This window comes from Budorcas taxicolor, chromosome 7 (assembly GCF_023091745.1).
Source record: "Budorcas taxicolor isolate Tak-1 chromosome 7, Takin1.1, whole genome shotgun sequence".
In the NCBI taxonomy this organism is placed as follows: Eukaryota; Metazoa; Chordata; class Mammalia; order Artiodactyla; family Bovidae; genus Budorcas; species Budorcas taxicolor.
In genome coordinates, this window is record NC_068916.1 from 6,536,733 (window position 1) to 6,673,189 (window position 136,457).

A 136,457-nucleotide genomic window follows, 5' to 3' on the forward strand; every position below is an offset into this window, starting at 1 on the left:
AATAGCCTCCCCAAGATCTCAGGGGTTGTCCCCCAGAAAAAAATCCCAGCACCCACTCTGGGCAGATTAAGCCCCAGGTTCCAAATCCTGTATCCTGTGGTTGCCTTGCTCTGTGACCTTGGGCAAATGGCTTTGCCACTCTGGGCCTCAATTTCCTTTTCTACAAGGGGATGTTCTCTACTTCCCAGGGTGTTTATAAAGATTAAATAATAATTAACTCTAACAATAGCTACTGCTGTTTGAACCTGATGCCAGGGTTTGGTGAGTGGGTTGTTAAGTCCTTGGAACAAACCAGGATTGTTTCTCTACCCACTGTACAGATGAGGAAACTAAGGCCTGGAGCCCCTGAGTCACACAGCAAGTGATGGGCACTGTGGGGAATGGAGGCAGAGGAGATTTGAGGGCTGTGATGGGATTCTTACCCCATCCATTCCCCCCACCAGGGCCAGTTCCCATCCCCCCAGCAGCATGGCATCCTGTGCTGAGCCCTCTGCTGCAGACCCTGAGCCCACTGCTCCGCCGCCTGCTGGGGTCCCCCCACTTGAGGACTTCGAGGTGCTGGATGGGGTGGAAGACGCTGAGGGCGAGGAGGAGGAAGAAGAGGAGGACCTGAGTGAGCTGCCGCCACTTGAGGATGTGGGGCAGCCCCCACTGGAGGAGGCCGAGCAGCCCGGGGCCCTGGCCCGAGAGTTCCTGGCTGCCATGGAGCCCGAGCCTGAGCCCGCCCCGGCCCCCGACGAGTGGCTGGACATCCTGGGTAAGGAGCAGGGGTGGCTCGGGTTGACCCATGGCGCCCAGACAGCTCAGGTTTGGGAGTGACCTTGGCCTAGGCCTTCTCCTCTCCTGAGCCTCGTTTCCCCATCTCTGTCGTGAAGGAGATTGGAAGTAAAACGTGGTAACCACGGTGATCACTAGCCACAGGCAATTGCTTGAGACACTTCGTGTTTATGAGCCCTTTTCTTGTCTCTCTCTCTCTCTCTCTCTCTCACACACACACACACGTACACGTATGACTTGCTTTCTCAGAGCTGCTAACAGGACTCAGAGACGCTGAATCACCTGCTCAGAGCCACACAGAGCTCTCAACCCCCATTCCTTTTTTTGGCATTTGTCTGACCAGTGCCTGACCCATGCCCCCCAAAACTGTGTTCTAAGGTCAAGTAGATCTGTGGAACATCCCATTCATAGTCTTCATTAGTGTGCTCAGTGTTGAGAAAAGTCCTGGAAGAGAGAAACTAGGAGAACCCATATGTGCTGCAGCGTCCACTAAACACTCCATCACAGCAGCTCTGGAAAATAAACACAGTACTACTAGTTCTGATACCTAGAACACTCAGTAACGCTAATGTCCACACAAATGATAGCACATCACTAGTAAGTAGTACCAAATGATACAGACACTGGTAAAACCAAGTTGGTACTGATTTCACCTCCACTACAGATACAGACTTTACTATGCCTGAAAAAAAACAACAAACAGCAGGTGATGTTTACTAAGCAGTGGTTCCGTGCCAGGCCTGTGCATCCTCTGATTTTATCCTCACAGCAACCTTGTGCTGTAATTCCTACCATATCCCTGTTTGACAGTTAGGGAAACAGGCTCAGAGAGGTGAAGGGACTTGTCCAAGGTTGCACAGGCCGCTTGGCTCTGTTAAAGTTTGGGAAGTTCTCTACTGACAGGAAGGACTGCCCTGCTCCCTCTATGAGCATGAGGATGGCTCTGTTTGTTTATATTCGAGCCAACCACTCTCTGAGGCCAGAATTCAGGCTTCTAGACAAGGAAACTGAGGCCTTGAGAGAAGCTGTGATTTACCCAGAGTTTCCCCGGGCAAGAGACAGCGCTTGGTTGAGATCCTACCAACATATCCCCTGTTAGTGTCCAGAAGCCTCAAGACACAGGATCCCTCGGCATCCACTAGATAAGTGATTCTGAAACTGGATGCAGGGGCAGGTATAAGTTGGGGAGCCCTGCAGAAATTTGGAACACTCTAGAATATTCCACAATACGAGTAGATCTCCCTGCCCATCATCTTTAGACTAGGGTCTGCTCCGACTCATGGCAGTGTTTTCCAGACCTGGGGACTTACAGAATACAGGTACTTCTTGTATACTGGGTGGCTGCAGGTGACGTCAGTCTCTTGTGCCCCGTAGGTATAAGCCCTCTATCACCTCAGCAGTTGTAATGGGATGGCTGTGGGTGTCTTCATTGTGGGGCTCCTTGAGTGGGTCTTTGAGGGCCTGGGGCCTTATGCCTGGTCCTCAGGAGGTGTTAGCTGTGGCCATCTGGCCATCCCTAAAATTGTTTGGGGTATGGGGAGGAACGTAGTGGTCTCCTTGGTGGCTGGAGGGGGGAGCTAGGGGTTACTTTTGCTTTTAGGTCTTTCCGTGTGATGTGGTGCTTTAGTCAGGACACACTCCTGGCATCACAGGTACTCTACTAACCAAGCAAGCTACTCTCTGGGTGTCACCAGGAGAAGCCCCAGCCACCCCATTTCGTGGCTGGGTAAACTGAGACCCAGATGTCTCAGGGCTGAGATTGGAACCAAAGGAGAGGGGACAGGGCAGCGCTCTCGAGTCTCTTTTCTGGGCATCCCGGCTGCCTTGACTGTGATGGGCAGGAGGGCTTTTCTCAGCCCTTTGCCCTCACTGAGCCGAGATGTTTTCCTTCTTCTCCTCTTCTTTTGGCCACTTGTGGGATCTCAGTTCCCTGACGAGGGCTTGAACCTGGGTCCCAGCAATGAAAGTGCAGACTCCTAACCATTAGGCCACCAGGGAACTCCATTTTCTTTTTAAAAATTATTTTTAATTTAGCAATTAACTAGATGTATGTTTATACTGATGTTTTCCTTTTAATTAGTTTGTTTCTGGCTATGCTGGGTCTTCGCTGCTGCTCTGGCTTTACTCCGGTTTTGGCAAGTAGGGGCTACTCTGCAGTTTTAGCGCGTGGGCTTCTCATTGCTCTGGCTCCTCTTGTTGCTGAGCGCAGGCTTCAGTAGTTGCGGCTCCTGGGCTCTAGAGCACAGGCTCAATAGTTGTGGCGCACGGGCTTACTTGCTTTGTGGCATGTGGGATCTTCCCAGATCAGGGATTGAGCCCGTATTTCCTGCATTGGCAGGTGGATTCTTTACCACTGAGCCACCAGGGAAGCCTCATTTATTCATTCTTAATTTTTGGCTGTGCTCGATCTTCACTGCTGTGCACAGATTGTTCTTTGTCATGAAGTGTGAGCTGCTCTAGCTGTGGTGAGCTGGCTCAGCAGTGGCAGTCCACGGGCTTCGCTGCCCTGCAGCGTGTGGGATCTTAGCTCCCCAACCAGGGATCAAACCCTGCGTTGGAAGGTGCATTCTTAACCACTGGACCTCCAGGGATGTCCCCCCTCCTTTGATTGTCTTAAGATAACAGACCAGCCAGCATTCACTGAGCCCATCCCAGGGCCAGTATCGTCAGTCCCCAAATCAGTACTTTCATGCCCACTGTCCAGCCAGGGACACTGGGACCCAGAGGCATGGGGTCACCTGCCCAGTCAGTGGGAGAGGGGCCACTGAAAACTCAGCTTGTGCCCTGGTGCTGTGCCACCCCCAGGAGAGGCAGAGCTGCCGGTGACGGGAGAGTTTGCCCAGGGGGCAGCCACTCATCTCAGCCGCTCGGTGACAGCCTGTTTGTTCCCTCTCCTTGGCAGGGAATGGGCTGTTGAGGAAGAAGACGCTGGTTCCAGGCCCACCGGGCTCCAGCCGCCCGACCAAGGGCCAGGTGGTCACTGTGCGGCTGCAGACGTCTCTGGAGAATGGCACGCGAGTACAGGAGGAGCCGGAGCTGGTGTTCACCCTGGGCGACTGTGACGTCATCCAGGTGAGAAGAGGGGCGGGGTGGGGGTGAGCTGCGGGGGTGTGCTGGTCGTGGTGGGGTGTGCAGGCTCCGCTGTGCTACTGCTGGGCCCACTCCACCAGTTCTGCCCCCCCGCCCTCCCAGGCCCTGGATCTCAGCGTCCCGCTCATGGACGTTGGGGAGACGGCGATGGTCACTGCTGACTCCAAGTACTGCTATGGCCCCCAGGGCAGGTGAGAACCTGCTGCTTACAGGGGTCCCTGTGGGGATGCAGGAGTGGGTGGGACGGGTGGTTCCCCCATCTCACCCCATCTGCCTGCACACTCTATAGAAGAGGAGTCTGAGGCTCAGCGAGGGAAATCCTGCTCCAGGCCACGGAGCTCAAGGGGAGCAAGAGTTAACTTCCCTTGTGTTTGACTGAGGAGGGGTGACAGCCCTTTCCCGCCCGCTCCTGAGCCATTCCAGTGTGCCTGGGGGTTCAGTCACGGTGGCCGCTGGGTCTGAGTGCTATCCCCACCCCATCCCCCAGCAGGAGCCCATACATCCCCCCGCACGCGGCCCTGTGCCTGGAGGTGACTCTGAAGACTGCTGTGGATGGGCCTGACCTGGAGATGCTCACGGGGCAGGAGCGTGTGGCCCTGGCCAACCGGAAGCGGGAGTGTGGCAATGCTCACTATCAGCGGGCCGACTTCGTGCTGGCTGCCAACTCCTACGACCTCGCCATCAAGGCCATCACTTCCAGTGCCAAAGGTTGACCGCCAGGCCAAACCCCAGCACCTCCCTGCAGAGCCATCCCCACTAGTGCTAGAAACTTCAAGCCACAGAGGGCTCCAGATTCAAAATGTTCTAGAAAGTTCTAGAATCTGGGTGGATGTTCAGCTATGCCTAGCCTGTAGTTACCACTGGTGGTGGAGGTTTAGTCACTAAGTTGTCGCCAACTCTTTTGCGACCCCATAGACTGTGGCCCACCAGGCTCCTCTGTCCATGGAATTTCCTAGGCGAGAACACTGGAATGGGTTGCCATTTCCTTTTCCAGGGCATCTTCCCGAGCCAGGGATCGAACCTGTGTCTCCTGCTTGGCAGGCAGATTCTTGCCACTGAGCCAGCTGGGTGATTAAGCCTCCTTAGGTCAGGACTTGTATCCCAGGTCAGTGGAATGTTATGGAGTGCAGATAGATGTTTAAAATGTGGTTGACTGCAGACATTGTTGATCCACGTGTCCCGTGATCAGGCCCTTGTTCACTTAGGCTCCGTTTTGTAGACTCCTTGGGAGTGCCCTGAGGATGGTGCTGGTCTTGGCCTGTGTTAGGATGGGGAAGCTGAGGCCAGAGAGGCCTGAGTCCCCTCAAGGAGTAGGTGGTAGAGGTCCCACAGCACTGGGAGCTTGGAAGTCCCCTGCCTCCTGTCACTGGGACACTCAGAGACCCTCCCCCGAGTCTCCTCCACCACCAGGTGCGGAGGGTGGACCTGGTCTGGGTCTGGTCCCTCTGCAGCTGGATGGCTGGGGGGAGGGGTGGAGGCATGGTCACAGCAGCTGTGGCTGCGTGCTGTTCCCCTCAGTGGACATGACATTCGAGGAGGAGGAGCAGCTCCTGCAGCTGAAGGTGAAGTGTCTGAACAACCTGGCGGCCTCGCAGCTGAAGCTGGATCACTACCGCGCAGCGCTGCGCTCCTGCAGCCTCGTGCTGGAGCACCAGCCTGACAACATCAAGGCTCTCTTCCGCAAGGGCAAGGTGAGCTGCAGCTCGCAGGCTCCCGGTGGGCAGGCTGGCTCCCCATCCCAGGGCAGTGAGGCTGGTCTCCCACCCCAGACTTGAGAAGGGCGTGAGCATCAGCCAACCAACCTCCCTGGGGTACAGATGGGAAAACTGAGGTTCAGATAGGTGCAGGGCTGTGGCTTGGGTCACAGCAATTCCTTGACTGAGGCCATGTTTGAGCCGAGCCTTGGGTCTTAGGTTCCCTCTCTTCCCCGGCGCTGCCACCTGGCCCATCCGTAATTGTTCCTCGCATATAACCCTTTTGTGACTGCCATTTCCCTCAGTAAAAGCTGGGTTCTTCTCGTGGACTTCAAGGCTGAGAGCCATCTGGTCTTTCCCCCTGCCATCACCTTCCAGTCTGCTGTTGGTTGGTACTGGGGCTAGGTCTGCTGCTGCCCCAGTGCCTTTGCGTGGGCTGTCCACGCCCTGTTTACTCCCCGAGTCCTTCCCTCATCTCCTTCAAGCCTTTGCGGTGATGTCACCTCGTCAGGAAGGCCTCCCTACAACCCGCCTGCCCTGTCTTCCTGTTTCCTGTGTCACTGTCAGCATGGGCAGGTGTCATGCCTCTTGTCCGTTTCCCTTCCCAGAGGTGGGGATTTTGTATGTCGTATGCGTGCGTGCTAAGTCACTTCAGTCGTGTTCGACTCTTTGCGACCCTATGGACTATAGCCCACCAGGCTCCCCTGTCCTTGGGATTCTCCAGGCAAAAGAATACTGGAGTGGGTTGCCGTGCCCTCCTCCAGGGGATCTTCCTGACCTAGGAATTGAACCTGCGTCTCCTGTGGCTCCTGCATTGCAGGCGCATTCTCTACCACTGAGCCACCTGGGAAGCCCTTTGTATGTCTCATTCACTGCTACATCTCTAGCGCTGCAAATAGAGCCAGGCACACAGTAGGTGCTGAGTAAGTGCAGGTGGAGCGTGGCGGGGAGCTTGGCCTGAGTGGACCTGACCTGAGTTGCTTTTGTCCCTGTCTCTGTTCATCCTCACTCTGCTGGGAGAGGGGGTGCCTTCAGCACTTTTTAGCAGTAAACTGAGGAAACTAAGGCATAAGCAAATGCTGGGTCACTTAGTGTGTCAGAGACCTGGAGAAGGAAATGGCAACCCACTCCAGCATTCTTGCCTCGGAAATCCAGCAGACGGAGGAGCCTAGTAGGCTACAGTCCATGGGGTTGCAAAGAGTCGGACATGACTGACCGACTTCACTTTTACTGAGCAGGCCAGCCAGTGTTTTTTAAAGTACTTTCTGGGTATAGAAACGTGAGGAGAGAAAAGATGCTGACCCTGTTTTTCAGGGTTTAAAAGAATCCTCTTGGGGGAAATGAGACTGTCGGTTCTTGTAGCCTCACACCTGTTTGGGTCTGCTGGTCTAAGGTGATGGAAACGCACTCAGATTCAAGCAGAAGGAATCGATGGCTTGTGGAACTGCCGAGTTTCAGGCCTAGCTGGCTTCAGTCACGGCTGGATCCAGGTGTTCAGCAGTGTTACGGAGATACCTGTGTCTGTCTGCTGTGTTCATTTCTCAGGGACACTCCTCTCTCAAGATGCTCCCTCCTGCTCTGCCAAAAGGGCCAGCCATCCTTTCCACTAAGCAGCTGGCCTCCCAGTGCTCCCAGCATAGTTCCGGCTGGATCTCATTGGCTGGCTTGAGTCACACGCCTGGCTCTGAACCATTCAGTGTGGCCAGAGCTTTGGCAGCTTCTGGTTGGCTTCTCGAGTCGGCCAAGGTGGTGAGGGAGGAGGAGAGAGAGTGCCTGGGCCACTTGCACACGGTGAAACCAGCGTTCATGGGAAGGGGCACCGAGCCTGGCGCGCCGCGCAGGTAGTTGAGGGCTCCGGGGAGCAGTGTAGGGGTGACCGGAGCCCTGGGCCAGTTGCTGGAGATAGACTTGGAACTAGTCAGATGGCCGGGAGCCTGGCAGAGCTGGGTCTCTTGAAGGAGAACGTGGCCCAGCTTGGGTCCAAGTGATAACTCCCCACTTGCTCCTGCAGGTGCTGGCCCAGCAAGGCGAGTATAGTGAGGCCATCCCCATCTTGAGAGCAGCCCTGAAGCTGGAACCTTCCAACAAGGTGAGCAGAATGGGGGCACCCTGAGACTTGCCATGCTGACCTATCGGGAAGTTCCTCTTGTGGTCTGCCCCTTATCTTGCTTGCTGTGGCTCTCCCCTGTAGAGTTTCTATCTGGGCAGTAGCAGGGGGTGCGTGACTGAAGGGCTCCAACCTGCCTGCTGAGACCCTTTTTGACCCCTGCAGAGGCAGTCTGGGCTCTCACCCCAGCAGGGGTTCTAGAGGTCAAGGGCACTGCCAGCCTGGCCAGTGCTGGTGTTTTCAGCTTCCTTCCCAGAATATTTCTTCTGGGAAACCTTCCTCTGGCCACCCTTGCCCCACCTCATCTTCTGGCCTCCTCGGAGGACGCAGACAGCGCCCCCCACTTTGCTAATGCCCGGCGAGTAGCAGACAGCTCCCAAGGCCCAGCGGTTCCAGCCCCAGCGAGCCCCTGGGCCCCAGGGAGGCAGGCTGCTAGCAACAGTGGTTGGCTTCTGCTCTCACAGACGATCCACGCAGAGCTCTCGAAGCTGGTGAAGAAGCATGCGGCCCAGAGGAGCACGGAGACCGCCCTGTACCGGAAGATGCTGGGCAACCCCAGCCGGCTGCCTGCCAAGTGTCCTGGCAAGGGTGCCTGGGTGAGCAGGGGCGGGCAGGCACAGGGAAGCTCCCAGAGGAGGGCTGTGTGCAGGGTACACCATGCAGAGGGAGCTTCTTCATTTTGCAACATCAGTGTCTTCCTGAACTGGGTCATGCTGGATCGTGCTGGGGACATGGACACAGAGAGTCCCCAGCACTGTGTGATCAGAGCCAGAGCAGAAGATACAATCAGGAGGGCTCGGGCAGAGGAGTGCTGGCTCCCTTCAGAGGGGAAGGGGAGGTGTACCAGAGGAGGGGTCTTGGCTTGCGTTTTGATGCAGGTGTAGTTTTCCGAGAGGTAGGCAAGGCATTTTCAGGCCGTGATTTCCTGGGAGGCCCGTTGGGACCGTCGTCGTTGGCTGAGGTGCAAGCCATCTGTCTTGACCACTGTCTAGCCTTCTTCTCCCTCTCCTTTATCCACAGTCCATCCCATGGAAGTGGCTGTTTGGGGCAACTGCTGTCGCCTTGGGGGGCGTGGCTCTCTCTGTGGTCATTGCTGCCAGGAACTGACCGCCCAGGTGGCCACCATCCCCTCCACTCACCGTGGACCCCCATCCTGTGCTCCCTAACTCCCCCAGGCTCCCTGTCCACTGCCCTAACTGGCCTAGCCCCCTCCTCTGGGGCGGGGGCAGTGAGGTTTGGGGGTCACGTGGCCCCACGAGCAGGAGGGACTGAGCCCTATTGGAGGAAAGCGAGGCAGGGCCCGGACCCCACATCCAGCCTGGAGCAAGGGGGCCCTCATTGCTCCAGACCCAATTCCCACCCCACCCCCGGGGTGAGGTCCCAGCAGGGATCAGTCCCAGTGTCCTCTTCCCAACAGGCCTGGGGGCAGCCCTCCCCCTGCCCAGCCCCTTTCCAACCTCCAGCCCCTCCTGCCCTGCCTGCTGCCCTCTGTCCAGGCCCCCTCCACCCACACACAGTGAAATAAAAGCCTCCCACCCCGCTCCCTGCTCGTTCTGGAACCTTCTTTTAGCGTCACTTGGGGCTGAGCCGGAGGCCTTTTGTACCACATCCAGGGTCACAGAGGACGGTGGATGTGGCCAAGCCGGGACTAGAGGGGGCTTGTCTGCTCTCAGGCCACAGCAGACCCTCTGTGCTGAGTGGGAAACAGACCTGGCCTAGTGGGGCCTTGTGCTCAGGATGCCTGATCAGACTCGGCGGGAGTTCATTGCTAGGTGTGGTCCTTACCCCACCTCTCAATTCTGTCGCCTCATCTGCAGCGGGGGACCCTGATGGGACCTCACGGGACTGTGCTGAGCCCTCAGTGACCACAGAGGTCTGGCTGTGCAGTAAGCAGACAGACCCGTATCTGGGCAGCAGCATAGCCAGTGTAAAGGCCCTGGAGCAGGATGGAACCTGGTATGTTCAAAGGTGATAAAAAGTGGGTGCTCAGCAGAGCTGGACCCTGCAAGGCCTCTGGGGAGGGGTGGGGTTGATTCCAGGAGCTGTGTCCCATCTCCTTTTCCCAACAACCCAGGGCTATAGGAGCTTCTCCCCAAAACGCTGCCCACCGTCCCAACCAGGATAGCCAAAGCCAGTGTTTGGCACCTTTATCAACGTGAGTTCCTTCTTGCTCTTTTAGCCTGCCTCCAGGAAAGGAGATCTCTGAGGTAGACCACACAAGTGTTTGGCTCATGCCCAGCCCCTTACTAGTGCTTCCCAGGTGGCGCTAGTGGTAAAGAACCCACCTGCCAATGCAGGAGGTGTGAAAGGAGCAGTTTGATCCCTGGGTTCAGAAGATTCTCTGGAGGAGGAAATGGTAACCCACTCAAGTATTCTTGCTTAGAGAACCCCATGGACAGAGGAGCCCACTGGGCTACAGGCCATAGGATCGCAGAGTTGGACGTGACTGCAGCGACTTAGCGCACACCCCCTTACAGTCCAGGAGGAGAAGCCACTGGCCACAGCCACCCAGCAGAAAGTGGCCGTCAGGCCTTGAAACTTGATCTTTGCCCTGCTTGCTCCAGGCCCTCTCGGGGCCACTTGGATTACTCTTAGGGCACATCTGGCCGTAGCTTGGAACTGATCCTGCTCTGCACCACTCAATCCCCTTAGGTTTCTATCTTGGCCGCTGACGGGAACAGGGTTCCATGGCAGGCGCTGGGGTGGGGGCCGTGGGTTGGCCAGGCCTAGGAGGCTTGCATCTCAGGCAGGATGCCCCCTCTCTGCTCGGTCTCCGTGATTTCAGGCTGGGAAGCTGGCCTGATGGGCTGTGGGCTGGCTGGGGCGACTTTCTGGCCTGGCTGTGAGGGCCGCCACTGCTGCCGCTCCCGAGCACTGGCCGTGCGGCACTGGCGTCCATCCACTGTGGGCCCGCAGCAGCCTTGTTCTGTGCCCGTTTTGTCATATACTCTGGGGACAAGGCTTTTGTCAGGTGTGTCGTGAATATATCTCCCACTTTGTGTCTCACTTTTCATTTCCCTATCATTTATTCATTTGGCTGCACCACGTCTTAGGCGCAGCATGTAGGGGCTCTTCGCTGTGGGATGCTAACTGTTGGTTGTGGCATGTGGGATCTAGTTCCCTGACCAGGGATCGAACCTGGGTCCCCTGCACTGGGAGCATGGCAGTTTTTAACCACTGGGCCCCCAGGGAAGTTCCTCACTTTTCATTTTCTGTTCATTCAAAGAACAGACATTTAAAATTTGATGCAGTCCAATTAGTCGTTTTTTCCCCCTTCATTCCACATGCTTTTCGTCAAAACTTGCTGAGCTGTTTGTAGAGATTTTCTGGTTTTTCTTTTAAACCACTTATGGCTTTAACTTTTATATTGAGATCCAGGAGCCACTTTGAGTTAACTTTTCTAAGTGGTGTGAGGTTGGGGTTGAGGTTCAAATTTTTCCAAATAACCATCCAGTTGGGTTCCCAGTGGTGCAGTTAGTAAAGAATCTGCCTGCCAATGCAGGAGATACAAGAGATACTGGTTCGATCCTTGGGTGGGGAAAATCCCCGGAGTAGGAAATGGCAACCTATCCCAGTATTCTTGCCTGGAAAATACCAGGGCAGAGGAGCCTGGCAGCTACAGTCTATGGGGTCACAAAGAGCTGGGCACAACTGAACACACATGCATGTGTCCAGCTGTTGCAGAAACATCTGTGGGGAAGACTTTGTTTCCCCTAGTGAGTTACTATGATAGCTTTGTCAAATAGCAACTGAGGAACTTCCCTGGTGGTCCAGTGGCTAAGACCCTGCATTCCCAATGCAGGGGCCCACGTTCTATACCTGGTCAGGGAACTAGATCCCACAAGCTGCAACTGAGAGTTTGCATACCACAACTAAAGATTCTGCATGCTGCAACTAAGACTGGAGCAGCCAAGTAAGTAAATATTAGAAAAAGAAAAAGCAACTGACCACACACCTGTGAGTCTTTTCTGACTCTGCTCCATGCTGAGAGTTTCTGTGTCTGCTTGGCAGGTTTCACGTGTCCTGAAGACTAGCTTTTTAGTGATGATGGAGTCAGGCTGGTTGGGCCTCCTTCCTTTGCCCCTCTTCTTCATGGTTGCTCTGGTTGTGCCCATTCTTAGCCGAGCAGATGAAAGCTCAGAGAGGAGACAGATCCTGCCCAGGGTCTCACTACCTGGAAGTAACAGGCAGGATTTGGCCCAGGTCAGCCTGCCTCCAGAGTCCAGGCAGCTGTTTCTGCATCTTACTGCAGGTTAAGGCCAAGAGGTGAGAAAAGCCTTGAATGCCAGGGCCAGGTGGGGACTTAAGTGTATCCATCCCCTGGGTCATTCCATCCTCAGTGGTGTGAACAGGACAGCGGTAGGGAGCCAGAGGGGCAATAAGGTTACCCTAAGGACACAGGAGGCCTGTGGGGGGATGTCAGACGGGGCTTGCTCCCGATTCAGGCACAGTATGTGCAAAGGTGTGCTGGCTGGACAGCGTGTGCTGTGTTCAGAGACTGGGTGGATGGATTTTCTTTCTTATCAAAATGTATACCAGTGCCTTCTGTGTACCCTGTCTTGAGTGATGACTCAGCCTAGCCCTTGCCCTCAAGGGGTGCGACTTGCAGTGGGCCATGAATTGGAAGTGAACACGGAAGAATGAGCTTTGTGTGTGAAAGCTCACGTCTCCTGAGCACTTCAACAGGGTGACCTTTGCACGCCTCCATCTCACATCTTCCCTAAAGGACAACTTGAGTGCTGGCTGGGGTCACCCAGTGTAGCATCATCAGTGTCTTTGAATGCCCTGGCATTCAAGGCCTCCTGGTAGAACTCACCTTTACTCCTTACCACACAGATGGGGCTGGTGCCCCACCAGCCTTCAGGGGTGGATCCGCAACTCAGGCCTGACCAATCAGAGCCGTCCAGCGGCCTGGCCACAGTGATTGGCTCCTGGGCGATCATGTGACTCAGTGACCCAATCAAGGCCTTCCCTGGTACCTCCGCTGGAGCCATGAGGGCTCTTAAAACCCCATCTGTAGAGCAGTAAAGAAGAAACTGAAGGCGTGGGTTGTGCAAACCCTGCACAACAAACCCTGCACATTTAAAGGACTGGCCCTTGACTGGCACCTGAGAGGTTACTTCTAGACTCTTGGAATGTCTTGACTGATAAGAGTATCAGTTTACCTGAGGCCATGGGCCATGCCAAATAGTCCATAATAACAGCATGATTTAGGGTTGGGGGGGGGGGACTTCCCTGCAGAGAAGGCGGTGGCACCCCACTCCAGTACTCGCCTGGAAAATCCCATGGACAGGAGCCTGGTAGGCTGCGGTCCATGGGGTCGCGAAGAGTCGGACACGACTGAGCGACTTCACTTTCACTTTTCACTTTCATGCATTGGAGAAGGAAATGGCAACCCACTCCAGTGTTCTTGCCTGGAGAATCCCAGGGACGGAGGAGCCTGGTGGGCTGCCGTCTATGGGGTTGCACAGAGTCGGACACGACTGAAGCGACTTAGCAGCAGCAGCAGCAGGACTTCCCTGATGGTTCAGTGGTTAAGACATCACATTTCCAATCCGAAGGACACAGGTTCACTTCCTGGTCAGGGAACTAAGATCTCACATGCCATCTGCCCCCTTCCCTCCCACCCCCCCAAAAAAGAGAGAAAAATAGGGTAGGGGCTTTTGGTCACATGGTATCAGCTCAGTCTCTGGATGGGTGATCAGCCATATCTACATAACTGACCCCTCCGCCTCCACAAAAACCGTGGACAAGGCTTGAGTGTGCTTCCCTGGATGGCAGTATACTGTGTGTGTCGTCACGATCGTTGCTGGGAAAATTAAGCGCTGTCTGCAACCAGAAGCTTGTGCCTGGTTTCTCTTGGCTTCTGCCTTCCGCATCCTTTTCCTTTGCTGATCCTAGGCTGTATCCTTTCACTGTGATTAACGCAGCCATGACTATAAGAGCTTTTCTGAGTTCTGTGTGTCCTTCTAGTGAATTACCAAGCCTGCCCTTGGTCTTAGGGATTCTTGACAACAGGTGTCTTTGGCCTCATCCCAAGAAGAGATGTGAGTCTCCCTATTGCACAAATAAGCCCTGAGGCCCCGAAGGTGGACTTGCTGGCTCTGAGGTGGCCAGCTAAGAGAGCAGTGGAGCAGACTGCTTGCTGGCCACCCCACCATGCAGAGGGGCCAGCTCCAGAGTTCTCAGGGATCTTCATGTTCCTTCTGTTGCAAAACTGTTTGCTTCAAAATCCCCAAGGTCCATTTACTCTGACCTAGCAACTCAACTTTCAGGAAGCTGTGGGACAGATGTGCAGCAATGCGTCTCTAACGGCTGTGTGTTGTAGAAATTTTAAGGCGTTCCTGAGATTTCTTATCCTGCATCATCCCTGGATGGGGAATGCAGTGTATCTCGGTTCCATGATTGTGTTGTCACTGGGCACGGTTGACCTTAAAATATGGGGATAATCTGGGTAGGCCCGACCCTGCTGGCTATAGAAGAGGAAGTCAGAGGGATTCAACACAAGGGAGGTTTCTATTACTGAGATGGAGGGGGCCACATGGCCAGTGCCTGAGATTGCCCCCCAGTGACAGCAAGGAAGTAGGGACTTCAGTCTTAAAACCACCAAAAAATGAGTTCTACCAACAAGCTGAAGGAGCTCAGACACAGAGCCTTCTTCAGGTGAGCTTCTGGGTGAGGACATAGCCCATCCAACATCTTGACTACAGCCTCATGGGCCCCTGACCAGAAAATCAGTTAAAACATACCAGACTTAGCACTCAGAAATTATGAAATAACTGCTCCTTTTATTAAGCCACTTTGTTATGCCGTAATAAGCAGCAATAGCTAACTAATATATATGTTAGCAGTTGGCAGCTAATGAATAGTGGGGTTCATCCCAGTGTGGCTTAAAATTCCATGAACTGCAAATATAAATGTCTAAAGGAAAGGGATTATGTAGATTAAACTCTTTAAAACTATTAATAATGATCCTCATGATAATGGCATCTTCTTTGGTCTAGGCCTAGGCCCTTGGGTAAATGCTGTTATTATCCCTATCTTATGGATGAGCAAAGTGAGGAAAAGAGAGGGCAAGACACAGCCCAGGTCCCATAGGGTGAGGGTCAGGCCAGGGTCACTGTTCCCATCACAGAACTAGAACATTTTCAATGGGCTTGCTACGTGGACTGTATGTTGAGAGACCACCCCAAGGCAATCAACTGGCTTCCAGTTTTTTGGGTGACCTAGTTCTTAGAGGCTTTGGAGCACACACCAATGCCTGATGATTCCCTCCATTATTGTTTCCAGGGTCCTCTTAGAAGCCACTGGGGCATTCAGTGTAAAATGGAGAAATAATTGTTGCCAAGCAGAACAGCCCATAGTTGCAATGTTCTTAATTCTTTTTAACTTCTCTAAGCCCTCAGTTTCCCATCTGGCAAATGGGACCAAACCACAGTATCCACCCCAAAAGGCAGTTGTGAGTGTCACTGAAAACAGAGCCTGGTGCATTTTAAGCACTCTTCGTGGGGTGGTTGTTATTAATGCTGTTGTCTGTTTCTCAGCTGAAACCACTTTCAGCTCCAGGAGGGGAAGTGCTTTTTCTAATGGCACACACAAGCTGGTCAGCACTCAGAGCTGGCTCCTCCCATGTTTCACTCTGTTCAGCAGTCTGGCTGGCTGTCCCCTCTCCATCCTCTAACTCCAGACCACCTGCCTCTCAGTTGCTCTTCCTGCCTATATGTGGCCCTTCTAGGGGCAGTGCAGCCCTGGCCTGCTCCCATATTTACCTGGCCTAGCCTCCAGATTAACAGTTGGGCACAGCAGTGGGCAAACTTGTCAGCATGTCTGATCAGTGATGATGGAAAAAATTCTGGAAATGAACAATGGTGATGGTTGTACAACAATGTGAATTCCACTTAATGACACAGAATTGTATATTTTTTAATTATATATTTTAAAATTATGAACTGATCCCAGATGAAGGGTGGAGGATCCCATAACTTCGGCCCTGAACTCAGACAGGCTGGAGTTGGAATCCCTGTAGCAGTATACAGAAGAACCATACATAAAAGATCTTCACGACCCAGATAACCACAATGATGTGATCACTCACCTAGAGCCAGACATCCTGGAAGGTGAAGTCAAGTGGGCCTCAGGAAGCATGACCACAAACAAAGCTAGTGGAGGTGATGGAATTCCAGTTGAGCTATTTCAAATCCTAAAAGATGATGCTGTGAAAGTGCTGCACTCAATATGCCAGCAAATTTGGAATACTCAGCCGTGGCCAGAGGACCGGAAAAGTTTGTTTCTCATTCCAATCCCAAAGAAAGGCAATGCCAAAGAATGTTCAAACTATCACACAATTGCACTAATCTCACATGCTAGCAAAGTAATGCTCAAATTCTCCAAGCCAGGATTCAACAGTACATGACCCGAGAACTTCCAGATGTTCAAGCTGGTTTTAGAAAAGGCAGAGGAACCAGAGATCAAATTGCCAACATCTGTTGGATCATCGAAAAAGCGAGAGAGTTCCAGAAAAACATCTATTTCTGCTTTATTGACTATGCCAAAGCCTTTGACTGTGTAAATCACAATAAACTGTGGGAAATTCTTCAAGAGATGGGAATACCAGACCACCTGACCTCCCTCTTGAGACACCTGTATGCAGGTCAGGAAGCAACAGTTAGAACTGGACATGGAACAACAGACTGGTTCCAAATTGGGAAAGGAGTACATCAAGGCTGCATATTGTCACCCTGCTTATTTAACTTCTATGCAGAGTACATCATGCAAAATGCTGGGTTGGATGAAGCACAAGCTGGAATCAAGATTGCCAGGAGAAATATCAATAACCTCAGATATGCAGATGACACCACTCTTATGGCAGAAAGTGAAGAAGAACTAAAGAGCCTCTTGATGAAAGTGAAAGAGGAGAGTGAAAAAGTTGGCTTAAAACTCAACATTCGGAAAACTAAAATCATGGCATCTGGTTCCATCACTTCATGGCAAATAGATGGGGAAACAATGGAAACAGTGATAGAAGTTATTTTGGGGGGCTCCCAAATCACTGGAGACGGTACCTGCAGCCATGAAATTAAAAGATGCTTGCTCCTTAGAAGGAAATCTATGATCAATCTAGACAGCATATTAAAAAGCAGAGACACTACTTGGCCAACACAGGTCCACCTAGTCAAAGCTATGGTTTTTCCAGTAGTCATGTATGCATGTGAGTTGGACTATAAAGAAAGGTGAGCGCTGAAGAATTGATGCTTTCGAACTGTGGTGTTGGCGAAGACTCTTGAGAGTCCCTTGGACTGCAAGGAGATCCAACCAGTCCATCCTAAAAGAAATCAGTTCTGAATATTCATTGGAAGGACTGATGCTGAAGCTGAAACTCCAATACTTTGGCCACCTGATGTGAAGAACTGACCCTGATGCTGGGAAAGATTGAAGGCAGGAGGAAAAGGGGACAACAGAGGATGAGATGCTTGGATGGCATCACTGACTCAGTGGACATGAGTTTGAGTAAACTCTGGGAGTTGGTGATTGACAGGGAAGCCTGGTGTGATGCAGTCCATGGGGTCACAAAGAGTTGGACTCAATTGAGCGACTGAACTGAACTGAAAGTGTACAGTACAGTCATCTAGTACATTCACACTGCTGTGCAGCCACTCAGTTCAGTTCAGCTCAGCTGCTGCATGCACTCTGCATATAAGTTAAATAAGCAGGGTGACAATATACAGCCTTGACGTACTCCTTTCCCAATTTGGAACCAGTCTGTTGTTCCATGTCCAGGTCTAACTGTTGCTTCCTGACCTGCATACAGATTTCTCAAGAGGCAGGTCAGGTGGTCTGGTATTCCCATCTCTTTCAGAATTTTCCACAGTTTCTTGTGATCCACACAGTCAAAGGCTTTGGCATAGTCAATAAAGCAGAAATAGATGTTTTTCTGGAACTCTCTTGCTTTTTCCATGATCCAGCGGATGTTGGCAATTTGATCTCTGGTTCCTCTGCCTTTTCTAAAACAGCCTGAACATCTGGAAGTTCACGGTTCACGTATTGCTGAAGCCTGGCTTGGAGAATTTTGAGCATTACTTTACTAGGGTGTGAGATGAGTGCAATTGTGGAGTAGTTTGAGCATTCTTTGGCCTTGCCTTTCTTTGGGATTGGAATGAAAACTGACCTTTTCTAGTCCTGTGGCCACGGCTGAGTATTCCAAATTTGCTGGCATATTGAGTGCAGCACTTTCACAGCATCATCTTTCAGGACTTGAAATAGCTCAACTGGAATTCCATCACCTCCACTAGCTTGTTCATAGTGATGCTTCTTAAGGCCCACTTGACTTCACATTCCAGGATATCTGGCTCTAGGTGAGTGATCACACCATTGTGGTTATCTGGGTCATGAAGATCTTTTTTGTACAGTTCTTCTGTGTATTCTTGCCACCTCTTCTTAATATCTTCTGTTAGGTCCATACCATTTATGCCCTTCATTGAGCCCATCTTTGCATGAAATATTCCCTTGGTATCTCTAATTTTCTTGAAGAGATCTTTAGTCTTTCCCATTCTATTGTTTTCCTGTATTTCTTTGCACTGATCATTGAGGAAGGCTTTCTTATCTCTCCTTGCTATTCTTTGGAACTCTGCATTCAAATGGGTATATTTTTCCTTTTCTCTGTTGCTTTTTGCTTCTCTTCTTTTCACAGCTATTTGTAAGTCCTCCTCAGACAGCCATTTTGCTTTTTTGCATTTCTTTTTCTTCGGGATGGTTTTGATCCGTGTCTGCTGTACAATGTCATGAATCCATAGTTCATCATACACTCTGTCTACCAGATCTAGTCTCTTAAATCTATTTCTAACTTACACTCTATAATTGTAAGGGATTTGATTTAGGTCATACCTGAGTGGTCTAGTGGTTTTCCCTACTTTCTTCAATTTAAGTCTGAATTTGGTAATAAAAAAATTGTACACTTTAAATGGGTTAATTTTATGACATGTGACTTTTTTTTAATTGGGGAGCTGGATAACCGCCATCTCTCAGGGTCCTTTGGGGATGTAGGATTGTATTCTATGAAAAGTCTACTCTTACAGAAGAGCAAAGTTCACTAACCCCCACGATCCCCCAACAGCCCCGGGCCCACCTTAGGGGAAGACCCAGCAGCGCAACCCAGCGTCCAACTCGGGCTCGGTTTGCATAGACACGCCCACTCACCCAGCCAGCCTCTGCTTCCGCGCCCCCACGTGTTTTGCGCAGCCCGGTCCCGTCCACGCCCTCGCTGGGACTCTCCACAGAAGCCAAAGACGGAAGACTTGGAGAGACCTCATAAATAATACATCACGTCAGCGGCTGGCGGGGCGGGGCTTCGACGCGCTTGGCTGAGTCAGGGTTATGAATAATACACATTGAGGCGGGGCCTGAAGGAGTGCGCGTGTCGGGGCGGAGTCCGGGCACGGAAGTGGACGCCTCTGGGGCCTTGAGAGGCGGGGCCATCCATCCTTATGAATATGCAGAAGACAGGGGCGGTGACTGCGTGCCGCCTTCGGCCCGTAGCGCGGCCCGTCTCATGAATAATGCAGCACGTCGGCGGGCAATACGGCGCCAGCCGGGCCCCTAGGGGGCGTGGCCAGCCGCGTCTCATGAATAATGCAGTGCGTCAGCGGGCGGCGGGGCGGGGCGTGGCCGGCGCGCCGCTGGCCCCGGAGCCGGGAAGCGGGGGGCGGGGGAGCGATGGTCGCAAGATGGCGGCGCTGAAGGAGGATCGGAGCTACGGGCTGTCGTGCGGGCGGGTGAGCGACGGCAGCAAGGTGTCCGTGTTCCATGTGAAGCTCACCGACAGTGCCCTGAGGGCCTTCGAGAGCTACCGCGCCAGCCAGGTGAGCGGCGGACTCGGCGCGGGCGTCGGGGCGCAGGTCGGCCTCGCGCGCCCCTCTCCGCGGCGTCCTGGCTTGGGGGTGCGGGGTCCGGCGTCTGAGGTTTTGCTCGCGGGTTTCTGGGCCAGCGGGGCGCGGGGGTGGGCGCATGTCCCACTCGGAGAGCGGGGAGCCTCGGCTCGGGAGGCGACCCTGGCGGGCGGCCGAGGGCGGCCGAAGGGCCAGAACTCGCGCGCCTGGTCCGGGGGGCGTCTTTGTCGGCACCTGGAGGCGTCCGGGGCCTTTCCGGACTCACCGGGCACCTGGGCAGGAACTAGTTTCTCACCTGACCCGGGGAGGGGGTAGAGGTAGCGCTGTCCGAGCGCAGGAGGTGGGGGGTTAGGGCTTCTCTGTCTGGCTGCTTGGCAGGGAGACTGGTAGGGATGGCTGACTGCGCTCCCGGGAGCAGCTTTTCCGCCTAGGTCACTGGCGGGGTGGGTCAGTGGGTCACCGCTGTCGGGGCTCCTGTGGGGTCCTGTTCACTTTGTGTGGGGAGGTTCTGTCTGCGCTTGGGGGCCGTCTTTGACGCTTTCCGGTGAGGCTTCTGGAGTCGGGTTCACTCATTTGTTGGGAAGGGAAGTCTGGGCAGAACCTGACAGCGTTTTCCCAGCTCCCCAGGTGACCCTGAATCGCTGGACACCTTTAGGAAGAGGGAGTCTTTTCGAGGGGGGCTTGCTGGCATGGAGCCTTTCCTAGCATGGGAGCCTGGGGTGGGCATCTGGGGAGGCACTCTGGCCACCGCACCTGGCCGCTGACTCTCAGACTTCTCAGGGGCCGATTTGGGCCCTTCTGGGGAAGTTGGAGGCGTTTCAGTTCTGCCACCTGGCCCACCGGGGGAGGGGTGTTGGGGGCGGGCTTCTGTGCACGGTCTCCCTAGGCCTGACTGGGGAGCACATCTGGGCTGGTGGTCAGAAACTGCTGCTTCCCATTTCTGTTTGTGTCATGGCGCCCCCCTCCTGTGTTGGGACAGAAGTTGCAGGTGCCCAATGGTCAGGTCCTGAGGGGAAACGGTTGCGGGGGTCCTTTTCCTCCTTGCGTGGAAAGTTGGGGCTTCATAGCCAGTGGTTAGGGGGTTGGGTCTGGTGTCAGGTTCGGGGAGGCCCTGCCCTGTGTGTGTGTGCGTGTGAGTGCGTGTGCTGGGGATGGGGGGGCCTCGGGCGGGTTAGGAGAGAGACTAACTAGGAAGGAATGCGGCTTTCTTCCTGCCCTGGGCTTGTTCGGCACCATTAGCTAAGCCCGGAATTTCTTTCCCTGTTTTGTTCCCAGTGCCCACCCTTCCCGCCCTTCTTCCCACTTTGGGGGGCAGTTTCCTTCCTGTCCTCGTGTCTCGGTTTCCCCTTCATTGAAGTGGGAGTTCGTCTATTTTGGAAGAGCGAGCGCCCACCTTGTCCGAAAGAGATTCCCCCCGGTGAGGCTGGGGTGCCCCTGCAGGTGAGGAGGAGGGGGCCGGATGGCCAGGTGAAGCCTCCCTTCCTTGTAGAATCCCAGCCCAGAGTCTTTTTTCCCCCTGGGCAATTCCGACTCGTTCTGCAGGAAGGCGAGCTTTCCTCGAAACAGCTGGGGGAGAGCTCCTGCGCCGTGTAAATAAGGTGAACTTGGCACCTGGTCACGGTGGCTTGGGAGCCCCGCCTTCCCTGCCATGCTGCCTTCCCTGGCTCCAGTTGCCCCGGAAGGCCCGCCTATGCGTCCACCTCATGCTGTCACGCTGCTATTTTTAATTTAGGGTGTTGGTTACATCCCTTAAGCTGGATCTTCCTCTTGTGAGGGTGAAGGTACAACTGCAGACTCAAGTTCGTCCCACGCAGAGCCCAGCTGTGTACGTCGTGTTGATCAGCCAGAAGGGGCTCCCTCACAGAGCGTCTCCTGCAGGCCGGTCGTGTTAACCTGACTGGTTGGGCTGAGTTTTGGGGGTGACTCAAACTTCCATTTTTCTCAGAGGCGGACAGGTGATGGAAGTTTCTTGGCAATTTTGTATTTAATCCTACCAGACAGGCAGTGTCGTGGACTGAGGTAAGACCGGGGCAGCCCGGGCACTCAGTGTTCCTGGGTGGTGGGCACGGGGAAGGTGACCTGATGAACCTGTGTGCCTAGAGACGTGTATTGGCTATTAGCACAGTATGCGTTTTGATGCATTCTGATTTATGTGACTGTCACAGCTCAGCGTTTTCTCTTCTCTAGCACTGCGACTATATGGTTTGCCAGTGGCAACTTGTGGAGAGGGAGGGTTTTCACTTTTACTTTATGTTGTTTATGTTGTACTTTATATTGTCACTTTATGTTTAAGTTGCCCCTTGGACAGCACAGGTTTGAAGTGCCCACTTATACATGGGTTTTTTTTTTCACCAAATATGTACCATAGTACTAGGTTGGTTGACTCTGCAGATGTGGAACTCAGGATATGGAGGGCCGACCATAAAGTTTATTCAGGATTTTTGACTCCTAGGGGCTTGGTGCCCCTAACCCCGGTGTTGTTCAAGGGTGAGCTGTAATGGCAAAGAGGTTTTACAAATTCAGATGTGGCAGGGGACTGGCAAGGAGCTTCCTTCAAAACTTTCTCTGTGGCTCCCAGGAGCCTGTAATCCTAGCTGTTGGACTAGCCCAAGTAGGAGTCCCTGACGGCTTCCATCTCCCGAGGGGTCTGGAGCCTGAACTGCCTTTGTATAGACCCAGTGACCAGCCTGGAACGTGGTGGAAGGTAAAGGTGAAGTTACGTGTGGCTGCCACTGTCCAGACTGGGGTGTCGGGCAGTCTCGAGTGAGTCCCAAGGCACTCCCATGGATCTCCCTTTTTGCTGTGATGGGTTACTTCCGGGAGAGAAGAGAGAGAACGTGTAAACACAGCCCATCACTCCAAGACCGCATCATGGGTCTGTTCAGAGAAGTGTCCCTGATAGTGACTCCGAGGAAGTGACCTTTGCTGGGGCACCTTCCTCGATCATGTGGATGTTTCATCGTCCGATTTGATGGATCTGTTGCTGAGTGACCCTGTCCTCTCCTGGATTATAAGTTTCTTAATGAAGAGGAAGATGTTGTTTAGGGAAAACTGAGGGCTCAGGGAAGGGCCCAAGAAACCTGCGAACTGGAGCCTGTCTGGGTTTGAATCTCTGCATCTCAGGTGTACCTGCATGAGGCCTTGGTTCTGAGCCTGACCCCTCCCAGTCCGGCTCTTCCTCCTCAGAGCTCTGAGGATCCCAGCGGCTGCTCTGGATCCTTCTTCTCTTTAGGATTATGAGTGTCCTAGTACCTGAGCCCTCTTAGCTCCTAATCCCGCCTTCAGGGTTTGGGGTGTCTCAGCGCCCAGCCCTCTCCGAGCTCTGGATTCTCCTCTCGGGACTGTGAGGGTTCTAGTACCTGAGCCCTCCCAGCACCCAGTCCTTCTCTCCAGACTCCGAGGATCTCAGGCGCTGCCCTTTCTGAGCTCTGGATTCTCCTCTCAGGACTGTGAGGGTCCTAGTATCTGAGCCCTCCCAGCGCCCAATCCTCTCCAGACTCCGAGGATCTCAGGCCCTGCCCTTTCTGAGCTCTGGATTCTCCTCTCAGGACTGTGAGGGTCCTAGTATCTGAGCCCTCCCAGCGCCCAACCCTCTCCAGACTCCGAGGATCTCAGGCCCTGCCCTCTCTGAGCTCTGGCTCCTCCTCTTGGGGCTGTCAGGATTCTTTTGGCTTGTGTGCAGCCCTGATCCCTCACAGGTTCTCAGCACTTGGTGTAGGGACCCAGGGCCGGTTACCACCTGGAGGTATGAGCAGAGACTGCTGCTGCTAAGTCACTTCAGTCGTGTCTGACTCTGTGCGACCCCATAGACGGCAGCCCACCAGGCTCCCCTGTCCCTGGGATTCTCCAGGCAAGAACACTGGAGTGGGTTGCCATTTCCTTCAGTGCATGAAAGTGAAAAGTGAAAGTGAAGTCACTCAGTTGTGTCTGACTCTTAGTGACCCCATGGACTGCAGCTCACCAGGCTCCTCTGTCCAGGCAAGAGTACTGGAGTGGGTTGCCTATTGCCTTCTCCGAGCAGAGACTATGGGAGACTATCTTCCTGAATCTGATTTGAGTACAGGGACACCGCTCAGGGGCTAGATGTTTACCAGTGACCAGAATGTGTGCCCAGTCTCTCTAGCTGGCATGCTAGAGGCAGGAGACAGATAATGAACAGGGTGGCACCGAAATCGGCATGAAGAGCTTGTTAGCGGTCAGTGTCAGGAAGGAAATAGAATGGGGCGGTGTGAAAGGGCGCTGATTAAGAAAGGCATGCTTAGGGCATGCCAGAGCTGAGGTCTGCCAGGCGAGGGGTCCCCGGGGGGAAGGGGTAGGGGTTCCAGGCATGGCACATGTACAGGCCTTGAAACATGAGGGGCTGGGGCGGGTGTTTGCTGAGGGTGGGGGCTGGGGGCTAGGTAAAGGGGTGGGGGCGGCTACAGGGCTCTGTTCTGGGACAGGTATAGGAAGAGGGGCTCTGCAGCAAATACCATGAGACTGTTCCGGGCTCACACTGGGGGCTGCTCGACTGCTGCTAAGGGGCTAGCTGTGTGGGCCTCAGCTTGGACACCAGTGGGAGGAGGAGCCTTACTTTAGCCTCTGCTCCCCTCCGCCTTGGGGAGGCCCCAGGAGGTGGGTTCGTCTCCCCTTCCTGAGGGGGGGGCTACCCCACTTGGCTCTAACTGGTGGTGGCTTCTTGCCAGCCATGTCTGTCTTTCAGATGGGCTGTCTTTGGGAATAGTGACTAGCTAAATTTGCTGCTCCTCCCGGCTTTCAGCCAGGTCCCTGTAAGCCCTTTGTCCAGGCACATATCATCTTCTTGACAGTCTTGGCTGGTAGACTAGCTTCTTGTTCCCACTGTTCTTTGTGGCTCTGAAGGGCAGTGTTGCTAGCTGAGTCACTTGGATTGTCCTCACTGGCCTAGGCTGCCTCTCAAGTTCGGAGGGAATTTGAGCCCCTGGGACCTAGCTCTGAAAGGGAGTCCCACTATGGTCTCAAGTCCTTATGAAATGCCAGCATTCTAGGCTCCTGGGAGTGTTGGTGACGTGAGTGGCCATACAGGTGCTTGAAGTTGCCAGCTTTGACTGTCCCGTGTCCCCTCTCCCTTAAGAAGACCTGCAGGTGATAGCCAGTGTCTGTGGATCATGCCCACGTGCTGGCGCTGGCCTGAGCTGTACACGTGACTTCACCTTGTCTCCTGGTTGTCAGCCCCAGGTGGGGAGTGGTTCCCATTGCTCAGATGAGGACACAGGTCAAGACTCTGGGAGCCCGAGTCTCCAGAAGGAGTCTCACAGCTGAGATGGGCCAGGAGTGTCCGGCACTTGGCTGGAGGGCAGTGACGCAGTGTGTGGCCTTGATCTTTGCCCCCTCTGATGAGTGGGGAGTCCCTCCCAGAAGGCGCATGCCTCACAGGTACCGAGGGCTGTAGGGTGAGTGCTGGTCATTTCTGCAGCTAGCCTGTGAGGCTCTATGTGAGGGGCCAAGCCCCTCATCGGCCACTGTGACCCTTGACTGGGTTTCCGGCAGCCGTTCGCCATGGTGACTGTGTGTAAACAGTCGTCGGCTCTCGGAAACCCATCCTCTGTTGACTCATCGGCAAGGCCAGAGTTCATCACCCTTGAAGTAGTTTTGACATCATACCCGGATTGTGACATCTTGAAAAACAAGACTGCTTCTCCTGGTCCCAGATCAGACCCTGGCTTTGAGGGAGCTGCTTCTTTGCGGCAGCAGCCCTGCTCGATGCGCCTGGCTGTCAGTCCATCCTGCGCCTTTGGGCTCGCCTCCCCTGGGCTCCTCATTGGCAGGGCCCCGCTCCCTTGCTCTGCCTGCGTGACCCTCTTTTCGGTCTTCTTTCTTCTCGGCGGCCTGCGTGACCTGGAGTTGTCTGAGATCTCATCTTTTGCAATATGTGGCCACTCTGCAGCCACCCAGAGCCCAAAGGGATGTATTCTAGAACAGTCCCTGCAGAGACAGCCTCTGACCGGTGGTGCAGTAAGTGGCACAGACAGCCACGATGTGCAGTTCTGTCCCTTAGCTTTTTAGTGAAGAAGCTGGCGTCTGAGCAAAGCATCCAGGGGAGACCTCCTGTCCCCGTGCTAAGTGGCTGCGCTGGAGCCTGATGCTAATTATATCGTCCTAGCTGGGCCCTCCCTGGCCACACTGAGCTGTGGCTCTTGGCTGAGTCACCAGGCCAGAGGTGGGTGTCGGTGACTTGCCACAACCCCTCCAGAGGGGAGGGGGCCTCACGGGTTTGGGAAGTTTGTGGGGTCACTGAAGTGAAGTGAAAGTCGCTCAGTCGTGTCTGACTCTGTGAACTCGTGGACTATACAGTCCATGGAATTCTCCCAGCCAGAATACCGGAGTGGGTAGCCTTTCCTTCCCCAGGGGATCTTCCCAACCCAGGGATCGAACCCAGGTCTCCCACATTGCTGGTGGACTCTTTACCAGCTGAGCCGCAAGGGAAGCCCAAGAATACTGGAGTGGGTAGCCTATCCCTTCTCCAGTGGCTCTTCCCTACTCAGGAATCGAACCCACGTCTCCTGCATTACAGGCAGATTCTTTACCAACTGAGCTATCGGGGAAGCCTTTTGGGGTCACTGAGCTCCTGTTTAAAAGTGACGTGGGTCAGAATTTCTTTCTTCTTAGCATAAAGCAGTATAGTTCAGTGACGAATGCTAGTGATTCCCTGTTCCCATGGGATGTTGTTGACACCTTGGTGCCCTCCTCTTTCTTGTATCTAGGCACTGAGGCATCACAGTGGTGTTCTCATGTAGTCTTTTTTTTTTTAATTTAAAATTTTATTGTTAAGAAACATTTACTTTTAGCTGTGCTGGGTCTTTGTTGCTGGGCATGGGCTGCTCTTTAGTTGTGGCTTGCAGGCTCAGTGAAGAGGAGCTAAAGAGCCTCTTGATGAGGGTGAAAGAGGAGAATGGAAAAAACTGGCTTAAAACGGAACATGAAAAAAACTAAACTAAAAAAACCCCCAAAACTTAAGATCATGGCATCTGGTCCCATCATTTTATGGCAGCTAGAAGGGGAAAAAGTGGAAGCAGTGACAGATTTTAATTTCTTGGACTCCAGAATCACTGCTCAGTAGTTAACCACTCAACTACCAGAGAAGCCCCTTACATAATCTTAGGTCTCAATTCTTCCCCAAAACCATATGAGCTTTTTTTTCCCCTTTAAAGCACAGTGCTAAGCTTTGCTTTTTGTGGCTGCGTTTTCTCCTGCAGTGCAGACTCTGAACAGGTCTGTAGTCCTCCGGCATCGCACCGACCCTGGGGATTCCCAGGTGCCTGGAGCCTTGCCCTCTGTCCTGTGCTGAGTAGGGCTGTGCAGAGATGCAGAATTGCAGAGAGGTGCTGAGCAACTGAACTGTTGTCTAGCGAAATCGAGGCCCAGGAGGGATATGGTCTCTTTGGTGGCGTTGGACTGTCAGCTCGGTCAGGCATGGGGCAGGGGAGACTGGGGGTAGAAACGTGGGCGCCTGAGCCGGGGTCCACTGGGCTCAGGTGGGGGCACACGTGGAAGTACTGGGGCTGCCACCTGCGCCTGGCTGGGGAAGGCGCACGTATCTCACCTTTGCTGAGTCTGGCCACAGAGCAGAAATGCCTTTGCACGCCCGGCTCATTGTCACGCTCGAGCTAGGTTTGTGAGAGTCAGGTTATGCAGGGCTTCAGGAGACGCTGGTGGTCGCCTCTGGAGTGACTCTTGGCAGGGGAGGAAAGGCGGCTGTGGCCCATCTGAGGGCCACTGCGGGTCTGCGGAGGGTGAACGACGAGGGGGCGAGGTGGAGGACGTGTGTGTGGCTCTGGCGACGGCTGCTGCAGGGCCTGTGTCTTTCTGGGCTGCTGCCTTTGTCTCAGGGTGTGGATGTCATGAGCTTCTTGCCAGAGTCCTAACGAGTGCAGTTTAGAGGTGGTTTTGAATGGATGTGGCAGCCGTGGAAGCCAGCAGCCTTTCTTTTTCTGGTTCTTGGATTGTGTTTGTGGCTCGGGGGCAGCTGGATGGCAGGTTTCCTCGATTGTGCTGGCCTTGACCAGCTCCTGGAGAGTGGATGTTCTGGATGCTGGGAGAGCCAAGGCTGGGCCCTGGACCTGAGACAGCATTTGGGGGTCAGTGTTACCCCTTGTCAGCTTCCTGGGCAGACAAGCAAGTGGGCTATGCTGTCCACGCACAGAGAACATTGGGTCAGGGGCCCAAGGCCTGCTTATCACTTCCCACGGTTCCTAGGCACACTCCTAAACAGGCGGTCCTGGGGTAGTTCAGCCTGCCTTGGCCTGCTCTGCTTTCGAGAGATCAATAAGCTGCTGGTGACCGAGGGCTGAGGTTAATGCTCAGTGTCGCTGGTCCATCATCAGTGTCCTCCTGGTAGGCCTTCAGCAAGGGAATGAGGTGCGGCACGGGGACACCTATCCTGAGCATGTGCTCTCCCAGTACCTCTGGTTTCTACAACCTGCGCCTGTTGGGAGGGTGTCAGCTCCTCGTGGTTTGCTTGGCTGCTCTGTGTCCATCTTAGATATGCCGGGAGGATGTTCTCACAAGGAAGTGTCTCTGTCGAAGGAGGCTTCGCATTGGGATCAGGTGGCCTGGCTCCAGCCAGCTCGTGGGCTACTGGCTTCTTCCCCAGCCTCAGTTTCCCTGGTTGAAGCCACCCCTGCAGGTGTACTGGCCTCCCAGGTCAGGCAGGTGAGGCATATGGATGCTGACCACCCCTGCTGCCCCTGCTGTGTATATGGGCATGCTACAAATGACCTGAAATGTGAAGGCCTTCAGAATATAAAATGCCGACTTCTTTGTCTCTGCTGTCAAAGATTTCTTTGTAGAATGAAGAATGGCCATTAAGTGAATTTTCTCGGTCTTTTGAGCTACGTTCCTGTGCCTGGAAGTCCACCACGCAGTGCTGGAGGGAGCTGGGCCCTCGTGCCTCCTCCTCCTTGGTCCCTCTGTGGTCTCGGGGGACAGTGGTGGTGGTGCAGGCGGCGAGCAGAGCCCAGCTGGAGTTGAAGGGGGCAGAAGGGCACGACCAGCTTTCTGGAGAAACGTCTGGCTGGGCCGCAGGCTGACTGCCGAGCCCTCTGGGCTGGTGGCTGCTGATGGCAGAGCGTGAGGAGTCAGGCCCAGAGCCCAGGCTGTGGTGGCTCTGTCTTTGCCTTCAGCTTGTGCCCAAGCGTGTGGCCTTTGGGGGCTCACACGAGGGCAGCCTCAAGGGGTCAAACCTCCCTCCGTCCGAAAACGCTGGCCCGCAGGTGTGTTGCGGGGGGCGGGGGGAGCACTCTCCCCTCCGTTGGCAGCTTTGCTGCGTGTCTCCCTGGCAAAGGCGTGTAAAAGCCGAGCAGCGAGGGCCCACCCCTGCCCTTTCCCAGCCCCTTCGGCTTCTCGCTGGGCAGGAGTGGCAGGACATGGGCATGAGGGCCTGAGGAGGCCCTGGCCCACCTCTCTGCCCACCTGGCTGTGTGCCTGTGGCCTCCACGTCCTGTTCATTAGATGGACTGAGTTGGCTTTGCCCTGCACCCTCCGCATCCCTGTGGGGGAGACCAATGGAGGGCGTGGTGACGAGGTGGGAGGGAGGGAGAAACAGTGGCGATGGGCAGGAGGTGCCCTAGGGGTGCAGGGCAAGTGAAACCCCACGGGGAGGGCCAGGAATGTCCGCAGGAGATCTGAGAGACCAGCTGAAGGAGGAAGCTGGGAGTTGGGGGGCAGCCGGAGGAGGTGGGGGTAAGGGGTGCCTGAGCCGGAAGCTGGGGTTAATTTTGTCATCCAGGGAAGCCCTGAGTGAGTTGCTGTGGCTGCTCTTCTTTGTGTGGGTGTAGATGGCTGCCACCCCTTCCTGGGCTCCCTGTGGAAGCCTCAACCCCATGGCTGACTTTACTCTGTGTGTGAACATTTTCCCCTGGGGGCTTCCTCCTGTGACAGGCAGGACTGGGGGCAGGTTGTGGTCAGGGAGGCCTTGCTAGTGCTAAGACCAGTCAACCCCAGTCTTAAACCTGGGACCTCTCAGAGCCTTAACATTCTTTTTATTATTGTTCACATAGCATACATTTCCCATCTTAACCATTTTCAAGTATGCAGTTCAGTGCCACGAAGTACGTTCACATGACTTTGCAGCCATCACCATCATCTCCAGAGCTTGTTCATCTTCCCAGCTTTTTCTCCTTCAGCCCCTGGCAACTACAATTCTGTTTTCTGTCTTAGGAGCTACAGTTCTGTTGTCTGTCTCTACAAGTTTGCTAGGCTTCCCGGGTGTGCTAGTGGTAAAGAACCCATCTGCCAACGCAGGAGACTTAAGAAACGCTGGTTTCATCCCTGAGTTGGGAAGATCCCCTGGAGAAGAAAATGGCATACCGCTCCAGTCTTCTTGCCTGGAGAATCCCCATGGACAGAGGAGCCTGGTGAGTAGACATCCTCACCAGCACTTGCTGTTTTCTCTTTTGTTGGTAGTAACCATTCTGACGAGTGAGAGGTAGTCTTCGAGCCTTTAAAATGCGCTAAGATACTTGTGACTCTCTTACGAGAGCTGCAGTCTGAAGGGCCTCTGGCGCTCGCTGAACCGTTCATGGGCTTAGGAGTTCCCTGGTTGACAGAGAGCCTCGCCCCAGCAGGACGGGGCCGTGTCGGCACCCACACTTGAGGTAGGCTTGGGCTGGCTCCAGGGGCTGCCCAGGTGGCGCTAGTGGTAAAGAACCCTTCTGTCAATGCAGGAGACATAAGAGACATGGGTTTGATCTCTGGGTCGGGAAGATCCTCCCTGGAGGAGGAAATGGCAACCCACCCCAGTATTCCTGCCTGGAGAATCCCATGGACAGAGGAGCCTGGCGGGCTGCAGTCCACGGGGTCACAAAGAGTTGAACACGACTGAAGTGACTTGACACATACACGACTTGAAGGCCTGCCTGAGGGATGAGCTGGAGCAGGGTCACCCGGGAGCAGCTGACAGGAAGGGCAGGGAGAGCAGGTGCGGCCCCGCCCTGCATGCGAAGCTGTGGTCCAGTGGTGCTGGCAGTGACAAGGAAGGACAGTGACGCGTAGAGATGGCAGCGACCGTGCAGGAGCCTGGGCCAGTCAGGGCCTGCACCGCGTAAGTTGGGAGGGTTCCTAAGTGCCTTGGGTGGTCTTCCTGGTGGCTCAGGCAGTAAAAAAATAAGCTGCCTGCAATGCAAGAGACCCCGGTTCGATCCCTGGGTCAGAAAGAGCCCCTGGAGGAGGGCGTGGCCACCCACTCCCTATTCTTGCCTGGAGAATCCCACGGGCAGAGGGGCCTGGCGGGCCACAGTCCATGGGGTTGCCAAGAGTCAGACATAGCTGAGCAACTAACACTTTCAAGTTTTCAACACTTTCAACTTAGGTGGTCTAGAAAACCTGTCGGGAGGGGGCAAGCAGAGCGGGCTGAGGGCCAGGGAAGGGCGGGAGTGTGTGTGCATGAGTCAGCCTAGGCAGCTCAGCTCTCGGCCACCCTCTCTACTTCCTGCCCTCCCAGAGGCAAGACTTCTGTGCTCCCCGCTCCCCTAAACCCAAACAGAGGTCCTGAGCTCATGTGACAGGGAGGGGCTGGGCGCCTGCCTACAGGGGAGGCTGCTGGACCCTTCCCTGGTCCTGAACCTGGATGGGGCAGAATCTGCTGTGCTTTTGTGAGTTTAGCAGTTTGTGGCCCATGTTGAATCACAGGGGGAATGCTTTGGAAAACGGGCTTTCTTCCAGGTGGGAAGCGGCCTGGAGAGCCCAAGGGCCTGGAACTGCCCTTTGTAGGGTGCCGGGCAGGTGCAGGCTGGGCCTCAGCCTTCAAGGCCTCTAGCGCTTTCGCCTCCAATCCTGCGCCTGACCTGACCTCAGGGCCTGGGTGAAGGTGCCTGGGGAGCAGGGTGCTTTCCTGGACCCTGCGGGCAAATCCTGCCCGCTGACCTCTGGGTGGTGGGGCCTCCCCTCCTCTTGCACGGTGTGTGTGTATGTGTGTACGTGTGTGTGTGTGTATGCACACACCTTGGCCACACACTTTTGGTACGTTCGGTCCAGGGGAGGCTTCTCTGAGGGGACCCAAGGGCCCTGGTGGGGGTGACCGCCTTGTCATGTCTCCTTCCTGGTGAGGGTGCTGCTGGGGCCAGAGACATCTTGCCCTGTCCCACTGCCCTGAGGAGGGTAAGTAGGCCAGGAGGTTCCTTTTTCCTTTTCCCTTTTTCAAATTGACTGACCAATTGCCACGCTGAGAGGCTTGCAGGATCTTAGCTCCCCAACCAGGGATTGACGCCGAGCCCTGGCAGTGACCAAGTCGTAACTGCTGGTGGTGGTGGGTGATGGTTTCGTTGCTAAATTGTGTCTGACTCTAGGCGACCCCAGGGACTGTGGCCTGCCAGGCTTCTCTGTCCATGAGATTTCCCGGGCAAGAGTATTGCAGTGGGCCTCTGTTTCCTTCTTTACCTAACCACTGGACTTCCAGGAAATTCCTCCCTTTTTAAAAACTATTCATTTGGCTGCACCAGGCCTTAGTTGTGGCATGCGGGATCTTTGCTTTCCATTGCAGCCTCTGGTGGGATCTTGAGTTGCAGCATGTGGCAGCCTGGTTGCCTGACCAGGGGTTGGACCTAGGCTCCCTGCATTGGGAACAGTCTTAGCCACTGGATCAGCAGGGAAATACTCCCCCTCGCCTTTTAAAAAGTGACTCATTTATATTTTACTTAACTTATTTGCTTGTGCTGGGTCTTTGTCGCTGTCAGCTTTCTCTGGTTGAGGTGAGTGGGGACTACTCTTCCTTGTGGTGCTCGCGCGTATCTTGTAGTGGCTTCTCTTGCTGCGGAGCGTGAGCGGGCTCTGGGTGAGCGGGCTTCGGCAGTTGCAGCTTCCAGGCTCAGCAGTTGTGGCTTGTGGGCCCTAGAGTATGCTGGCTTCAGTAGTTGTGGCCCACAGGCTTAGTTCCCCGGTGGCAGGTGAATCTTCCTGGGCCAGGGATTGAACCCACGTCCCCTGCCTTGACAGACGGACACCATCTACTGCGCCACCAGAGAAGCCCCCCCTCCGTCTTCCTTCAACAGTGACGTTTTGGGGAAGTGCAGCTTCCTGCTGTGGACTTTGTGGCTCTCCCCACATCTGGCGGAAGTGATTTAAGGGTCCTGGTGCCACACTTCCACCAAGGGGAACACCCACTGAGCCGGGTGATGGCAGCCTGCCTCACAGGGGCCAGAGTGGGGGCAAGCGCAGCTGGATCTTACCCGTCTTGGCTGGTGCTTCCCTGCCCCCTTCTCAGGGTCCTGGCAGGGAGCCTGTGCCACGCCACCCTTTGGCTGCTCCCTCTGCCTGTGGGATTGGTGGTAGAACTCCCGGGGCCACTTTCTGCTCATGAAGAAGCTGAGTCTGTTGTGCCCAGTGTTGCAAAACCAAGGTGCCGGCAGTCTGCCACCGTGTTAGGTGAGCAGAATCAGAGAAGGATGCCGAGGATGTGCACTGCCACGGCTGTTCCTTTCTTCAGTGCCAACCTGAGAGTCTGAAAGGAGGGTTTGTAAAGCACGTTTTCTTGGGATGCAGTGGCGTTGTCTGTGGCTGCTGTCACGCTGTGATACAGGCAGAGGCTTTCCATCAGGGACTGTCTGGCCATCAGCGCCTGAGACGTCGACTCTCTGGCCCTTTACGGAGGAGGCCTGCAGTGCTGGGTCTGGAGTGCTGGGATGGGTGTGTTAGCAGACTGTACTGTCCTGGGGCGAAACTCAGGCCATCAGCCCCTGTGCTGTCGGGTGCGGTCCGTGAGCCCCGGCAGACAGCTTGGTGTTGTCTCAGGGCTGGGCCCTCGCTTCAGAGGGTTCTTTTGGTCCAACCCCTTCATTTCATGAATGGGAGTGTCTAGAGAGCAGTGGGGAGCCTCAGACCCGAGGGGGTCTGCTCAGGGCCTGCCTGCACTCCCCGTTTCACGCAGACTCTGCGTGCTTTCCGCCCCTCGAGGGAGGCGCTGGCTTCCCTGGTAGCAGCTTTCCTCAAGCACAGTGTCAGGCTTGGCACAGCTTCCAGTGGGCCTGGCCTTTTCGTTTGTGACCTTCTGGTGAACTTGGGAAACCATAGTTGCGCAGCCTGGGTGGAAACAGCTGTGTGCGAGTCCCTGGGAGGGCGGGGGTCTGCCTGTGATCCGAGTCAGGCTCTGGCGGAACCCCCGATCCCTCTGCCTCACCTCTGTGGGTGTAAGGCCAGGCTAGTGTCCAGCAAGGGGTCAGTTGTTCACACAGTGTTTCCGAGTGTGTGCTGCCCGGCCTGAGGAACAGTCAGGTGACGGTGGTTTCAGATGGGCCCCTGGTGTTGAGACGGCAGGCAGCAGGCATGTCCTGCTCTCCGGGAGAGAGCTCTCACAGGCGGGTCCGCGCTTGCGGCTTTGGTGAACCTTTGGCGCTTTCTCAGTTCTGGGCCAGTGCCCCCTGTAGTTAGATTCTGATGGGCGCCATCTGCAGGTGATTCTGAACTAGATCCTGGAGAAGGCCTTCTTGGGCAGGCCTCTGCTAAGGGGCTGTGGTTTCTGGGTTCTGTTCACAGAAAAGGCATGATTTTGCCGTTATCTGATAGGGTCACTTCTTTTTAGAATTGGATGGGACTGTTGAGCTGCTGCAGGATGTGCAGGGGTGGTGTAGGGGGGAGTTTGAGAGGAGGGGGCGGTCCAAGGGGGGATGATACGGGGGACACCCCAGGGTGGAGAGACCACCGAGAGATGTCTGAGGCGGGGGCAGGCCGCAGCTAGAAGGATGTGTTCCTTCCTCCCCTGGTTGTACTATTTTTGGTATTGGATGCTCACAGATGTCTGCTCGTTCCAACAAAATAGGCTCAGCTCACAGTAGATCTGGCAAGCGGGACAAGGACAGCCAGCCCTGGTGGCCTGTGTCCAGCTTGTCTCCCGCCTGCTCAGGGGAGGGCACGCGGCCCCTGCTTGCTGCCTTTCCTGGGCACAGAGTCCTGCTGGTGCAGGGCCATGTGTGTAGAGATCTGGCGATCTGCGCCAGCTCCTCCTGACAGGAAGTGGAGCTGTGTTAAGAAGGGTTCTGAGGTGGTGTTTGGCTTTGAGTGTAGGATGAATGGCGCGTGGCCCCTGGCCCTCCCTGGTCTTAGCCCTGCCGTCTGATGTCTCTGTGGGGAGGGCTCCTTCTGTGTTGAGTGGGTGAGGTTAATAACTGATCCCCACCTCCCCCGTCAGGTGAGCTGGGCCATGAGGGTGGGGCCAAGAACGGAGTCTGCCAGTATGTGCGTCAGTGCTCAGGGTGAGGCTCACGGGCTGTCTGCAGAAGGTGGGCTGGTGCTGGGGTGCAGAGGTTCAAGGCCCTGGACTCCTCTTCCTCAGGGGTTGAAGGTGCCCCTGCAGAGTCTGTGCCCCACAGCCAGGCCTCTCCTTGTCCCTCATCCTGGGACCTTCACACAGCCCTTGCCACCTGCCTCTGCTCCTCCTAGTTTTGGTCTCTCATAGGAGGATTCAGAGGCCCAGACACTGTGTGACAGGAATTACCAAGCAGGTGGCCTGCAGGGCACAGCTCAGCCCAGGTGAGTGGCTGCCCGAGTGGGCGTGGCGTCTCTCCACACCTCCTCCTTGGAGCTCCTGAGCTGCTGTTCCCAGGGCTCAGCCATTCGAGAGCGAGCACCCAGGGTGGTGTCTCTTACCGCGTAGCTCGGGGGGGTGGGCGAACTCAGAAGCGTTGAAGCAGGTCCCTAGAGGACACATGGCCTGGGCCTGGGGCAGGCAGCAGGATGCCTCACACTGGCTGAGCCGGGGCTGCTTTTGAGCCAGCCTGCCGCCCCGGGTTGGCGGCTTCTGGCCCCACGTTCTGGTGGGCACCCTGCAGGCCTAGGTGCAGAGGTTCTGGGTGTCTGAGCTCCGTCCCTCCGTGAGTGAGGGCCAGGGTAGGAGACCAACTGTAGAGTGCAGTGGCCGAGCCGGACCAGGAAGAGGGGCTGACTGGGCTCTGGACTCAGCCCCCTGCAAGATGAGCGTCTGTCCCTTCCTTCCAGGCCACATCCCCTGCTATCTGCAGAAGTCAAGGCCTGAGGTGTCTGAAAGGGAGGCATTTCCTTCTCCGCTGGAGCTCTAGGCCAAGAGTCTCCCGCATGCCCGCATTGTAGACCTCAGATAGGCCTGGCTGCTGGGCTCCATAGGCCTGGCAAGCCGGCCAGTTCTGGAGGGAAGAGGGTTGGTGCTCCTCTGAAAACCGGAAGCTAGGATTGTGGGTTCTGGAGCCTCAAGTTGCTTCCTTTTCCGGCCCAGTCATAGATGAATGTGACAGAAATCATATGTGCACCACAGCTTCATGTAGGCGTTCGGGAGGAATCCTGAAGTCTGCGGAAAATTTAGGGGAAATTTAGAACAGCGATCCCCCCGTGTCATCATTGTCACTCAGGATGTGCTCTGAAACTTGGTAACTCAGAGAGTCACAAGACGGCATTGAAAACCAGAACAAGAGCGGCATTGGCCAGCCCATGCGGGCAGACTCTTTGGCAGGGCGGCTGGCCTCCTGCTTCTCCGCGGCTCCCAGAACTGCCTCCGCGTGTCTGCACAGTGGCCGAGCACCTATCTTCTGGGGCCTGAGATGAAGCAGTGTGTGTGTGTGTCTTCTGCACACGACAGCCACCTGACAAGTCCTCCCCAGGCTCTGAGACCCAGGGGAAACCCTGACTGCGAGGAATAAACCAGTGGCATATGGACATGGGGAGTCCTGGTCAGCCCCAGGCATCTGGCCCAGAGCACCTGTTCTCCACCTTGGGCGGGCTGCAGCCAGCCCCCAGGAGTGGCATCCCCAGTTTGGGAGTGCCTGGCCCAGTGCCAGGCTGCATGGGTTCTGAGTGAAGCGCGATAGTCCTGTGGGCTCAGATTTCACCGCAGGTCAGGAGGGCTTGCTGGAGAAGGAATATTTGCTGGGACCTGTTGAAAAGTGGAGTTCCTGGCGTCAAAGCAGGTGGTGAGGAAGAGCCTCCACTCCAGGAGGCTGTGCTGATGGGAAGCCCATCCTCTTCCAGAAGAGCCAAGATAAGGGTGAGAGGCCAGAGTGGTGGGGAGGGTGGCCAGCACACCCCACTGCAAGGCAGAGGCTTCAGGAAGTGGCCTGTGTGCCTGTGCCTCAAACCCTTTTCCTCTGGGTTTAAAAAAATTTTTTTTGTTTAAATTTTTTATTTTGCATTAGACAGAGGATGAGGTGGCTGGATGGCATCACTGGCTCGATGGACATGAGTTTGAGTGAACTCCGGGAGTTGGTGATGGACAGGGAGGCCTGGCGTGCTGTGATTCATGGGGTCGCAAAGAGTTGGACACGGCTGAGTGACTGGACTGAACTGAACTGAACTGATAGCCGATTAACAGTGTTGCCATAGTTTCAGGTGGACAGCAAGGGGACTCAGCCAAACATATATATGTATCCATTCTCCCCCTAACTCCCCTCCCATCCAGACTGCCACATAACATTGAGCAGAATTTCTTGTGCTTATACATTGGTTATTCGTTTTAAATATAGCAGTGTGTACATGTCCATCCCAAACCCCCTATCTTTCCCCCAGTTATTCCCCCAGGCAAGCAAGTCTGTGATTCCCCTAGGTCTTCTTGGGCTTCTCCGGCCTACCCTTGCAGCCTGTGTTCAGAGCCCTGCTTCTCCACGTGCCCCTGCGCTCAGGGTGTCCTCTGAGGGGTGTGTGCTCCTGTTGCTGCGTCTGGGGCCGCACTGACACACTTTAGCAGCAGGGTGAGCCGGGTTCGTGAACTCGCTGTGGGGCTGTGTCGAGGAGGGGCGCGGTCCTGTGTGGTCCCTGTGTCCGGCTCACTGGGCACAGTCTGTTCTGTCGTTCCAGGGGCCGGCATCCTGCTTCGGACCCAGGATGCTGTCAGCTCAGCTCCCTCTGCAGGGAGAGCCCTGCCCTGGAGGCTTCGAGTCTTCCCGGTGGGGGCTCTCCTCAGTTGCCTGTGTTCGATTCCCTTCCTTTCCCGTCCTCCAGCTCTGCCAGATTATTTTTCCAAAAATAAAAGTCCCTCCCCTCCCCCCTCCCTGGCTTTATCTCAGCTCTCATCCCAGGGTGGTGAAGTGGGGGTAAAGGCCCCGCTGGAGTTGCCCAGGGCAGCAGCGCGGGGCCCGGGGGTGGTGGTGCCCGGAGCTCTCAGACCACTGCTCACGGCACTTGCCCTGTGGTGGGCCTGGGCCTGGCCTGTGATGCTGACTGTAACACTTTTTCTTTTTCAGCTGGCTTCCCTTTTTACCAAATAAAATCAGCTTTATTGTTACTTATTTTAAATATTTATTTATTTAAAAAATTATTTATTAGTGGTGGTGTGCAGCATCTGTTAGTGGTGGCATGCGGGGTCTTGTTCCCTGACCAAGAATCACACCTGGGCCCCTGTGTTGGGAGCGCAGAGTCTTAGTCGCTGGACCACCAGGGACGTCTCTGTTTATTCATTTTTATGTTTTTGTTTTTGTCTGTGCTGGGTCTTCGTTACTGGGCAGGTTTTCCTCTGGTTTTGCTGAGCGGGGGCTGCTCTCTAACTGCAGTGGGGCCCCTCATTACGGTGGTCTCCTGTTACAGAGCCTGGGCTCTAGGGCACTTGAGTTTCAGTAATTGAGGCTTCCAGTCTCCAGAAGACAGGCTTAATAATTGTGGCTCATGGGCTTCGTTGCTCTGCGGCATGTGGGATCTTCCCGGATCAGCGATTGGATTCTGAGCCACCAGGGCAGCCCAGTATTTATCTTTATGTATTCATTTATTTGCTTGCGCCGGTCTTGGTTGCAGCCCCGCAGGACCTTGGTTCTTCGTTGGGGTGCGTATGATCTTTAGTTGCAGTGCTTAGCTGCACTGGACGGCCAGGGAGTCCCTCAGACCAGCTTTAACGCACCACTTTATAAAGCAGGTGATGGGCCACCCTGGTGGGGGCTGGGGAGTCCTGCTGGGTGGCCCGTGCCCTGGGGGGTTGGGGCCAGCTCTGCCCAGGAGCTCGCGGCTGTTGGTGAGCTTCTGGCCTCATGGGGTCCCGGGCAGTATCCTCCCACTGCCAGGATGCTCCAGCCCCTTCAGCCTGCCTGTGGTGGAGGCACCTCAGATGGCAGCCGTGGGGCGTCTGCGTGGAGCCCTGTATCGTTCCCAGTGCCCAGGCTCCTTCTTGGGCATCGCAGACCTCGCCAGGCTGCTGAGTGCTTTCCCCTGCCTTTGGGGCTCTTGGATTCTGCTTTTATGGGCCCGGAGCCTCTTCCCTCAGTTGGTTCGGAGGCAGCTCCTTGCAGAGCGCTGGCCGTGCCGCACACCCTGCGTTCCTGCTCCTCTGTCCCGGAGGTGCGGGCTGCGGCCGGTGGTGTCACTGCTGTTTGTCTTCCTTCACGGGATAGGGCTTTGGGAAACCCCAAAAGCCACTGTTCGGGGTCCTGACATGTCCTCGATGAGACTCTACAGGTTTGCGCCTAATTTGGCTGGTTGCAGGGTTTTCCGTGGTGCGGGAGTCCCCATTTGCAGGGCTGACTGAGGCGAGCTCACTCTGGTTCCAGCTGCCCGAGCGGCCTGCAGCACCGCTGCCACCGGCATGCCACGGAGTGAGGCTCGCTGCCCACGAGGGCCTCCGCCTGGGGCAGGAGCTGCAGGCCTGCACCCCGCCCTCCCTGGGGGTCTGTGCCCCTTGCCCCTACACCCGGGATGCCCTCTGTTCCCTGCTGACTCTCTCCTGTTGCACCACGACTCACGGAAAGCGCTCTGTCAGCATGGATGGCGCTGTGGTCACGGCTCCCGGAAGCCACTCGGCGCCCACAGACACGGGGCCTGCCTTGTGTTCCCGCGGCTCGCCACCCCAGGGCTGCCATGCCTCTTCTCTGGGTCTGCTGCTTTCCTGGAACCCCCGTGCGTCACTGCCATTGGGCTGGGTGTGTGGGTCCTTAGCGGGCTATCCCACCGCATGAGGGGGCCCCTCCTGTCCTACAGAGCTCTGGGGTACTTGGTGGCCTAACGTGGAGTGTCTGCCACCTGTAAACAAACCCCTCATCTTGGGCAGCTGGGCGGTGGTGCCGCTTATGGCTGCTGGGAACTCTTGCGGGCCGCCGGCTGTGAGTCACAGGGTTCCTGCTGCTGGGGCCCCAGTGTTCTCTTCTCGGCTTCTTTCTTTGAAAATCTCCTGGGGAATTCCCTGGTGGTTCCATGGTTAGGACTGAGCGCTCACTGCTGGGGTTGTGGGTTTGATCCCTGATCAAGGAATTAATATCCCACAAGCCTGTGCCATGTGCCAAGAAAATGCCTCTCTGGTGGCAGTGCCCTTGCTGCCTCTCCTCCTCCTTGCCCTCTGAGAAGTACCCTCCTGGAGCCCTGGGCACTTCCCAGGGACAGAGTGCGTGAGAGGGCCTCTGCTACGAGCCTGTGAATTTGATTGGGTCTTCCCTTCCCGGATCAGCGGTTCCCACCTTTGTTTGCTCTTACACGGTGCAGCCACCTCTTCGACATCAGCCTGGTGTGTCAGACAGACCAGTGGGAAGTGCCTCACTCCCCAAGAGCACACCCTGCTGAGTGCCAAGGCCCCTTGGGTCCCACCCCAGGACTCCAGCTGAGCAGCTGGCGTGTGCCCAAGACGTTTGGCCAGCCTGACCACAGACTCGAGGGAGGGCCAGGGGCCACTCTGCCAGCCTGTGGGTTGTACCTTGCTCCCCACCACCCCTGCCCTCCCCCAACAACAGCAGACTTGCCTTAAAAATATTTTTTATTAATGTTTTTAATATTAATTATTTACTTTTGGCTGTGCCTGGTCTTCGTTGCTGTGCGTGGGCTGTTTCTGGTTGGGGCGAGTAGGGGCTGCTCTTGCTTGAGGGCACTGGCTTCAGCGGTTGCACCGTGCGGGTGCAGTAGTTGTGGCTTGCCAGCTTCAGAGCTCGGGCTCAGAAGTTGTGGTGCCTGGGCTTAGTTGCTCCAAGGCATGTGGACTCTTCCTGGACCAGGGATCGAACCCGTCCCCTGCATTGGCAGGCAGATTCTTATTACTGCGTCACCAAGGAAGTCCAGCAACAACTGACTTTTCCTGCCACCTCTGTGCGTGCGTCCCAGGACGTTTCCCACGTCCTTTGCACACCAGCTTGTCTTATTCTTCCTAAGTTTATAGCAGTGCTGGGCAAAAAAATCTCTCATTTTTGTTTTCTTGCTGACTTCTGTGTTTCAGCCACTCGCGCTGTCTTCGCAGTCTGCGCCATATTCGTCACCTTTTCCTGTTGGGGTGTATCTGTCTCTTACCGGGGCTCACTCCAGTGCAGGTTGACCTCGGCAGCTCTCTCACAGGATGATGTGCTGTCTGCTCACCAGGATGGCATTGTGGCCCGGTCGTTCCTCCTCCCAGGAGTGGCCCATCCCGTTCTTGACGGAACGAGATCACCTCACCTGCGTGAGCTTTGGCCTGGCTGTCCCTGTGAGCAGTGCTTGCTCATCGGCTCTTCTCTGGCGAGCCAGATGTGTGACGTTGGAAACCAGCAGGCCGCTTGTCAGTTTCTTAAGTGTGACCGTGGACCCAGCTGGCTGATGACTTTGAAGCCCTTAGACTGTGTTGTTAGGCTCGTTTTCAGGGTCTTGGATTTCCTTGCGTTTACCTCCGTGACATATTAGTGGGAGAAACGTGACTGTGGGTTGGAAAATACTACATTCCGTATGAGTCCCGTTGCTTACCAGAGTTATTCCATGTATGTAGAGTGTTTGAGCCCGTGCCAACCTGAGGAGCCGGGAGTGGTCAGTTAGGGGCACTGTGCCAAGCCGTGGGAGGTGTGCTGCCTGTCCCTGGGCATGGAGAGGGCTCACCGAGAAGCCTGGGCCCTGGTGCCGGGCCAGCCTTGACTGGGATGAGGATGCAGCATCCATCAGCCCGACACAGCACCGCTTCCCTGAAGGGAGCCGCGATTTCCCCGTCATTTGGTCCTGCAAGGGTGGTCCCTGTTCTGCCTTTGTCAGAGCTGATTCCTTGAGGAGGACTCTGCTGACAGGTCTTGCTTGGAGAGCACTGGATTTGGCCTGCAGAATTTCAAGTGTCATGACCAGAGGGTTGCTTAGGGGGCTGTTAAAGGAATCCATGGCCGATGTCTGCGTGCTGAGTGCTTGGTGAGCACCTTCCAGGGGGACGCAGTCAGATGCCGAGCATGCACTGGGGTCCTTGCAGAGCTCCCTGCCACACGCACGATAGATGTGGTGGCAGGAAACGGGTGTGGCTAGAGCTCATGTTTTACTTAAATGAGCACTTTTTCTTTCTTTCTTTTTTTCTTGCTTTAAGTTTTTTGGCCATACCATGTGACATGTGGGATCTCAGTTCCCTGACCAGGGATTGAACTTCTGCCGGGCACACCCTCCCCCCCCCCCCCCCCCCCCCACTCCACCTGGGGATTCTTAATCACTGGGACCAGCAAGAGAGAGAGTGAGAGGGAAGTCACTCTCTGCGTGTCCGACTCTGCGGTCACATGGACAGAAGCCTGCCGAGCTTCTCAATCCATGGGATTTTCCAGGCAAGTGTACTGGAGTGGTTTGCCATTTTCTTCTCTGGGGGATCTTCCTGACCCAGGGATCGAACCTGGGTCTCCAGCATTGCAGGCAAATGCTTTACCCTCTGAGCCACCGGGGAAGCCCCTGGACCACCAGGGAAGTCCCTAAGTGAGCACTTGTTATTGACTTGTCATCACTTTGTTGAGTATTATTTGAGGTCATGAATACAGTTTTGGGAAAGGTTCTGTGGCTCTGATGCTTCTCTTGGTTTGGGGGCAGGGTGCTCCCTTTGTCCGAGTCTGTCTTGTCAGCTGTCCCTGGCGGGGCCTCCCAGTGTGCCTAGGGCCTTTAAGTGCCCTTTCTCCCAGCCCTCTTCTCCTGCGGCTAGTTGTTTCCCTGATGGGAGAGCAGACTCAGTGAGATCATATGACCCAGGCTACCCCTGCAGTGCCCTTGCTGCCTTGAAAGGCATGAACAAGGTCGTTCCCATTTCGCAGATGAGAAAACTGACTAGCTCAGGCATGAAGTCTGTCTCCCAAGGCCACACGGCTGGTTAGAGTATGGTCTCCCTCACTGTGAAGGTTCTTGGAGGCCTCTTGCCTTCTTCCTGATGTCCGGGTTGTTGTTGTTTTAAAGAGTGTTGCAGTGGTTTATTTAACAGCATGCAAAAACTGAGAGGTAGGAGCTGGAGCCCGCGTGTGGCAGAGCCGGTTTGTGCTGTTCCGTACGCAGTTTCAAGCAGCTGCTGAGTTATTGCCAGCCCCGTGTGACCAAGTCAGAGGGGTTAAGGGTCTGTCTTAGGTCACACAGCTTCTAGATGGCAGATCCTGAAGTGGAAGCGAGTTTTCTGACCTTAGTTCTGGGCCGCGAGACACAGCAGCTGTTGAGAGCCCCAGTGCGTCGTTCTTGTTCTGAAGCCTCTGGTCCCAGCTTCGGTGTGGCGGCGGGGCCCGTGCACTGCTCTGACCTCTTATTAGGGCAGGACCGCTCCTGGTGCTGCCTCAGCTTTCAAGCAGCACCCAGCCCCTCCCTGCACCGCAGCTCTGGCCTGGGCTTGAACCGCTTGGAGTGGTGTGGAGGAGGGGACCCTGGGCCTCGGGGGGGGGGGGGTGGGGGCTAGCACCTTTTGCCTTGTCCTTCCTGCCATCAGGCTGTGAGTTCCCTGTTCTCCTTAGCCTGGTCCCCGGGGCAGCGTGTTGGCGATGTGAGGCTGGACCAGCCAAGGGCCCCCAAGTCCACCTGACTCCTTGCCCTGCTCGCTTCTGGGTTCCTAGCCTGGACGCTCAGAAAGGGTTGGCTTGTGCCGTGCACTCACTGCTGCCACACACAGCTCTCAGCTCCAGCGGGCCCGTCCGTCTTCCTTTCCTAAATAGACCTTCTGGTCCTCCTTCCGCCAGGGCAGCTGGCCTGGGAGTCCCGCCAGGTTCTACTTCTGTGCTGGCGCAGATGGTAAGCTGCGCCCGAATCTAGTTTCAGGCCTGAGATAAAATGGTTTTTGTCGACCTGGGCTTGAGGAGTAGGAAGGCGGGTGGCTTGAGCTCTCCTTCAAGGTGTGTCGTGGTGTCTGCTCTCTGAGAAGGCCCGGTGACCGAGGCTGGCCTCACGGTGTCCCCTGCACAGACTAGCCTTCTAGTAACTTGAAAAAAGTTATTTCTCACACCTGACCTGGTTTTATTTATGTTCAAGCCCAGGAAGGTGGGCTCTGTCAGCCACAAGTGTGGCGTGAGGCTGGGTCTCTCAGGTCTGGCCCGGCGAGCAGCCGAGCAAGGCGTGGAGGGTCACTCCCTGCCTGGGTCACCCCTCCTGGCCCTGCTGCTTCCCGAGTCTGGCAGCGGCTCTGGCTCCAGGGTCTCCAAGATCACAGAAGGCAGCAGAATCTCCCGCTTCATTTGGAATCTCAGCCAGTGCCTGCGCTCGAGGGCCTCCTGTGGGCAGCGGAGGCGTCTGGGGGAGGTGGGTTCTCTCCCACTCCAGCCTGGTGGGTTCTGTCTACCCCAGCTTGGCTTGGTGGGACCCCCTTCTCATCACCCTGGCCTCTGAGCTGCCCATTTCAGCCTCCTCTTTAATTCCTCACACGAATCTCTGGGCTGACAGAAATGGTTTGTCTTTGGTACGTGTCCCCCTGCCCCTCTGCAGTTAGCCTCCTGGTCTGTTCTTGGTGCTGAAGGCGAAGGCAGCCTGCATTCACCTCTGTCCACGTTGCCTTGGGAAACCACCCTGTGGACTTCCTGGGTGGTCCCGTGGTTAAGAGTCTGCCTGCCAGCGCAGGGGACGTGGGATTGATCCCTGATCGGGGAACTAAGATCCCACATGCCGTGTGACAGTGAGCCAGAGAGCCACAGCTGAGGCCTGACACAGCCAAGGACACAACAGTCAGGGGAGGAAAAGCAAGGAAACCCTGCCAGACCAGGAGCAGCAGCGTGGCCCAGCACGCTCTGTGAGGCGTTTAGGCCCTGCTGTGCGTTCGGAGGATGGAGGGGGCTCAGGATCCGCTGGGTGTGGGGGGAGCATGGGCTCTTCTGGCCTTGCCTGGCGTCATCTCAGCCTGGCTGATAGAGGCCAGCACACGGGCTCTTCCCGCCTGGGTGTCTGGGGAGATGGGGCAGGAGGGACAGCCGCTCCTTGGAGCAAAGTATACAGGGTGGGGAGAGGCAGCCTGGCCCTGCAGAAGAGCACCCTGGGCGAGGGTTTAGAGAGGGGCCCGGTCAGTGGGCGTGCTCCAGACAGGCCCTTGCGGTGGGGCGGGGCGCTCATTTCCAAATGTCCTCTCTGTTGTGTGACCTCTTGGGGCACCTTCACGCACCTGTGTTCATGAAGTGCTAGTGAGATTTTAAATGGCTGGAGCCTGATGCCCCAGCACTCTGCCACGTGTTCCCTGCTGCATGGAGACACCTCTGCCTCACCCCCATGGGCATCGGGAAGCACTGGGGAGGTCGGTCCCCCAGCAGCACTGGTGTGGGTGGGCTGCTGACAGTCCGCGCCCGAGTTGGCACTTGGCGCGGCTTGTCTGGTGAGCCCTCACCCCCTCCCCAGCTTTCTGAGGCCAGGAGTAAATAGTATTTTAGAAAGGTGGAGGAGCCTCCCTAGTGGTCCAGTAGCTAAGATCCTGTGTTCCCAACGCAGGGGGCCTGAGTTCGATCCCTAGTCAGAGAGAGATTCCACTTGGCGAGACTAAGACCTAGCACAGCCAAATAAAGAAATTAGTTGAATTTTAGAAAAACTAAAAAAAAAAAAACAGTAATAGGGGCTTCCCTAGTAGTCCGGTGACTAGGAATCTGCCTGCCAGTGCAGGGGACACACGTTCGATCCCTGATCCAGGAAGATTCCACACCGCAGCAGCTCAGCCCGAGTGCCACAGCTACGGAGCCTGCGTGCGCCAGAGCCGTTCCCTGCAACAAGTGAAGCCGTCACAGTGAGAAGCCTGTGCACCGCAACTAGAGAAAGCCTGTGTGTAGCAAGGAAGACGCAGTGCAGCCAAAAATAAGAATTAAAAAGACTTTAAAAACAAGGAATTATGACCAGGCACAAGTTCATTCTGTCATCATGTTACGTAATGAGATGAAGCCGAGGATTTTATTGCTATAATTCTGAAATGGTGGTGAGCAGAAGTGGCACTGGAAAACAGCGACATACTGTCTATCATCGGATAAAGCGTATCAGAGTCGATACTGTTCGTAACTGCTGAAGGAAGTGCTAAGAAAAGAGATGTTTTTGCTTCCCGCCCAAATTCAAGGACAGCCCAGATGGGAGCACTGTTCTGTCCATGTCCTCCGGTGCAGGGCCCTCAGTGGCTGTTCCCAGCGTGGACTTTTGTAACCTGCTCTGATGAATGAGGAAGCTTCCCAGCTTCAGTCTCGGAAGCGGGGCTCTTGTGAGAGGTGGGTGACCCCACGGCTGTGGTCAGACCCCTCGTGGCCCTCAGATGTTAGAGAGGGCACAGAGGAGGGCGGGGGTGAGTCGGCAGCCAGCACCAGGGGTCCAGGACCAGCCCAAGACAATCCGAGCATCAGGATGTGTGCTTAGTTGCTCAGCTGTGTCTGCCTTTTTGTGACCTCGTGGACTGTAGCCCGCCAGGCTTCTCTGTCCATGGGATTCTCCAGGCAAGAATACTGGAGTCGGTTCCGATTCCCTTCTCCATGAATTTTCCTCATCCAGGGATTGAGCCGGCATCTACTGCATTGCAGGCAGATTCTTTATTGTCTGAGGCACCTGGGAAGCCCCGAGTATCAGGATGACTAAGGACTACAGTGCATTTGAGACCATTGCAAAAGGCGGTCCATGAGTCTGTCAAGGTTCTCCAGAGAAACAGAAACCGATAAGACTGAAAGAGTGAGAAGAGACACGTGTGTGTGTGCGTGTGTGCGTGCGCGTGTGTGTCCTTTTTGGCCATGCTGCATGGCTTGTGAGATGGGTTTAGTCTGTGTGGGCTGCCGTCTCTGGGGTTGCACCGTCGGACACAACTGAAGCGACTTAGCAGCAGCAGCAGTGCAAGTGCTGGGCCTCCAGGAAGCTCCGTTGTATGTGCGTGTGTGTGTGTTAAGTAAGTTTATTTGTTTAGTTCTGTGCGTGCTCTTTGGGGTTGCATGGACTTTTTCTCTAGTTGTGGTGTGCAGGCGTCTCATTGCAGCGGCTTCTTTCGTTGCGGAGCATGGGCTCCAGCACAGTTGGGCTTCAGCAGGTGGGCTCAGTAGTTGCACTTCGCAGGCTCTAGAGCACAGTCGCAGTGGTTCTGGTGCCCGAGCTTAAGTTGCTCCAAGGCGTGTGGGATCTTCCCGGATCTCCTGCATGGGCGGGCAGACTCTTTATGACTGAACCACCAGGGAGGGAAGCCCCCCTTGTGTGTGTGTGTTTAATTTCTAAAGGGTGAAGTAACATTGATTTGCAGTGTTGTGCTAATTTCTGCTGTACAGCAAAGTGATTCTGGGTGTGTGTGTACACATTCTTCTTTTTTTCAGTTGATTTGGCTGCGTTGGGTCTTAGCTGCAGCCCACTGGCTCTCTGGTTGTGGTGGGGGGCTCCAGAGTTCAAGGGCTTGGAGTGCGGCATGGGGTCTTAGCTGCCCCGTGGCAGGTGGGATTCTTTTTCCCCCACCAGGGATCGAACCCACCCTTGCGTTGCACAGCAGATTCTTAACAACTGGGCCACCAGAGAAGTCCCTATATGCCTTGTTTTTAAAGTGCGTTTTCCACTGTGGCTTAGCGTAGGATATTGAATGTAGTCCTCTGCGCTGCAGAGTGGGACCTTGATGCCATCCGTTCTGTCCGCGGTGGTTCACGTCTGTAAGCCCAGCCTCCTGCCCACCCTGTCCCACCCCTTCCCCTCGGCAGCCGCAGGTCCTTCTCTGTCCGTGAGTCTGTTCTGTCTGCAGGTTCATTCGTGTGTGTCATAGCTTAGATTCCACATATAAGTGATACCGTGCGGTTTCTCTTTCTCGTTCTGATTCTTAGTACAGGCATCTCCGCCTGCATCCATGTTGCTGTAAACGGCATCAATTCATTTTTGATGGCCGAGTAGTAGTCCATTGTGTACACGCACTGCGTCTCCTTTGTCCAGTCATCTGTCGGCGGGCGTTAGGGCTGTCTCCGTGTCTTGGCTGCTGTGAATAGTGCTGCTGTGAACGTGGGGGTGCGTGTGTCTTTCTGAGTTTCAGTTTTGCCTGGTTATGCCCAGGAGTGGGATCGCTGCATCGGATGGTTCTGTTTTTAGTTTTCTGAGGAACCTCCATACTCTTTTCCATAGTGGCTGCACCAGCTTGCGTTAGCACCAACAGTGTAGGAAGGTTCCCTTTTCTCCACCCTCTCCAGCATTTGTGTTTGGTAGAGCTTCTGCTGATGGCCATACTCACCGGTGTGAGGTGGTGTGCCCCAGTGTGGTTCTGATTTGCATTTCTCTAATAGTTAACGCTGTTGAGCATCTTTTCATGGGTCTTTTGGCCATTTGTGTTTGAGAAAAGACTTATTAAAGAATCGGCTCATGCATCTCTGGAGGCTGTCAAGTTCAAAATCTGTAGGGCAGGTTGACAGGCTGGATACCCAGGGAAGAGCTGAAGTTGTATCTTGAGATACTGATTGGGAGACTTGTGGAAGCTTTACTCAGAATCTTATTTTTAAATGTTAATCTCGTCTAAAAAATGCTTTCAGTGCAACTGGTATTTGACCAGACAGCTCAGTTCTGTGACCGAGCCAAGTTGACACATAAAATTCACCATCACACTGCTGCTGATAGCATGTAAATAAATTAGTGGGGAAACAGGAGGGCTCCTGCTTCTGGTGGCATGCCGCAGCTGGCAGAGATAGGAGCTGTTTTACAGCCGCTGCCATAAACCTGTGGATGGTGGGGTTGGCTGAACCTGGGCTGTGGGTGGGGAGCAGGCATCTATTGTGAGCTGCATGGGCAGAAGGCAGGCCAGACAGGACTGGGTGGTCAGAATTCACGGTACTGCAAGGGCAGGCAGACCCCTCTGGGAGGACCTCTGGGTGGGATGCCACTGAGAAGGACGGTCCCCTCCGGGCGCGTGCCTGGAGCACAGCATAGTTCATCACACTCACACTAGGTGGACCCACAATGCTGGGTAGCACGTTCTAGTAAAGGGGGGTGGGCGGACTCCTCCAAAAATGTCCATGTCTTAAGCGTCAAAGAACAGCTGAGAAGCCTCCAGGAGAAAGGTGGCTGGTGAGATGGGGCAGGTCCGTGCCGTGTGTGGCTCTCTCCGCTGGAGGGAGGGCAGTGGGGGGACACCACCGAGCCAGGTGGCGACGCGGAAGGGAGGCAGTGGTGCAGAGCGGCCTGCCGATAATGGACACAGTGCAGCTGGCGGCTGGCGTGTGGCTTGCTCCTCAGAAACGCACCGCGTGTTTAGGGTGGAGCGCAGTGGTGTGCGCAGCTCACTCCTGACTGGTTTGAGGAAGCAGATAGATGCACCCAGATCTCTGTGCTATGGGGTGCGTGCGTGCGGCAGAGAGCTTGTGGGTTTAAAGGTACTTGGGTATTCTTCGTGCTGTGGCAGCTTTCCTGCGAGTCTGGGATTATTTCCACATCACATCTAGGAGAGAGAGCCAGGCAGGGGCGTTTATTCCCTGCTCCTGGAAGCAGCACCTCGCCTGCCACACCGTGTGGTCAGAGCCAGCTCCCGTCTCTGCTCTGCAGGTGGCTGAGCCCCGAATCAGGTGACCTGTTGCACGCCCTGGAGGCCAGCAGTGGTGGGACATCCTCCCCTTCCCGGGACTCAGCTTCCCGTGGGGGAGACCAGCCCAGCATGTCGGTTAAGTCCTCCCCTGGTGGCAGGGGTCCGAGTGAGCATGCCCCCGGAGCCTTTCTGAGGAAGCCTCAGCGGAGGAGGCAGCTGGCTGGGTCCAGGGAGGGATACCCTGGACAGTGGCTTGGTGCGGGGAGTGGCCTCATAGCGCTTGTCTGAGTGTTGTAAAGGGGCTCACCATGGGCCCCCGGGCTGTGGGGTGTGATCCGACGGATGCTTGTGAGCGTCCGGGAAGGACTCCTCGTTTCTGTCTGCTCTCTGTTCTTGCGGGGTCCGTGGTTCTCTCCGCAGCACTCTAGCTCCCTCCTGGTTTCTGGGGCACCTCAGCTCTAGGCAGATGCGCAGTGCTTGGTCTTGTCACTCTGAGCCAAGATTAGTCACTTGTTTTTCGGCAGGTGACAAGATGTTCTGTAAAATGGTGGCTGATGGTTTCAGACTTCTGGCTCATTTGTGCTTTGGGGGGCAGAGCAGGCTGGGGAGTGGAAACAGGCCTGCAGGAGCAGGAGTGAGTGCCCAGCTCTGGCGAGGACTCTGGTCAGCTAGCTGAGGAGGGGGCAGGAGTGTCCATGGCGGCGTGACCCCCCGTTAATGCTGGGGGAGAAGCAGAGTGGGGGAGAGGTTCTGTCCTAAAGTGGTAGGGACCTGCCGCCTCCTGATTTGGGGGGGCAGTCCTGGGTTCGAGTGTGGGCTCTGCCGCTTCCTGAGCTGGTGACCTTGAGCAGAGCTGCTGGCTTCCCTGAGCCCCAGTTTCCTCATCACTCCGAGCTAGTCAGGGAAACATGTGACCTTGTCCACGGGAGGTCCCCAGAGTCAGGCTCCTGAGGGCCACTGGGACACCAAGGCCCTGGCAGAACACGCACTGCTCCCGCCCCAGAGGAGACCAGCATCGCTGCCCCACCAGCTCTGCAGGACGGGCTGTTTGGTGACATTTCTCATTGTGCGGTTCCCTCTGAGGACCAGTCATGTTTCCGGGGAGCAGTCAGTTGGCAGACCTGGGTGGACACCAAGGTACAACTCAACCCAAGAACGGGGCTGATCCTTGCCTGATGAGAGCCAGGGGGCAGCTGATGTGCATGGAGCGGTAGCCTGCCAGGTGAGCAGGGGCCCGCAGGCATGCTTCTCAGAACTCCAGGGCAGGTGGAGGGTGGTCAAAGCCACCACCTGGCCACCTCTTTCCAGTCGGCCCACATGTGCCCAAGAATGCTGTCCTTACACCTGCTGGGGGCAGCAGAGAGCCCCTTGAGGGCTGGGTCTGAGCCAGTGGCTGGGATGACAGCTGGGTGGGCAGCCGGGCCCCCACCCTCCTTGGGCTACAGCAACTCATGAGTGTCCAGAGTTGTTCCAGGAAGGTCCGTTCTGTCTGCTGGCTGATAGAGGACCCTGTTGTTCCGAGAGACTGACACCTGGGTCTGTTGGAGTCCAAGCAAGGATTGGAAGGAAACAGTTCATTCTTGGCCCTGGTAGGGATGAAGCCTGAGCCTCTGACAGCCGCTCAGTTCCTCACCGTGGAGACCCTCTGCGGGTGCAGGGCTCCGGGCTGTGTTTGGCTCCTGGGCCTCCCTATGGATCCGGCACAGCCAGCCTCAACCAGCTCAGGAGCTGTTCCTCAAAGCAATTTCCGGTAGCCTCCTCTGGGTCAGACCCTGTGAGGGTGAGGACTTTGTTGGGACAGGCAGCTGGTAACTGGGGACCCACATCTGAGTCTGCCACCTGGCTGCTCCAAGCACTGTGCCGAGGGCGCTCCCCAGCCCGGCTCTGCGCCTGGCCCCTCCGTGCTCCGCTGGGAAAAGAAAGAGCGCGGACTGAGCTCAGCCGGCCGGCTTCCTGAGACACGGCTGCCTTCCACGTGATCGTCACGTTCGTTCTGCTCTCCCCTGCCCCACACATTTGAGGACTGGCCAGGCTGGGCCCTGTGCCCAGTCCGTGCCTGCTCTCCATGCCACGGAAGTGCACCGGTGACCGAGGGACCTGTGGGAGGGTCCTGAGCCCCGGACCGTCTTTTCTTCCTCATTAAGTGTGTGTGTGTCTGGATGTGCTGGGTCTTAGTTGCAGCAGGCGAACTCTTGGTGGTCACACGTGGGATCTAGTTCCCTGACCAGGGACCGAACCTGGGGCTCCCCTGCATTGGGAGCTCAGAGTGTTAACCACTGGACCACCAGGGAAGTTCCTTCTCCCAGATTTTGACGGCTCTTTGAAACTTTTGGAGTATTCTGGCTCAAAATATCAGAACTACTTGAAAGAGAAAGGTTACCAGCTCTCTGGGGAGGTTGACTTGTCCAGCCATTTCTCCATGCCTCTGGGATGTCTCTGGACCCCCCAGGAGGGGTGTCTCAGGCTGTGGTCCAAGGCCACGTCTCTGACCTGACCTTGTGGGGAGACAGCCTTCACAGCCCAGCTGGTCCAGAGCTGGCTCTGCTCGGAGGCAGTCCCCTTTCCTGGGGTCCCCAGCTGGTGAGTGGTGGGGTGTTCAAGGCAGGGTCTGCATGGTGGGGCCTTCTCTGTTCCTGAGCAGTTAGGATTTATTCCAGTGACGTGGTGGCTTCCCAGGGAGCGCAGTGGAAGAACCCGCCTGCCAGCTCAGGAGATGAAAGAGACGCTGGTTCAAACCCTGAGTCTGAAAGATCTCCTGGAGAAGGAAATGGCAAGGCACTCCAGTATTCTTGCCTGGAAAATTCCATGAATGTGAACAGAGGAGCCTGGCCGGCTCTAGCCATGGGGCCGCAAAGGGACACGGCCAAGCACAGTGCAGCGCTACAGTGGCGGCGGCGGGGTGTGTGGACAGGGCGGAGCCGGTGCCTGCGGCCGCTCAGAGGCTGCTGGGGCGCAGAGGTGCGGGGGCTTGGAGCGTGTCCAAGGCAACCTCGTGGGACTGATGCTGAGTGAGCTCCTAGGCTGGGCATGCGGGTCCCTGACCTGGCAGCTCCTGGCGTGCTCTGTGTGTGTGGGCATTAACAGTGGATGCAATGTATACTAGCATGAAAGAAATGAATCGCCAGTCTATGTTTGATGCAGGATACAGGATGCTTGGGGCTGGTGCACGGGGATGATCCAGAGAGATGATATGGGGTGGGAGGTGGGAGGGGGGTTCATGTTTGGGAACTCATGTACACCCGTGGTGGATTCATGTCAACGTATGGCAAAACCAATACAGTATTGTAAAGTAAAATAAAGTAAAAATAAAAATTAAAAAAAATAAAGACTTTGAAAAGAAATTTAACTCAAAGAGAGAATAAAGACACACACATTTAAAACAAACAAACAAAAAAAAGTGGATGCGAGCGAGTGACCCTGCTTAGGCACCAGCTGGAGGCTGTAGGGTGGGGGGCGGGTCTCATCCTACAGGGAAGAGAAGGCTGAGTTCTCAGGCATGGCTTTTGTTTTTCTAAGACTTGTGCCTGCCTCTCCTGGGACGGATCTGGGGCGCTTTGTAGAAGATGAGAAGGGAGAAACTTGAGCTGGGCCCTGTGCTGAGATGCGGAGCATCCGGGCAGCCCACATCCTGGGCTGCGCCCCAGAGGGCCTGGGCCATCTAGGTCAGGCCCTCCGCTTCCTCTGCTGGAGGATTCCATCCCAGTCACTGCTGTCTGGGCGGGGGGGGGGGGGGGGGGGGTGTTTCTTTTGTCATGGTGCCCCCAGGCTGTGGGCGAAAGGCTTGGGCAGAGTGAAGTTTGGTATCAAGCTCAGGGCCTGTTGATAAGTTTTAGTGAGCAATTAAAAAGGAAAAGTAGGACTTCCCTGGTGGTCTGGTGGTTGAGAATCCTCCTGCCAATGCAGGGGACACGAGTTTGATCCCTGGTGCGGAAGATTCCGCAGACCGAGGGGCGCTAAGCCCGTGCACCACAACTGTTGCAGCCCACCCACCTAGAGCCCGTGCTCCACACCGAGAGAAGCCACCTCAGTGAGACATCCACACACGGCAACTAGGGAGGAGCCCCCACTCACTGCAGCTAGAGAAAGCCCGCTCACAGCAAGGAAGACGCCGCATAGCCCAAAGTTAAGAAAGCAAGTACGGTTTTAAAGAAGAGGAGAAACAAGCCCGCTCCACACATAGGCTCCTGGCGAGGCGCATTGCATCAGGAGCACGTCGGTGCAGAGCGCCCTGTGCACTTTCCCGCCCACTTGTCCGTTTCCCCAGGGCTCCCATTAGCCTCATCAGGGCTTCCAGGGAGAGAGTGGGATGAGGCCAAGGACGCAATCTGGGGTGGGCCTCTGCTGGGAGTGGGGGCTCAGGTCCCCGGGGTGGAACCAAGGCGCGGGCTGCAAGCCCCAAGACTTGGTGCCGTTTGTGCACAGCTCGCTCCATGCGCACAGGGCCTGGGTGGCAGAGGAGACGAGACCCACTTGGCTGCCTACACTGCCGTGGGGACCAGGGACCAAGCCCAGCCTGTGGACCTCGCCCTCCCCAGCCCAGGCCCCGTGCTGCAGGTTGCATGTGCTGGGGGCATGCAGCAGGTACTGACACGGGGCTTAATTTTTCTATTTGAGGAAAGGCAGATGGGAAAGATGAGATAGTAATGAGGCAGAGGTGTTGAAAAGAGGGCCTGGCGCAGGCGTGGGCTGCAGAGCTCGGCGCAGTGCCGGGGGTTGGTGGCTCACGACAGCCACACTTCCCTGGGGCCAGGCCTGGGATGTGCTGCCAGCCGCTGTGGATGGAACAGGGCTCGGTGGCATAGAGCCCCTTAGAAATGCGTGTTTATTTTTATTTATTTGTTACTGGCTGCGCTAGGTCTTCATTGCTGCCTGTGGGCTCTTCTCCAGGTGCAGCAAGTGCGGGCTACTCTCTGGTTGTGCCACTTTATCAGAGTCTATAGTTGCTCTTTGAAGGACATTGTTAAGAGAACGAAAGGACAAGCCACAGACTGGGAGGAAGGTCTTTGTAACAGTCGTCTGCTGAAGCTCGAGGATCTAGAACATATGAAGAACTCTCAAAATGCCGTAGTGAAAAGTTGACCCTGTTTTTTAAAAATGCATTGGAGATTTGTATAGCTTCTCCATAAAGATGCGGGATGGCAGATTTGTCCATGAGAACCTTCTTCACGACATTAGTCATTAGGGAAATGCAAGTTGAAGCCGCGGATACCACTTCACAGCTAGGAGCATGGCTCAGATAGAAAACCTGAGAACATGAAATCCTGACGTGGATGGGGGCTGGTCTCATGAAGTTAAACATGCACTTGCCACTGAGATCCAGCCTGTGCTTCTGGCTGTTCATCAGGCGAGATGAAAACGCATGTCTGCACAGAAACCTGCGTGTGAATGTTCATGGCAGTAGATTCATTAGTCCCCCAAGGTGGAAATGACCCCAGTGTCCTTCGGTCTACAAACGGGTGAACAGACTGTAGTATAATATGGTGGGTTAATACTAAGCAGTAGCAAGACGCTCCAGTGACGGCAGCACGGGCAGGTCTCCTGCCGCTCACGCTGAGTGTTCCGTGGTCAGCTGCGTATGTCGTGCTCAGGCTCTCAGTCGTGTCCAGCTGTGTGCCACTCCATGGGCTGCGGCACGCCAGGCTTCCCTGACCTTTACATCTCCCAGAGTTTGCTCAAACTCATGCCCATTGTGTCAGTGATGCCATCCAGCCATCTCATCCTTTGTCGTCCCCTTCCATTCCTGCCTTTAGTCTTCCCCAGCATCAGGGTCTTTGCAAGGAGTCCGTTCTTCGCATCAGGTGGCCAAAGTATTGGAGCTTCAGCATCAGTCCTTCCAGTGAATATTCAGGGCTGATCTCCTTCAGAATGGACTGGTTGGATCTCCTTGCAGTCCAAGGGACTCTCAAGAGTCTTCTCCAACACCACAGTTCAGAAGCGTCAATTCTTCGGCGCTCAGCTTTCTTCATAGTCCAGCTCTCACATCCATACATGACCACTGGAAAAACCACAGCCTTGACTAGACGGACCTTAGTCGGCAAAGTAATGTCTCTGCTTTTTAAAACACCATCTAGGTTGGTCATAGCTTTTCTTCCAAGGAGCAAGTGTCTTTTAATTTCATGGCTGCAGTCACCATCTGCAGTGATTTTGGAGCCCAAGAAAATAAAGTCTGTCACTGTTTCCATTGTTTCCCCATCTATTTGCCGTGAAGTGAGGGACCGGATGCCATGATCTTCGTTTTTTGAATATTGAGTTTTAAGCCAGCTTTTCTGTTCTCTCCTTCCATCTTTATGAAGAGGCTCTTTAGTTCCTCTTCTCTTCTCTGACATAAGGGTGGTGTCATTTGCATATCTGAGGTTACTGATAATTTCTCCTGGCAGTCTTGATTCCAGCTTGTACTTCATCCAGCATGATGTGCTCTGCATTCAAGTTAAATAACCAGGGTGACAATGATACAGCCTTGATGTACTCCTTTCCCAGTTTGGAACCAGTCCATTGTTCCATGTCCGTTTCTCACTGTTGCTTCTTGACCTGCATACAGGTTTCTGAGGAGGCAGGTAAGGTGGTCTGGTATTCCCATCTCTTGAAGAATTTTCCAGTTTGTTGTGATCCACAGTCAGAGGCTTTAGCGTAAAGTCAGCTGCATAGGGACCCCCAGTAGATGTCCAAGTCGTAACCCCTGGAACCTGTGAATTTGGTCTTACGTGAAAAAAAGTACTTTGCAGATGAGAAAATGTTAAGGATTCTTTAGCTGATTCACAGTTATAGAGAGCACACTTGTGGTTACCAGTGAGGAGAGGGAATGAGGAGGGGCAGATAGGAATAGGGGATTTTACAAAAAGGGTTGTTATGGGATTATATGAAATCATGTATATGAAACCTCTGAAAGTCGTAAAGCACTGTTGAATCTAAAGACTCATTCAGTTCGTTGTGTTGTTCCGTCGCTCAGTCGTGTCCGACTCTTTGTGACCCCACGGACTGCAGCCCACAGGCTCCTCTGTTCTCCACTCTCTCCGAGTTTGCTCGAATTCATTCACTAAAGAGCTTTAAAAAGTTGAAAAAGATATGATACATGTAAATCTATAGTTCAGTTCAGTCGCTCAGTCGTGTCCGACTCTTTGCGACCCCATGAGTCGCAGCACGCCAGGCCTCCCTGTCCATCACCACCTCCCGGAGTTCACTCAGACTCACGTCCATCGAGTCAGTGATGCCATCTAGCCATCTCATCCTCTGTCGTCCCCTTCTCCTCCTGCGCCCAATCCCTCCCAGCATCAGAGTCTTTTCCAATGAGTCAACTCTTCGCATGAGGTGGCCAAAGTACTGGAGTTTCAGCAAATCCCAGGACTGATCTCCTTTAGAATGGACTGGTTGGATCTCCTTGCAGTCCAAGGGACTCTCATGAGTCTTCTCCAACACCACAGTTCAAAAGCATCAATTCTTCGGCGTTCAGCCTTCTTCACAGTCCAACTCTCACACCCATACATGACCCCTGGAAAAACCATAGCCTTGACTAGACGGACCTTTGTTGGCAAAGTAATGTCTCTGCTTTTGAATATGCTATCTAGGTTGGTCATAACTTTTCTTCCAAGGAGTAAGCTTAGACGCCAAAAAAAGGCCAGGAAAAAAAATTTTTTTTTTAAGTTAAGCGTTCAGAGATGGGATTATCTAGGATTCTTGGGCCCTAAATGTGATCACAAGTGATCTTTTGAGAGCAGAGAGAGATTTGAAGCAGTCAGAAGAAAAGGAGGTGATGTGACCCTGGGATTGGAGTGGTGTGTCCAGAAGCCACGGATGCCTGGGGCTGTCAGAGTTGGTCGAGTCAGGGACGGCGCCTCCTCTGGAGAGCTCAGAGTGCAGCCCCGCTGACGGCAGCCCCACCTCAGCCTGCAGCACCCAGGGAATAAACGCGCTGCTGTTGGTGTGAACCACCACGCTTGCTGTGACTTGTTCCATAGCCACAGGAAGACTAATGCAGTGTGATCCCATTTATGTGACCATGTAGAAAAGGGGCACCCGCAGGGCCAGGACACATATCGGAGGCCGGTGGGGGTGAGGGGAGAGTGAGAGTCTGCTGGGCCCGCGGAAATTCCAGCAGAAAGGAGGGGGCCGTCCAGTGCTGGCCGTGTTGATTTGCTCATCCGGGGAGAGCAAAACAAATGCATGGCAGGGCCAGGGCCAGTTAACAGGTGATCTCCATCCGTTTCTCTAATCCCTACGGTGTCTTTAATTTTTTCCCCTAAGCTTTCTGTGTTCTTCCGTGACACACATTTTGACACAAATATTTGTTTGCTGGCAACCAGCATGGGTCCTGATTTACACCTGGCTCCCGACCAGAATCCCTTTTTTCTTGTCTTAGGTGTCCCTTCACTCAGTGGTGAATGTTGTGCCCTCCCAGCTAAAGGGAGGAGCTGCTGTGAGCCCTGGTGTTGGCCTGCCACGCCCTTGTTCTCTGCCCTCAGCCAGGAGTGTAGAATCTGTGTGTCCACTCAGGTTTCCCAGCCTGGCCCTGAGCTGGCCTCACCGACTGCACTGAGCTGGGGCTGCATCCCAGGCCTTTCTTCCTGCCTGTGGTTCACAGAAAAGCCCCCCTCTTGGTCCCCAACGCCACAGTCTAAACTCTCCACGGCCTTGCCATCCCCTTGGAACCTGCCAGGAAGCCGCAGGAAGGATTCCTGAAAGGCATTTCTCAATCGTCTCTGCTTTACTGGAAATGGGTGTGTGGGGTGGTGGGCAGTTGCCAGGAGGTTAGCAGCCAGGCCTTGTCTCAGGACTTAAGCTCCCCCTTTGCTAGCCACACACTGCCCAGGGGAAGGAGCATCCCAGCTCTGAAGAATCAGCTCAGGGACTTCTTTGTGCTTCATGTAATTGGAAAGACAAACTCTTCAAGGAGAGGCAGAAGCCTTCACCTTCATCACTCTGTGCAGGCACCTCTGAGTTACGAGGGCCTCAGGCCACAGGGAAGGTGCTGCCTGGGCATGGTCAGCAACCCCCGGTGGGCAGTGGAGGACCCGGAGGGCGGTGTTGGGTACCGCTCCCCACGCTCAGTCAGCCCTGAGCGTCCCGCCCCTGTGTCCAGCTGTGCCCTGAGCGCAGCACTCCTTCCGCCTCGCCCCCTTTCTCCCTGAGGACACACTGGTCTGTGCTCACAGACAGGACCCTGCCCCCGGCTGCTCTGTGTACCACTGAGGGGTGGGCGGGACTTGTACTAAGGCACGTCTTACGGAGACTCCCTTTCACCTGGGAGTGTTCTGGGGTTGATGCGACAGGGCTGAGAAGAGCAACTGCCCCCTGGCTGAGACTCAGTCTCACCCTCTGAGCTGTGACCTGTCTTCTCTCAGCTTTGCCCGGTGCCCTCGCCTCCCCATTTTTGGTTTCTTTGGTTTTGATAGAACATATTTAGAACAAGCCCAGGTGCCTTTTCATCTCGCCCGTGGCTTTTCTCAGTCACTGTGATATCAAGAGATACGGACGTGTGTGTTTCAGACATCGCCTCTGTGCAGCTCCCTGAGAGCACCCTTGCTGGGACTAGTTCAAGTAGCATCCACACAGAGCCACTCGGGACAGCCACGTCAGTCTGTGGTGGCTTACAGCACTCTGCTTTTCTTTCCCTGGAAGCACTCATCTGTCGAAGAAGCTAGCTCATTGGTCCCGTGGAATTTCCCACGTTCTGCTCTGCCAATCGCTGTCCTCGTTGCTTTCCGCCCGGCTGGCTCAGGGCTTCTCGGCCTTGGCTCCACTGGCGTCTGGGGCTGGGTGACTCGGTGGTGGGGCCGCCCTGCAGTCTGCTGGGCAGGGTCTTCTGTCAGATGCCAGGAGCAGCGCCCCACAACCAAGTGCTGACATCCAAACGTGTCTCTGGACATGGCAGAGTCACCCAGTGAGACCCACAAGCGTAACTGGATGCCTTACGCACTGCGCTTCCTGCAAACTGGTCGCTAGACCTGGAGGTGGGTTTCGTAAGCCACTTCCTGTTGCTTCACCCTCGAAGCCTTCTTCATGGGGAGAGGAGGAGATTTCGGCCATCAAGTTCCTCCTCACCCTCTCCTTGCCCCATCTTAGGCAAGAGGAGTCTAAAGCCAGTGCTCACGCCTCCCCGCCCCCCCACTCCGGGCCCATCTGTTTCTCTGCCTGGCACTGTCCTCTGCCCGCCCCGTATTTTTTTACATCCATCAACATCTTTATTACATGGGTTTCTTCATCCAAGTCGTACGGAGTATCCTGGGTGCCATGTGACCTCGGGTTGTGGACACCCCCTGCCCTGCTGTGTGGAGGCCTTCCCACTGCTCAGCCCTGCCAAGCCTCCCAATTTAGCCCTAGCCCTGGCTCCCAGCCGCACCTTGGCACGTGGAGTGCCACTGGCCCCAGAAGCCAGTGGTTTCATCCCCCCTGCACTGCTAATTGGAATGGTGTCCTGCCACTCGGGGTGCCGACAGGGCCCGTGTGGGGGCCGGTGCTTGCTGCTCAGGTGATGCCATGATGGACAGCTTGGCCCCGGAGGAGTGTGTGGCCTGTGAGCCTGCGGTGAGCGGTGTGAGCCCTCAGAGGGTCTGAGGAGACTCCGCGTGTCGTGTGTAATGCTGCCAGCCTGAGGCATAGCCCGTGCAAGTGCCGAGAGTGAGAGGCATAGAAATGGGCTGTGTTGAGCCTGGGCGGGGGTGTCGCGGGAATTACGTTACCTGCCCGCTTGCTGGTCTGGGGCTGACCCGAAAGCTGCCCACAGGGAGACAGGGAAATGAGCAGTCCTGGTCCACAGACCTGCAGGGGAGGTGACAGGGTGGTGGGGCACCTGAACAGGCGGCGTGTCCCTGACTCTGTGCACTGTCAGCCCCTGAAGCGGAAGGAAAGGGCCACGTTTGCCTGGTGAGCCCCTGCGCCCCGGGGGCCAGGCTGGGCAGGTCCAGAGGGTGCCCCCGCTGCTGCTGTAAGGACACCACCGAGGTGGGCTCTGCCTGCTTCCTCCGAAGAGCCTGGTGGTGCATTTCCCTTCGGGGGCGAGCTCAGGGGAGCGCTGCCTCTGGCACCGCAGCCGTGCTCTACACCGTGCCTTCTCGTCCACAGCCGTGGCCTTGGGCCCCTGCTGCCTGCATCCAGCTCAGTGTCTCAGCTGAGCCTCCTCACGTGCCGTGTGCGCTCTGCCTTCAGCCTGAAGGCTTGGGCAGTACCCCTTGAGCGCAGGAACAGGAAAGTGATCCAGTCAGGCCGGAAGTGTCGCATTCAGCGTGTCCAGCAGGCAAATATTCAAGGCCGAGGTGCGAGGAGATCAGGGTCAGTTCTGGCACCTGGAGACCACCCCCTCCGGTTAACTTCCGGCCAAGGGTCAGAGGTATCAGGGCCTGGGACTGTCTGCTGCCATCCCCTCCGCCCCCATCCTTGCACCCGGTTGCCACCTGTTCAGTGCTCACGTGCCAATCCCGCACGTCGTTACCGTTATTTACACCTTAACCTGTCATGCCTTTTACAGAAGCATCCTGAGAAAGACATCTTTCATGTTCATACATGCTCGCCGTAGCCCAGCCTTCTTCATCCTCTGTGCAGATCTGCCTGCCCATCTGGTGTCACCATCCGTTCTTCCTCGAGAGCTTCCAGAACCTTCCTCATGGCAGAGGTGCTGCAGGCAGAGCCTGTCTGCCTTTGTCTGAGCCAGCCTTGCTGTTGCCTTCTCTTTGCACTGTCTGGGGCGTCAGGCTGGTGCTCTTCTTTCCTCCATGCTTTGCAGATGTCTGCTGTGGCCTCGGAGCGTCTTATCTTGGCTTCTCCGACGGTGGTGCCTCAGTCAGCTGCTGCACTAATTTGCAAGGTGTGTTGCCACGGGGCGCTTTCTTTTCCTGCTGGAGGTTTTTAAATCTGTGGGTCTATAGTCTTTGTCACATTTGGAGGTTTGGATACCATGGCCTTGGGAGTCCAGTTACATGTGTAATGGATCTCTTAGTACTATCCAGCAGTTGACCAAGGCTTTGTTCCTTTTCCTAATGGATTGTTTCCTGTGTGATTCATTTTGGATACATTTCTGTTGCCTTGTCATCAGATTCACTGACCTCTTCTTCCACAGTGTCTAATATTAATCCCACTCAGTACCTCGAGACACTGAGTTTCTCAGCTCAGGGAGTTCTGTGTGGCTCTGGAGCTCTGATGCTTCCTATTCTTCTTTGCATCAGTTCAAGTTTCCCTTTAAGCTCACGAGCATTGTAGGTTTAGGATAGTTGCTCTAAGTGAAACCCTTGTCTGATAATGCCATCTCCTCTGTCCTTCTGGGTCTGTCTGTGTTGCCTCATGCCTCGCACATTTTTCTACAGCTTCCATCTGAAGGCTTTTGGTCTGGGGTACTGAGTGTTGCAGAGTCCATGTGCTGGATTTGGTTGTCTTTTCTTAGAGCCTGACAGTCCTTCTGGCTGCTGACAGGCAGTTTGGTTAGCGGTGGATCAGCTGATCTTGGGGAAGCTTGCTTTTGAAATTCCTTAGTAAGAGGAGTGAGAGAAGCCCTTAAATGAGGGCTCGTTTATCTCCACTGCTGATCGGGGTACAGGGAGGACTCCTCTGGGCTGGCTGTGGATGGCATCTCCTGCCCCCCAGGCTTGGGGCCCCACCGCAGGGGGAGTCCTGAAGCCTTCCTCTGCAGCAGCTCAGGCCCTGTGCTGGTGCCAGGAGCAGTCTCTCTGCATCATCTCTCCTTCGTGGGCCTCTGCCCGCACTCCTGGTTCCGTCAGACTTCCCAGCCCACGGTCAAGAGGCTTCTCTAGGCAGTGAGCCCAGCAGCCTCAAGAGGCTCCCTTGGCCCTTTTGCTTCTTGCAGGCGGGTCTGGCCTGTACTGCCCGTGTTCACTTTGAGAGCACGCTTGTGTGTTCTGTCCAGCACCCTAGTTGTCACCAGTGGATGGCTTGTCTGGCCCTGACATGGGTGCCTGCCTGGGAAGAGGCTGAGAAGATTCAGCAGGACTGCTCTCTGTCCGTTTGCTCTTCTATCCATCCAGTGAATATCTCCTGGGCTTGGGTGGCCCATCATGGCCTCCCTGGGGTGGAAAGGCCTGCCCCTCGGAGTGGAGGGCGTGCATCACTGACCTAAACACAGAAATCTCCAGATAAAAGGTTGGAGGTGACTGCAGCTCTGTCTTCCTGGGGTCAGCTTCCAAGTCCTCTTCTGAGAAAAGGAGGCTGCTAGTGTGTGTACCATCCCTGCAGAGAACCTTGGAGGTGACAGGTGGAGTTGGCTCCTGGCCCTGTGTGGGTTTGGGCACGTCCTTTGACCTTTTCTGATCCTTGAGGTGTGTAGAGTTTAGTGATAACAAGCCTAAAATGCAGCTCTCAGCCTGGGACCCGCAGGCCATGCTCCTGGAGCCATGTGCCCCGGTCCCGGGGTGCCCCCACTCAGGATGGTTCTGGGGGTCCAAGCCTTCATCGGCCGTGGAGGCTTAAGTCGAGGGAGGTGCAGGCGGGCTGTTTCTCAGGGATCCTAGGCCTTTGGCTTTCAGGGTCCTGCCTGTAGGAGTTTGGAAGTTGTTGGTGTGGGGCCTTGAGGCTGCTCTGCCCAGGGTTTTCCAGAGCCTTCAGGAGCGGCCAGTGTCAGACCTGCAGCCGCTCCTGCCCCCACTGGCCCACTGGCCAGCTGCTGGCGTCAGGCCCCCGCCTGTGATGGTGGATTGTGTGTCCTGAGCATACCCAGTGGGCACCCAGCACCCTCCCATGTGAGAGTCCCTGTTGGCAACCACCACAGCTTGCTGGTTGGCGCAGGAAGAAACCCAGGTGGTCCTGCCCTGCCTGGTGTAACAGTGGAGGGAGGAAATGGGGCCACGTTCCCAGGGGCTGGGAGCCCCCTCTGACAGTGTGACCGACCCATATGGCAGAGGGGCCCGTGGCACTTGGGGTTCCCCTTAGCCTACCTGGCCCACTTGGGACGTGACTCAGAGGGAAGGGAGAAAGCTGGTAAGTTATCATGCAGCCAGCTTCCTTTCAGTGGGTTCTTGGAGGTAATAGGGCTGGATGCACTTTGAGTCATTCAGATGAAGTGTATTTGCTTCACAGTAAATATCTGTTAACTTTGGTTTGACAAAATAAAAGCATGGAACTTCCCTGGGGGTCCATTGGCTAAGACAGTGCTTCCAGTGGGAGGGGCCTGGGTTCAACCCCTGGTCAGGGAACTAGACGTGTCACACGCCACAGTGAAGATTGAAGGTCCTGAGTGCTGCAGTGGAGAGCTGGTGCAGCCGGATAAATCAACATTCAGAAAAGAGAGGAGAAGGCTGACTGTGATCTAGAACAGACCCCATCTTCACAGCAAAACAGTACGTGCCAAAGGCCGCTTTGGTCGATGCTGAAGACACACAAGTAATTTTAGTACATTTTAGAACTCTTCAGGAAATTTTCTTTTCTTGTAACAATTTTAATTTTGTTCTGCTTCATTAAAATGTCATTGGGCCTCCAAGCCTGAGAGTCTGTGACAGGTGGGATGGTCACGTGCCAGTGCGAAGGGCACTCCAAAAGCAGAGGCTCCTGCAACCCTTGGAGAGGCGCCCCGGCCGGTGCCAGCGCTGCCTCCTGGAAACCTGGCTGGGGGAGCACGGTGAGCAGGCAGCTCACTGACAGGCACCCCGGGTGGAACGGTCCACACAGGAGGTGAAGGCTATCGCCCCCAAGACCGAGGATGAGAGCCACAGCCAGTGGCGCTAACCCAGATGCTGAGGCTGGACCCTCTGGTGCCAGCAGATGTGTTTTTGACTGCTGTTGAGCAGCAAGGGCTGAGTGCCATTAGAATGCACCTCAGGAGGGGAAATGCCCTGGTGGACCAATGGTTTCAACTCCATGCTTCCACTGCTGAGGGCCCAGCCGCAACCCCTGGTTGGAGAACTGAGATCCCACAAGCCTCTGGCTGCAGCCGATCAGCCAATCAACGAACAGACAGACAAGCACATACCTCAGGGGAATTCCCTGGTGGTCGAGTCGTTGTGAAGTGAAAACGTCATGCTTTCACTGCGAAAAGCGTGGGTTCCATCTTTGGTCAGGGAGCTAGGATCCCATAAGCCATGGGGCACGGCCGAAAATAAGAATGCGCCTCGGTCACTGACCAAGTGGCGCTGACTCCTCCTCTCGTTCTGAGATCCTCCGCACGGGGCTCCTGTCCTCTGCCTGCCACGGGGCTGGTGTGATTTAGGTTTCTGCGTGGGGTCCCTTTCGCTAGTGGCTGTAGGCAGGTGACTTGAGTGTGGCGGTCACTCGTGTGTGTGTTTGTGTATGCATGATGGGATGAGTGAATTGCTCTGTTGTTGACAGGACTGACCTGGCCTGGTCCTCGAGCCTGGTTCTGCAATGAAAGTCAGGCAACCCGGGGACGCACACTGGAGACCAGCCGTCTTGGCATCGTGGTCCTTTTAGCTTGAGCTTTTAGCCTTGGCCAGCTTCCCTACAGTATAACTCGCAGTGCCCTGGGTGAGTGAGTGACGAGGCGTGTGGCAGTGAGCCCTGGGCTGGGTTCTGCCTGGAGGGGTCTGGGCTGAGGGCGTGAGAGACCAGGTTCTGCGAGCCCTTCGCTTCTGCGGCACCCCGTGTCTCTGCTGCAAGTCTGCACCTGCTGCTCCCCAGCCAGAGCGGCCTGCCCCTTGGCTTTCGGGGCCAGGTGACGGCGGTAGAGACTCCGTAAGGGTGGGGGCAGCTCTGGCCTGGTGCTGTCAGCTGCCCTCTCACGTCCTGTCCTGCCGTCTCCCTTCCGTTCACTTTACGTCACTGTCGACTGACACTGGTTAAGAGACCAGGGGCTCCCCACGCCTATTCAGTAATTCTCTGTATGTTCAGGTTACGTTCCTCAAAGCCCACAGGAGGCTGCGGAGTGCCCTAGGGGCCATTTACAACCCATAGAACTTACACCCATTTTAGGTGTAGAGTCAGAGTGTGAACACTCCACCTGAGACGTTCCCGCCAGCCCGTCTGCAGCCACGCCCCGCTTGCAGGCACTCACAGTTGTGCTCTGTTAGTTTGGCCTTTTCTGGAAATTTACATAGGTGGGGTCATCCATTGTATCGTGTTCTATATTGGGCTTCTCTCATTTAGCTGGTGGCTTTAAGGTTCGTCCGTGTCCTGTCCATTGGGGAGTTCATGTCTTTTGATTTCTAGGTAGTATTTTGTTTCCCTACCAACTGATGGACATTTGGGTTATTGGCTGTGTTTTGAACGTCGTTTAGTCACTAAGTCCTGTCTGACTGTTTGCCACCTCATGGACTGTAGCCCGCCAGGCCCCTCTGCTCATGGGATTCTCCAGGCAAGAATACTGGAGTGGGTCGCCATGTCCTCCTCCAGGGGGTCTTCCTGGCCCAGGGGTCGAACCTGTGTCTCCTGCACTGGCAGGTGGACTCTCCACTGCTGAGCCACCAGGGAAGTAGAGTCTTTCTGCTGTGCACACTTACATATGTTTTTGTGCACGCCTGTGTTTCCATTTCTCTTGGGTATATCCCTCGGAATTGGAATTGGTGGGTCACGTGATAACTGTGTTAACCCTTATAAGAAGCCGCCCCGGGACTCCCCTGGTGGCTCAGTGGTTAAGAGTCTGCCTTACTGTGCAGGGGATGTGGGTTCAGTCCCTGGTCAGGGGACTGAGATTCCACATGCTGTGAAACAGCTGCGCCCGTGTGTCGCAGATACTGAGCCCGTGCGCCACAGCTAGAGTCTGTGCCCTGCAGCAGAGGTCCTGTGTGCCGCAGCTAGGGCCTGGCACAGCCGAGTCAATGGGTGTGAAATACCTGCTGGGCTTCTCTGCAGGACCTTGTATGCTCCCACCAGTGAGGGGTCAGGGTTCAGGCTGTCATCTTTCCTCTTTTGGCTATCCCAGTAGGCACCTGCGCAGTCTGCACTGCACTGACGAGACACAGCTGCTCCCGCGCTTACTGGCCACCTGCAGATCTTCTTCTGGGTCTCTGTCTTTAACCTAGTTCCCAGCAAAGGCTGCTTAAATGTTGCAGCTCCAAGGGCCCAGCTAGACGGGACCCCCTGGTGCCGCCCCTCTCTCTAATCCTGTGGACTGCATTCCAGGCAGCAGTCTGACCATGGTTTAGGGGGCAGGTCATCTGGTCTCGAGCTTGCTGTGAAGGGAGCCTGGCCCCTGTCTCAGCAACGCAGTAGCCCTTTGCACCTGCAGGGGCTGGAGGACATGCTGTATCTGCCCACCTGGTAGTGAGGCGTGATGTGTGTGGGGTAGGGGCTTCCCCAGGGGCCCAGTGGTTACGACTCCATCTTCCAGCGCACAGTGCGTGGGCTCGATCCTCACTGTAGGGGGCACGGGTCAGGGGCTAAGGGCCAAAAAATGAAATAAATCCTTACATTCTTTCTCAGATTAAAAAAATTTTTTTCTTTAATGTTTCAGTCTTTCTCAAATTAAAAAAAGTGTGGCTGACTTCTGGGGTGTCTGATTCCGGGGAGGTGAGTGCCGGAGCTGAGTGTGACCGCTCAGGTCTGCTCCAGGTGCGTGAGTGAAGTCCTTGGAGACTCTTGGCCAAAGGGGAGGCCCCTGTAAGCCGAGCAGGGTGAGCGTGTGGCCCCCATGGTCCAGGCTGGCTGAGCGCGGTCCCCCTCACCTGTGGACAGCTGCTCAGCGGTCTGACAGGTCACAGGCACTGAGAGGCCAGCCCGCCCGCTGCTTGGCTTTCCCCCGTGTGTGCAGCTGCTCTGCCCACCCAGGGCCCACGGCGGGCCTGACATTCTGGGTGCAGAGCAGACAGGCAGTCACTGTGGACTGGACCTGGGGTCCAGGTGGGGGGCCTCCCTTACGCCTGGGGGTGCTGGGGCGGAGGCCTGAGAGGTGGGCTCTGTTGGAGACGGGCGAGCCCAAGATCTAGGCTGCCACGTGGAGGAAAGCTGAGGAGAACCGCAGACCCAGAGGCTGATTTGGGCCCTGTGGGTTTGAGGATGGAGGGGAGGGGGTCGTCGTGACGAACCAGCACCACCCTGTGGGGTGAGGTATGCTACCCAGAAAGTGCCAAGGGCCCGGGGTAAATGAGAAGGAGAAGTGTGACCCTCCATCTGGATCCGTGTTCTTTCTAAAATTCCACCAGAAGGCTGATCTCCGAATAGCTGAAGCTTAAATTAGTAGAGTTTTTTGGTGTATTTTTTTCCTGTGACATTTGGGAATTCCGCTGCCCCAAGCACAGGGACAAGCTGCCCTGAAGCTCTGACGTGGGAGCTGGGCAGGCGTTGGGCTGTGTCCTGTCAAGGGCCTTGGGGCGGAGGGCATTGCCCCATCAGCCTGCCTCCTGGCAGGCCCTGCTCGCCCCGTGCAGTTCCGCTCCGCATGGAGCGCCTCTGAGGCGGGCTGGCCTGGGCTGGTGCCGGTTTGCGGGAGGATGGGGAAGCACTGCGCGTCGCCTCTTGTGTACCTTCAACCCTGGCCGCTTGCCATCTGAGGAGCTCTTACTGATGCGTCAGAACCCTGCTCTGGTGACTTTTCCTGTCATTTTCAACGCGCGTAGTTTATTCCTTTCACCCCTCCTGAAAACACTGTCTTTATCCTGCTCCTTGTATGACTGGGAAGTGAGTCTTTGGATTTCCAGGTATCTTTTTTCTTTTCCTCATACTTTAAACTTTTTATTTAGCTGATTAATAATGTTGTGGTAATTTCAGGTGAACAGTGAAGGGACTCAGCCATACATAAACGTGTTCCAGATATCGTCATTGACATGTTCCCATTTTGCTCTTTTGCAGGATTCTGTTTCACTGAGACCTTCGATTCGATTTCAGGGAAGTCAAGGGGTAAGTCTTTTTTTGGTCTTAATCATACTTATTTAGAATTGTGGCTTGCTGGGCACAGCAGCCCGTTGGGAGCAGTGTTTTGGCCCCATCCCCCTCTGTGCCAGACAGGGCCCTCTGCTGAGCCACGGTCTGCCTCTGGTCGTCTCCAGGCTGGGGCCACATCAGCAGGCCCTCTGTGGGCTGAAGGCAGCTCTTCTGTCCAGCAGTTCCCGAGTTTCCCACTTCCTGTCGTTGCCAAACTCATGTTCTGACTTGATCTTTGTGCTGATTGGAAAGTATGCCCCCCGAGCCCAAGTGAACCTGGAAGTGTGCCCGCCCCCAAGGGCAGGGCGCTGCTCTCTGTCGGTGGACGTAGGACCACAGGTATTTAGCTTTTTAGTACCGGGAGGTATAGAAACTCAATACTCCAGTTTTTTTCGTGAAAGATACTTGATCATAAATGACCATCTTACAGAAAAATTGAGGAATGGGAGAAAGGGCGCGTTGTCCATAATCCTTGCCACCCAGGTCCTAGGACCCGCATATCATCCACCCACTAAAGATGATTTGGAACACTTTAGTTTTTTTCCTAGTCTTTATTGCAAGTCTTTTTTTTTGCCTTTAAATCTGAAGAGTTGCCACACACGTCTAAGTCAGTTTTCACCTGATAGCCTGCTGGCTTCTTCCAGAAGCAGGGAGACCTGTAGGTTTCGCCCCAGGCAGGGTGCTCCAGAGAGATGGAGCCCTGAGGAGATACATGTCTGCAAGTGCAGAGACAGCGATACCAAGAGATCTATTGCAAGACGTTGACTCACAGGTTTGTGGGGCTGATGAGTCTGAATTCCATGGGGCGAGCAGGAAGCTGGCCCCGAGGTTCATGGGCGAGCTTCTTCCTCATCAGGGAAGCCTCAGTTTCCCTCTTAAGGCCTTCCACTGATTGTATGAGGCCTGCCCAGACCTGGTCATGCAGTCACTAGAGGCTGTGGCCTGGCCAGGGGAACACCATCACACCAAGACCAGTCAGGGTCAATGAGATGCCCTTAAAGGCCCCAGGGCACACGCCCTGCCCTGTGCCTTCTCTGGGGCTTCCATACCTTCTTTGGCCCTGGCCACCTGCTTCTACTTTATCCCCTGAGATGTTTCCCCAAGGGGCAGGGCCCGCTGGGCTTGCTGCCAGACTGGCCTAATGGCGCCCTCTTGTGGCCTGTGGTCACAGTGTGCCCTCAGCAGCTGTGGGAAGATGAGGAAGCCAGGACACAGATTGCTGTTCTTTTATCCATGAGCAATGCTTTCTAGTCAGCAAGACACCACTGGGATGCTCATAGAAGCACTGGGAGGGTCTCCTGGGCTTTACACTGTGTCGCCGAAATCCCTGTGCCAAACTTAAGAGCCACATCCATTCAAGAAAGGGTCCCTGCCTCTGAACTGAGAATTATGCTTTGCCCACATTTTTTTCCTCTGGGCATTCTCATGTGTCGTGGACTTCCTAGAAGGTTCTGAGGGTGTGGAGGCCGTGTGCTGCAGCCAGCAGCAAGCCAGGCCGTGAGTCTCCACTAAGAGGCTCTTCCCTGGGTGGGACTGTGTGAGGACTGGAGGAGGCCTGTTCTTTCCCAGTTCACTGTGAAGGACCAGGCGCTCGGTCTGCCCCTGGTGACCTCTGGGCCTTGTCCTTCTCCTGGGTTTTGATAGACCGTGACCATTCCTCCCGGCCAGGTGTGAGAGGCCTGGCCTGGGGCAGGTGCGCATCGGATGCTGTCGCGGTCACTCGGAGCAGCGGGGGAGGAGGCAAGGCCCTTGCTCTCTGCTCCCTGTTCTCCTGGTCGTGCCCTCCAGCCTCGAGGTTGGAAGCAGCAGGAGGTGGGCGGGGCGGGTTGGCCCAGCTCGGTCAGCACCCCTGGTGCCTGTGCTGACTCCATGTTCTGGACCCTGGGTAGGCTGGCAGGGCCTGCTTCCCAGACGCCCATGAAGCTGGCGGACTGAAGACTGAGACTTCTTTGCTCCTTCCCTCAGGGCCCTCGGCCAGGTCTCCCTCTGGTTGTTGGCCTCCCCGCCCAGGAGAGGGGCCGCGCACCTAAGGGCTGGACGCAGGTTAACGTGGCCTTAGGAGGGGCTTCCTGGTGGCCCAGTGGCTGAGACTCAGCGCTCCCAATGCAGGGGGCCTGGGTTCCATCCCTGGTTAGGGAACTAAACCCCACACGCCTCAACTAAGAGTTTGCATGTCACAAGTGAAGACCCTGCCTGCCGCAGCAGAGATCCCAGGTGCCACAGCTGGGCCTGTGAGGCCCTGCGCAGCCAACAAAGTAAACCATGGCCCGAGGGGAAGCAGAGCCCCTCTGCGGTCCAGAACACGCTCGCTCGGGTCCTGGCGCTCGTCCCCCGCGGTGTGAGTGCAGCCCAGCTGGCGTAGGGCCTCGTGTCCCCCAGCTCCTGGGGTGGGAGTCAGGGCCAGCCTGGCTTCTGCCCCACCCGTGCCGGGAGTGCTGCGAGGCCTGGCCGTGGTGGTGTGCGGCCAGGCCCTGGTGCTGGCTGCTTCCTGGGGGTGACCGCGTGGCAGCCTGTGGCACGCCCAGCATCGGCGTGCTGCAGAGCAAAGCACTGACCTTTGTTTATGGGCCGTGTCTGTGTGTGTGTGTGTGTTCTCTCTCAGCGTCTCTCAGACGATGGGGAGGCTGCCCTGGGCCCCTCTGCCATCAGGGGTCACTTGAGCTCTCACTCCCTCACAGCTGGTGAAGCAACAGCTTCTCGAGGGGAAGAGCAAACCCCCTCGCAGGCTGGCCCCCCCCCAGAACTCCTCAGCTGATGAGGACAGAGAGGGAGGGGTCGGGGTCCAGGGCCGTGTGAGGCCTTCCTGTGTGCTGCAGCGGGGCCCAAAGGTGGTTTCTGGAACGAGCGTTGACGGCCCTGGTCAGACGCTGTGACCAGCACCTGTCTGCAGTCCCGGCGCCAGCTCTGCGGGAGTCTGTAGGGCCGGCCCGCACTTGAGCCCAGGGCTGCCCGTTGCTGCGAGGCGGGAATGACCTGGAAGCCTGGGAAGTGGTGGGCAGGGGCCGAGTGTGCTCCCCCTCCCTGTCCACAGTGCGGGGGCAGCTCTCAGGAAGGAAGGAGGTGCTCAGAAAGCACCTGGGTTTGGGGCTGAGGACGTGGGCCGTCCAGTGGGCAGAAGAGGCTGCTTTGCTCTTGGAAGGCCTCCTCAGCCATCCAGGGTGTGTGCTCACTTGTGTCCGATGCCGTGGGACCCCCTGGGCTGTAGCCCGGCGGCTTTTCTATCAGTGGGATTTCCTGGGCGAGAATCCTGGAGTTGCCATTTCCTCCTCCAGAGGATCTTCCTGACCGTGCAGCCATGCAGTAGTAACACTTGATCCAAAATATATTTTATGCTGAAGGTTCCCTGAAAATAAAGATAATGAAACGCGTGTCCGCTGAAAACCGTCTGGCCAGAGTTGGCGAGGCGGTGCTTGGCTCCTGTGTGCCCCGTTCGGTCTTGCTCTCTCCTGAAGAGGATTCCAGGTGCGCCCCCACTGTTTCTTCCTGCCCACAGCCTGCTCGGGGCTTCATTCGTCTCTCTGAAGCCCCCACTTGCACTGCAGACACATTAGGCCCCGTGTACTTGGGGTTAGGGCTGCCAGCCTGACTTGGGACGAATTTCAAAGGGGCTTGACCTGCCCACGGTGGAGCCAGCGCCCTCCTGAGCCTCAGGGCTGGACGTCGGCCACTCGGTCCTCCGGTCGGGACACGGCTGTTTGGAGGGCCAGGGCTGCCTGTACACCTTCGCACTCAGGCACACCCATGAGTCTGCGGCACCTCCCTCGGCCTCCTCATACCAGAAGTCGGGGCTGGCATCAGATGCACGAAACCTGCCCTGCCCAGGCCTGCTGCGGCCCCGTGGGGGCCCCTAGGGGAGCCAAGGCTCAGTCCAGAAGACTGCGGAGCAGAGGCCAAATTTCAGAACGCGGGGCACGCTCTCTGCCATCACAGAGAAAGCCCGGTGTCCTGGGCCTTCGTGCCCAGTGGGCTGGTTTCCCTCACTGGTTCCCAGGGACTGGTAGCCATTAACCAGCATCATAACAGCCCGTTAACCAGAGGATTCCGTGTGCTCTGGTGCCAGAGCTGGGGAGGGGCTGAGGCTTCAGGACTGCTGTGGCAGGCTCCACGCAGGCCTTCCCTCCCAGTCTTGTGGCCCCAGTGGCTGCACAGACCCTCCTCTCGGCACTGGGCTGTGCCCCGCCGACCTGAGGATTTTGAAAGGGCCGATACCCGTGTGGAAAAGTCCTCATTGGGCTGAAGAATCACAGGGAGTGGTCCCCCCAGCCCCCGCCCAGAGAGGAGCATGTGGTGTCGGGACCTAGACTGTACCCCTCTCCTTTGCTCTCCCCGACGGGGGCTGTGGCAGGCAGGCAGGCAGCAGCTGCCCTCTGAGCAGGTGGAGATGGGAAAGCATCGCCGGGGGCGGCTGGGTCTCCGCCAGAGCCAGCACGTGGTGAGGGGGAGGCTCAGGGCCAGGCGTGGGGAGGGGCCGCGTGTCAGGGCTCAGGCTCCATCAGGGGCACTTTTGCTTTTGCTGACGTCATGGGGCACACTCTTCCCGCCGTGTTCTGGGTAGCTGCGTCAGTGTGTACCTACCTGTGGTGCCCGTGGGGGCCTCTCCCGTGGTGACCCTCAGGAGCATCTGGGCGCTGGGTGTCCAGTTACTTCCGTAATGGAGAGCAGAGGTCCCGTCTGCCCGGGAGTGTGTACGGACGGTGCAGGGTGGCTGCCAGTGCTGGACAGTGCGATGCTGCACGTGGACTCCAGTGCGTGTGTGTGTGTGTGTGCGCACGCATAGGTGTTTTCCTGCCCAAGGTGAGTCATAGCAGGCAGTCCAGGTTTATGGTATAAACACACTTGCCAAGCGTCAGCTGCTTCGTCCCCTTTGTGACCCTTACAGCAACGTGTGTGTGTGGAGATCAGGGTCTGTGTGGCTGGCCAGGGCTGACGTGGTGCCCTGCTGGTCTCCCTGCCACTGGCTGTGCGCCCTGACCCGGCCCTCCGCCACCTGCCGTGTGCACAGGGGGATGCTGGAGGACCGGGAGAGCACCCTGGGCAGCACCAGCTGCGGGGTGGGGAGCTGGGGGACGGCGTGATCGTCAGCCCAAGGTCGTCTGCAGTCCCTGGACAGCCGCCGCAGACTGCCCCTCTCCCCCAGGCCAGGCTCTTCCTGCCCCAAGCGGCTGGGCCTGGGGGCCGCTCTCTGATGCCTCGGCTCTCCCTGCGCGAGGAAGGAGCCTCTCCTTGCAGCAGAGACTGGCTGTGCGTGGAGGGGCTTCCATGGCATCTGGAGCCAATCCTGGGCTGCGTGCCCTCCCAGCTTCCCTCGAGGGTCTCCACACCCCCCGAGGGCTGGGGCGGGGGAGCTGCTGCTCTTGCTGTGGCCGGAGCTTCGTGTCCTTGATCACACAGACTTGACTCGGGCCGAGCTGGCTGTGTTCGCGTGTAGCAGCCGGGCACGGGGCAGGAGGCGTTCAGCCCAGGGTCGTGTGCTATCCAGCGCCAATGGGGCGTGCTGTGTCCTCACGTCGCCTCAGAGGAGGCGGCCTCGGCTCGGCCTGTGGAGGTGGCACGACAGCCCAGGGACAGCTCTCTGCCCCCTTCGCCCTGGTGCTGCCCCTTCTTGACCGTTTGTGACTCCTCCCGGCGTGTCTCCCTAACTGTGACAAGCCCCGGTGCTCCAGTCCAGGGCGGATCTTAAGGCTGGTCTCTTCTGGCGACAGGGCTCTGGAGGCTGTTCCCGGCCTGCCCAGGGGCTGGCAGCTGGAGCGTGAGGTTTTCCTGTCTGTGTCTCAGCAGCTGCTGGCCGTTGCCCATGTGGGCAGGGGGCCAGAGGGTCGGCCTGGAATAAAGTGACCTCTGGGTTTGCTGCCCTGTGCTCAGCCCTGCACCTCAGCCAGGGCTGGTGCCACTGACGGCAAGGCCGTCTGTCTTTCCTCTCCGGCAGCTGTGGCTTTGCCTAGTTAGGCTGCAGCGGTGCCATCTGCCTTCAGGGTTAGGTGAACCATGTGTACACAGCCCGTGTGTCGTGGTCAGTGGGGGCAAGTGCTGCCCATCTGTGAGCCCCTCGAGGCCTGTGCCTGTATGCCTGCCTTCTTCCCACACACCCAGGTGGAGGGTGGCTCTGGCCTGGAGGAGGTGGAGAGGGCCTCGCCACACGGGAGAAGGGGGTGTGTGTGCCAGGGTATCTTGGCCGAGCGTGCCAGCCCGCTCCTGACGCCCACCCGTCTTGGCCCAGCTCAGCTTTCCGGGTTGTCTCGAGCCCGGTCTGCCCAGGTTGGAGTGGGCCCCTGTCTCCGGCTGTGTGCTGAGGGATCGTGCTCCTTAGCCCGCGGTGCCGTTGCTGCAGATACGCGAAACCGCACCCCCGCCCGGGACCCACCAGCAGCCTGGCCGTGGGGACAGGCTGGTCTGTCACTGACGGAGACCAAGGGGATGCATTGACATATCGCCAGGGATGGGCCAGGATCGCGTGCTGGCCCTGCCAGTGGGGCCCCCAGTGACACCCTCTCTCCATGCAGCACATCTCCATCCCTCAACCCGACTGCCCCGCGGAGGCGCGGACGTTCTCCTTCTACCTCTCCAACATCGGCCGTGACAGCCCCCAGGGCAGCTTCGACTGCATCCAGCAGTACGTCTCCAGGTGAGCCTTGCCCAGACTGCCCCAGCTCTCACGGCTGCCAGGCCCGCCTCCCGCGGCCCCCGTGGCGTCCCCCGCGCCAGCCCGCCCTGCGGATGTTACCCCCACCTCCAGCCCCAGCTCTCACGGCGGCCAGGCCCGCCTCCCGCGGCCCCCGCCGTGGCGTCCCTCACGCCAGCCCGCCGTGCGGATGTTACCCCCACCTCCAGCCCCAGCTCTCACGGCGGCCAGGCCCGCCTCCCTTGGCCCCCGCCGTGGCGTCCCTCACGCCAGCCCGCTGTGCGGATGTTTACCCCCACCTCCAGCCCCAGCTCTGCTTCTCAGATGAACCGTCCTGGCTCTTACAGTGTGTCTAGGAAGCAGGTATGGGTCCTGGCGTGCCACCTCTTGCCCAGGAACCTAGGTTCCCTTGCTTCCTTCAGGTCACGATGCGCCTTGCAGAAACCCTGTTGCCCAAGTCAGCACCAGACCCCGTTTCCTAGCCGGGAGGGGCGGGTGGGGGCGGGCGGGGGCGGGGCAGCCCCGAGGCTGCCTCTCCGGCCACCCCAGGGGCTCGCCTCACCTTCTGGCCTCTTGTCTTGCAGCCATGGGGATGTCCACCTGGACTGCCTGGGCAGCATCCAGGACAAGATCACAGTGTGCGCCACTGACGACTCCTACCAGAAGGCGCGGCAGAGCCTGGCGCAGGCTGAGGAGGAGACGCGCAGTCGAGGTGCCATCGTCATCAAGCCCGGAGGCCGTTACCTGGGTAAGGCTTGGGGGGTGGGGCTTCACCCGTGGGGGTCTTGTGCCTGCCGGGCAGATGTCACGAGAGCTGGCGAGTCTCAGGGCCCATCAGGAGCAGGAACAGGAGTGGTGGGCTGACAGAGGCCAGGGGAGCTGGGTCCTTCTTGAGTGGTGTCTGCTGCATTCTGAATCCAGGATGGACTAGAGGGCCTGAGAGTTCCGGGAATTCTGAATCCCAGGGCCCCTTCCCCAGGCTCTAGCCTCAGGTACGTCTGCCTCTCTCCGTGCATGAAGCCAGAGCTTCAGCCTGTACTTCAGTGGCCACCCCTGCTCTCACCTGCCCAGGTGTCTCTTTCCCATGGCTGACCTGGCCAGGGCACAGTGCAGATGGCAAGATGCACTCTGCTGCGGGCAGCCTGCTGCTGTGTCGGGGCCAGCGAGGGACCATGGGGTGGAGACCTGGAAGGAAGCGCGTTGATCCCTGTTTCCAGGACCTTCCACCCCCTCAGCATCTGCTTGGAAACAATTGCAGAGAAATTGAGACACTGACCACATTAAAAGTGCGGAGAGAAGTACTGTTTATTTAGAAAGCTCCACAGTGCTGCCTCAGTCTTCCCACCTCTGGATGTAGACGGAGTTTCCAGTGAATTCATTGTCAGGCAAAAAAGGCCCGAGAGAGGCATGAAGCAGAGGAGAACCTTGATGGCTTTTGGAGTTCTTTTTCTTCTTTAAGAAAAAGTCAGTCTTCCACATTGCTCCGCAGAGCACGCAGTCTCCCTTGCCTAGCGGTGGGGCCGGCTCTGGATGAAGCCCTAGGTGGCGCTGGTCCTCCTGGCAGCACGGGGCCCTGGTGGGCATGGCAGTGTGCGCCCGGGGAGCCTGGGCTCCGGGCTGCCAGCTGCCCAGGAGGAGGCGCCCAGGATCCCGAAGGGCTGCAGCTACCCGCTCTGCCTTACAATGCAAATACAGACATCTGTACACATTTTAATAAGTTTTGGGTGGGTTTTTAGCCAGAATTTATCTTACTGTTCCACTTAGGATACAGTGAAGGCTCTTAGTGCTCTCTGGCCTCAGAGGCCACAGACATGCAGTCCTGGCTGTGTCAGGCCTCTCCCCGCCCCATGCCATCAGGGTTCTCTGGGGACGAAGTCTGGCCCTGCAGGTTCTAAAAGCACTCCTTTTTGTGTTCATTTGACAAGTCAGAGTTGAGAGATATGTGCAAAAGACAGTTGTCGTGGAGAGCTTTGTGGCCCAAGGGTTTAAGACCTGCACTGACTTTGCTCAGAGGTCCTCCTTCCTGCGGTGGCAGGGGCGTTGTCCAAGGTGGAGTGAGCAACTTTGGACGGAAGCCCCCTCCGCCAAGAGGACCCCTCGCACGTCTCTGTTTGCACCAGGAGGGTGGGAGAGAGGCCTGCGGCCCCTGGGGCTCCGAGCACAGGCAGGTCTGCCCAAGTGGCCTGACACTTTTATTTCTCCTTGGTCATAAAAGAGCACGGTGGGGCCCAGGGGGCCAGCAGAGAGCTGGGAACTGCAGGCTCTGGGCTGCTGCTCCTGCCGTTCCGGGACTCCCTTTTAGCCATCAGCCCCCTTCCCCACAGGGGCCAGGGGTTTGGATGAAGTTAGTTAAGGCTCTCAGCCCACTTCTGAGACTGGGGACCCCGCAAGTGCCCTTTGATCTGCTTGTAGTCAGCAGGTGGTGCTCTCACTGGACCAGTGGGGCTGCACGAGGCTTAAGATGCCTTGGGCTTGGTGAGAGCTAGGCACTGTTGGCCGTGGGCCATCCGTGGGTGTACGTGCGCTCGCTCAGGAACATGCCATCCGCTCCAGGCAGGAGGACACGGCGACCACCCCTCAGCCCTTCCCATCCCTGACACCTGGCTCTTACTGTAGGCAAGAAGGTTCAGTTTCGGAAGCCAGCCCCAGGGGCAGTGGATGCTGTGCCCTCCCGGAAGCGGGCAACTCCGATCAACCCGGCCAGCGCCATCAAGAAGTGCAGCGCTGGCAGCGCCGGCGGGGGCAGCGGGGTGGCTCAGCGGCCCTTCCGGGACCGCGTGCTGCACCTGCTGGCCCTGAGGCCCTACCGGAAGGCCGAGCTGCTGCTACGGCTGCAGAAGGATGGCCTGGCGCAGGCGGACAAGGACGCGCTGGACGGCCTCCTCCAGCAGGTGCGTGCTGCCCGGGCCGGGGCGTGGGGCACCTTACTGTTCAGGGCTCGTCTCCTCACAGCTGTAGGCTCGCAGGCAGTGGGCGTAGCACGGGGGAGCCAAGACTTCAGATGCACAAGGCTTTCGGAATTGAGTGAAGCCTGGGGAATCCGCAAGCGCAAGTTAGCAAGAACTCAGGCTTCATATCAGGTGGGTCTCCTTGTGGCTTATCGGCTGTGGCGCTAGGCAAGGGGCTTCATGTCTGGACTCTCAGGCTTCTGTCTGTGGCTGGGAAGTGACTACAGCACCTCTCTTTGGGGTCAAGAGGTAATCAGGCAGGAACACGGCGCCAGCAGGCAGAGCCTGCTGTTAAACAGCCAGGACTTTGGAGCGACAGCGCTGGTCCCAGAGCTGCCCTGGAGGAGGCAGCTCACGGACTCCTGAGACGGTCGGTGGCTCGCTCCCGACTCACCGCCTTAGCTGGGCCACGTGCATGTCGCTTGGCCGTGAAGTGGCAACAGGCCACCTCAGAGCTCTGCTGCTGCGAGGACCCACAGCCAGCGGCAGTCACGCCAGTGTCCTGGGAGGAGCTGTGGCCTGCCCCAGACACTCTGGGCTCTTGGGCGCTGCCTCCTGTGGTCGAAAGTTGGCGCCATGACCATCCGGAACTGTATCTGAGGAGTTTCCGCGCATTTCTGAGGATTTCCGATTGACTCAGTTCTCCTGTGGGCGCCCTGCTGCCCCTCTGCCCCTCCCTGAGTGCAGTCCGAGGCTGGGGTGACCACACACGCCTTTGGTAGGAGAACATCGCTGTGGCTTTCGTCCCCCCGTGCTCGGACTGGCATCCCTGTGTCATCACCACCCCCCAGCGAGTTCAGGGTGCAGGGCAGGGGTGAAGAGGGAAGAGGGGCCTGGGGGACCAGCCCCGCACTTCTAGCCCGAGTGCTGATCTGGGGCTGGGCCTGCCCCACAGGGCAGGTGCCTCCCCTCCCCTTCACTGTGGAGAAGCCCCCTGTGTCCTGAGAGTGGAGGTGCTCCCCGGAGCCTTCGTTTCTATCAGGGGCTCCTCCATGTACTCACTGGTGGCCTTTGTGCAAACTTGGCTTCCTGAGCCGCCGCCCCCCACGTGGAGGTTGTGCTGGCGCAGACTGAGTGGCAGTGTTTCTCCCGGCAAGCTCCGGAGTCGGCTCAGGGCCTAGAGAAGACAGATACAGTATTCTGTAGTCCAGGAGTTTTCTTGGGGCTTGCTAGAGCATCCAGAAAACTCTGGAACCAAGAAGAACATTTCCCAGGGTGCTCATTTCCTTGGAAAGTCACGTGTTGCCTTAGCCTTGGGAAATTGGGGGAAGCACTCGGGAGGCCCTTTCCCTGGGCTGGGGGCCACCCACAGCTGCCTCCTGCACCATAGGGTGACTGAGGCAGAGCTGAGGGAGCTGGGCAGGGTCGTCAGCCGTGAGCTGAGACTGAGGGCACGGGTGACAGCCATGCCTGCCCCGGCCAGTGCCTGGAGCGCAAATCACCGTCCAGCCAGGTCCTTAGCCCCTGGGGTGGCATTCTGAAAAACGCCCTTGCTCCTGCTCTCCAGTCTGGTTCTGTTCAGGCCCAGAGTAAAAAGCAGCACGTGCAGAATGTGAACCTTGGCCGACCCAGCATTTGATGGCGCCTGAGATTTACCCACTGAGTGACGCTTAGACGCCAGGGGTGCCAGGCTTAGTCCTCTGGGGAGAGGGGCTGGCGGGGCTGACCTGGGTCTGCCCAGGGCACCTGCTTCACTTTTAACCGCCAAGGTGTTCTCACTGCTCCTGGTCCTTTGCTGGGGCCAGAGAGGCATCGTGCTGGGTGCCAGCTTCCCCAGCCAACTTGGGTTTGGCAGCTCCCCGAGGCGGCCCAGGCAGTGTCTTGCACTAGAGCGCTAGAGCATCCTGGGTGCCTGCTCTGATCTCTCCCATTCTCTGGTTCCCTGTCCCATCTGCCTTGAGCTTCTGTGTTTGCCAGCAGACTTGTTCTCCCCAGCAGTTGTGGGAGGGGCACTGGGACCCCACCAGCGTGAGGATAGGAAGGTATCGGGGGCTGCACCTCACTAAGGATGCTCATTTCCCAGCCCTCTCGCCCCCACCCAGTGACTCTGATGAGCAGCACTGTGCAAAGACACCTCCTCTTTCACTTTTGTGAAAACATCCGGAGAGAAGATGTGAGGCATTCCACCTTCCTGGTGGGAGTTTGGATGGCTGGGTGGCTCTTCTGGAGAGCATTTTAGCAAAGCATCTCAGAAGCCATAAAAATGTTCAGAGTCTTTGACCCACTAATCCCACTTCTGGGAAGCTAGCTGAAGAAGACCATCACCAGCATGAAAAAACCTGCACAAGTGACATCTGTTTATGCTCCAGAGAAGCTGGAAACAGAGTCCGCGTCCAACAAAGGAGAAAGGGTTGAGCGAATCACAGTGCAGCCTCTTGGTGGAATATTACTCAACCATTAAAAAATGCTCTTTGGGGAAACTGCCGTGACGTGGAGAATAAATTGATAGTCTCAGTTGTAGTGAAAAACAGCAGCTGCCCTGGCAATCACACAGCTCCGCATGTGCATTCTGGGGATCATGGTGCCTGACAAGACACTTAGGAGCGTGCCCTCTGCGTGTCAGGGGCCTGAATTCCATCAAGCACATTAGGCAAATGTTCTAAAAGCATCTTTGCACAGAGTCTTGAAGACGAACTCAGCTTGTGTTAACCAGAAGCAGCAGGGCTGGCTGGTTGCAGGGAAGGCGGGCTCAGCTTGGGCCCTGACGGCACCCCTCCCGCAGCTCCCCCAGCTCGGCTGCCGCTGCCGCAGGAGCTGTGAGTTTGACAGCATGCACCTTAGGCCGCTGTCGCAGAACACCATGGCCTGGGTGGGTTAGACACCACAGACCCGGCACGCAGCTTTGGAGACTGGGAGGCCCAAGATGAGGGCACCGGGAGATTGGGTGTCTGGTGAGGGCCTGCGTTCTGTCTTCTTGTGGTCATCCAGGGAGGGGTGAGGAAACTCTGGATTCTCTTTTATAAAGACACCTGGGCTTCTCTGGTGGATCAGCGGTGAAGACTCTACCTGCCAGCCTGGAAGACAAGGTTCAGTCCCTGATCCAGGCAGGTCCCCCATGCTGCAGAGCAGCCAAGCCGCTGTGCCACTGTTCTTGAGCCCGTGCTCTAGCGCCTGGAAGCCGCGCCTGGTAGCCGCGCCTGGTGAGCCCATGCGCCGTGCCTGCTGAAGCCCGAGAGCCCTAGGGTTTGTGCTCTGCGGCAGAAGCCAGCACGATGAGAAGCCGCACACTGCAGCCAGGGAGTGGCCCCCAACTTGCCACGTCTGGAGAAATCTCCCAGCAGCAAAGACCCAGCACAGCCTCTCCCCCCAAAAACAGACACTCCCTCATGGGGGCTCCACCCTCATGACCTCATCACCTCCCAAAGGCCTCGCCTCCTAATACCATCGCCTTAGGTTAGCAGGGGGTAAGACTTAACGTGGATTTGTGGAGGAGAAAAATGGTTCAGTCCATAGCAGGGGGATGGGCTGCTGACGGAGTCTTCGGAGTGTAGATGGCAGCGCCCCCTTGTGGAGCCAGCCTGGCCTCCAGCAGCATCTGGGCCTGCTGTTCTGACCCTTCGGCACCCCAAGGGCCGCCGTCCCGGCCTGCAGAGGAGTTGGGGCCCGAGTCTTGACTTGGGGCAGAAGTGTGCTGTCCTCTTTACCCTTTAATGTCTGTCTCCGCCTCTCCCCGCGCCGCCCCCCAGAATGCTTGCATGGTCTCCTCTGTGTCTCGGGCTGTACACGAGGTGCCCCTGGCTCTATCTTGCAGGTGGCCAACGTGAGTGCCAAGGATGGCACGTGCACCCTGAAGGACTGTGTGTACAAGGATGTGCAGAAGGACTGGCCTGGCTACTCGGAGGGAGACCAGCAGTTGCTGAAGCGGATGCTCATTCGGTAACACTGCCGCCCCATCCAGCAATGAGTCCCATCCCCTGGGCCTGGGGCACATCTCATCTCCACGAGGCTGGGGCGGCCTCCCGTGGCGCCACAGCCCACAGGTCCTGCAGGCAGGATGGAGGGGGTCTGTAGAGACTGCCTGGGTAGCCCACCATGGCCTCCTGCAGGGAAAAGGCAAGCCTTGCTGAGTAGGTTGGAGGGCCTAAGTCTCTGTGTTGAACATGAGAACTTCAGGACAGAAGACCCCAAAGCAGCCGTTCTGCCCCTCCTATCAAGCTCCTTCTGAAATCAGCACGTCCCCACAGGCTACGGCTGCAGGCCATCTCTTTCTTAAAAAGAAAGTCTAAAGGACTGGAAGCAGAGAGGAACAAAGCAAAACAAACCTCCCCACAGACACTATTAAGCAGCATTAATTAAACGCATCCCCTCTCGGGTTAATGGGGACCCGAAGTCAGGAGTAGCCAAGGTGGCTCTGGGGAGAAGTGGTTAAGTCGGCCCCTGTCTAAGGCAAGCAGTTAATGATTTCCTTCTCAATTGATGCCTGGGAGCCCCGGCTGTGAAGTGCCCTTCAGAGCAGCCTGAGATGCTAATTAGTCCTTAAGTAGTTTCTCAGGGACTTGGAGCAATTTATGAAGGTTTTTTTTTTTTTTTTAAGTTGTTTAAAGCAGTAACTGCATCTGGAAATCAGAGCCAAGTCGGGGCCACTCTAGGTGAACCATGAGCTCCTCCTTGGCCCTGCGGGGTGCGCACCTGCTGTCCCAGGGTCACTCTTGCGGCTCTCTAGACGTCTCTAGGTGCTCGGGGGGCTGAGGGGATGGTTTTGGCAGAAGACACTCCCTCTCCCCTCTCTGGGCGCCGTCTGCTGCCCACCAGGCATGTCTCAGACGCTGTCACCTCCTGCAGGTGTTTGCATCAGCGGTCAAGAGTCTGCCTGCAGTGCAGGGTCAGTCCCTGGGTTGGGAAGATCCCCTGGAGGAGGGCATGGCTGCCCAGTCCAGTACCCTTGCCTGGAGACTCTAATGCACTCTGGTGGCAGGCTATAGGGCGTGGGGTTGCAAAGAGCTGGCCACGACTGAAGCGGTAGAGCACGCACGCACGCATGGCAATAGTGTTGGAATAGTAATTTACACCCACCTGAGTGCTTTGAGGTGCCAAGGGGCACGTGGGGGTGGGCCGCCTTGAGGCTGCTCCCACCCTTCCTTCCTTCCTTCAGAGCCTCGCACTGCCCGCTGATCTCAGGCCCGCAGGCCTTGGTGTCCCAGAGCTCTCCAGGAGGGGCATGGCCAGGAGCAAGCAGCCTGTGGGCAGTCTGCCCATGGGTGGGTGTGGTCCCTAGGAAACTGGGCTGAATACTGAGGGGTATCAGGTGGGAGGTTCCTCAGGTTCTTAACTCCCGGAGCTCAGGGCCACGCCAAGCTCCTTTCCTCCCTCATGTTTGCCCTGGGCCGTCTTGGTGCTCTCCTCTCAGGCTGCATGGGTCAGCTGGCTGGGGGGTGGCCTGGCCCGATGCCTCTCCAGAAGCTGACAGCATCTGCTGCTCTTGGGAGCTTGACCTGATTGGTGGGCAGAGGTCAGGGTCAATATCACTGATAGCCACAACCCAGCGCTGCTCGGGGCAGCTTTTTTTTTCCCATGTTTAGGTTGCTCCCTCCCTGAGGAAAGCCCTGTTACAACCGCTCTTCATGCCATGGGTCTCATGGCAAGAAGGAGAAACAAGGTCTTAGGGTGTTCCTGTTGTCACAGGCTGGGTGTGGGGCCTCGTGTTACCCCAGGGGCTACAGCCTCCCTTATCCTACAGCTTGTTCTAAACTTGGACCTGAGTTGAGTGCACTTGTGCTTCCAGGGTCTGCCTGCACCCCCGTGGCTTTGCTCTGCAGACAGGCACTCGGGCTTCTCGTTGCCGAGGCTCCTCGTTGCGGAGCACCGACTTGGGGCGCATACTTCACTGGGCGCAGCGCTCGGGCTCTGGAGCACGGGCTCAGTGGTTGTGGCACATGGACTTAATTGCTCCTCAGCATGTGGAATCTTTCTGGACCAGGGATCAAACCTGTGTCCCCTGCCTTGGCAAGTGGCTTCTTAACCACTGGACCACAGGGAAGCCCTCAGCTGATTATTTGGATGCTTCCTCCGTGCTTTCAGTCCCCGTGTGTAACGGCTCAGGCCTGGCCTGTCCCAGGCAGTCTGGATGTCCCAGTGCAGGATGAGGCCTGGACCCCATGTGGCCTTGAAATCAGTCCCCCAACCTGCCCTGTCCTGGCCTCCCCTCCCCCAGGGCATAGCCTAGACAGCCCGAGCCTCGGTCTGTCTCACAGGCAGTGCACTTTCCCTATAGTTGGTAACCTGCTTGGCCAAGTGCTCAGCCTTCTGTGTCCTTCACGTCCAGCCACAAGCTCCCTCTGGTTGTCTCATGGCCTTTCATCACTTTCAAGGGGCCAGGGCTTCCACAGGGAGCTGCCTCCCTCCCTCGCAAGTCCTCCTGTTTCTGGATCTGGGATTCTGCCCCGATGCTGAAGGAACCTAGCTCTTGGAGCGTCTCTCAGAGAACGCTTTGGGACGTCTGTCTGCCACAGCTCCACACCTGGGTGGCCAGCACACCAGTCGGCCACATCTAGCCTTCTAGATCAGAGAAGGCAATGGCACCCCACTCCAGTACTTTTGCCTGGAAAATCCCACGGACGGAGAAGCCTGGTAGAGTCGGACACAACTGAGTGACTTCACTTTCACGCATTGGAGAAGGAAATGGCAACCCACTCCAGTGTTCTTGCCTGGAGAATCCCAGGGACAGGGGAGCCTGGTGGGCTGCCGTCTATGGGGTCGCATAGAGTCAGACGGGACTGAAGTGACTTAGCAGCAGCAGCAGCCTTCTAGATGGGAAGGCGCTTTCCCTCCACATTGAAGGTCTGGCCGCAGATGCCTCGTCAGCTCCCTCCCTGGCCTGCGGTGGCATGGAGGGCGGCTGGGGCCGGGGGCCGGTGGCCCTGGCAGTCTGAACGCTGGCCTCGTCGTCTGCGTCCTCGGTGAGGCTGCGGGAGGCCCCAGTGTCCTCCCGGCGGCTTCCTCAGTCTGCCCCTGGAGGCCGTGCTCCCACACCATTCACTCTTGTCCTCCTGGTGGCTTGTTTTTATTTCTTCTACTTTGGGGAGAGTTCTTCCGCTGCTCCCATCTGTCTCTCTTTGCCATCATTTCTAGTTCCCAGGGTGCAATCACCACCTCCATCTAGTTCCAAACCATTTATCCCCCCCAAAAACCCAACAGCCTGCATTAGCGGTCACGCCCCGCCCCCCGCCCCTGGCGGCTGCCAATCTGCCTCTGGTCTCTTGGATTTGCCTGTTCTGGACACTTGTTATCAATGGGACTGTGTGCTGTGTGGCCTTTTGTGTCTGGCTTCTTCCACTCAGTGTTATGTTCTCAAGGTTTCTCCACATTTTAGCGTGTGGCAGAGCTTCGTTCTTTTCTACAGCCTGGTTCTTGGTTGTTTTCCATATCTATTGTGTCTGAGTTGTGCCTATTTATTTTTTTGTCAGTGTGCATGTGAACTGTTTGCACCTTCTCGGGATTGTGTACAGTGATGCTGTGAACATTTGTGTACAAGGATGCAAATATAACTGACACCGATTTTCAGTTCTCTCAACTATATCGTGAGGAGTGTAATTGCAGGGCCATGTGGTAATCCTGTGTTTAACTTTCTGAAGAACTGCCAGACGCTTTTTCTCAGTGCCTGCCCCATTTCACATTCCCACCAGCAGTGCCCAATTCCAGTTTTTCCACAGCCTCACCAACACTTGCTATATTTTCTTTTTTTTAAGTTCTAAGCAGTGTGAAGTTGTATTTTATAGTGGTATCGATTTGAGTTTCCCTGGATGAGCAAGGAATGATGTTGAGCATCTGTTCCTGCAGTTATCGGCTATTTTATGTTTTCTTTGGAGAGGTGTGCATTTCAGATCTTTGTCTTTCTGAGGCTATTAAGGCCGGTGTGTTTCTGGTGGATTTAACATTTTCATCCTCTTAGAGTCTCTCTCTCCTTCTTTTTAAACGGTACTTTATTTGTGGCTGTGCTGGGTCTTTGTTGCTGCGCGGGCTCTCCTCTAGCTGCGGCGAGGGGCCTGCTCCCCAGTTGCGGCTCTCGGGCTTCTCTTTGCGGCGGCCTCTCCTGTCGTGCAGCACGGGCTCTGGGGCTCAGCTTCAGTAGTTGTGGCACAGCGGCTTGGTTGCTCTCTGTCCTTTCAAATGCGTCGTCTTGTCTGTTTCAGGGCCTGACAGTTGTTTCCTGGAAGCCGGGGTGCCGCCTCCGCAGAACTTTGCTGTTGGCAGTCCAGCCTCCCTGGTAGCCCTGAGGCATCTCTGGGTCCTTCCACAGGCCCCTCTGTCTCCTCTCCTCTGGAGGCCATGCTTCTGTCCATCCTGTGTGGCCCGAGCAGCCTCCTGGCCCCCTGGGGAAGGCCTGGGCTCCATTACTCCCGAACATGCTGGGGGTTCCCCTTGCAGCTGCCCCCAGCAGGCCAGGCCCCAGAGCAGGGCTGCTGGGGGGCAGCCTGGAAGGCGCCTCCACTGAGGTCTCCGAGGCGCACGCTGCAGGCTCTGTAGCCCAGGACTCAGTTTCCTTGGCTCCTCCAGGACAGTCACCACTAGTGCTTCCGCTTCCCTCGTTAGGTAGCATTGCTGTCTTTTTTTCCCTTTCTCTTTTATGCCTTTTTAGTGGGGACTTGAGAGAGAATGGATGTGAACACCTGGTTCTCTGTCTTTGATTGAAAGCTCTGGTTGCTTCCACAGGGCTGGACAGTAGACTTGCCCCACCCATTCTTGGAACCTTCCTTTCGGCTCTCCTTGCGTTTCAGGCCACTGTGGGGAGGGCAGCCTCCAGAGTCTGGAGTGCGGCTGAGGGTCAGGGAGGTGCTTGCTGGCCACTGGTTGGAGCAGCGGACGTGGCCCCAGACCTCAGCTCGGCTTCCTGCAGGGCGTGGGGGCCAGCTGGGTGCCTGGGCTCCCTTGAGACTCTCGGCCTCCAGGAGTTCAAGAGGCCAGCCCCACCCAGCCAGGGTGACTCTCAGCGCCTCCGTTGTCTGTCAAGCGTCGGGGCGTTGCTTCTCTCATCCCTGGCTGCGCTGTTGACCTGATTCCGGTGGTCTGCTGACTGCTCCTGCCATCCCTGGAGGTCCTGGGGCCGGGCTCCCAGGAAGATGGGAGCTGAATCTGGGGGCGGGGGCCCTCCCACCTCAGAGCAGGGCATCTCGGCCCTCTTTTGCACTCTCTTTCTGCAGTGAGCGTTGTTATTGGGATGACAGTTGTTTATAAAAGTAAGGACCAGATGTTTTTTTAAAAAGGGCCAACACCCAATGTCTGTAGCTCCCATGGAGACACAGCATGGACCCTGAGTGTCTGGTCAGTTTTGCACCGAGAGTCCCGGTCTCCATGGTCATGGAAGTCAAGATGAGCGTCTGGTCAGCTGGCCCTTCTCTGGGCACAGAGCGCTCAGCGTGGCCGGCCTTCTGACCGTGAGGCTGAGGCCGTGGCCACAGGGCCGCTTCGGTGCGCTTGACTGCTCTCTGTCTGCCAGGCGTGCCCGTCGCGCCCAGCCCTGCCATGCTTCAGCGAGGAGCCAGGCCCTCCCCCAGATGCTGGGTGCAAGTGGCAGTGCAGAGGTGGGTGGGCCTGGGTGCGCCTCGCAGGGAGGGCATTGCTTCGGGACCCTCCAACCTGCCTTGATTCTCCTCTGCAGGAAACTCTGCCAGCCACAGAGCACAGGGGGCCTCCCTGGGGAACTTGCTGCCAACAGTCCTCCGAGCGAGCACGGGAGCTCAACCTCGCCCCCTCAGGTAGGAGCGGCTGGCGGGGAGGGTGGGCGGGCTGCAGCAGAGGCGGTGGGCCTGACCTTGCTTCTCAGGGAGCCTGTTGGGCCTCTGACTCAGGGCTGGCGAGTTTTCTTGAAGGTGTAAGCAGCTGACTGGGGGCTGGGGGGGTCCCAGGCCTGGAACCTGGATAGGTTCCTTGGGTTGCCTGTCGGGGTAGTGTGGCTGAGGGCGCACGGGCCGCTGGCCACTCTGGCCACTGGAGGCCTCTGACTCCCAGGGCTGCTCTAAAAATCACTGTGTCCCCAGCAGGATCTGCTGTGTTAGTAGGCGGGAAGGGTGTGCGGGGAGGGCCTTGCTGTTGGGGGCTTGATCTTCAGCAGTGGGGTCCCTCACCGTTGTCAAGCTGTTTGGTGACAGCTGTCTCTTCCCCCCGCGTGCTCTGACCAGTGAGTCCCATGTCTCTGTCCCCTGCTTGGCCAGCAGCTCTCCTCCCCACTCTGCCTCCCCCTGGAGGCATCCGGCTTAGGTCCTGAAGCCTCCCAGGGCACCCGGTGGCTGAGGCGTGGAGGGCAGGGCCTCATTTCACTCTGGTCCACACTGCCGCACCGTGGACCCAGGCCGACTGGTCTGATCCTGGCTCTGTACCTCTGCTCTTGCCTTGCCTTCCAGACCTCAGTCTTCTCCTTTGTGAATGGGGATGAGGCCTGCACCATGTGACAGGGGTGCCATGGGGATTCAAGGGCCCTGGGGAGGACAGTCCTGGCCTGTGGGGCCTGCCCTGTGTCACTCAGACTGGGCTCCGTTGGGGATGCTGAGCACAGTAATGTTTTAGACCAGTTCCCAGGGGTGGCCCTTATGGGCTGAACTGGGTCCACTGATGGCCCAGCCGCCCTTTCTCTGCCCTGCTGGCCCGTCACCGCCCCCCCCCCCCCCCCGGGTCCCTGGGCAGGCAGGCCCCCAGCTCTGGGCCTCTCGGGCTTGCTGTGGTGTTCGCGCGCCCCCTTGTGGTCAGAGTGGCCCTACCTGTGGGCGCTGGTTCCCTCAGGGCCTGTGGTGGGGCTACCGGTCAGCTCAAATTTGGCCTCTTGCCGCCCAGCCTCTCCCTGGGGCACACAGTGACTCCAGGCACCGGCTCACTCCTGAAATTCTCTCCTCTCCGTCACAGAAACGGCCGCAGCCTCCTGATTTCATTGACCCTCTGGCCCACAAGAAACCCAGGATATCGCACTTCACCCAGAGAGCTCAGCCCACAGTCAACGGGAAGTTGAGCGCGACCCTCGGCCGCGAGGGCCTGCTGCCCACCCCGGGCCCCCTGGCTGGTACGGACACCCACCTGCCCCTGCGACTGGAGCCGCCGCGGGCCCACGACCCCTTGGCCGATGTCAGCAACGACCTGGGCCACAGCGGCCGGGACTGTGAGCGTGGGGAAGTGGCTGCCCCAGCCCCTACTGAGCGCCTCAGCATGCCCCTGCTGACGGACTGTGCCCAGCCCAGCAGGCCCCACGGCAGCTCCTTGCACAGCAAATCCAAGAAGAAATCCAAGAAGCACAAAGACAAGGAGAGGGCAGCTGAGGACAGGCCCCGGGACCGGCCACTCAGCCAGATGCCGGGCCCCCCTGGAGCCCCTCCAGTTGCCCCACCAGTCACCCCGGGTAGGTGTCAGGAGGTCGAGGGGCAGAGGGCTCTGCAGAAGGGAGAGTCACTGGAGGCCTGTGCCCACGCACCCTCACTCCACAGGATGCCTAGAGGGCTGCCTTCTGAGTCCCCACTTGGGCCCACCCTGCACATTAAGGCCCTCTGTGTCCTCGCACTGGCTCACGTGACTGCCCTGGAGGTGGTGTTCTCGAAGGCTCCTATAGTCAGGTGTGTGCCAGGCCAGCCATGGGGGCCGGGGGCACAGAGCCTGCTGGAGCTGAGGCTCACGGGAGGGGATATTTCACAGGGAGAACAACTCCAGGGCCCAGTTCTGGCTGCAGAGAGACCCCAGACACAGCACACAGCAGGGGTCTGGGGCTCAGGGTTGGCTGCGGGGGTCAGGACTTGGTGGGGAGGGGGTCCCTGGATCACTGCGGACCTGCTGTGACCTGTGGAGCAAACCTGCAGAGAGAGGGTCTGAGAGGCGGGTCCAGGAGGAGGTGGGAGACTCGTCTACTGAACAGCAGTTGGTAAGAGCCAGAGCAGGGCCTCGCACGTGCAGCCTGTAGGGAAGCTGGCGCTCGGGAGACCCTCAGCGGGATGAGGGGTGTGAGGCTGCCAGGACTCTACGCTGAGCAGGGAGACCTTCGAGGGCCTGGGGCTCGTAGGGGCGGCATCCTCACCCCCAGAGCCTCCCCACTCCCAGTTAAAGCCCCAGGCATCTGAGCTGAGCACCCCTTGTGGCTACTGGCAACCCCAAAATAACTCTGGAGGCTGCAAATAGGGAAATGGTTTCTGTAGGGCCTTAAGAATTACCATTCGGGAGACATAGGTTCAGGTGACCACGAGTTCTTAGGAAGAGCAAGAGTTGGGTTTATGAAAACCAAAAGCCTTGAGTTTGTTAAACATTTCTGGTGAGAACAGTTTAACTCTGACGCAAGTGAGACAGTCAGAAAATACTTGTTTTAGGTTAGGGGTCCAGTAAGTCGACAGTATCACACATGGTTTGAGAGTGGGGGTCTGATAAGTAGATCAGCTGTCACGAGTTCCTGGCAGATGACTTCATGGGGTCAAAAGGTCAGATTCCATGCAGGCTGAGCCATGCACAAGTCACACTTCCTTAATGGCTTCTTGACTCCATTTTTAGAGAGCTCTCTGAGCAATACTGACTCCATTGTGATTTTCCTCTCACGTAATTTAACCTAATCAGCGTGTCACAGCAACAGAGGCGCAGCCCTGCCGGCCGTGTGGGCCATTTCACCTGCTGTAGCTTTCAGATTCTTTCCTCAGGAGGATCCCCAGCAGGGGGCATTCCTGGACCAGAGGTGGAGCCCTTGCTCCTTCAGGCTTTTGAATTTGTCCCTCAGCTGTCCTCCAGAAAGGCCATGCCCGCTCCTCACTCTGCAGCTGGAGACCGGGTCCAGGGTGGGTCTGATGAAGACAGACCTCGCAGCTCCGTCAGTCCTCTGGGACCCCTCGGTCCTGCCGCATGCTTGGCTTCCCGGAGGGGAAGGGAGCCTGGCTCCCTGAGCGCAGGCCATCTGACCCGGGTCCCGCCCAGGGACACAGACCTGAGCAGCTGGGCTCAGGGAGCCATCTGTCCCAAACAGCAGAAGCAAGGTTCCATGTGCTCTGGCAGGGTCCGGGGAAGTAGGATTATGGGGCCAGGCAGCAGACCAGGCCAGGAAGATGCTGCCCGGACCAGCCCCATGTGCAGGCCTCAGAAGGCTCTGGCTCCTGCCCAGTGTGTGTCAGCCACAGGCAGCTTGGCCCCAGGCCAAGGTGAGAAAGAGGTTTGGGATCAGGAAAGCCAGAGAGTAGGGGCCCCAAGGGGGAGCAAAAGGACAAGTGGGGCACCAGAAGTTGAGTATGGCACCAAGCGATCCCCCTTGACTGGCCTCTGGCAGCTCAGCTGATAGTGATAATCGGTGGGTGGGGGCCTGCCTTTCCTCCCAAGCTCCCACCACACACAGCCTCCTGCTGTGGCTCTTTCCTGGGTGGGCGTCTGTGCAGGCTAGAGCTCCCCACCCGCCTTTAACAGCAGCATTATCCTCTGAATGTTTCTCCTGCCTCGCTGGCTAGGGTTCCAGGTCGGCACCCAAGTGCAGAAGCTCCCTCACCCTTGTGTCCCGTGAGGCAGTCCACCCTTCTGCATGCTGCTGCCCCTCTTGTCTGCCCTGTGGTCCCAGCCCTGCCCTGTGACCGCCTCTGACCCTGATGGGTGTGGCAGCCTCCTCAGCTCAGCCCACCTGTGCCCCCCGCCCCCCTACCCCGCCAAGGCCCCCCTCTGCCACCTTCCTCCCCCTGTGCTACGGGCCCACTCCTGGGTCCTAGACCCACCCTCGTGCCTGCCCCCAGCTCTTGCTCAGATTGTGGACCCCGGCTGTGGCCCAAGGGCACCTTCCTGGCCAGGCCACGTGCTGGGCAGGGGCACGCTTCGGTTCATTCAGGCCAAACTCAGGCCTGCTGACCCGTATGTGGGAACTCGGGCACCCTCATTGGCACCCAGACTTGGGTCCTGCAGGGTGACCCGACAGACACGTCCCTGCACCCAGTGCCCTGAGAGAGGGCACACGGGTGGGAAGCAGCTGGGCTGGTGCAGGGGTGGCCGGGTGCAGGGCGGGAGCGGAGCCTGCAGAGGGTTGGCTGCCGCAGGCTGGGCCCCTGTGTCTTGCCAGGTCCATCTGATTCTCAGCCTCAAGGTGAAGCACCGCGGGATGCCTGGCGGGCCTGGGCTGTGGGAGGTGGGGATGCAGGCTGAATCTGCACGTTTGTGCCTGTTGGGCTGCATCCCAGGGAGGCCACAGCCTTTTCAGAGACAGCTACCCGGATGGGGGTGTGGGTGGGCTCCATCCGCTGGTGGGAATCTCCCCTTGCACTGGATGGAGTATAAAACCGCACGGGGCTCATCAGACCGCTGGTCCACTGGAGGGCTGGTCTCCTCAAGAGAGGCACCAAAATAGGCACTCAGCAAACGCTGCGGAGTGATAACGTCGCCTGTGTCTCAGGGTTACAAAGGTCATCTGGAAGAAGTCCCCGGGGAAAAGGAGCAGACTGTAGCCCGGGCAGGCCTCGGGCACTGTCTCAGGTCACAGTCCCAGGGCTGACCCTCTGATCTCGCAGTCCTGGGTCTGGTGGGAAGAATGGAGGACGGGTGTGGTGGCGGGGTGGGGATGGTCGGGCCAGAGACCAGAGCCTGCAGGGCCTGCAACTCCATCCACAGGGAGAGGAAGGGGAAAACTGTGGCGGCCATCTGGCTTTGTTCTGTGGGGCCCAAAAATGGTATGCCCCTGGGACTCAACTGTCCAGGGGTCACTGGTTTTCATCTTCATGGCCTTTTACATGGGGTCAGCAAAGGCTCTGGACAAGCTTCCCAGGCTTTGACCCTGCAGCGAACCCGTACTTTTGAGTGCTTGCTGAAAACTGCGCTCATGATGCTGTCTCTGCATGGCCATGGCTGTGCTCTGGGGACGCACACCATGCTGGCTCACCACCTCTGCTACTGGCAGGGGGCACTTCCAGCCCCAGGCAGCCCCCCATGGCGGCCAGATGGTGCTCGTCCTGACTCACGCCGCCTCTGCCCATCCTGGCTCCCTCCGCATGGCCTCCCCCCGAGGCCTTCAGACGATAGGGCATCAACCTTCTGTGGATCTCATCACAGACTCACGAGGTGCGGACTCAGGAGACACATTTTCTCTTTGCAGGTTTAAACGGGACCTGCAGCAGCTCAAGTGTCCCCACGTCGACCTCGGAGACGCCCGACTACTTGCTGTGAGTACTTCCTCGCCTGCTGCCCCCCACTCCCGATCCTGCAGGTGAGCAGAGGCAGCACAGGCCCTGTGGCTGTGTGTGTGTGTTCCCGCCTGTGTGCACGCGCGTGCGCTGACTTGACTCTGTGGCTGTGTGTGTATTCCTGACGGCCAGTCTCCTCGGAGTCAGGGCTGAGTCCTGGGTGGGGCTGGCCACTTGGCTGTGGACACTTCCAGGCTCTCTGCCGCAGCCCCCTAAGCCCCTCCGGCTCCTCTCTCCCGTCTCCCCAGAAAATACGCCACCATCTCCTCCTCGGAGCAGCGGCAGAGCTACAAGAATGACTTCAACGCGGAGTACAGCGAGTACCGAGGCCTGCACGCCCGCATCGAGCAGGTCACGCGGCGCTTCACGCAGCTCGACGCGCAGCTCCGGCAGCTCTCGCAGGGCTCCGAGGAGTACGAGGTAGTGCCCTGCCTGGCGCCCGCGCCCTCAGACGGGGCCCCCCCTGTTCTGGGCGGGCCCGCTGCCCGCCCCCCTTTCCCACTCCGAGTGAGTCAGGCCTGTTCAGGGAGCTCCACTGCCTCAGCCGTGAGGCTGGGCAAGAGCAGCGCTGTAGGTGGAAGGTGACCGTGGAGCCGGGGGTGGCCTCAGCAGTGGAGACAGCCAGGAAACCAGGGGCTGGGGTGCATGCGTCCCCCCACTCCCCCCACCCCAAGCACCTGGGGCTTCTCTGCAGCCCCTACTGCTCTCAGCGCCACCCCCCAGCAGGAGGGGCGGGCCCTGGCCACACCCCACAGCCGGTCAGAGCTGTCACAGCCGCCGTGGGGAGGGGATGGAGGCTCCCTGGGGCCCCAACCCCTTCCCCGTCCTGGGGCACTTGCATTTCCCTGGCCATCCCTAGTGGGACCTCACCACAGGGGGCTTGGTCCCTGCAGGGGGCCTTGGGACACCAGCCTCCCCCTTGGGACCCTTTCGGAGCTGGTTACCTGACGATAGGGCCAGCCCTGATGAACCGTGGTACTAGGCTCTGTCTCCCTCGTGGAGGCCAGGTTGATTTCCCGAGGAGATGGCTTGTGATTGGAGGCCCAGTGGGGGTTCTGAGGGTCTAGGACAGGCGAGCACCCCCCGGACACCCCCATCCTCCCGTCTCCTTGCAGCCCCCACAGGTGGTCAGGGGCCCTCTGTGCTTGGCCTCAACCTGGGCACCGGCCAGCCGGGTGCGAGGGAAGGTGCCTTGCCAGCTGCTCCCTGCCTTCCCCCAGCTGCCGTGTGGCCTCGCGCGTGTCCCCGAGTTTCCCCCTTTGGCCCAGCCCCTGCTCTGTACACCCTCAGGCGGTCACGCCACAGCCACAGCCATTGTCCCCAAGCATGCAGTGACCTGGCAGGCCACCGTTACTAAGGAGAAGGGGTCACTCCGTTGGGGTATCCTGCAGATAATGCATTGTTCACTTTTTCTTTTGTTTTTCATCCAGACTACTCGTGGGCAGATCCTTCAGGAATATCGAAAAATCAAAAAGGTGAGCCTCCATCCCCTTGTGGGGTTAGGGTGGGGTGGGATCAGGTGAGCGGCGCCGCGGTCTGGGAGAGGAGGCAGGGCGGGCAGGCGGGCCTCCCTAGGTTGGTCTCCGGTCCTCAGAGTAGCTCCTCCCCTGCTGATATCTGAGGAGCTTAAGTCTGTCCTGGGCACTCGGGTGCCCCCTCGCCTGCACCCTGCACACTCTCCCAGTGTGGGTGAGCACAGCCCCAGGCCCTTTGCAGCTCCCTCAAAGGTCAGGGGGAGGAAACAGAGTCCCCCACCCACTCCTGGCCCCGCCAGAGTCCTTCAGCGCTCGAGTCAGGGAAGAGCTGCGGTCTCGCGGGCTCTGGCTGCCCCCAGCTCGGGCTCCCTGGCCATCTCCCGGCATGTGGTTCCCTAGGGCCGAGTGTGCCGGGGGGTGGTTCCCACCGGCCACACCCCAGCCCAGCACGGAAGCTGCGTGACCACCTCCCCCCGCCTCTCACCCTAGCCGTGACCCTGTTTCCCAGGGTGGAGTCTGGGGGCCGCTCAGGGGTCCCTGTCAGGGCGTGAGGGCTCTGGCCTGTGAGTGGGGGCTGGGGACAGCCAGGCGGGGCGGCTTGGGTTGGCGTTGGGCTCTCCACCCAGGCCCTGTGGATGAGGCTCACCCCGGCCGCTCTCTCATAGACCAACACCAACTACAGCCAGGAGAAGCACCGCTGCGAGTACCTGCACAGCAAGCTGGCCCACATCAAGAGGCTCATCGCCGAGTACGACCAGCGACAGCTTCAGGCGTGGCCTTAGCCCCAGGCCACGGGGCAGGAGGTCCCAGTCGACCAGCCAGGCCAGCCCACCTCAGCTGGCTGACTGTTGTGGATGGTGGGGGAGCTGGGGGCAAGGGGGAGCTAAGGACAAGAAAACAGATTTATTTAACACAATAAACGTGAGGAAGAATACAGTCATCTGAGCCAGCGACGCCGGCTTTCAGGGGAGCCCACGCAGGCCTGGCCGCCCACAGGTCACACAAACCCAGGTAGCGTGTCCAGCTCTCCCCAGGTCCCCCACACCTCCTGTGCAGCCCCCCTGCCTAGGACGGGCTCCCCAAGAAGCCCCCCTCCTCGCCAGCCGCCCCACAGGGGACTTCAACTTTTTGTCAGAGAAAGACTCCAAGGCCAGCCTGCCTGCTTGCCTTTTCTAGTTTTATACAAAGACAGGCTACTGCTGACGAGACTCGAGTCTATTTTTGTACGAAAGAAAAAGCATCTTTTTTCTACACCTGTGCCTCCCCTCCTTGGATGCCCAGGGTCTAGACGCTGCCCTGGGTCCTTTCTACAGTATTACAGATGCTCCGGAAGTCTGGCCTTGCCTCTGTGAGGAGAGAACCGGTGGGGGGCGCCGGGGGCCCCTCTCCCGAGCTGGTCTCCTTCACACACCGCCTCTCCCTGGCTCTGAGTGGGGCGGGCTCGGCAATGCAAGCCCTGCAGCTCTATTTGGAAAACTCCAGCTGGCCCAGGAGCAGCTGCCGGGAGCCACCAGGCCCACCTTGCTATTCCAGGCCCTCAGCTGTCGGGGGTCGCCGGGAGCTTCTGTGCTTGTAGCCTGTGCTCTGCAGCACCAGGGTTGGGTTTTGTCTGTCTCTCCTCCATCCTCTCCTCTGCTGCTGCTCCTCACTTTGTACTGCTGAGGCCGAGTGGCCTCCGTGTTCTTGACCTCGCTCCGCCCCTCAGCCCCATGTATGGGTTCTGGGGTCGTCTTTGCAGAGCCACCACGGGGTTTGCACTCAGGGAGGGGCTGGGGATCGAGGGAGCCAGGGAGCCCCCGGAGAGTGAGCTCAGAAAAGGTGCCTGATCCCCCCTCTCTGGGGGTGCTGGCCCAAGGACACCCCAATTGCTGCTTAGTCACTGTGCCTAGTCTGATGTCCCTGAAAGCGTCAGGGGGCATGTATATGTTTGTGTATGTGTGTGTGCGTGTGCGTGTGTGTGTGTGTGTGCGCGGGGCCCTGCCAGGATGTGCTGGGGTTTAAAGCGCGAGTTCACGTGAATTCAGAGCCACGTTCAGTGAAGCCACGATGGGGGAAGGCCGTGGGGCTGGTTGCAACCTCCAGTCCAGGGGTCACTGCGGGGGGCGGGGGCAGGGGTTGCTGCCAGGATCCTAGTGAGGCAGGGAGGGCGGAAATGCTCGCGTAGACATGTCTGTTTTTCTAAGCTGTGGGGCTGTCTCCTAGTGGCTTCCCAAAGAGCAGTCACGCCTGCAGTGCCCCACCCCACCCCAGCGTCTCCACGGGGCCCCTGGGGTGCCCGGAGCACTGAGGAAGCTGATCCTTTATGTTTCAGTAGCTGTCCTTTTGTTTTTCATTTGGGATGGAGGAGGACAGGCTGAGCAGACCCTGGGACCCTGCGTTCTGTGGACAGCCATCGTGCACTCAGCCTGAACGCACAGACTCGGGTGGCGCCGGATCACTCGAGGGGCCCCACCCCGGAGGGCCCGCCTGCCCTCTGCCCTGGGGTCCAGTTCGAGGGACTCAGTTGAATTTCCTCCTCCTCCTCGTTGTTTTTTGTTGTTGTTTATTTTATCCTTTTAAGGAATTATGAAGCTAAGAGGAGTTTTGTGCTTGGGGTGGGGGTTGATGGACAAAAGTTCTAGCTGATTAAATATGGTCTAACTTATTGATACTATTTTTTTTTCTTTTAATATTGTACTGTGGAGAAAAACTATTTTGAGCCATGGAGTTGGTGTTTACAAGAACTTTTCACTTTTGCCAAAATGTTACAATTGAAAGACGTCTGCATCTTCAGTTTCCTAATATTTTCTTAAAAGATCTAGTGTCCTTTTTGTACACTAAAGAGGTGAATGCTGATCTTTTTTCAACCTACAATAAATTCACTGAACTGAATCAGCCCAAGCTGGGAGTATATATGTCATTCCCCAGGGATCGGGGGGACTGGTTCTGTCTTGGGGTGGGCTGGGGGCAGGAGGCTACCTGGCCACGGGGCAACTGTGGTGGGGGGGCGGGCATGGGCTGAGCATGGAGAAAGCTTTCTGGGCAGACTGCCACAGCCGCTGCCCAGGAATGAGGTTGGCAGGTGGAGGGCGGACCTGAGGCAGAGGGCCCTGCAGGTGCCAGAGCAGACCAGCCAGCCTGCTCACAGGTGAGGACTGACAGACGGGAGGCGGAGGCAGTGGGGAGCCGTGGCCAGCACCTGAGCAGAGTGCTGGCCCTGTGGAGTGCACAGAGTGGGCTGAGCCGGGCAGGGGGACCCCGGGGTGGAGCCGTGTGCAGCACGGCGAGTGCTTTATTTGGGCTGATGGAAACGACAGTAAGGGCACTGTTTGATGATTCCTCCCGGGACGCACACTGGGGTGGGGGTGGGGTTCCCCTTGCCCCCCCCCCCCCCATGGGGACAGCGATACTGAACCTGAGGCCCAGTGGAGCCCCACAGGCGCAGGACACCAGCCGGAAAGCCATCCTTGCCCTGTGCTCCAGGTGAGGAGCAGGAGGCAGGGGACAGTTTCTACCCTCCAAGGACACAGTGGAGAGGAATGTTTATTTTAGGAAGGAAAAACAAAGAATAAGACCAGGATTAAAGGGGTCCAGGGGTCAGGGACTGTGGGCCTTATCCTCCCTGGTGGCCCTGCTGGCCAGTGGCCTTGGCCTGAGTTCTGAGGCGGCCCAGGAATCTGAGGGGCGCGGGAGGGGAGGTCACGCAGGCCCTACGGGGCAGAGTGTACCCTGCTCCCTAGGCAGCCTGGCCACGCTGTTCTAGTGGATAAATCTCTGTCCCCACACCCCTGCCTGCTTCAGCCTCATCTCACCTCAGGCTCGCCTTGCCCACCTGCCTCCCGCAGCCTTCCACTGGCCTCCCCCACAGCCCTGTGGCCACAGGCAGTTCCCTGACCATCCTTCCTGAGCCCAAGACACCCCGAGTCCAGGTCTCCAGGGGACTTCCCATCTTCACAACCCACACCATGGCTACAGGGCTCAGGGGTGCCCAGCAGTCCCTGCCACTTGCTGGACAACATCTGCCAGCGCCTGGATCCGTCAACGCCTCCCGTGCACCGGGCTCCGGCCGGGTGCTGGCACTCAGCAGTGATGGCGTTTCTGCCCTTGCCCTTGGAAGCCTGCAGACTGGTGGGATTGGGGGCCCCTGGTCATCCAGTTCTCACCTGCAGGCAGCACACACCCGTGTCACACCCCCACCTGGTCCCTACTAGGAGAAGTAGTACAAGTAGTACTAGTAGTAGCCGGAACTACAACACGGCCCCTCCAGGGAGCCTGCCTGGACCTGCTCAGCCCACACCCCTCCTGCCAGCACCGCAGGCTGCCCTGTGAATGCTGGGCTTCCCCAGGGCTGGGTCTTTTTACACAGTCCTGTGGTGTGACACGTGGCCTGGAGGGCTCCAGCTCCTGCAGATTCTCCAATACCAACTAGGGGTCGAAAAGCTCAGTTCCCAGGTTATGGGGCTCAGGTCCCCACTTCAGACAGCAGCCCCGAGTCCTTGGCCACCCGTACTTCTGAACAACCCACCATACATCAGGGGTTCCCTCCCACCCCCTCAGAGGTTTGCCAGAATGGCTCACAGTGCTAAGCAAACACTTCAACAGCTGAATGGAGGGGAGCAGGGTGTGGGGAACGGCACAGGGCTGCCGTGACCTCCCCAGGTGTCACCCAGCATCTCCATGTTTTCACCCACACCCCATTGTTAGGAGCTTTTACAGAGCTTCCATGACTGAATAAATCACTGGCCACTGATAATTTTTTTCTTCTAATTTTAGGCCACACTGCTGGGCATGCGGGACCTTAGTTCCCTGACCAGGGATTGAGCCCCAGCACCCTGCAGTGGAAGTGCGGAACTGCTGGACTGTCAGGGAAGACCCTGGCAATTAGGGATCAAACTCAATCTCCAAGCCAGAAAGCAGGACAAAACCCAAATATTTATTTTATCGAATGCCCCGTCCCCAGCCCTGAGGGTCTACCTTGATTTGGGGACCAAACTGCCTCCCTCCCCCTCGCAGCCAGCCCTTTTTCATCTGCCCCTAAAACCAGTCCCCCAGGTTTTCGTCTAGGCAGCTCTTCATATCTTTCTTTGATAAGAGATGTCTTCATTATCTCAAGACACCGTCCAGCAGCCACCTCTTCCAGGCAGCCTGCCCTGCCCACCGCTGCCTCTCAGGTCCCTCTGGTTGGGAGTGCCCCCCTCACTTCTCCTTACTTATTCTTGGCTGTGCTAGGACTTCATTGTGGTGCTCAAGGCTTTCTCTAGTTGTGGTGAGCTGGGGCTTCTCATTGCAGTGGGGCTCTGAAGCACAGGCTCAGCAGTTGAGGTGCACAGGCTTAGTTGCCTTGCGGCACGTAGAATCTTCCTGGACCAGAGATCCAACCCATGTCCCCTGCATTGGCAGGCAGATTCTTAACCCTTGGGCCACCAGGGAAGTCCCCCCAGTTCACTTCTGACTCCCCCACAACTGGAACCCCTTAAGGGCAAAGTCTGGACTAGTTTTAGAGCCCCCATTCCCCAAGGCCAGACTTTGACCATGTTTCCTGCAAACGTTCCCAACTATCCACCTTTTGGGTCAGTTCCAGGGGTGGAAACTTTCCAGCCGGAGGAGGCCGCTTGTTTTGGAAAGTTCCTGGGGGAGCCGCCCCCGCCCGCCTGCCGGGTTCCCACGCTCCTTTATCACTGGGCGCTTAGAGGGGCTCAGAGCTGTGCAGGCCTAGCTCCTCCCAGCTGGCCGCCTCTGCCCTGCCCATCGCCTTCCCTCGCTTCCCCAAGGAGCAGTCTCTCCCCCCGCCCGCCCCCACCCCAGCCCTGCCCTTGATAGGCGCTCCTGCTACAGGTGGGGGCACCGAGAACTCACAGTTCCCCCTTAGTCCCTCTCCTGACGAGCCCTGTGGGAGTGGAGAGTCTGACTGCTGCTCAAGAAGGGGGAAGAGGAGGGAGCCTGGGCTGGAGGAGTGTCACGCTTTGAAATCCGATTCCTCGCTTAGTCTTCTGCCTCAGTTTCCCTTGCCTTAGTTTCTCTAGAGACGCCCCCTCCTCCAACCCACCAAATAATGAGTTTCCCAGCCTAACTCAAACTCCTGCCTCGTGGCTGGGGCTTGGCGCTCCCTTACAGCTTTAAAGTCCTCTTTTGTACAGTGGGGATAGGCGGCCGGGGGTCCTAAGTGATTCACGAGGGCCGAGTTAGGGCCGGGGGGCTGGGGCCCAGGTTATTTGCCCGGCCGGCCAAGAACCAGACAGCGGCGGAGGCTCGGGACCGAAAGGCCTCGAACCCGAGCCCCAGGTCGGTGCGCGCCCTCCCCCCGCCGCGAGCGCCCCTCCTCCCGCGCGCGGGCGGAGCGAGGGGCGGAGCGGGGGTGGAGCCGCGGCTCTTTTCTCTGGAGTTCGCGCGCCCGGATCCCTAGCCGTCTGCCGCTGCCCCCGCCGACTCTGCATCGGTGAGTGCCGCCCCGAGAGGGGTGCAGTCTCCCTGGGGACCGAAGTCGGCTTGCCTCGGCCAGTTCTTGGGACCCCGCTGACCTCCTGCCAACCCCGCGCCCCCAGATTGTCGCGATGGAGGCCGCAACTGAGTTCGTGGTCGAGAGCCCCGACGTGGTCTACAGCCCCGAGACCATCGAGGCGCAGTACGAGTACCGGACGACAAGCGTCAGCCGCGAGGGCGGCGTCCTCAAGGTAGGCGAGGGGCCGTCCGGCGGGCCACGGGGCCGGTGGAGTCAGGGAGCGGGGAGGGAGCGGGAACTGCCCAACGTCTGCGACCCCCGGCCCAGTAGTAGCGAGCGGTGAGGGGCCTGCGGCCCCCGGCTCACCCTGCTGCCCGCCCCCAGGTGCACCCCACGTCCACGCGCTTCACTTTCCGAACCGCCCGGCAGGTGCCCCGGCTCGGGGTCATGCTCGTCGGCTGGGGCGGCAACAACGGCTCCACGCTGACCGCTGCCGTGCTGGCCAACCGACTGCGCTTGTCCTGGCCCACGCGCACCGGCCGCAAGGTGGGGGGGGTCGGGTGGGGCTCGGTCGGAGAGAGGGCTTCGCTGGAATCCCTGCGGCGGGGGAGGGGCTCCAACGGAGGAGTGGGCCCATAGGGGGCGGGATTTCTGGCTGCGGGCGGACTCTGGGCGGGGCTTCCACGGGGGGGCGGGGATTCCTCAGGGGTCTTTCGGGGGCGGAGCCTAAGGTGTGGGAGGGCTTCAGGGTGGGACCTCCCGAGCGGAGCGGCTTCCGCCTAGGCTTGGAGCTCCGAGGGGAGGTGCCCAAAAGCAGGGCGGAGCTTTCGGGTGCCGGGCGGGGCCCTGGCCGGCTCGAGGCCCTCCCCACGCCACGCCCACCTTTCACTCCGCTCCCACTGCCGCCCCCCAGGAGGCCAACTACTACGGCTCGCTGACGCAGGCCGGCACTGTTAGCCTGGGCCTGGACGCCGAGGGCAAGGAAGTGTTCGTGCCCTTCAGTTCGCTGCTGCCCATGGTGGCGCCCGACGACCTCGTGTTCGACGGTGGGCGGAGCCCTGGGCCGGGGGTGGGGCGGGAGGCGGGGCCGAGGCTTGGGGCCGGGCCGAGCTTGAGGGTACCCCCCAGGCTGGGACATATCTTCGCTGAACCTGGCGGAGGCGATGCGGCGCGCACAGGTATTGGATTGGGGACTGCAGGAGCAACTCTGGCCGCACATGGAGGCCATGCGCCCGCGGCCCTCTGTCTACATCCCGGAGTTCATCGCAGCTAACCAGAGCGCGCGCGCCGACAACGTCATCCCGGGCACGCGCGCGCAGCAGGTGCAGCCCCGCCCCGTGCCACTTGTTCTTCCCAGCCATTTGTCCTCCCCACCCCCCGCACCTGTTCTCCCTCTTTTGTCCCCATGCTCCCATCCCGAGGGTCCAGCGCACTTGGGAAACTGAGTAGCCCAGGCCTCCACAGGTCGGATGAGCCCGTACAACCTCCCCTTACCTTCCCCATCCCCAGCTGGAGCAGATCCGTAGGGACATCCGCGACTTCCGGTCCAGCGCCGGCCTGGACAAAGTCATCGTGCTGTGGACAGCGAACACGGAGCGCTTCTGCGAAGTGATTCCAGGCCTCAATGACACTGCTGAGAACCTGCTGCGCACCATCCAGGTGGGTGAGCCCAGGGGCCGAGTGGGATCAGGGCCAGCCCCCAAAGACTCCTCTGTGCTGACTGGCCCCCTCTGCCTGCAGCTGGGCCTGGAAGTGTCGCCCTCCACACTCTTTGCCGTGGCCAGCATCTTGGAGGGCTGTGCCTTCCTCAACGGGTCCCCACAGAACACGCTGGTACCTGGTGCCCTCGAGCTCGCATGGCAGCGCCGCGTTTTTGTGGGTGGAGACGACTTCAAGTCGGGCCAGACCAAGGTCAAGTCTGTGCTCGTGGACTTCCTTATCGGCTCTGGCCTCAAGGTGTGTGGGCCTGGGGGACTGCTCAGCTCAGGAAGGGGAGGCCTGGACCCCCGAGGGCTGGGCTTGTGTGCTGCGAGGCCTGCAGCTACCGCGGATCCCGTTGTCCCCCTAGACCATGTCCATCGTGAGCTACAACCACCTGGGCAACAACGACGGGCAGAACTTGTCAGCGCCACCACAGTTCCGCTCCAAGGAGGTGTCCAAGAGCAGCGTGGTGGACGACATGGTGCACAGCAACCCGGTGCTCTACTCGCCGGGCGAGCAGCCCGACCACTGCGTGCGTGGGGCGCGGGAGTGGGGGCAGGGGCCGGGGCGAGGGAGCGCCCAAGCGAGGGACCCGTGTGACCTCGTGCCGCCCCCCAGGTGGTCATCAAGTACGTGCCATACGTGGGCGACAGCAAGCGTGCCCTGGATGAGTACACATCGGAGCTGATGCTGGGTGGTACCAACACGTTGGTGCTGCACAACACGTGCGAGGTGTGGGGCGCGAGGGGGCAGGAGCAGCGGGGCGGCCGCCAGCCCGGCCCACCTCCTGACCCGCTGGCCCCCTAGGATTCGCTCCTGGCCGCACCCATCATGCTGGACCTGGCCCTGCTGACTGAACTGTGTCAGCGAGTGAGCTTCTGCACTGACGTCGACCCGGACCCGCAGAGCTTCCATCCGGTGCTGTCGCTGCTCGGCTTCCTCTTCAAGGCGCCACTGGCACCGCCCGGCAGCCCCGTGGTCAATGCGCTCTTCCGCCAGCGCAGCTGCATCGAGAACATCCTCAGGTGTGCCCCGGCCTCGGGGGTCCCCATCCACGCCCGGATGTCCGCTGGCGGGGCTGTGCACAGGGCCTAGGGGCTGCACGGCACTCTCCGGGTCTGGCCCTGCTGAGCCCTGATCATCCCCCAGGGCCTGCATAGGGCTGCCGCCGCAGAACCACATGCTTCTGGAGCACAAGATGGAACGCCCTGTCCTCCAGAGAGTTGGGCCCTTGGCCACCGCCTCCCCGGGGCTTTGCAAGAAAGGAGCTGCGCTGACCGCACCCAATGGCTGTACTGGTGATGCCAATGGGCACTCACAGGCTGAGGCACCCCAGATGCCCACCACCTAAGGCCATGGCCCTACGAGTTATGGCTCCCCGTAACTCCTGCCCCCATTGCTCCCCAGGACCCGACCCTTCTAGGCCCCCTGAAGACAATAAACCCAGTACCAATATGAGCCACATCTGTATTCTTGGCGCCTGCAACCCTAAACCCGCCCAACTCCAGCCCCATCTCCATTTTTCATCAGTAGACTCCTACCTCCCCTTCCCAACTCTGTTGCCCCAACCCTCCCGAGCTTTCTAGAACCGCACCCCCCGCCCCCACCTATGGGAGATGGGGGAGGAGCCGGCGGCTCTGCCTAACCACAACCCTTGAAGGCTGGGCTAATAAGTAGGGTGTGTCTGCTGCAAGCCAAAGAAATTTGAGACCAGATACCAAAAAGCAAAATCAAGTTACATTTATTGATAGGGCCCACCCCTGCTGTCCAGGGGAAAGGAAGGTCCCCCAAGGAGCGCCCCCCCCCCAGGACAAAATAGAAATGACGGGAAGGGCCCAAACAGGAAAGAACGTCTCTGAGGTCCTTGTGTGTTTGTTTATATATATATATATATATATAATATATATAATATATATATATATATATAAAATGAATGAGTCCTTGGTGCGGGGCCTCCCAGCCATCCAAGCCTTGACTGGGAGTCCAGTTGCCCGCGGTGTGACCTCAGACCCTCACCCTGCGGACCACCCGAGCCCCTGGACCTTGGCCCGGGGAAGGGGCGCTGGGCAGAAGCCGAGGCCGGCAGTGGGCAAGGGTCTGCGGCCCCATCACACGCTCATGGTCATCCCGGGGGAGTACTGCGGAAAGACGAGGGGGTGGCGCGCGGGGGCCGGTTCAGTTCCGGCCTAGGCTGGGACCCGCCCCCCGGGGGAAATGGGGGACAGGGCGGTGTGGACAGGGGGAGAGGAAAGGATCGGGTGGCGGTGCATAGGGGAGCCACGGGTCCCAGGGCTGGGGGTGGGATGTGGACAGGGTGGTGAGATGGGGCGGGCCGGGGGAAGGGGAGAGGAGGAGGAAGGGAAGGATGCCGCGGCCGCCCCCCCACCTGGCCCGCCGCGGTCACGGTCTTGCTCTGGCCCCCCGGCCGCCCCGCCGGGGTCTGCCCGCCAGGCCCCTCCGGCCCGACGCCGCCGCGGGGGGGGAGTCGACGCAGTCGCTTACGCTTTCGCTCGGGAACGGGTGCAGGAAGGTCCCGGCGGCCGCCATCTCGCCGTCGTCCCGCGGGGTGCCCGGGGTGTTGCTCAGGCCGGCCACGGCGCCGGGGGAGCTCTGGGGGCGGCCGCGGTCAGCGCGAAGGCCGGCCGCGTGGCCCCGCCGGGACCCTGCTTCTCCCACCCGGCCTACCCCGCAGCCCCGCCCCGCCCCCGGAGCGCCGCCCCCTCACCTTCGGCAACCCGTCCAGATCGCCCGAGCCTGTGGACCGACAGACGGCGGACACGCGGCTCAGACGCGCCGGCGCCGCCAAATCCGCTCCCCCACCGCCTCCCCCGACGGCCGCGTCCCCTCCCTCCGCCCAGCCCATTGGGAGGGCCCAGATCGGGGCGGAAGGACTGGCGGCCGGGCCTCCCCACGGTTCAGATGCCGGACCCTCCCCCAGCTCAGCGGGTCACCCAGCAGCCCAGAGAAGCAAAGGCGCCTTCAATACCCGCCCAGCACACAGAGGCGGACGGGCTGAAGGAGGCCGCCAGGGGGCGCACGAGGCTCGCGGAGCAGCGGGGCGGGGACGGGTGAGTGGGTGTCGGTGCCCCCGGACGCCCACTCACCCAGGGATCCGTTTACGTGGTGAGGCTCCATCGCACTCATGGCGGCCATGGGGCCCTCCGGACCAGGGCCAAGCGGGAACTGCTGGCAGAGAAACGGCCTGGGCCTCGGGCCACCGTCTCCCCGCCCCCCAACCAACCCCCTCCCAAGCCCTACTTACATTAGCCCTGCCGGCGCCCGGCCCGATGGGGTTCATGATGGTGTACATGTTCTCGCTAGAGTTGGTGGAGTCTGAGACAGCACATGAGGGGGCAGGGTGTCAGAGGGGCTTCCCCCACCAAGCACACCCCTCCCTGTGCCGCGTTCAGGCTGTCCTACCTCCAGGGCTAGGCATGATGGGGGTTCCAGGGGGCCCGCCTCCTCCTGGGGGTCCCTGCACACAGAGGGAGGCACAGACGGTGAGAAAGGCCCCCATGTGTCACCCCACAAACCTTGCGCTCAGGTCCCAGGTATCCCAGCTTAGGCCCCACTCACCGAGTAGCTGCCGGGGGAGGAGGAGGAGTAGGGGATCTGAGGACAGAAGCAGCTGTGAGCAGTCCACCCGCGCCACCCCCCACCTGCTTCCAATCACCCCACCCCCGGCCCGGATACTCACCGAGTTGCCGCTGGGGCTGGCCCACGGGCCGCGCACGCCGGGGCCCCTAGAAGAGACAGCGGTGGACCCGGGGTCTAAGCCCGGTGGTACCCTGTCCCCTACCACACACTCCCTGACACACCCACTCTGCCCCACGTGCCCTCAGAGCAACAGGTGTTGGCCGGGAAGTAACCAAGCACAGATTCCAGGCCACCTTCAAATCCCAAGCAAGCCATGGCTCACTGGTCTTCGAGCCTGAGCTTCCCCACCCAGCAGTGACGTCAACAGTACCAGGGACTGCCCAGTGGGTCTGCCACAGTACACCCAGCCCGTGAAGTGGGGTGCTGCCCGCCTCGGCTCACTCCTAGGGGTCCCTGAGGGCCTTACATGTTCATGGTGGGCAAGCCAGGGCCAGCAAGAGAGTTGGGTGGGGGCCGCATGCCACCTCCTCCGTAGCTCTGCGAAGGCAAAGGGGCCGTGAGTGCAGGTTTAGTGGGGGCAGCCCCTGATGCTCCCAGTCACCTGGGCCAGCCCTTACCTGGGGCCCAATGCTGGTCATGCCCCGGGGAGGCGTCACCCTCTGCATGGGGCCCATGCTCGAATGCCCTGGGGGCAGAAGGAAGAGTAGGCTCAGATCTGGGCCATTTCCCAGCGTGGACACGGGCTGTGTTGGCGCGGGGGTGGTCCTGGTTCTGGGGTCCTGATTGGCTGGTGGGGGGACAGCAGCTGGAGCTTCCCTACTCACCCTGAGCTCTCGGGGAGGGCTCCATGGTGCCAGGGAGGAGGGGCTGGGAGCCGGGGAGGCCCACGGGAGGCTGCGGATGGGGAGTGGCAGCACTGAGTGGAGGTGCCCCCACCCCGGCCCAGCTCCTGCCCGCCCCCCCACATCCCTCTCTCACCTGACTCGGCATCCGCAGGGTGGGCCGGGGGCCCCCTGGGAACCGCGGTGACATGAAGGGCTGGAAGAGGTGGGCCGGGGATCAGCACCTCCCCCAACCTGCCCAGCCCTCAAAACTACCCGGTTCCTGCTGTCCTCCAGCACCAGCCGGCATACCTCAGCCCAGTGCCTGGGTGCATGGAGCTCAGTGGTATGCACCCAGGGGCCCTGGGGAGGGGTGTGCGTGCACGAAGGGGCGGGGCGTTACAGGTCCTTACCTGAACATGAGGCCCCATCATGGGGGCATTGGGGTTGTGGGGGGAAGGCTGGGAGCCGGGGGGGGGGGCCCTAGGAGGACAGAACCAGGCGGGTTGGGAGGAGCGAGGTCACCCGAAGTTTCACGGTTTCCTGTGGCTCTGCAGAGCCTGGCAGGGCAGGGGCGGGGACGCCGTGGAGGCAGGAGAAGGGGCCAGCTAGCCCCTCTACAGGACCCTAAAGGTAGGGTTATGGGCAGGACCCCTGGCTCAGAGAGCCAAGCTTTGCGGCCCCAAGCACCCTGACACACGAGCAGTCCTAGCGCAGAGCACCCGCCCTCCTTGGCACTGGGGCCCAGGCAGCTCCGCCCCTCTCTGGCCCTACCACGGACGCACAGTACATACCCACCCTGTCACTGCCCACCCAGGGAGACAGGGGGTCCTAGCCCTGGCTGTACCTGGAAGAAGCCGGGTGCCATGGGGCCTGATGCCATTGCATCACTGGGGGCCATGCTCCCCATCACCGGGCTGGGGGCCGCTGCAGCACTCTGCAGGAGCAGGAGAGATGGCAAGACCCAAGTCAGGTCCCTTTCTGAACCAGGTTCTTCTCTTCTCCCCAGCCAGCCAGCCCCGCAGAACAAGGAACCCAAGCCATCTAACTACTGAAGCATGGAAGGACTGGGGAGGGGGGCTAACACTGAGGAAAGAGTCCTTGTTCCCCCCAGGCTTAGCAGCCCCATATGCTGAGTGGCCCTACGCAAGGGCTCTGCCTCTGTGCTGCGGGCCCCGACCTGCTGAGACCCCAGACTAGGGAGGAGGCCAGGACTCCAGCCCCCCGTGAGTCTCCACCCTGAGGATCTAGGGGTCTGAAAATGCCGTCTGCGGACTCCAGCCCCCCGTGAGTCGTGAGTCTCCACCCTGAGGATCTAGGGGTCTGAAAATGCCGTCTGCCGAGAACTCCAGTGTGTGCTTCGTCCTTCTAGCACAGGCTTGTTCTTTTGGTCTGAATCCAACTTCAGATGGGTGGGGGCACAGTGCCCCACTCCCAGCCCATCTCAACCAGCCCTGAATCCTTCTAGCTGGCAAGGCAGCTTAGCTGGGCCCCCAAGACCCCTCAAATCAACAACAACAAAAATCAATAGGCAGCTTGGAGATGAACCTCCCTCCCAGAGGGTTCCTTCTTAGAGCCACTGTACAGACCACTCCCCTCCTCCTCCAGGAAGGAGGGAGGAGGAGGAGGGGCACTCCACAGTGCCTCTCCAGGCCCCCAGTCTCTCTTCAGATGGAGGAGGGAACAAGACTGGGAGCCTGAGAAGGGAGTTCTCGTGTCTGCCAAGGGTGGGGATGCTGGTGGCAGGCCCAGAGTTGGCAGGGGGACAGGCTGACAGGCCACTTCCTCTGGCTGGTTCCAAGTCCCAGGCTTGCTTGCCTTTGGGGCCCACAGAGCAGGGGGAGGGGGTAGAAAGAAGCCTAGTCTTCAGGGCAGAGGAGACACATCAAAGGACAGGGAAGGGGGGAGGACATTGCAGGCACCGAGAACGCTTCTCCTGAGGCCCCTTGACGCGTGTCTCTCCCTGGCCGGAGGGGAACAGCTCTGGGCCCTGCGTCTGTCCACCTTCCCCAGCCCACAGGGAGGGCAGCCCCCCCTCCTGGGCTGTGGCAGGCGGCGCCAGAGCATTTCCTGGTGGGGAAGGTGGCTGGCTTTCCAGACCTTGAGGTGTGCGGGTGGGGGAAACGATGGGGCTCCCCAAGTCTAGGCCTTGAAGGGTTAATCCGGGGGGGACGGGTGGGGTCCACCCTTCCCGGTGGGGGACCTGAGCAGGACCCCCCACGTCAATCATCCACCCGGAGGCACCAGCCGGGCCCGCGTTGCCATGACGACAGGCTGGGCGCGCTCTCGTTTCCTGGAGACGCTGAGGTCGGCCCCCAGCCCAGAGGCGCTGACTGAGCCCCTTCAGAAGCTGGGGGGTGGAAGGGAGGAGGGAGCCCCGACTGCGAGGGGGAGGCGGCAGGACGCCCCTCACCCCACCGCCAGTAAGTGCGGAGGTGGGGCAGAACACGCAGCCGGCTCCAGTCTGCTGACACGGGGACCCTGTCACCCGGGAGCCGGGCCGCGGCCGGGGCGCCGCCCCCCTCCCTCGACGCGCCCCGCTGCCATGGTAATCAGCGTGCTCCCGGAAGCGCGCTCACTCCAGGGGGACCGCGCGCTCTTCCCTCCCCCGGAGACGTGGGCGGAGAGGGAGGGGCGGGCTGCTCAGCCCGGAGGAGGAACAGAGCCCCAGGGACCCCACAGAGGCACAGGGAGAAGTGGGGTGCACTGGGGCGAGGGAGTCGGACCCACGCCGAGTCACACGCGCACTCAGCTCCAGACACGTCTGTTACCCCGTTCTGGCTGGACCACAACATGACTGGTGGAACCTGACGGGGGGGGGGGGGGGGGCGGGGACAGCAGTAACCGCCCCTCCAGTAAAGGCGCATACAGCGTGCCCGGGGCGTCTTTGGGGACACGGTGAACCCTGGCCTTTTCGGACTGCACCCTGGCCCTTCTGTACTGCGGGGGCCCTCTGTCGGGAGGCGGTGCCTGGTGGGGGACTCCGGCTAACTGCAGAGAGGGAGGGTGGAGGGAGGGCCCTGGGAGGCACCCCGCCCCAGGGGCACAGCAGAGCGGAGGGCTCAGGACTTTAACGCGCCGGCTGCAGGGGGGAGGGGCAGGGGGAGGGGGAGGGCGGGGGTGGATGTCTCCGCGGCGCTGGGTGAGCAAGCCCCACAGACCAGGAGGAAGAGGGTAAAGGCAGGGGGCGGCCAACGCCCCCCCCCCACGTGACCACACGGTGCTGCGGGCCCCCTCCTGTTACCCAGCCTCTGCTCTGGATGACACTGAACTCAACTTGCACCGAAACCGAGGCCGGAGAGGTGAAGAGAGCAGCCCCAGTCGCCGAATAAGGCTGGGAGGTCTGCCAAGCTAGGCCTCTCCAGCGCCAGGGTCTACCCCTGCCTGGGCCCCCACCGCAGAAGGCTCGAGGGGAGGGGGCCAGCTGTGGGGGACGGCCAGCCCCACCCTGCACACAAAGAGGCAGGCAGCCAGGGAGGCAGGAACTGGGGTTCTGTCTATCGGGTTCCACATGGAGTTCACAGGAGGGGAAGCAAAGGAGGGGCTGGCCTCCGGAGGGTCTCGGGCTTATGGGGACCCGCAGGAGGTGCAGTGGAGGAGCATAGGAGGAGCACAATCTCAGGTCAGACCTCACAGCCCGGCCCACTTGCCCACTGGAGCCCCTCAGAGCACAGGCCCTGCCCACGCCCACGAGCCCTGGTCCCAGCCCCTGGGGCGGGGACTCACGTAGTCCTGGAAAGCCTTGGCTTCGCTCGAGTGCTCACACGCCTCTCTGCGGTCGGGCGCTGCACAGTACAAGTCCCAGAACACGCTGTGGGCGGCAGGGGGGGGAGATGGTTTCCCCACGCGCCCCCACCCAGCCCCCCTCCAAGGCCTGCCCGCACCGCCTCACACGCACCACCACCAGGAATGCAGGAAGCCCGGGGGCTCCCCCAGCGTAATGTTCTTCTCCCATCGGATCTGCAGGGGAGAGGAAAGAAGGCAAGGCACTCACTGCCCAGCTCTGCCTGACACCCTCCCCTCCCAAGAGGCAGCGCCAGCCCCGCTCCGGCCCGGGAGCACTGGGCCAGGAAACCAGTGGGTCAGGGCCGGGGAGCCAGGAGGGGGCAGCTTGGTGAGGAGCCCAGCGGGGAAGCGGGAGGCAGACCCTCAGATGGATGGGCAGATGCCAGGAGGCCCATCTGCAGGCCCAGCCCCTGCCCAGCCCTCACCTTCCAGGGCGTGACCTGCCCCTACTGCCAGAGACCTGATAAAAATGGGGTAGGGAGGCCCCCAGGGTTCGGGGGCTGAGGAAGGGTCTGGCTGTGGGGGGGTCCCTGCCTGGCTTGGCCAGCTTACCTCAGACAGGAAGGTCTGGGCTGACTTCTGGGCACCGACGTGTAGCAGGTACTCATACACGTACAACGCCAGCCTGCAGGTGGTCAGGTAGGGGCCAGGTCAGAGGCCTGGGCCACACTCAGTGCCCCGCCCCAAGGGTCCCTGGGAGGGGCTCTCAGGCCAAGTACCTGCGCCTCCCGCCAGCCTCACTCCCTCCCCTTCACTGGTCCCCGCCGTCCCAGCTCCCCAACTCCTCAGAAGAGATAGACGGCCTCCATGCCAGTTGCTTAGCCTGACCACCTCCCACATCAACACCCAGCCTGCAGGCCCTTCGTCTAGGCAGCTCTCCTAGGAGTCCCCAGACCCACTTCCAGGTCAAATTCTATTCTGTTCAACAACCCCTGATGGACCAAGTCCTGGGCTCATCCCACCAATCCTGAGACCCCCGAGCAGCCTTGACCCCAGAGAGGCCCTCTGCTTGGAGAAGGGGCTCGTGGGCTCCATTCCAGACTGTGCTCTGGGTAGGGCCTCCCAGCAGGCACCCTGGGCCACGGGGCCAGGGCCCAGCACCTAGAGCATGCCCAGCCTCAGCTGCCGAGGAAAGAGAGGGGCTCTCTGACCTGAGGTCTTCCTCCTCCAGGTCTCCCTGGACGCCCCCGTCCTCCTCTAGGGTCAGTCTGCACGCACCAGTGGTGGCTATGACACACTCGTGCCAGCCCCCAGGAGACTCTGGGGCACGGGAGGTAGGGCCAACAGTGCCACTCAGCTGTCGCAACACCGCCTTGCCCAGATGCCCATGGCGCCCAGCCCCCGTGCACACAGCAGCTCGGTTACTGCCCAGGCCAGCAGCACTGCTCATGGGCCACACAAGGGAGCCAGACCATCCATGCTGCCTTCCAGGCCTTTTCATCCCTGGCCTCTGCCACCCCTCGGTCTATCTTCCACACCAGCCAGCAGAGGGACAACTCCCAACTCGCTGGAGTCACCTAGTCACCCTCTACCGTCCCAGCCCCTTGGGGCGCCCCCAGGGTCCTCCCACTGCCCAACCAGGCCCCAGATGGGCTGAGGGGAGTGTGGGTCTGAGACTGGAGGCTCCCCAAGGGCCGGCCTGAGGTTGCTCTGGTGAAAGCTGGAGGCCCTTCCAGATGCCTGCCTTCCCAGCTGGCCGCCCTCCCCTGGCTGACAGCCCCATCTTAAAATAACCTTGCTTTGACTCACACTCCTGTTTTCTCTCGCTCTTCCCAGCCAGGCTGCTCAAGCCTCCCATCCCAGCCCCTTCAGCAGACCACCCAGGCCCTGGCCCACAGCGAGGTCCTTCTGTCCCGGCCCCCGCTCCATGGCTCCCGCCCTTGTTCTGGACCTTCCTTTCTTCATCCATCCATCCCTTCATTCATTCAACACACGTTCACGCAGCGCCTCCCTGAGTAGTGACCACCACAGACTCCTGTCCTCCCAGAGGCTACCAGCTTGTGGGGCGAGACGGAGGAGCAACAATACAGAGGAGAAGGTAAGCGGCCTGGTGGGCTGGAAGGCAGTACATGCTACAGGACGAGGGGGGCTGTTAGGGAGTCAGGGTGGGCGGCTGTCCCAGGGCAAGGTACGTCCACAGCTCGCGTTGTGCCCCGAATGTGGGAGCCACTGGAAGGACCGAAGCGGGGCTCTGAGAGGTAGGATTTGTGGGGCTTACGTAGCTCTGAGTGTGGGTTTCCCCCAAGACTAGCCAAGGTCCCCGCCTTGTCATCACACTCCTCCCAGCAGCTCCTCAAGGCCCAGGCGACCCCAGGCTCCAGCATCGCACCCAGCAGGCTCCAGCATCCTCCCTTCTCCGGCCCAGTGATCTTCCTCACCCTTCAGCTGTGGGGCTCATCTGTCCACCTCACTCCCAGAGCCCCCCCCCCCCCCCCTTCTAGAGGTCTCCTGAGCCTTCACCAGTGCTCTGCATCTGCCTGGTTGCATCTGCCCGGCCCAAGCCCATCAGTACAAGAATGAACACAAAAGGCCGATGGGGCCAGAGCAGAGCTGACCAGCTCCAGCCAGCTCACTTCCTCACCTTGCAGGCAAAGACAGAGGCTGTGAGAGGCCCAGCCGACCCCGTCACCTTGGGGGGCAGTGCAGGCAGCAGGAAAGGCCGGGGGATGAGACACCCAGAGACAGGGAGCAATACAGGGCGGGGAGGGGGCCGGGCAGGCTGCCCCAGCAGGGACACAGGGGGCTGCAGTCTGCTACCCCCCACCCCCACCAAGGGCAGAGGCTCTCCCAGGGCTCTGGAGTCCTCTGAAGAACATGGTGGCTCCCACCAAGGGGTCTACGCCGCCAGCCCACCGTGTCCTTCTCCATCGCCTCTCACCCTCCACCCTCAGGGTGGCATGTGACCTAGGACACAGGTCCTGGAACCCAGCCCGGCCTGCTCTCCTCCTCTCTCCCTGGGCAGCCTCCCCTCCTGTTTGGATGACTGATGGCTGCAGCTGCCCACAGGCTTGCTCAGAACTCAGTGTCCACTGCCCCTTGCTATCTTAAAGGCCCAGCCCCACCCCAGCTTCTTCTTCCCTTCCCCTCCTGTTCCCCATCCTGGGTGGTCTGAACACACAAGTGTGCGGTGCAAGTGTGAAGACCCACCCAGCTATCCCCCAGAGATCACTACATTTTACTGAATTTAGGGGAAAGAACTTAAGGAAAAAGCCCTCTCTCCTCATGCTGAGCCTTCTGCCTGCCTTCCTCCGCACACTCCGGTCCATGCTGCCACCATCACTTACCTGGACTTCAGCAAAGGCTGCCTCCTTCCTTCCCCACCAGCACTCCGCACACAGACCCTCCCTCCTCCCCTCCCACATACACTGACCACACACTACTCTCCACCCCAGGGCCTTTGCACAGGCTGTTTCCCTGCCTGGGGCACTTCAGCCAGAGACCCTCACGGCTCCAATGTCACCTGTAAGAGATGTCTTTATCACTTCTAACCTCAGCCCTGCTCCAGTCTCCCCTCGCCCCTCATCATTTTATTTATCTCTGTTTGACGCCAGGCTCTCCACTTACTGCCTGCAGCCCCCACTGAATGTCGCTTTGGGCGGGCGAGGACTTCATCTCACTCTTGAACTTATCTAGCACTGGGCCCTCAGCCATCCAAAGGAATGGACCCTGAACCCCCTGGGGATGTAAGCACCTACTGTTGTGATGGTAAGGATTTGGAGTTTTATCCCAAGAGCATAGAGAAGCCAGAGAAGGTTTTCAGTTTTGCTGAAACCAAAAACCTTACATGCTAGTACTTTTCATTTTCATCTGGATCAAGTCTCAGAGAATTGGGAGCAGTTTTGTTTGCCTGAAGCCTGGCAGGTGGTTTGGGGACCTCCAGAGCCCTCCCCTCTGGGGCGCTTCTGGCTTTGGGGGGCGGTCCCTGTCCAGGCCCCGAGCGGAGTTGTGGGAAAGGGCTGGGGCTCTGGGTCCAAATCCTGGTCCCGCCCCAGCCCTGGTCAGCAAATGACCTACAGAACCAAGAGCCCATCCATCAAGGGATCCCCGCTGCAAGACAGAAGGACCAGTGACCTGGAGCATGCGAGATGCCTGGACTGGGAGTGCTTACGGGGAGAAGTGCCCATGGGCCTCCCTGCAGCTGAGCACAGAGCAGGGGCAGAAACTTGGCAATGCCACCTTCATTATCAAGAACTGCCGTAATTGGCCAAGAATTGAGGTAACAGGTGCCGCCTGCTCAGCTCCCCCTCCCCCAGAGCCCCTGGGGGCGTGTGCCACTGGGGGCTGGGAGCAGCCCTCTCCTTCAAGGCCTTCTGTCACCCCTCCACCCTCGCCTAATCCGTCACCAGTTCCACCTACGCCCTTCAGGGACTCTCACCCACACGTTTCCTCCCTCCTCTCCACCACCCACAGGGCCAGGCCTTCAGCTCTCCAGAGCCCCTCTCCTCACCAGCCTTCATGTTACGGCCTTCCTCCCACCCAGCAGCCAAAGGAACGACCCCCACTCATAAACTCCACCCCAGCATCTGCCCCCAGACCCTGCCTTCCCAGAAGGCTCCCCTGTGCTGTGCGGCTGGCTCCGCTCAGCCTTTCTCAAGAACCTCTTACCCACGAGCTCCCCTCCAACAAGGGTGCCCAGGGCCACACCTGAACACTCAGCTAGGGATGGGACAGACACACGGTCATTCCCTTACCCCCTGGGAAGATGGACAAACTACCTGAGGTGATGTGCTTATATCAAAACCGATTCTGGCGGAAAAACCCACGAGACGCCCAGGGACACTGACAGGACTCTTGCTCATGGAACTATTCTAAACCCGCCTGGCAGCACTCAAAGTGCCCCACAGCTAACGTTTAGACGTTGCCCCCACGTCAGGACAGCGGAGCCTCTGGAGCTGGAAGCGGGAGAGGATGCCCAGCGGACGTGGGGACCTTCAGCTGTCCCTGTCAGCTTCATCTCCTTGTTTAGAAAGACTGAGACCAATGGGCAAACGCAAGCGCTCGCTCTGGGTGGGAAGCGCTCCAGGGACCTACCTCTAGGTTGGTGTTCATTTACAGAAGGAGAGGCTGTGTCTCCCCGCAGGCAGCCCACTCAGATCCCACCTCCCTCTGGCCCACCCTGCCTCCCTCCCCTGTACCCTCTGGCCCACCCTGCCTCCCTCCCCTGTACCCTCTGGACCCTGCAGTCGCCACTGTGTGCCTAGAGCCCTAAGTGCACAACAAGCGTCCACTCTCTACCCAGCCTCGGGGTCATTTTGGAGAAGAGATTCTTCTGGCCAGAAGATGCTAGACAGATGACTGTCTTTCTGGCCCCCTCTTATCTAGCTGCGCGGTTGTGAGGTTGGGCTCCATTTCCAAGCACCCTTAAGCAGGAGACTTTAAAACTGACACCTGTCTTCTGCCCAGGTTGGAAGCAGGTGTCTGACCACCCCACTCCTGGAGATCCTGGCACATCTCGAGCCATCCTTGTACCCTGGCTGGGGTCTGGGGGCTACCACTCTCCCGGTGGGAATGGTCTGCTTGTTCAGACATGTGCTGGGCTGGGTCTTGGGGTGTAGTGAAAGGCAGGTGCTGGACCCAAAGAAGCCCACATCCTAGCTAAGAGGTAGGTGAGTTACCCAATCTGATGCTGTGCAATTAAGAAAGTGAAGTGGAAAAGTGGGTGGTAGTGAGGTGTGGGAGGGCTCAGCTATGTGGAAGGTCTAGAGGAAGAGCCATTTACTAAGGGCACAGCAAGCGCAAAGGCCCTGGGGTGAGGCTGGGCCAAAGATCTGGGGCTGGTACCCAGGGTGGGGGCGTGCCATGTGGGCTGGAGAGGTTTGTGTTTTAAAGTGCGCTCCAGCTCCTTTGTGGAGTGGGGCTTCTTGGGGGTCTGCTGGTGGGTGGAGGGCCAGGAAACCTGGGGGAGGCAGGCAGTTATCTGGAACAGAGCTGATGGTGGCAGCTTAGGGGACGGCCGTGGAGATAAGAGAAGGGAAGAAACAGGTTTGTACCATATGTAAAATATACAGCCAATGGAAATTTGCTGTGTGACTCAGGGAACTCAAACTGGGCTCTGTAACAACTGAGAGGGGTGGGATGCGGTGGGAGGTGGGAAGGAGGTTCAAGAGGAGGGGACATATGTATACCTATGGTGACTTCATGTTGATGTGTGACAGAAATCAAACCAATATTATAAAGTAATTATTCTTCAATTAAAAATAAACCAATTTAAAAAAAAGAAACAGGTTTGAGCTGGGAAGGAGGGCTTTGGAGTTGAGTTTCAACCCCACTGGACAACCCAGGGGAGATTCTGCGTCTTTGAATCCAGCCTCAGTTCTTGGCCAGGGATGGAAGAGGGGGTTATCTGAGTTCTCGGTCCCCCTCCCCCCTCATTTTTGGCCAGAGCTATCCTACACTCAGCCATTTCTTGTCAGGAGGGTCCAGCAGAAGTGCTGGCTTGGAGACGAGGTTCTGCTGCTGCAAAAAAAAGTTAGGAAAACAGCAGATGGTGGCGTCTGCTTCACTGATGGGGATGCTGGGCTCTGGACAAGAAGGACCCCATCGAAAACTCAGGTTCAGGGGCACAGGAGAGCTCTTCGAAGCGTGGGGCTGACACACTAGAAAGGCAGACCAGGGGCTCTGAGCCCGGTTCCGTCTCCCGTCTGAAATGCGGACAGTCAGCCTTGCAGGATTCTCACCAGGGCTGGGGGAGAGGCTGCAGGTAGAGCACCTCACAGGCCACCGGCAACTGAGCCACTTCCGTCTCTGGGCCTTCGTTTCCTCCTCTGCGTAATGCGGTGAAGGGGGTTCCACTGCTCAGGTCCTTAACTCTCCAGGCCTGTTCTTTTCTCCCTGATTTCACCTTCCTGCCTCCTCCTGCCGTTCTTCTCCTTCCTTCTTTGGCCCCTGTCCTGAGCCCCCTCTGGCTCCCTGTCTCAGAACGAGGTCTGGGCCAGCCTGTCCTAGCAATGGACTTAGCGTCTGCTGGGTGCACAGATGGTGGGTCCCTGCCCTTGGGGGTTCACAGCACACAGTGGTGACTGCAGGCTCCAAGGAATACAGGGGAGGGAAGGCAGGGTGGGCGAGGGGGAGGTAGGGCCTGGGTAGGCTGCCTGCAGGAAGACACAGCCTCTCCTGTAAACGAAGAATGCTCCAGCTTACAAGGAGGCCCCAAGAGCACCTCCCACCAAGAACTAACTAGTGCTTGCATTTGGTCATTGGTTTCAGATCTTTTTAGATAAGGCTTCCCTGGTGGTTCAGTGATTAAGAACCCACCTTGCAATGCAAGAGACACCAGTCTGATCCCTAGTCTGGGAAGATCCCACATGCTGTGGAGCAACTAAGTGGTGCACCGCAATGACTGAGCCCAAAAGCCCCAACCACTGAGCCTTCAAGCTTTGCTTGTCCTCAGCCAAGAGAGAAACGGTTGCCGAGCTGTAAGAGATGAAAAGAAAGCCTGCACACTGCAATGAAGAGTAGCCCCTGCTTTCCACAGCTAGAGAAAACTGGTGTGCAGCAACGAAGACCCACCACAGCCAAAAAATAAAATAAGTAAATAAAGCTTTAAATAAGGGGATGAAGGTGGCAGGGACAGCTGAAGGTCCCGGTGGGGGCAGGAAAGGGTCCCAACGTCAGCCCAGGCAGAAAACGCAGGATAGGAGAGAGCCCGTGTTTAGGGCTCCTTTTCACTGCCCAGACTTTCAAATCCTCTCTTGCTCTGTTCCTTGAAGAGTCATCATGGGGCCTCTCCCTGAAAACCCAGTCTCCTGACATCTCCAGCAACTGGTTTCCTACACAAGGTGGCTTGACTTTTACGATCCTGCAAATCAGCCCTCGCAAGCCTTCCGTTTTCGCTGGCAGGATAACAATATCACAAACCACCATTGGGTGCCCTTGCTGTGATAGTCACAGGTCCTAGCACTTTTCAAATGCTCTCTAAACCTAAGAAACGGAACTGTTATTACGTCTGCATTTCTCAGGATAAAGAGTGAGCTTCGGAGGCTGTACTCCCTCACCCAAAGTCCCACCACAGGTAAGTGGCAGTGCCTGGAGGCAGGCGCAGCAGCTCAGCTACCACCCTACTCCAAGCTCTGAGCGCCCCCAGCCCCTCATCGCAGAGTCTGGGAGCTAGGTACCTGTCCCTCTAACAGCCTGAAAGCATCTGCCACCCAAAGCCCAGCGCCATGCCTAGAACAAGTGGGCGCCCCAAGACTGTGAGCCCTGCGGCTTCCCCAAGGGCCCCACCCAGCTGCCCCAGGCCCCGCTGGACAGGTGGTCTTACGGGGGTGGGCCCGCCGCCCCTCAAGCTTTCACCAAGGAGCAGAGTAGGGGGCGGGGAGCAGAGTGGCCAGTCTCGCCTGCCAGGGAAACTTCCCCCAGAGGGTGGGGGAAGTGGCACGAATCGCGAGCGCGCACACCGGCGGCAACCTCGCACCCCCAAGTCTCGACGTCGGGGAGGTCTCGCGACCCTTCAGTCCCCCCCGGATCTCGCGCGCCCCCGCAAACCTCGCTCCCCTCGGGTCTCCCGCGCCCCTTCTACTCGCACGACCTCTCGGATCTCGCGTGTCCCCTCAAATCTCGCGACCCCGTAAACCTCTCACGCCTCTCGGTTCTACCGCGCTCTCACTTAGCTCGCGACGCCCCGAGCCCCTCCGGTCTGGCGCGCCCCGCACGGACCCGCACCCACGTGCCCCACGCGATGCCCGCCGGCATCGGGGCCCCGGAAGCGGCGCAGTGGCCGAGCCCCGCCCCCGGCTGCCGCGGTCCCGACCCACCGACTCACTTCTCTCGTGCCTGGCTGTCGGAGGGCACGGCCGAGCCCTTGCCCCCCTTGGCGTACATGCTGCTCCGCACCGCCGCCGCCGCCGCCGCCGCCGCCGGGGCCCCACACCTGTCAGGCGGCGCCGCGGGCCGCGCTCCCTGTCGCCATAGCTACCCCGCGCCCCGGGCCTCACCGCCCTGAGCCCCGTGCGGGCATCGCGGGCACTGTCCGCGCGGGGGAGCTCCAGACGGCGGCGGCGGCAGCTCCAGCTTTGGCTCCGGCCGCGGGTTTTATTTTCTTCCTCTCTTCCCTCAGCGCGGGCTGTTCCGGGAAGCGCGCGCCCCCTCCTCCTGCCGCGCGCGCCCCCGCCCGCCGCCACCCCGTCGCCCGCGGGCGCCGCTCTTAAAAGGGCGATGGCGGGAGCGCGGGTGGGTCCCGCCGCCGGGACCGTGGGCCGGGCGCGCACGCGCAGTGGCCGCCGCGGGGGGAAGGGGCGCGGGGCTACACATTCTCAGGGCGCTAGTGGGAACTGCCACTCGAGGACGAACAACAGGACACAGCTGATGGCTGCTACACACGCAGTGTCCAGATAAGCCCAAATTGTACACAGAAACAGCCACATACTTAGTTGCGGCTACACTCGCCGACACAGGACTCGTGGCTGCTGGAGCAACTACTGATAGCCCCATAAAGCTACAGGCAGTCACACTGGGTGTATCACCCCCGCAGAGCTACCCACACCCAGCACGGAGGGAACTGCCACACACATAGCCCGCCTTCAGGACACACTGTCATTCATGTAGGTATACACAGCTAAAAGAGTGGCTGTTACAAAACACTGCAACACACTCCACACTCACATAGGTACCCACACGGAGACACGCATAGGCACCGCTATGCCACAGCTTCCAACAGCTGTGGAAAGAATCCACGCAGCTACCCTGGGGCACACCGTCGCAGCCTCCTGAGGGCTTCACACAGGGACCTGGGGTCTCACCGAGCCAGAGATGACTCAGTCACGCGCAACACACAGTCACACAACACAGATACACGCAACACAGACACCACACGGACAAGACGCTCCTGGGGTGTCCAGGCTACCTCCTGGGGTGTCCAGGCTACCTCCTGGGAACTACCCCGCACTGCCTCACAGTCACACCTGTTGTCAATTGCAGGTGCTGGGTGGCTTGACTGACTGGGTCACTTTCGCTGGCTCCGCCTCTCAGCCTGTGCCAGCTGTGAATATTCCACCTTAATAGCACCTCTGCAGGAGTCGGGGTGCAGGCAGTAGGCATCCCATTCTCCCTCCTAGGACCTCTCTTCTCCCCCCCTGGGGGTGTGCAGAGGAGGTGGAGGCCGACACCCGCAGGGCAGGGGCGCCTGGGGTGGTGGGGGTGGAGACCTGTGTGCCAGGGTACCCGTGCGCAGTGTGCGCTGGACCTGCTTGGGCTGGGTGGGGGCTTGGTCCAGCTGTGACTGGGGTCTAGATGCTTCTGTGAATGTTTGCCGTGGATATTCTTTTTCTTTGCTTTGCACAGCCGCGAGTGTGTGTGTAAACACGCGGTTCCTGAGTGCACGTGTTCGTCTTTGTGCGTGGGGGGTTGGCGGGGCCCCAGTCGCTGTCCGGGCAGTTGTTCCTAGCCCTGCGACGGTGGCTGTGTGTCCGCGGCGGTCGTGTGCTGGGCCGAGTGATGCTGCGTTAGGTTTTGTACACTAGTGTGTGTGCGCCTCCGCGAGTGGGTGGACTGCTGGCCCCCTGGGACCTGTGTTATGTGTGGTGTCCGCTCAGATTTCCTGTGTCGTGAGCGTCTTGATTGAAGCGCCCCAGCCGCTGCCGGCCGACCCCCTAATAAGCTTCCCTCTTAGTACCCCTCCCCTCCAGTGGCCTTCCTCCGACCCAGGCCTTCTGGTGGGCGGGAAGTCTGGAGCCGCTGGGGTTCCAAACAGGCGAAGAGGAAGGGAAGGGCTAGGCCGGCTCCAGCCCCGCCTCCATCCCGAGGGGCCCGGGCCTGGGGTTGGGGGTGGGGGACGCCAGCCCTTCCCACTTCCTGTCCAGCCGGTCGTCCCCTCCCCCAGCTTCCTCTCCCGCGGGCCTCCTGGCCCCCGGCAGGCGCGGAGGAGGGGCCCGCGCTGCGCGCTAATGGGGGCGCGGCGCGTCCGCTTCCGTCAGACGGTGAGCTGGCGACTGTCCAGTGTCCCGGGGGCCACCGATGGACGTTGGCATCAAGGACACCCTTGTCGTAATACCGGTTCCCGTCACTGCTTTCCAGCACCTACTCGCAGGCAGGCACACAGAGGGTGTGACTCACCCAAGTCACACAGTGTATTGGTGACATCTGTGACTCCCAGGTCCCCCAGACTCTCCAGTCGCCACCCTGGACGCCCCCAGTTCTCTCTTAAGGCTCGGTGGCTCTCCAGAATTCTGTGTGCCCTGGGCAGGTCCCTGGCCTGCTCTGATCTGCGGCTCCTTGAGTCGATCGATATGAGTCTTCCTTCTCCTCACAAACATTTATTGAGCGCCTGCTGTATGCTGACTGTGGAGCCAGTCGGGACACACTGCTACAGCTTGAGCAGAGGCTTCTGACGAACAGGAGGATAATTTCAGAGAGTGCCACGTGCTGAGCAGAGGGAGGGGACCCCGGTGAAGAGGACGGGGCGACCGCTGGGGCAGAAGGCGGCGGGAGGGAGGGAGGCTGGGAGGCGGAGGCACCCGCGGCCGGGGTAGCTGCGGAGGGGGTAGGCGCGGCGGGCAGGAGAGACTAGCACGGTTCTCATGGCAACGGGGACGGATCTGCAAAACACAGCGTCGGCGCCGGCGGAAAAGTCCGAGAAGAGCAAGATCTGGGTCCCAAGCGGCATCCGGGAAGCTGAGCCGAGCGCATCACGAACCGGATCGTAGGCCTTGCAAAGGCAGAACCCGTAGAAACCCCCCTCCGCCATCCCGCACCCTTGCAAGGGAGGGGCATGAGGAGAAAAAGATTTTTGGTTATTTTTAAATAGGGGGAGGGTGGATCTGAGATCTGGAGGAAGAATATTCGGATTGCAGTGGCGGCAAGTGCAAAGGCCCTGAGGCGGGCACACGGTTAAAGTGCTGGAGGCAGAGGGAGGAGGGCAGCGTGACAAGCTGGCAGGAAAAGAGCAGAGGAGCCGGGCCATTCCCGGAGGGGACGGGTTGGGCTTTGTTTTGAAGGGAATCGGGAGCCACCGGAAGGTGTGTGGTCGCAAGGGGCGGGGTCTACATCAGGATTTTAAGACGCTCCAAGGGGCTGCCGGGTGGGTAGGGATGGCGTTGAGGAGGCAGGGAGGCTGTTTCGGGAAGAGGCCCAGGTAGACCGAGCCGGCGGGGGAATTGGTTTAGGAGCAGGAGTGGGGGCGGGAGGGACGGTAAGCGAGGAGAGCAAAGGGTCAAGGCTGGGTCCCAGACCTGCGGCCACTTTGCTGGCTCCCAGTCGCCCCCGTGTGGCTGCGCGGGGACCGCAGCCCTTAGCCGGGTCTCTGACTCGTGGTACCACCGACTCCCCCAAACCCCAGCCCCGCGAGGTCGGGGTCGTTGTCCGCGGGAGCTCGGAGTCGGCTCCGCTGGTAGCGCAGGGGGCTTGCCTGGAGGAGGAGCCATCCGTCCCCTCACTTCCTCCCCTCCGGCCCTTGCATTCTGCAGACCCTTCCTTCACAAGCCCACCTCCTGGCCTTTGCACTAGCCCTTCCTGCCGCCTGCAGCGCGCTTTCTCTGGCTACTAGCCTAGTCAGTTGGAGAAGGCAATGGCACCCCACTCCAGTACTCTTGCCTGGAAAATCCTATGGACGGAGGAGCCTGGGTAGGCTGCAGTCCATGGGGTCGCACAGAGTCGGACACGACTGAAGCGACTTAGCAGCAGCAGCAGCCTGGTCGGTTCTGGTCTCTTCCTTCGGCCTTTGGCCGCAGTATTCCTTCTTCTCGCCACCCCCACTTCTCTTCCTCCTCTCTCTCTCTTCCCTCTTCCCCTCCCCTTCTTCTCCTCCTCCGGCTCTCCCTCCCCTTTCCTCCTCGCCTTCCCTGGCCATCTCCTCCAGATTACTGGTTCTGCACTAGCCTTGGTTGTCACTGTTATGATAAAATAATGCCTAAGTCATCTGTTGGCAGCCCTCGCCTCCCTCTGAATCTGCCCTCCCTTGCAGACACAGCGGTAGGGGTTCATGAATATGTCGCTTGCATCGTTGGGAAGGCTAGTTTGGGGTTTCCCGTTGGTGGGTTTCCTCTCCACAGGAGATGGGTGCAGCCCGTTAACGCGATGGGATAGGGGTTCAGGTAGGGTCCAGGATCCGAACCCGAGACCCCTTCAGCCCCTCCCCAGCCGAGTGTGGGAGGCGGCCACAGCTGGGAGCAGGGTCTGCGCCATGAGACGTTTCCTCTCAGAAGCTGTAATTATGGGTAATTTTCTAACTGCAACACAAAAATTAAAACCCAAACAACATCGGGAGGGAAGAAGCCATGGCAGCTGGCGAGCACCGGGGCAGGCTGAGCCGCGGGTTCTGGCCTAGACCCGGGGGGTGGGGGGCGGAGCGAGCGCGGGGGAGGGAGGACGGCAGTGCGCAGGGACCCAGGGTGGAGGGTCGCTGAGACAGGCTGAACTCTGCAGAGCCAGCAAGCCCTTGTAGCCTCGGGTTATGCCCCAAATCGATCACCTGGAGGCGGAACTCCCCGGCTGGAGGGTCTCCACCTGGGGTTGGAAACCTGGCGGTGCCGGGCCAGCTGGAGCCGATTGAAGCTCAGCCCCCAGGCTCTCGATGTCTTGAGAAACTCCAGGCGAGAGGAGGGACACTGGGGGACTGAGTGGACGCGCCTCAGTCTGACCTACAGACCGCCCCTCCCCCACCACACCCTATTCATCTTCCACAAAGCTTAATCTGAGCCAGTACACAGGCTGCCCTGCTTCCAGCACTTTCCTTGGCTCCGCAACCCACAAATCAAGACCCCGCCTCTCCGCCCTGCCCTTTCCAGAGTCAGACTAATCAGTAGGAATTGGTGCACCCAGCTCTGATAATTCCGTAAATCCTCCCAGCAGCCTCAGGAGAGAGGCAGCCTTTTGTTTTCCCTCCGCCTGTTACAGAATGGGAAGACCGAGGCTCAGAAAGGCATAGAGATCCATGGAACGCCCCAGAGGCAGCACCTCACTCACCGGAGCGCCCTCAGCTCCCGACCGGATCTAGAACCCGCTGGGAAATTGGAGGCATTTTGTGGAGATTCCAAGAGCAAGGAAGGGAGGAATGGGGGAGGGAGAAACCTATAGGAGCTGCAGAGAAAGTTCTGCAGGTAAAACTGAAGCTCAGAGCCAGGAAGCAACTTGCCCGGGACACACAGTAGAGAGTGGAGGCACTGGGTCCCACTTTGGCGTCCCCTGGCAATGCCCCTCCGTCACCTCCTCTTTGAAGCTCCCCCTCTTTTCCTGTGGTGGAGGCGTTTCCATGGCAACCCAAAGGCCCAAGATTCCCAGGCGGTACAGGGGGAATGCTGGGGACGCTGGGCTCTAGACAGGAAGGACCCTGCCGAAGACTCAGGTTCAGTGCACAGGGCTGTTACACTAGAGAGGATTTTCTTCCCCTTTGAGGGGCTTCCCTGGTGGCTCAGCTGGTAGAGAATCTGCCTGCAGTGCGGAGACCTGGGTTCGATCCCTGGGTTGGGAAGATCCCCTGGAGAAGGGAATTCCAGTACTCTGGCCTGGAGAATTCCACGGACTATACAATCCATGGGGTGGCAAAGAGTCAGACACGACTGAGTGACTTTCATTTTCACTTCACTTTTCTCTGCTGAATAACAGCGCTGAGGAGTAGATGCTTGCTAAGCACCAGAACCTGGTTACTTCTGTTCATACTACTGTGGCAGGCATGCAGCTCATTTTCCCACCCCCAAAGCCTCAGCAGGGTTTGTCCCCCCGGCCTCCCACACCCTGCCCAGCCCTTCCCCTAGCCAGCCTCTCCCTGTCCCAGAGGCCCTCCAGCCATCTGGGGCACATTGCCCTGTTGGATTTCCCGCAAATCATGGTTTTGCACATCGATTGCCCATGTCCCCAGTAACCCATGAGTTCTAGGAGGGCAGAGAATTCGACGATTTTGTTCAGTGCTGTGTCCCGAGCACTTAGAACAAGTCTTGACATACAGGAGGCGTTTGATAAATACCTGTTGTTGAACCAGTGTCCCCTGTGCTGGGAGTGGGGGGCAACACAGATCGTCACCTGAGGGCGACCCAGACCATCTTGACCTCGCCCCACCCTTCCCATTTTCGTCGAGTTGGAGTCTGGGGATCAGAGTGAGAGGGACCAGGACTTCCCTGGTGGTACAGTGGATAAGAACCCTCCAGCCCATGCAGGGGACACTGGGCATCCCTGATCTGGGAAGATTCTGCATGTCTCAAGCAACTAAAGCCCATGGGCCACAACCACTCTAGAGCCCAGGAGCCACAACTTAATAAGCCTCTGTGCTGTAACTACTGAAGCCCCCCTCCCCCAGGGTCCACATGCTGCTACTACTGAAGCGCATGTGCCTAGAGCCTGTGCTCTGCAAGAGAAGCCCGTGCACCACAAGGAAGAGTAACTCCTGCGCCCAGCAACTAGAGAAAGACCTGGTGCAGCAAGGAAGACCCAGCAAAGCCAAAATAAATACATTTTTTTAAGGGAAAAAAAAAAAAGGTGGGCGGGACCAATTTTTTGCCTCTGTCAAGGCCACCCAGATTGCAATCCCGAGCGTAACCACACGGGGGCAGCAGAGATTCGCAAGTTCGATTTGGGGGACCTGGCAGGCCCCGCCTTAACCCCGCAGGCAGTCACTACCAGGAAGTCAAGCCTAAACCCGCACTACCAGGAAGTCAAGTCTAAACCCGCACATCCAGGAGCAACAGATTACCACCCTGTGCCATTCAGTGGCTCTGCACACTCTCCCAGGTAGATCCAGACAAATGAACTTGTCTGAGCACAGTGCCGGCTAATGGTCAACCACACGACTTGGGGGCTTACTGAAGAGTTACTGCAGAGCCTTGGGCAAGCTACTCAACACACTGTGGCTTGGTTTCCCCATCTGTAAAATGGGGAGCGGGGGATAATGATGCTTCCTGCCTCAAGGAGATCATGTGAAGATGACATCACTTAATGGTGCTTAAATAGCCAGTGCTTGGCTGCTGCAATTTATCATTCTTAGAATGTTTCAAAAATATGACTGCTTATAGCATTCCTTCATAGTCCTCCGCCTATTTTTTCTTTTTTCAATTTTTAAGTATTTATTTGACTGCAGTTGGGTCTTTGTTGCAGCATGTGGTTCCCTGACCAGGGACTGAACCTTGGACCTCCTGCATTGGAAGCGAGAAGCCGTAGTTACTGGACCAGTGGGGAAGTCCCAGTCGTCCACCTATCTTAATTTGGGGTCCCGTAGGAGTAGGCCAAAGGCTTTGGCATAGTCAATAAAGCAGAAATAGATGTTTTTCTGGAACTCTCTTGCTTTTTCCATGATCCAGCAGATGTTGGCAATTTGATCTCTGGTTCCTCTGCCTTTTCTAAAACCAGCTTGAACATCAGGAAGTTCACGGTTCATGTATTGCTGAAGCCTGGCTTGGAGAATTTTGAGCATTACTTTACTAGCATGTGAGATGAGGGCAATTGTGCAGTAGTTTGAGCATTCTTTGGCATTGCCTTTCTTTGGAATTGGAATGAAAACTGACCTTTTCCAGTCCTGTGGCCACTGCTGAGTTTTCCAGATTTGCTGGCATATTGAGTGCAGCACTTTCACAGCATCATCTTTCAGGATTTGAAATAGCTCAACTGGAATTCCATCACCTCCACTAGCTTTGTTCGTAGTGATGCTTTCTAAGGCCCACTTGACTTCACATTCGAAGATGTCTGGCCCTAGGTGAGTGATCACAGCATCATGATTATCTGGGTCCTGAAGATCTTTTTTGTACAGTTCTTCTGTGTAATCTGCCACCTCTTCTTAATATCTTCTGCTTCTGTTAGGTCCATACCATTTCTGTCCTTTATCGAGCCCATCTTTGCATGAAATGTTCCCTTGGTATCTCTAATTCTTTTGAAGAGATCTCTAGTCTTTCCCATTCTGTTGTTTTCCTCTATTTCTTTGCATTGATCGCTGAGGAAGGCTTTCTTATCTCTTCTTGCTATTCTTTGGAACTCTGCATTCAGATGCTTATATCTTTCCTTTTCTCCTTTGCACAATAAGTTGTGGAAAATTCTGAAAGAGATGGGAATACCAGACCACCTGACCTGCCTCTTGAGAAACCTGTATGCAGGTCAGGAGGCAACAGTTAGAACTGGGCATGGAACAACAGACTGGTTCCAAATAGGAAAAGGAGTACGTCAAGGCTGTATATTGTCACCCTGCTTATTTAACTTATATGCAGAGTACATCATGAGAAACGCTGGGCTGGAAGAAGCACAGCTCTGGAATCAAGATTGCCGGGAGAAATATCAATAACCTCAGATATGCAGATGACACCACCCTTATGGCAGAAAGTGAAGAGGAACTAAAAAGCCTCTTGATGGAAGTGAAAGTGGAGAGTGAAAAAGTTGGCTTAAAGCTCAACATCCAGAAAACGAAGATCATGGCATCTGGTCCCATCACTTCATGGCAAATAGATGAGGAAACAGTGTCAGATTTTATTTTGGGGGGCTCCAAAATCACTGCAGCCATGAAATTAAAAGACGCTTACTCCTTGGAAGAAAAGTTATGACCAACCTAGATAGCATATTGAAAAGCAGAGACATTACTTTGCCAACAAAGGTCCATCTAGTCAAGGCTATGGTTTTTCCGGTGGTCATACATGGATGTGAGAGTTGGACTGTGAAGAAAGCTGAGCACTGAAGAATTGATGCTTTTGAACTGTGGTGTTGGAGAAGACTCTTGAGAGTCCCTTGGACTTCAAGGAGATCCAACCAGTCCATTCTGAAGGAGGTCAGCCTTGGGATTTCTTTGGAAGCAATGATGCTAAATCCAAAACTCCAGTACTTTGGCCACCTCATGCAAAGAGTTGACTCATTGGAAAAGACTCTGATGCTAGGAGGGATTGGGGGCAGGAGGAGAGGGGGACGACAGAGAATGAGATGGTTGGATGGCATCACGGACTCGATGGACGTGAGTCTGAGTGAACTCCGGGAGTTGGTAAGGGAGGTCTGGCGTGCTGTGATTCATGGGGTCGCAAGGAGTCGGACACGACTGCGTGACTGAACTGAACTGAGGAGTAGGCCAATGGAGAAGGCAATGGCACCCCACTCCAGTACTCTTGCCTGGAAAATCCCATGGACCGAGGAGCCTGGTGGGCTGCAGTCCATGGGGTCGCTAAGAGTCGGACACCACTGAGCGACTTCACTTTTACTTTTCACTTTCATGCATTGGAGAAGGAAATGGCAACCCACTCCAGTGTTCTTGCCTGGAGAATCCCAGGGACAGGGGAGCCTGGTGGGCTGCCGTCTATGGGTTCGCACAGAATCGGACACGAGTGAAGCGACTTAGCAGCAGCGGGAGTAGGCCAAAGATCGGAATTAAACAGGAATTATCTGGAAAGAAATCCTGGTCCAGGTGACAAGATAGACGGTGGCCTGCAGGGGCGCCAATGAGCAGACTCCACAGGGCCGCGTTCCCAGGAGGCCCTGGGGAGCCCGCGCCTCGGAGAATTCCTACCCGAGGAAGGGGGGCTGAGGCGTTTCTAATCAACTCTGCTTTGGTCTGTGGTCAGGGTTGCTCCCAGGAGAGCAGTCTGGGCCATCGGCGTGGCCCTTTGTGACCAGAGCAACCTCAGCAAAGAAATGCCCCTCAGGCAGGTGGAGCGCGGTTGCTGACCATAGCTGCCCTGGTGCCACGTTTTGTTTGCCAGCCCCTCTCCCAGAGGCTTTTTGTGGCTTCTAAATTTTTACTATCACCAGCGAAGCCGTGTGACCTCAGACAAGGTCTTTCGATTTCCTTGAAAATCAAGCTTGGCCTTCTGAATTCGGTTTTTGTGCCTGATGGACCGTTTACCTCTCCCCCACCCTTGGGACCCTCAGCTGCTGTACCCGTCACACACGTCCCGGTACCCCTCACATGCTCACGCCCACCTTTTCTCCCAGTCCTTTCCTATAGTTGTTTTACAAAGGAGGAAAGGTACTGGCCCCAGGACACACAGCAATGAAGTGGCTGAACGAACCTGTCACTGTTTGCTGAATTAATGCACAGAGATCCGCAGTTGCTCGAGCTTGCTCACACCCCAGGTTTGTCCCTAAGTTGGCTTGGCCATCTTAGCCCAGCACTCGGGCTTCGTACCTGCCTCTGGTCTCGACCTGCCAACTCCATAGCCCCTCTGATACCTCAAGATGCCCAGGGCTTGTAAACAGCTTCCACTGTGCCCCGACTGCCTAGCACCCTGCCCTCCACCCTCCCTGGGGTGAAACTGGACGCTGAGAGTAGCTAGACCAAGGCCAGGGGATAGGGGGGTTGGTGGTTCAAAGGCCGTCACAGGGGACTTCCCTGGTGGTCCATCGATTAAGAATCTGCCTGCCACCGCTGAAGACAGGTTTGATCCCTGTTCCAGGAAGCCTCCACGTGCGGAGGGGCAACTAAGCCTATGGCGCCACAACTCCTGAAGCCCGAGTGCCTAACGCGCATGCTCCGCACAAGAGCGGTCACCGCGATGAGAAGCCCCAGCACCGCGACTAGAGAGGCGGCAACCAAGAGCCCGAGCGGCCAGAAACAAAGAAATAATAACATTTAAAAGCTTAGCTACGAAGGCTGTCACAGGAGGAAGGGGCTGGGGCCGGGTATGTGGAGGCCTGGCCCTGGGGAGGCTCGGGGTGGAGAGGGGCTGGGTCTGGATGAGTGAGTGCCGTGGGACAGGGCTGGAGCTGGATGTGCGGGAGGGGAAGCCCTTGGCCCCACTCCGGCTCTCCAGACTAGGGGCCTCTGGGAGCAAACCGAGGCCACACCTAGCCCAGGGTGGTTACAGGGAGATCAGAAGGTGTCGGGTGCATGTGACCGAATCGAGGGACCACAAGTTGGTGACCCCAAGGCTGGGTTACCCCAGACAACCCCCTGCATCTCTGTTTTTGTCTTTGAGGGAGACCTCTGAATCTTTCTAGGTATCTCTGGGGTCTTTGGGATGTCTGAATTTTTGTGGGTATCTGGGAGTTTCTGAGGGGCTTCCCAGGTGGCTCAGTGGTAGAGAATCCACCTGCCGAAACGGGAGCTGCAGGAGACTCTGGTTCGATCCCTGGGTCGGGAAGCTGCCCTGGAGGAGGAAGTAACAGCCCACTCCAGTATTCTTGCCTGGGAAATCCCATAGACAGATGAGCCCGGTGGGCTACATACAGTCCGTGGGGTTGCAAAGGGTCGGACAGACTAAGCGACTGAGCATGCGCACATGGGGGTGTCAGAAAGTCTCTAGAAGTCTTGGAGGCTCTCCGAGGTCTCTGCACTGAAAGGCTGGGCTGCCTGGGACTCAGATCAGCAAGAAGGGGAGTATGAGGATGTGTCTTCTGGAAGTTTCCGGTTCCTCCAGCCAGGGTGGGGGCCCGCATATCCCAGAACCGCCCCTCTTCCACAGCCTTCCCATGGCCTGCAGGGGGCAGCAGCAGGGAGGGCCAGGCCCCAGCCCCCGCCCCCTCCCCAGACCCATCTCTACCACCCACTCTCTCAGGCCCCAAGCCTGCTTGTCCCTCCCCAACCCCCACGCCAACCCTGAGTGCCTAACCCTATTTCCTCTTTTCCCTCACTTCGTTTCCTCATTTCCTCCTGGTCTAAGGGGCCTCAGCACTGGAATCCACCCAGAGCCGCAGCTGACTGGTGCCCCTGTGTCCCTCTCCTCCTGAAAGCCCGAGTGCTTGTCTGGGCCTGTTGGCTGATCTCAATGTTGGCATCGAACGTTCTGCCTGCGATTTGTATTCACATGATATGATGAGATTCTAAGGGAAAAATATAAAAACACGCATGGGGAACCTGTTCCTCCCATCCATCTGCCACTAAGAAGTAACCCCAGGGTATTTGTTTTTCCTGTTTCATCAGAAGTGTTTTTTAGGAAGCTGCTTTAAATTTTTTTATTTATTTGTTCCAATTAACACACTCACTGAGAGGTATTTGCTCTCACCTAGATCCACTCTCACCCCAGGGCTTTTGCACTGGCTCTTCTATCCCCCAGATGCCCTGCCCCATCCCTTTACTTAAACAAGCCCCTTTATTCTTTGCAATAAAGCCTCCTTCGATCACTGGATTAAAATGTTGTCACCTTCCCTGCTTGCTTCCCCACTTGATTTTCTCTGGCACCTGTCACATACTTTCTTGACGGGTTTTGCATGTTGCCCGTCTCCCTGACGCTACAAGAACTCCACAGGGGCTGGGAATTGTCTTGTCCTTGGCTTTATCTGCAGCTCTTAGACCAGCACCTGGCACACAGTAGGAGCTCAATAAAGGCTTATGGAGTAAGTGAACGAGTGTTTCCTTATTGTTTCAGAGGTCTATAACTTCATTTTCATGACTCTGTGGCATCTCCCAGGGTAAATAACCGTTACTGATCTAACCAACTCCTTAGGTTGCTTCTGATTTTTTTAAAAAATAAAATAGAGTACCGCAGTGAATCACTGCTATGCTTTTTGCCTTTTTAAAAAAAATTTATTGAAGTATAGTTGATTCACAACGTCACAAAAGTTTCAAGTGCCTTTTTGTTTTTAATTGTGCGAAAGTACACTTAACATAAAATTTATAACTGTTCCCACTTTAAAGTGAGCAATGCAGTGATTTTTATTACATTCACAGTGTCATGCAACCATCCCTCTGTATGGTTCCAGAACATTTTATTACCCCAAAAGGAAATCCCGTGCACACTAGCAGTCACTCCCATTCCCCCTCCCCAGCCCCTGACAACCACAGATCTACTATCTGTCTCTGTGGATCTGACTGTTCTAGACGTTTCCTATCAATGAAATCATACATTGTGTGGTCTTTTGTGTGTGCCTTCATTCACCCAGCACAATGTTTTTGAGGTTCATCCACGACATAGGGTATGTCAGAGCATCACTCCTTTTTCAAAAAATTGATTTATTTAATTGGAGGCTAATTACTTTACAATATTGTAGTGGTTTTGCCATACATTGACATGAATCAGCCATGGGTCCTCCTGACCCCCCCTCCCACCTCCCTCCCCATCCCATCCCTCAGGGTCATCCCAGTGCACCAGCCCTGAGCACCCTGTCTCATGCATCGAACCTGGACTGGCGATCTATTTCACATATGGTAATATACATGTTTCAATGCTATCTCTCAAATCACCCCACCCTCGCCTTCTCCCACAGAATCCAAAAGTCTGTTCTTTAAATCTGTGTCTCTTTTGGTGTCTCGCATACAGGGTTATCGTTACCATCTTTCTAAATTCCATATATATGCGTTAGTGTATTGTATTGGTGTTTTTCTTTCTGGCTTACTTCACTCTGTATAATCGGCTCCAGTTTCATCCACCTCATTAGAATTGATTCAAATGTATTCTTTTTAATGGCTGAGTAATGCTCCATTGTGTATATGTACCACAGCTTTCTTATCCATTCGTCTGCTGATGGACATCTAGGTTGCTTCCATGTCCTGGCCATTATAAACAGTGCTGCGATGAACACTGGGGTACATGTGTCTTTTTAAATTCTGGTTTCCTCGGTGTGTATGCCCAGCAGTGGGATTGCTGGGTCATACGGCAGTTCTATTTCCAGTTTTTAAAGGAATCTCCACACTGTTCTCCATAGTGGTTGTACTAGTTTGCATTCCCAGCAACAGTGTAAGAGGGTTCCCTTTTCTCTGCACCCTCTCCAGCATTTATTGCTTGTAGACTTTTGGATCGCAGCCGTTCTGACTGGCGTGAAATGGTACCTCATTGTGGTTTTGATTTGCATTTCTCTGATAAGGAGTGATGTTGAGCATCTTTTCACGTGCTTGTTAGCCGTCTGTATGTCTTCTTTGGAAAAATATCTATTTAGTTCTTTGGCCCATTTTTTGATTGGGTCGTTTATTTTTCTGGAATTGAGCTGCATGAGCTGCTTATATATTTTTGAGATTAATTCTTTGTCAGTTGCTTCGTTTGCTATTATTTTCTCCCATTCTGAAGGCTGTCTTTTCACCTTGCTTATTGTTCCCTTCATTGTGCAACAGCTTTTAAGTTTAATTAGGTCCCATTTGCTTATTTTTGCTTTTATTTCCATTACTCTGGGAGGTGGGTCATAGAGGCTCCTGCTGTGATTTAGAGCATCACTCCTTTTTAAAGTTTATTCATTTGGCTTCGCTGGGTCTTAGTTGCGGCAAGTAGAATCTTCAGCTGAGGCATTCAGGGTCTTCCCTTCGAGGTATGCAGACTCTTAGTTGTGGCATGTGGGATCCAGTTCCTCAACCAGGAACGGAACCCAAGCCCCTTCATTGGGAGTGCTGCATCTTAGCCACTGGACCACCAGGGAGGTCCCAGAGCTTCATTCCTTTTTTAAAATGTATGTATTTACTTTTGGCTGTGTGGGCCTCTGCTGCTGCGTGCGGGCCTTCTCTAGCTGTGAGCGGAGGCTCCTCTTCATTGCGGTGCACAGGCTTCTCATTACGGCGGCTCCTCTCGCTGCAGAGCTTGGGCTCTAGGACTCTCGGGCTTCCGTACTTGAAGCTCCCAGGCTCTAGTGCGCAGGCTCAATAGTTGCGATGCGTGAGCTTAGTTGCTGTGCCGCATGTGGGATCTTCCCGGACCAGGACCTGAACCCGTGTTTCCTGAATTGGCAGGTGGATTCTTTACCTCTGAACCACCAGGGAAGCCCCAACATCATCCCTTTTTATGGACAAATAATATTCACTGTATAGATGGACCACATTTAGTTTATCCCCTCATCAGTTCGCGCTCCTATCATTTTGTAAACACTCACCTACTGGAGAGTCCCAGGAGTGGGATGCTGGATCTGAGGGCCCGGGCATTCAGAATGCCCGTCACAGGATGCCTTCCATCGCTCTGAGCTACTGATGCGCCCCCAGCAACGTGTGGGGCTGCTTGCCTCCCCACATCCTGGCCAGCTCAGGGGCTCATCACACTTCTGAATTTTTGCACATCTAATAAATATGCAAAACTCCTCTGAGTTTGAAGATAGAAAGGGGCAGAGCCTGAGGAGAGGGGATAGATTGGGGAGTATAGACTCCAGCCTTCCAGAGTCCAGGAGAAGACTCTTGACATTTATCCCATTTTACAGATGTGGAAACTACGATAAAGAACAGTTACGGTCAAGCGGTGAGCCAGGAGCTGAAAAGGATTTGAATTTGTCTGCCTAAAGCCAGGACCCCAGTGAGGCGGAGACCCTCTCCCAGCCCACCTGTGCCCATTCCCTCCTCGAGCCCTCATTTTATTTTTTTCCATACCACAGATGACGGGATGGTTGGGTGGCATCATCAAGTCAATGGACATGAGTTTGAGCAAACTCTGGGAGGTGGTGAAGGACAGGGAAGCCTGGAGTGCTGCAGTCCATGGGTCGCAAGGGTCGGACATGCCTGAGTGACTGAATAACAATGTGGCGTGACTAGAGATTGAACCTGTGTCCCTTGCATTGACAGCACTGAGTTTTAGCCACTGGACCACCAGGGCAGTCGCCCCAGTCTCTCTTGTGTTACTATTCCTGGGATCTGACTCAGGCTGCCCTCTCCTCCTGAGACTGCAGGCTCCTGGAAGGGTTCCCCACCTCCAGAGCCCAGGCTCACTCCAGAAGAATATTTTCACACAATGCCCCTGCCCTGCTCACACACCTGCCTTGGCCCTGGGAGTAAAGCCTGGCTTTGGAGGCCTTCGCCACCTGGCCCCCACCCATCGCCAGTTCCTCCACTTAGCCTCGCCCCTCCAGCCACTCCACTCCTAACGAGGCTGCCACTCTTAACCGCTCTATCCCAGGCCGGCATGTCTTCTCAAGCGGCAGGGCCTGTGCTCCTGCTGCGGCTTCTCGCTGCAGTCTGCGACACGCTCATTTCTGCCTGCGACTGCAACTCTTCCTCCAAGCCCCAGACTCAAAGTCCTCTTCCCCAGCGAGCCCTCCTCTCAATGCTCCGCCACAGCATGTTCATACACAAGGAGAGTTCTGAGTCTGTGGGGGAGTGTAAGAGCTTGGAATATCAAGCGCAGGTTTTAGGAATCCTTGGCAAACTCCCATTCATGTGTTGAAACCCCACCTCTAATGCCTCCTTCTCCAGGAAACCTTCCAGTACCCTGACCCTCACGCCGACCTTGACCTGACTCCATCAGACTGGGGATGTCTGTTTCCAGCTTTATCTTTTTCCAAGACTGGATGCTCCTAGAGATACCGACCGGAGGCGGAGCCTCTTGGGAGGCTCAGCATGGATAATGTTTGTTGAATGAATAAATGAATGCATGGGTTGGGAGTCAACTGAGCTGAGACTGGGAAGTGAGAGTGAGTTGATGAGGTAGCAGTTAGTTGGGGTGTCACTGGGGGACATATAGTCGTTGGGTCTCAGCAAGAAGGAAGGAGGCCTCCTGCCCCTGCCCCTCCCGTGAGAATCCCGATTCTTGAGGCCTTCCGCGGGAGCGGAGCGGGGGCGGGTCTCTGGGTCTTCTGTATTCTTCCCCTCTGCACTTCACTCGGCACCAGTTCCTCTTCCCCATGAGCAGCTCGGTGCAGAGCGCGAGGAGCGCAAGGCATCGCAGTGGATCGGAAGCCGGGGAGGGTCGGACCCTCTGACCCCCACGTCCAGGTGAGCCACCACGCTGCCGGCAACTTCCAGCACGACCGAGGCCAAGGCCGGGCAGTAGGACCAGAAAGGTAGGAAGGAGGCATTGGAACTTGGGTCTGTGCAAACCAGAGCCGGTGGGGGTGGGGGGGTGGGGTGGGGGCGGGGGGTACTCGTCAGCACCCCACCCCAAGACTCTCAGACCCAGACTCCCAGTCCCCTGCAGTTCGGAAGAAAGGCAGAGGGGCGGGGTCGTTTCTGGGGCAACAGCTCATTTGCATATAGTCCTGTCTCAGGCGGCTAGCTCTCCCAAAATATTTCGGGAAATTGGGCAACCTAGCCCGAAGGGGCACATCTGAGAGAAAGGGAAGGGGCTGACTGGGCCAAGTCTCCTCATTGCCTTTCAAGCCCCTGAGGCATCAGGGTTAGGTACCCATTCCCCAGAAGGGGAGACTGAGGCCAGAGCCAATCAAAGAGGAGCAACCAGTGAAAGGCTGCTGTTTTAACACTTCAGAAGTGGCCTGAGCTATAAAAATATATACATCTATCTATCTATCTATATACAAGTGGCAAGGGGGAGGGTGACCACAAGCTGAGGTCGGGGCTTGGATTCCGGTGTCTCTGCCTAGGTTGCCTGAATGGGGGGTGCCCTGACGTGGGCGCTGTTGTTGCCACTGCTGCTGCACCAGGCAGGCAGCCAGACCTCGTCATGCAGCGTGTTCTCGGGGGACGTGAACTGGACTACGGAATACACTGAAACTTGCCTCAACTTCAGCG

General features: G+C 57.7%; 5 protein-coding genes across 14 annotated transcripts in view; 4 read left to right on the top strand and 1 right to left on the bottom strand.

The window, feature by feature from the left end:
* Window positions 1–9,210, top strand: part of FKBP8 (FKBP prolyl isomerase 8) — a 10,241-nt gene extending 1,031 nt beyond the window's left edge. Inside the window, exons 2-9 of one of the 2 annotated variants that reach the window (XM_052642964.1) lie at window positions 444–757; window positions 3,680–3,849; window positions 3,970–4,058; window positions 4,355–4,575; window positions 5,386–5,558; window positions 7,573–7,650; window positions 8,133–8,264; window positions 8,689–9,210. In XM_052642964.1, coding sequence (XP_052498924.1) covers window positions 469–757; window positions 3,680–3,849; window positions 3,970–4,058; window positions 4,355–4,575; window positions 5,386–5,558; window positions 7,573–7,650; window positions 8,133–8,264; window positions 8,689–8,775 — 1,239 coding nt within the window. In that variant the 5' untranslated portion in view covers window positions 444–468 and the 3' untranslated portion in view covers window positions 8,776–9,210. The remainder of the gene's footprint in view (window positions 1–443; window positions 758–3,679; window positions 3,850–3,969; window positions 4,059–4,354; window positions 4,576–5,385; window positions 5,559–7,572; window positions 7,651–8,132; window positions 8,265–8,688) is intronic. The other variant, XM_052642965.1, reaches the window with a different exon arrangement.
* Window positions 9,211–19,374: 10,164 nt separating this feature from the next.
* On the top strand, window positions 19,375–94,883 carry ELL (elongation factor for RNA polymerase II). The gene is made up of 12 exons (XM_052642961.1): window positions 19,375–19,523; window positions 67,735–67,782; window positions 74,307–74,428; window positions 75,010–75,173; window positions 77,042–77,316; window positions 81,125–81,249; window positions 86,969–87,065; window positions 88,207–88,693; window positions 92,381–92,447; window positions 92,717–92,888; window positions 93,899–93,943; window positions 94,609–94,883. Exons 1-12 carry the CDS (start codon window positions 19,389–19,391, stop codon window positions 94,723–94,725), a joined length of 1,854 nt encoding a protein of 617 aa, XP_052498921.1. The 5' UTR covers window positions 19,375–19,388; the 3' UTR covers window positions 94,726–94,883.
* A 5,442-nt stretch (window positions 94,884–100,325) lies between these two features.
* ISYNA1 (inositol-3-phosphate synthase 1) lies at window positions 100,326–103,499 on the top strand. The gene is made up of 11 exons (XM_052643949.1): window positions 100,326–100,358; window positions 100,465–100,593; window positions 100,746–100,907; window positions 101,275–101,407; window positions 101,490–101,683; window positions 101,871–102,020; window positions 102,102–102,317; window positions 102,430–102,594; window positions 102,681–102,794; window positions 102,870–103,087; window positions 103,212–103,499. The coding sequence occupies exons 2-11, from the start codon at window positions 100,474–100,476 to the stop codon at window positions 103,411–103,413; spliced, it is 1,674 nt and encodes a 557-aa protein (XP_052499909.1). The 5' UTR covers window positions 100,326–100,358; window positions 100,465–100,473; the 3' UTR covers window positions 103,414–103,499.
* A 422-nt stretch (window positions 103,500–103,921) lies between these two features.
* On the bottom strand, window positions 103,922–119,322 carry SSBP4 (single stranded DNA binding protein 4). Of its 9 annotated transcripts, none has more exons than XM_052644118.1 (17): window positions 119,028–119,322; window positions 110,819–110,891; window positions 110,379–110,440; window positions 110,207–110,265; window positions 107,328–107,417; window positions 106,638–106,697; window positions 106,484–106,553; window positions 106,277–106,344; window positions 106,126–106,196; window positions 105,760–105,805; window positions 105,639–105,674; window positions 105,483–105,537; window positions 105,325–105,395; window positions 105,167–105,248; window positions 104,788–104,816; window positions 104,449–104,672; window positions 103,922–104,200 (listed from the first exon to the last, which is right to left on the bottom strand). In XM_052644118.1, the coding sequence occupies exons 2-16, from the start codon at window positions 110,872–110,874 to the stop codon at window positions 104,463–104,465; spliced, it is 1,065 nt and encodes a 354-aa protein (XP_052500078.1). In that variant the 5' UTR covers window positions 110,875–110,891; window positions 119,028–119,322; the 3' UTR covers window positions 103,922–104,200; window positions 104,449–104,462. The 9 variants fall into 9 exon arrangements, with proteins under 9 accessions (XP_052500078.1, XP_052500077.1, XP_052500075.1 ...); XM_052644117.1 differs by having other exon boundaries at window positions 104,565–104,672; window positions 105,167–105,245; window positions 110,207–110,291; XM_052644115.1 differs by having other exon boundaries at window positions 105,167–105,245; window positions 110,207–110,291.
* Window positions 119,323–136,313: 16,991 nt separating this feature from the next.
* Window positions 136,314–136,457, top strand: part of LRRC25 (leucine rich repeat containing 25) — a 3,034-nt gene continuing 2,890 nt past the window's right edge. Inside the window, exon 1 of the mRNA XM_052644140.1 lies at window positions 136,314–136,457. This exon is cut by the window's right edge and continues 643 nt beyond it. Within this exon, the coding sequence (XP_052500100.1) occupies window positions 136,319–136,457 (139 nt within the window). The 5' untranslated portion in view covers window positions 136,314–136,318.

Bases quoted from the DNA above. Each gene is read 5' to 3' on its own strand.
- ELL (XM_052642961.1), top strand. From the start codon at position 19,389: ATGGCGGCGCTGAAGGAGGATCGGAGCTACGGGCTGTCGTGCGGGCGG. The intron at 67,783-74,306 runs GTAAGTCTTTTT...CTCTCCATGCAG, and splicing joins GATTTCAGGGAAGTCAAGGG to CACATCTCCATCCCTCAACC. The intron at 81,250-86,968 runs GTAACACTGCCG...TCTCCTCTGCAG, and splicing joins CTGAAGCGGATGCTCATTCG to GAAACTCTGCCAGCCACAGA.
- SSBP4 (XM_052644111.1), bottom strand. From the start codon at position 112,590: ATGCTGGAGCCTGGGGTCGCCTGGGCCTTGAGGAGCTGCTGGGAGGAG. The intron at 107,418-110,206 runs GTGAGTCCCCGC...CTGCTCCTGCAG, and splicing joins CCAAGGCTTTCCAGGACTAC to AGTGCTGCAGCGGCCCCCAG. The intron at 106,698-107,327 runs GTACAGCCAGGG...CACCTCTTCCAG, and splicing joins TGGCACCCGGCTTCTTCCAG to CCCTTCATGTCACCGCGGTT.
- ISYNA1 (XM_052643949.1), top strand. From the start codon at position 100,474: ATGGAGGCCGCAACTGAGTTCGTGGTCGAGAGCCCCGACGTGGTCTAC. The intron at 100,908-101,274 runs GTGGGGGGGGTC...GCCGCCCCCCAG, and splicing joins CCACGCGCACCGGCCGCAAG to GAGGCCAACTACTACGGCTC. The intron at 102,795-102,869 runs GTGTGGGGCGCG...CTGGCCCCCTAG, and splicing joins TGCTGCACAACACGTGCGAG to GATTCGCTCCTGGCCGCACC.